General features: G+C 38.9%; 1 protein-coding gene across 3 annotated transcripts; it reads left to right on the forward strand.

Annotated features, from left to right (window-relative positions):
* The first annotated feature begins 31,745 nt into the window (after nucleotides 1-31,745).
* On the forward strand, nucleotides 31,746-121,068 carry MAPK10 (mitogen-activated protein kinase 10). 3 transcript variants are annotated; one of them, XM_041412093.1, is made up of 13 exons: nucleotides 31,746-31,866; nucleotides 47,709-47,780; nucleotides 57,243-57,412; nucleotides 74,270-74,399; nucleotides 76,267-76,325; nucleotides 77,296-77,434; nucleotides 78,381-78,546; nucleotides 91,503-91,574; nucleotides 103,505-103,687; nucleotides 105,861-105,985; nucleotides 115,296-115,359; nucleotides 115,859-115,936; nucleotides 120,926-121,068. In XM_041412093.1, the coding sequence occupies exons 2-13, from the start codon at nucleotides 47,715-47,717 to the stop codon at nucleotides 121,066-121,068; spliced, it is 1,395 nt and encodes a 464-aa protein (XP_041268027.1). In that variant the 5' UTR covers nucleotides 31,746-31,866; nucleotides 47,709-47,714. The 3 variants fall into 3 exon arrangements, with proteins under 3 accessions (XP_041268027.1, XP_041268028.1, XP_041268029.1); XM_041412094.1 differs by lacking the exons at nucleotides 31,746-31,866; nucleotides 47,709-47,780 and having other exon boundaries at nucleotides 57,291-57,412; nucleotides 120,932-121,068; XM_041412095.1 differs by lacking the exons at nucleotides 31,746-31,866; nucleotides 47,709-47,780; nucleotides 91,503-91,574 and having other exon boundaries at nucleotides 57,291-57,412; nucleotides 103,661-103,687.
* Nucleotides 121,069-142,059: the final 20,991 nt, after the last annotated feature.

Below are 142,059 nucleotides of genomic sequence, written 5' to 3' on the forward strand. Positions count from 1 at the left end.
GCATAACAAAACACTTAAACAAGCATTAATAAGCCTCATATCATCTTTGAAAAATAAGTATTATTACCCCTATTTTATAGCTGGGTAAACATAATTGAGGGTAAGTGATTTAGTCTGGAGGGACAAATCCTGCAAAGGGCACCTCCTGGATACCCTTACAGCTCTGTGAACCTCAGTGCTAGAGTGCAGATGTCAGGGTAGATTCTTGGGTATTGAGGCTTAGATGGATGGAAAACTGTGTAAATGAACATGCATTGTGGCAGAAAATGTGGCTCTGAGATTCTGGTGGAAAAGACAGGTCTGTGGTGCATCACCCTGGGCAAGGGAGGAGATCTCTGTGCTCTCTGCTGCTATGGAGATGAGGAGCCAAGGAACACATCCTGGAGTGGGTGGCCACAAAAGCAATCCATGAGCATCCTCTGAGCAAAGAATCGTGGTCAGTCTCTTATTTCACAGCTCACTTGTTCAAACATGAAGAGCCTGGATCTTGGCTGGGTTATAGGACTTTGATCATCCCATGACAAAATGCCCGGCCCAAGCTGGATTTGAAGGACCTCGTGTGTTACCTCAGTTCTCTGAAGTTTGTCCAGTATCTTCCAAGCAAAGTCTTTGTATGTAACCTTTCGACAATGTGTGCAAACAGAAAAAGAAAGCAGTCTAAGGTCAGTTGCACGTTCACATAGGGAAAACTTTCCTTCCTTTTGGGAAGCTGATTGGTAGGAGATCGTCAAGATACATTTAATGCATTTAATGCGATTTAATTTTGATCTATTACTAATACAGTAAAATTAGACTGAATTAAAGCTGACTTCGCTGCCACTTCCAGAAATATATCCTCACCTGCACCACAGCAGGAAATGCAGACTAACTAATTACAGATCCCTCAATGGAAGGCATGCCACAGCAGGCTAGGAATAGAAAACCTTCCTTCAGAAGAAAAAAAGGAAAAGGAAAAAAAAAGCAAACCATCATAAATAGTGATGAAGCAACTTGCAAATTAAAAGCCCACCTTTTGGGGAGATGGAGAATTTCAGTGTAGCCAAAGACTGCTGTTGGCTTCTAACTTAAATTTCACTCTGGTGCTGCTTAGTGATATTTTTCAGAGCTATCACTGTACCTATGTAGCATCTGTAAAGCTCACAAATACAGAAGTTAATGTCATTTACATTGATCAACAGCTTACATCCATTACTGTGGTTGAAAAGGCCATATAAGATATGTGGTATATAACAATGCATATACATTGTTGTACAGCATATGGAAGTCTCTGCATTGTAAATTCAATATTACAAATTTATAGGCAAAACATTTTGATATGACTGAAAAATCTTTTTCTTTCTATTTCCTGAGAGGTAATTGGGATATGAGAACATAAGGTGTTTCTGACAAGTATTTAACCTTGGTGCATATTAGAAGTTCAAGTACTTACCATATCTAAGCAGTATTTGTCCTTAAATTAATTATTAAATAGAAGTTACATTCATGAATATTGATACTTACCCACAGATTAAAGGGGCAATGAGTCGGTTGGTACCTGACTGCTACAGAAGGAGCAAAAATTGAAGTATTGCTGTCTCTTGGTTCATTTTTAGGTGTGAAAAACAATGATAAGGAAGATTTATTTTCTAATAGGAAAGAATATTATTCTTATTTTGCTGCCTTGTTGGTGATAGTAGTAGACTAAAAGTAAAACTAGTCTGTCTCTAGGAGGTCTTATAAGGAACCAAATAAGCAATGTAATCAGAATACTGGAGTCAAAATGGAAAAAAATAAAAATCTGGGATACTCCTCTGCATTAGCCTGCAGTTAGTTGTGTTTAACCTTGATTTGAGATGCAATAGCATTCATTGATGACTGAATTTTTGTTATGAAAAAAGTGTTTGGCTGCATTCTGTCATTTTTGGATGCTTTATTGTTACTATCAACAGCATTTCTGGATGCAATATTACCCACAGGACTGAAAAAGAGAGAGTTCTTTACTGGGATAATTGTGTGCATAACTTTAAAATTAAGCAACACAAGCATCCTAACACATCTAACTTTAAGCAGCTGAACGGTGTCGTAGACTATCCAGGTATCTAAAATTAAGCACAACATTAAGAACATTACTGCGTTATGTTTGAATGCAGAGAACAGAATTGCAACACAGCAGAAACAAAGTTTCCACAGGCAGAAGTCAGTTTTGTCTCCAGTGTAAGTCTTTGACAACCTCCCACCAGCACAGTTGCATGTACATCATAGTTTTATTCAACCCCAGCAATACCAGCATGTTTGTTGGCTAAAATTGATGGACTTTCTCACTGCCACTGCAGTTAGACCAAGAGTGAAATAAAAAGCATGAGGCTGAAACAGGGCTCTCATTATTAGGTACCAGACAGCTATAATCCCATCTGTGGAGATGTACAGCCAGCATCTGGGTCATGTGAAATACTCCCTCCCTCCAACCAGAAGCCTTCTAATGATTATTCATTATTAATTTTAAAGCAAGCTTAGCAATACATTAAGTGAATGTATTCTCATATTTAGAATCCCTCCCACTGAACAGCATTTCAAGCAGCTATTATTATAGCAGTCCTGACAACTCCCTGATTAATCCTCATCCATGTGTGTCAGATATTATTAACACTTAACTAGTCAAAGCTCAATCTTTATTACTCTTTGAGCCTGTTTCTTCATGCAGAGCCTGACTGGAGCTGTCACACGTGTCACTCTGTCAAGCCAGGATGCATGACCCATTCCCACTTGTTAATTTGTTTACTGACATGTCTTGTATAAAGTGCCTCTCTAAAGATGGTGGTGGTGGTTCTAACCACTGGTGCACATGTCAGTGGTGGTGGCTGCTGTCCTTTGAGGATAAATAGGTGTGCTGTAGGTGTGGCACACCCTTAGTGCAGTGCTAGCTGCTTCCCATGCACGCTGCCCTGATGCTCTGCTGATGCTCAGTCTGCTGGGACTGCAGCACATGGCACCAGTGGTCACCATGTGGGCACAATCTTGGCCCGAGCAGGTGACTTGGCTCAGATACTCCCAGGAGTGTTTGTCCTGCTGTTCCTGGTCTGCTGTCATGTAGCAGTTGCTGCATTGGGCAAGATAGGTTTCATCTGGCATATTCTGCCACTGGATCTTCTGGAACAATCTTTACAATTTTGGGCTTAGAAGTGACTTTGAATTCACTGCCTGGGTTCTGTCAGTTAACAGTAGGTGTCTCATGCATCTGTCTTCTTTCCTTACAAACTGAATTTTACCTGGACTGACCTTAAAATTTTCTGCTTGGGCATTTGCTTCTCTGGCTTCAGTCTCTGCCTGAACTGATGCTCTTATGCTGTCATTAGCTATTATGTGCTGGCAACACCTTCAGGTTTTTTTGTGTTCATTAGCAAAAATACTTTGTCAGCTTATTTAACTTAATTCCCAGAAATAAGAAGAATGCAAAGCATTTTTTCCCCCTCCTTCAAAGTACGTGCTTCAGACAGTTGATTTTCTGATCTGATTTGTCAGTATCTGTATGGATGACTAAGTACATTTTTAGCAATGTGGCTGCACTGAATGTCTGCTATGAGAACTGAGGAATGCTGTCTCTCTATAGCCTTGCTAAGAAAACTGAAGTAGAGGTGGATTCTATTCTTGCTATATCTCTCTTAAATTTGGCCAGGCTCATGCAGAGTGGGCTTCAGCTGTGAGTCCCTCCATTTACCAGCTCTGTCGTTGCAAAGAACCTACTTCTGCACCCACATACGATGGTTGTCACTCAACAATTGATGTATTAATTGGGCTTATTCAAGAGTTCCTCACATTTCTGGGTATTGTGTAATCAGTTCTCTTTTGGTGTTGTGTCTCTGTTTATAATAAGATTATAATGCATGCTAGCTGTAACTTCATATATTTATCCAGTTGACATTAAAATAGAAGTGGAGAATTGAAGAGTGGCCTTATTCTTGAAATGGAAGATTTCACTACCAACTGTTCTCTGATCTCCATATGTACAAAACTAAAATTCAGGTGGTTTTTTAGTACCTTTTTCAAATGCCTTTTTTAGCTGCAGTACTAAAGTTAAAATGTGTGGGTATATTGCTTCCACAGTGAACAAAGTGCAGTTGAACTCCAGTCTTCCACTGAACCAGCAGGGTTCCTTTCCCAGTATGGCTCAGAAATGAGACCTATTACACACAAGGAGCCTGGCTGATAACTTGCATTGCCTTGGTGCAACCTGTCTGCAGTTTGGGTGTTTTCATTTAAAGATTTTTCACTCTTCCTCTGTGAGGTCTTAGACATGAAAACAGCTTGGTCACATTTGTCTTCAGCAAACCATTTGCAGGTCTTGAATGCCTAATTTTTGTCTACTTGCATGGGAGAAGAGGCATTTAATTTTCTGCATTTTTGCTGGTACTTCAAGTACTGATCATATTTTGGGTGGCTTTGTGCAATTGCAAAGTCCTTTCAATTTGTGTGACATTCTGTTCCATGATTATTTTTACTGGTTCAGTTCTTGCTTTCCTTACCTTTGAAATACTTTTGTGCAGACTGGTTAATACAAGAAGTCTCAGTTCTCAGAGGCTCTGCAATTATATGTTGCTTTTTTGCACCTTAAAGCAAGGACTTTCAATAGCTCTAATTTTTGTCTAGTTAGAATTGCTGGAACTGTTGGGATTTCCTCACAGGACCTGGTGTTTTTTTCTGTCAGTCTGCAGCTAGAAACGCTTTTTTCCCTACATTTGGAACTATTTTGTTCACCACCCTCCATTTTGATCCTCTTTGCTAGTTTCATTCACTGTCTTTTGTTGCAAGTGGTAAAGAAACCCTCACTTCTGGCCTGTTCAAGGGGTTGTCAGAAGTAATGGAGGTATTTTTTGGCATCTCTCAGCTTGCTTTACATATGCACACACAAAAATAAGTGAATCATCCCCATGGAGTCTCTGTTTAAATAGCTGAAATAGAAAAAAGTGTGTGGAATGAGAGATGATTGGCAGGCAAATATCAGTACAAAGCAGATTTAAAAAATGTGTCTAAGCTTGTGGAGAAATGTTGATTCTGAAAACTAGTTTTAGACACAAAGGCCAATATGAAGAAAACTGACAAAAATCCTGCAGCAGGAAGCTGAGTATGTCTTCCTGCAGCCTGTGCATTTGTAAATTCATAACAATAGCAGCTGCTGCACCAGATAGTGTCTCTGGCTCACTCCCTGTCCTTTCCTGTGAGAAGATAAGAGGAAGAAAATTTGAATTGCATTATGTTTCCTGTTCTTGTTAATTTTGGATCTGGAAAGGGCTTCTGCTTTACTCTGGTAATTGGGTTATATACTGCAGAAGACCAATATATTTTCATGATTAATAATCTGTTTTGGCAAATTATGTATTTCTGAAAAGTACATGGAGGACACTGCATTTTTATCTTGGAATAACCATGGTTTGCTCATTTATAAATATGCTTCTCTGCTCTTGCATAAATGTGCATAAATCACATTTCAAACATGAGATAATCATCAGCAGTCAGTAAAAAAGATATTTCCATGGCAACAGTTGCTAAATTGAACAGTGCATTGGTACCTCCTCCCTGGTTTTGTCCAGATGCCTCCCTGACTTACCCACGAGTAACCATATAATCATACCTGTTAAAAAATAACAACCTCCCCATTGCCTGTGTAAAGAATTATTAGAGCACAAATTAGCAGTGATTCATTACTGCTGACAGTACTGGGCATCACCCTTTTACATCTGCCCTTCTGTAACTCTCCATGGGCCCTGTCAACTTATTATGGCCTTTCCCCATGCCTGGTGGAGTTGCTTGTAATCATATTTTGAGAGCTCTGGAAAAATCATCTGGCCTGGATTAAAATCTGACCAGTCTTCCTGATTTCTTCTTGAAAGAAAAGAAAAAATTGTGGAAGTGAAGGCACTTCCTGTGGCTTTATGGTCTTTCTTGCTCTTCTTTATATATGTCCAGGAGTGAGCTGAAGTTGTTCAGTAGGCACTTGGAGGTTATTTCTCCTAGAAGTGCATGTAACATCAGAGTGAGCATGAGGATTACAGGATGATGGACACTGGGCTGATGTGAGTGCTACTCCTTTGATACCATACTTGATGGGAAATTTTAAGAGGGACTGAGACAGGTCAAGAGGGACCTTTATAGGAGCTCATATATGATGGAATGTTAGAAAAGAAAATTGGTGTTTGTTTCCATGAACAGTCAACAGCATCTTTCTGCTGTACTGTTCTCCAGGATTAATTACTGTTAGGCAGTTTCTAACCATGGGAAGTATTTTACTTTTAGATCTACCTTATCACTAGTGTGAACTGTTCTAAATTTCAAATCAAAGTTTTCTAAAGAGCTTAAGCAGGCAGAGAATTAACTGATACTTTTTCTTTCCATTTTTTTCTTCAGATATAAGCTACAGGGACATATTTTGACTGTGTCTGTATTGAAAGAGGAAAATCTCTTTGCTAGTGTCTAAAATATTTCCTATTTACAATGCTTTTCCTGAGTGTCAACCCTCTCAGTATCCTTTTTCTGTTGTATTGTAAGGCATAAATTCACGTGGCCTTGTTCCATCAGCACAGTGCTCTGTTTCACCCGCTTTATGTGACCTGCCTTATCTTGTGCCTTGTCTTTATCTTGGCCTGTTCTTCCTTTATCCAAAACTGCAAACTTGAGGACTGAAGAGAGACTGGCAGAGGCAGACCACGCTTATTCCTGCAGCCTTAGGAATCCAGTGGGAATCTGAAATCTGCACTGTTCTGTTCCCTGTCTCCTAGAGCTCTCTTAGGCAAATGTGGAGAATATAGATGCTAAGGCATTCAGAAACATTCTTGCTTTCCTTTCGGGCAGTTGGAGACATAGAAATTGGCTCCCTAATGGGAAGGAGCTGAGAAATAGATGAGTTGCTAAAGAACTTAGAAGTATGATGGGCTGTCATGTGTCATGGGTTTTAAAATCCTGTGTGTCCCTGACCAAAATGGGACTGTTATCAAGTTGCTTGGTGTAAGGTAATTTCTGAAATGAATGTAGAACGTTAGCAGGTCTTAATTGATTTTGCACCTGCAAATTGATTTTGCACCTGCATTTTTTTTCCTTTTTTCTGAGAAGTAAAACTAAATTTAGTCACTGTTGCTCTTTATTAAGAAAATGGAATGAAAAATCTCAGCTGCCTTTAACTGTCCCTGCATCTGTAAACCAGCTAATTTTGTGTTTCCATGTGACTCTATATATGATCAATTGTACTTCATCTGCTGAGTATGAAGAGAGTTTAATGAAGTTTACCCAGGCAGGATGAAAAGCTGTTAATATGGCCATTCTGAGTTCAGGAGGTTGTGTGATTGTATTCTTATAAATTTCCTCACAAATCTGAGAAAGAACAGCTGTGTAAAGTCTGTTTTCCAAGGAGCATAATTTGCTTCTACGCAGAGAGAGCTTGTCCATGTTTTCTGGCAGATGTCTGTTCCACTGGAGTAAATTTTAAGAGGCTGTTTTTCATTATTAAACTTAGAGGATCAGGGACACTAATGATACCTTAATCACTGTCATAATCAAACACAAAAAGCCTGCTCTTGGACTTTCTTGAAATAGTTGTGTGGAAATGTTTCAGGTTTAGATGCACTGATTGACTTTGGGATGACTTGACCATTTGTTGGTTTTACCGATGTATGAAAACCTACTTTTTTCTGTTAATTTGATTTTATTTGCCTGCTGAGGTCGTGCCTCAAATTGTATGGAGTTCACAGATGTACTCAGCAATATTAGGGATTTCAGGTAGAGTTATCTGTAATTTAAGTATCCAAATCCCTATTTCCAGGGTAACTTAGCATGGGACACATCACCAGGAAATCAGACAAAAAGGGGTAGGCAGTATGGGTAGAAAAAGAAAAAAAAGGAAATTGTAAAAGGTGCAATAAGAAAAAAAAGACCCAAGAAAAAAAGAAAAGAAGTGCAGAGGAAAAAAAAATATACTTGAAAGAAGGATTGCATTGAATTGTGAGGCAGTGAGCAAGTTCAGGAAAGGAATTAAGAAGGACTGAAATTGGTGAAGAAAGATACTATCCCCTGTCTGAATTCTGTGCTTCCTCACAAAGCCTTTTTCTCCAAGCATTTCAGATGGATGATCCCCTTTGTCTCCTCTGTCTTCCTGTGGCATCTTCACCCAGCCTCTGTTTGTGTTCCATGAACTAATTCCTCCCTCTGATGGTTTACAGTCCCTCCAGAGGAATGGCAGCTGTTGCCAGCAATTGAAGTGGGTCTGTGCTTGTTTTGTGTGAGCAACAGGAGTGGCAATTTTATGGGTTTTCTCCTTGTACCTCACAAGAATTAAACCCCTATTGATGAGGGTAGAAGTGAGCTCTGCTGGCTGCTGCTGTAAGGCAGGCACCATTTGCTGTTGGAGAAAAATATCTTTATGAGACCAGTCCACAGCAGTGATTTTATCTTCGGTTTTTGTAAAGGTAAACATGTAAAAACTGGGCAGTCTGAAATTCCTGCTTTGTGTCTCTTTTTTTCTTTGCACTGTTTCACCCCCTTTTTTGCATCTGTCAAGAGACATGCTGCTTTGAGGCAGTGACTGATGGCACAGGTCAGAAATGTGTTTTGCCTGTCCCTCTGAAAGTGTGTGTCTGTTGCACAGAACTCATTCATATTCTTGTCATGTGTGCAATGTTCAGATGTTGTGAAATGCTGCTGAGTGAGACCTGACCTCTCGGGCTGATGCTGATTATTATGCTCAGTACAGTGCATCCAAGCACTGTTTGCCTCTGCAAAGTTTAATAATGAGCAGAAGATGAACTAGTTAGACATACACCTGAGTTTTATGTATTTACACCTGCTGTCATGTGTGTTTGTTTGTTTCTTGGCTCCAGAGACAGAAGTCAATGAAACCAAATGTGGAAGTAATGGAAAAAATTGGTTGTGTATTCGTTTCTGAATTCAGTGTCTTGAGATCAAATAAAAATGAAATAAGAATAGCCTTAAATTAATGTAGAACATAAACAAGACCAAAAGATCTGAAGAATTTTTAATTTAGCTTCTGGACATAAATTTTTTTTCACCATAAGAATGTTAGACCTTCATTCCAGGGTCTTCCGTAAAATTTTTGCAAGACTTGGTGCCCTTTTTTGTGACATGGCTGGTGGTGACTCTCAGCAAAGGCAGTTGATAGATGGAGTGCTAGGGTGATGAATAATGTAAGCTCTGTTGATTTTCAGCAGTGGCTGCTGTTCACTGCCTATGTTACTGCTGTTGTTAATGGCATTGGTAAGATGGTGACTTCCAGACTGTGTCCCCTTATAAAGTCTGCAGGGAGATGCTTGTTTGGGTCATTGAAGGGAGGCAACAGCAGCTTACACCACTTCTTGTACAGCTCTGCCAGGGGATGGAGGCCTTCCATAACTTGACCTGTACTTACAAGTACAAAATACAACTTGCAAGCAACTCAAACTGTTATATTTGTGTTGGGTCTTTAGTCATGTATTAATAGTTTGATCAATGAATTCTAATATTCTTAACAAGCATAGGAAGGGCAAAAATGTAACTGCTGTGTTAAAGACTAATTCCTTGTGAGTGTGGGAATGGAGCTGGACCAGGTGACAGTAACAGAGTTACAGGTTGGATACATGACCACTCTTCTGACCATTTCACTCATCAGCAACATTTCTGCATTTCAGCAGCATGCATGCCTACTTTGGTCTTCGTTGCACTGTTCTGAGAACAAAATGGACACAGCTCATACTAACAACTTTTTATAAAGCCTAATCCATGAAAGGATTGGAAATCTGAGAGTTCAGAGCATGCTGGGCTTTGTGTTCTGTTGTGGTTTGATGATAAATTGGCACCTCAGAAACCCATATTGGCAAGCATAGGAAAGCTCAGCCAAGGGAACTTTTTGTTTGTTTGCTGAGCAGTACAACCTTGATGCAATGAAAGGTCCTGAGGCTCCCCACATGTCCTCAAGGAATACTCTTGTTTTCTGGGTGGAAACAACTTTTGTGGTGTTTGAACATGTGATGTCATTGTGTTTGGAAAACATCTGGGATGTGAAGCAGAACTGATCTTCCACTTTTGCTTGAAATAATTTTGGCATGTCAAATGGCCTGCTGAACTGAAACTGACTCACGGAGTGCTCAGTCCCTTGTCACAGATGAGAAGTGTCATTAATCAGCAGTTTAGGGAGTTCAGGATCTAAGATGAAGCAAATAACCCCACTTATGTTGAAGATAAGTGGTTATTGACATGGGAAGATTTGCCAATACTATTAAAATGATCAGCAACTGTTGCACTGTCAGCAGTGGAAAATGTTCGGAGTTAATTTCAAATTGATATCTTGGAGCTTTCATCTGAACACCTGCTGTTCAGGATTGGAATATGAAACATTAACTGTGATTATTCCTCCCTCCAACCCCCACTCCAAAAGGCACCCAAAACCAAGCAGGTGTTACACCTTAAATTAAAATTATGTCTAACATCAGTTTAAAAGCTGTAATAGCAGGGACATGACTAGATTGTATAGACAGTTCCTAGGGTTCACTCTTTGTAACAAAGCAAATCTACATTCTGCTGAGAGATCAGTGAGTAAATTTCTTGTGGAGCACAGCCTGTGAGAAATGAGACTGCTGGCCATTTTTGGGTAAAGATGAGCAGTGTTGCTGTTCACTGGGAGGGACAGGAGAAGACACAAGAAATGTTGCTTTGGCTGCCAAGTTAAAAGGCTTCCATGTTCGAAGAACCACATATGCTCAATGAGTCTGACTAGATAAATGTACATGATATACAGATAGCTGGTGCATGTGCTAGATGTACAGTAAAATGTGGGCTTTAGAAGTGCTTTTGATTTAGGAAATGTAAATAACATTAGTATGAACAGAACATATGGTCTGTGTTGTGGTTTCTTTTACACCGTTGTATATCTGGTCTTATTTAGTGTGATAAAAGCTAAGAGTTTATGGAGTTGTTCTTGGAGGAAAGGAAATAAGAATTAGCTTTCAGTCTTTCTGGGGCTTTTATAGTCCAACTTTGATTTCCATCAGCTTCAACTCACTGGGTAGTTTGTGTTTTGGATGAAGAAAAAAGGGAAAGAAGAAGGAGTATCTTTATTTTATTTAACACAATGGTTAAGGCACTTTTTAAAAAACTAATGATTTTTCTTTTTCCTATCTTGTTAAAAAACACTGTTTGCATACAGGCATATAGGAAGCCTCACAGCAACTTAATGAGAAGCATATAAAGCTATCTCTATTTTTGAAACAGATGCAGAAATTAAAGCAAGATTCTGAAGGCTTCCACTGTTTTGGAATATTTCTCACTTTTGAGTTCTCAAAGAAAGAATACTTTGGAGCTGAATGTGTTCAGACTCCTATGGAAAGTCACTGGATCTGGGAGTCTTTTACTAGTTTTAGACTTCTGCTCTTGCAGACCATTCACATAGTCAGAGCTTGACACAGGATGAAGAGAATTACTGAAATTAACTGCCTCCTGTGAATTGTAAGTGCCTATCCATTTTTATACCACCAGAATTGCTTTGATAGCAACACAAATGGTTTAGTTGCCTGGAATTTGAGGTGTTGGGAAACCTCTCTGGAAGCCCTGGAAGAGCTGAGCAGGTGGGCAGAGGGTGGGAGCAGTGTCAGCCTGCTCAGTGAGCTGAGAGCTCTCCTGTGCCAATTTCTCTGTGTGTTTTGTGTAGTAGGGTATGGCTATTGGATTTCATTATGGCTGTTTTATCTGACTGTTCCCAATGTCCATGTGGATGTTGTGATTTATGTTTGATATTTCCAGCCTCATTTACTGTAGGCAGAATGGCCTTTTGAGAAATGCATGTAGAATAATGACTTAAACCAATGATCTAAGTAGTCCCAGATTATTAGAATTTTTACATTGTACATGCAGATAAAAGCAGCCTCACCTGGATTGTAGGATCATTTAATCTCTGAACATGTTGAGTTCTATTAAGACATGTGCTAAGGCTGGGTCAGTTTCAAGCTGTTTGTCCTACTGTATTTCCTCCAGTATGTCATCTTTTCAAAATGCATCTGTTTTTAGAAGGCTTTGTTGTAGACTATATTTCACACATAAGAAATGATTGAAGGTGTAATTGCTTTTTGAAGCTCCATTTGCATTTTCCTTAACACATTAAATTACTCACATAGTACATGCCAGATCTACCTTATCTGACATCTGCATTTTATTATGTTCCTATGCTGAGAAATCATTTCTAACTCTCTGTACTAGATGCAGATGTTAGCTAATGTTTTGGAAATAATATCTTACAGGATAATACCCACAGGAAGATGAAATGGAAAATGTCATGGAGTCTGTATTAATTTTTAAAAAAATTATTTTTTCACTATCAGTGCTTTTTGGTTTTTTTAATACAGTGGAACTTGTGGCAAAGATCACTAAGATAAATTTGGATAAATTTACTGTAGATTTTAATGTACCCATTCATCTGTAAGCTGTGCTTTTATTTAGAGATTTTTCTGTATTTGCAATAGTTTCATATTTCTTTATCCAGATTAAGGCTATGCTCTGCTCACATTATTCTGTCCAGGCAATACAAAGGTATAGTAGACTAGCCAAATAAACAAATTTGCATCTACTTTTATCATCAATGGCTTTGTTTCAAAATTGATTTTCTGTAGTCTAAAACCTAAAAGTGACTAGAATTTCAAAACACCAGGAGTGATGGCTTTTATCTAGAACTGAGAATAAGCATTTTGCTGTTGTCAACAGCAGCAGGGAGGAAGACTACAGATTTGGTAGTAAAAGCTTCTTGGCAGTTAGCCAGTTAAATGTTTTCATATAGACAGGTCAGTTTTATCTAGGATAAGAGTCAGATATGCAGCATGCTGTTGGATATGAATATTATTCATATTCTGCTTTTTTTCCCCCCCTTTGGAACATCTGATGATATTTTAAAGACAGGCAGAACTGTGGTTGCCTGTGGCCCTTCCAAATGAGGCTTTCTGTGTTGTACCAGCAAAGTACTGCTATCTGTTGTTCAGAAACCAGACTGAAAAATAATGAAACAAAACCAGCCTGGGATTTTTGTTCCCTGTTTGCTGTTGCAAATGGTTGTGTTGATTTTAGGGCAAGATGTATGGCCTGAAGCTAAAGGAGGAAGAAACTTTTCACTGGATATTAAGACATCACTCCCAAAAGGAAGAGCAATTAGTAAAATAAACCAAGTGATCATGGAGGCAGCAGTGCTGCAAGTAAACCATAGCTTTCCAAACAATGATTGGCAAGGTGCCACACAAAGAGCAGAGGCTGGACTCGCCTAGCTAGGGTATGCTGTGCCTGTAATTCTACCTCATGTGACAGCTGGAAAACAGCAGGACTTCATTCTGAAATCACACTGCACATCCAGGTGGCACTTCAGGTTATCCACTGAATCTCCTCTCCTACAATGTGCTTTTTGCTATGACATTTTAACTAACTAGTTAGAAATTCAAATGGCCATGCAAAGTGAGTAATTTCAGGTCAGGAATGAACTGTTGCTCTATTTTTAGTGTGCTGCTCTCCTTGATCAGTGCACACTAGCAAGTTCCTAAGCATGTAAGGAATGCCAAGGAAATGAATGTAATGACTGTTATCTTTGAAGTTAGACATATATTAATTTTTTGGATCAAGACAATGCAGACAATTAAAAGCATTTTTGGAATAGGGAATATGTTTTCTATTATGAGTATTACACTATCAGCATTACTAGCATACAACAGGTGGCTTTCATAGTTTCTTATTAGGAAACAAGAAAGAGCAGGGTAGTAATAGTAGCAGCATGAATTTTGACTATACAAAAAGAAATTGTTGGAGTTGGTCTTTTTCTAAGTAGAAGATAAATGTAACTTGTGCCAGAATCACCAAGTTGTTTGTTGCTACTTAAGTATTCTAGTCATTTAGAAAACTTATCAAATATGTCTCATGGTCTCATTGTCTTTAATACTTAAAATGCTCTGGTAATGTCTCCTAAATATTCCTTTTGAAAACCAGAAAATTTTGCAGTGTAAGATCAGAGGTTAAAACCATTTTATTCTAAACATTTCCTTATATGTAAGGTAAGGTAGTTGCTTTAAAATGTTAACGTGTTTTATTTTAGTGAGTCCAGGATCTGAGCTTCAGTAAAGATACCACCAAACCAGCATTCAAATGTTATTGGAAAGCTACAGGTAATGGCTTCAGTGGGGGCACCACTTTGTCCTGAAACAGTCTGGTTTGCCTCCACAGGCCAGATGGAAGAGAGGATGTAAGGCTATGTGATGTTCCTGTGCTTGATATGTTTGGAAGGAGATCCAAAGAATGTCTCAAAGTTGATTCACTTGAAATATGTAGCCCAAGGTAGCCATAGGTTTTTTAACACCATAAGTTTTGTCATGTGGGATTGGACCTGACTGATGGAACAAGATTTCTGGAAAGCCAGGGTTGCTGTTCTTGCAGCTGATGGAGTCAGGCTGAGGAAGGGGAGAATAGAGAGCAGGCACTGTAGAAATCACTTCCATTGTAGCCCTCACTCCATATATGCCAACTTGGGAGTTACAGCTTTGGAGTTTGTTAAACTCTGTTAAGTTTAACTTTGTTAAGTTAAACTTTGGAGCAACAAATCTCTCTGGCAGTTGGGCACAAACATATTAGGCAGAGGGGTCAATGAGAATGTACTGTGCCTAGAACCATGCTAATATAAATAGTTGCTTATTTTGTCTTTGCTGAAGCTCATGCCTGAACTTAGCACCCCAAATTACCATTGGCTCAAATGTGAGATATAGAAACTTATATTCTGTGACCTTCCGCCAGTCCTTAAAATGATGATTACCATTTAGCAAGGTTCCACATGTTGGGACAGCAGAGGTTACTTTGGGACAAAAAAAATTGGGCAAATTTGGAAAGGAAGAACAGTAATAAGGTGGCAGAGGAACAGAAACAGAGTTCTACTTTTGTTTAGGATGGTAACTAAAATGTCCTCGTATGAAGAATTTAATTTTTTCGGGCTAGAATTTATCATCTTAGGATAACTGCTGAAATAGTGAAAGGACCATTTTGAAAGGACGTTCTGAAAATAATTAGTGTCCTTTGCTTCAAATCCTTTAATAACATGAAAAGCAGAGAATTTGTTTATATTCCTGTTAACAAAGAAGAATTTACTTTTTCATACATTGAAAACATCCTTGCATTTTGATTATAGTGAAAAACTATTTCCATAGCAGTATTGTGACTCCCTGTCATTTGAATATGAAGGCTTGTTTCTGGAATTCAATTAAACAGAAAGAACCAGCAACTCCTGCAAATTCATTACAATAAAGATGGAATCATTAAGGAAATGGTAGGATATCTTTGTCTAGGACTAGGAGAAAGGTTGACAAGCTTTCAATATTTCTATGCAAGTAGAAATGTCATTAAGAAAGGGCATCTGCCTACTTTTGTAATGGACTTAAGAGAATCTAGGAAGAATGCCAGAGAGGGCGAAATGTTACACAAACAGGCTCAGCTACAGGAATACAGCTGTGTAGTAAAGTCAGACCAATTAATTCTTTAAGGCATCCACCAATGCACATCAAAGGTTACAAGCTGGGCAATAGTCTGAGAAGTAGAAAATATATTGCTACCTTGTTTTTAATACTTTAAACTGAAACTATCTATGAACACTTGAATGGCAAGTAGAAAGAAAAACCCAAAATAAATTGTTTAAGGAAGACCCTCTATTTTTTGCATTTCTCATTCATTCTGCATTTAGACATTTGACATGTTTTTTGATGAATGCACTTATCTGGGTGATGAGAAACAGATTCAGTTGTAATATGCTGCAAATAATAACCTTCTCCTTCTAGTCCTATTCCCTTCTTCTTATGGCACTTCACAGATTTTTTTTTTTCCCCAATGGATGAGACTTCTTTACTACAATGGAAGACTCTTTCTGTTGTATTCCTATAATTTTTACAGTTTGCTGTTTTCTGTCCAATGAGTGTTATCTATCTGCAGTTGTCTATCTAACTCCCTGGTATGGGACGCTCATAAGCTACTCTGGGACTTTGTAGTCCAGAGTGATGTGCAAAAGTAGAAAAATATATTTTTATGTTGCATCTCTGATCTGGTTTCTGGTACAAGAGTATCTGCAGTTCACAGTCAATTCCCTAAACCATGGCTTATTAAATGCTTTAACAACCATCTCAGGGAAGGAGGGAGCTGAAAAAGTCCAAGTTTAAGAATGTCTTTCTGTCCCAAGGCTCAGTGTGGTAATTTTTTCTGTGTCAAAGCTCATCTTTAAGGGATTACTGAATTGGGACCACTTTGGTTGGTTTGATGTGCATTTAGACTATCTGAGCTGCCATTTTTGAAGGTCGCACTTGTTAGGGGCCCTTCAGGCCACTTCCAGAATTAACTAACAGATTATGACACCCAGGAGAGTTCATTTCATTTAAAACAATGTAGCATGCAAAAAGTTATCCGGCCCTCTTATGAAACTGGTGAATTTGTACTTTACACAAGGTCTTTGGCATTTTGTTTAGCAAAGCAATTGTCCCCCTTTGCTATCCTCACCTCCACTAAATTACTAATATGGGATTAGGGGTATTATAGACATAGATATTAAAAATTCTTCCTTCATGATGTTTTTTCATACCAAGTGGTCTTATTTTCTCCTTGGGGAACCTAAAAGATTGATCTTATCAATGCAGTCTGCAATAATCAATCCCCTGTTTTGGCATGCCTGTAAAACCCGTTGGTTTTCTATCAGGTATGAGGTGTAGGGAAGGGCAGTTGAGTTGCACTTTTTATTTTTCTCCTAATTAGATTGGTTTTGAATAGCTGCATGTAATATTGTAAAAGAGTGGATGAACAAATTAGCCAGCCTTGAACTCCCCTAAAATTCCCCTAAACTCTAGGGAGAGGGCAAAAAACCCAAACTTGTTTGTACCTCTTCTCTGAGCAAGAAGAGGTAGAGAATTTCTGTTTTAAGATTTTATCAGTTTCAGGCTTTGAAAAATGTCTTATGTTCTAGAAATAAAGTTTTAAGTTTATAAAGTCACTTTGACGATCAGCTGCTGAGTGCTGAGGTTCTGCTGCAGTGCTGTATTTGCAGAATACTGGTGACATTATCTGTGCCGCACAAGACACAAATATAAAGTGAATTTCTGCTCCAGTGAACTCCCATTCCAGAAAGCAAACACAAAGGAAGGCTCAACTTGCTGTGCATCCCAGAGAAAGGAGGTGATTGTAGAAACAATTCCATGTCATTAAATAATTTCTGGAAGGCTTCCCTTACTGCTTTTAGTTTTTAGTGATTTGGGTTGGCAACTGCAATTTACAAATTTGCTTGGCAATGTCTGGGAGCTTCTCAAAGTGGTTTCGATAACATCTGGCAGGGAGCAAAAGAAAATTCACTTTTTTTGGAACAAGTTTATAGCTTCTTACTTTTGACCGTTTCTTCTAATAGTCACATTGAAGTGTGGCTTTTCTTGAGCCTGGTGACTCAGATTTTTTACTCTAGTGTCAGTTCAAGCTGTTGAAGATACTTTTCAATTCAGTTCCCAGATTGTTGGAAAGTTGAAGGACAAACAGTTCACTGAAAGAAATCCAGTTCATTTTTTTCTACTTGTACAGAATTATGCTTTCACTGCTTTTGACAAATTATAGGATTGTGATAACTGCAAGCCTGTGACTACTGTTTGCTCTAGGGTTTGTGGTAGGAACAATGGGAGATAAATATAAGCTTGGAGGACAAAGATGTGCAGCACCCAGCATGAAATGGACATTGGTTATCTGTCTAGATTGCTGGTAAAAAATAATGCAGCTTCATAAAAATGAGCTCTAGGGAAAAAAGCCTGTGATATGGGTGTACCAAGTTTCTCTGGAGAAGGATGGATAGGAAGGGTCAGGATAGACCACTTTAAATTATTAAATTATGAAAACAGACTTCACATAAGTTAGAATCTACATTTTACAGCTGGTGTTATTGAAGCGAGTAATGAAATAAAACCTTGATTGTTTTATGTTTCACTCATGAAGGACTTGGGATCTTAATGGGGCTCATTGATCGGCAGAAAACTGGTGAAACTCAGTGAGCACACTGGTGCTCGTTGAATGTGATTGTTGCTGGAAGTTTCTAATCATAGAGGAGCAGAGAAAGGATCTAAAAAGAAAGCCCATGTAGGAACAGTAGGGGTTTACTTGTAATTTGAATGAATATTTCTCAGTCTTCTGTGCTGCAGCAAACTGAAATTATCAGAAATTAGATGCTCTGAAAAGAGCTAACAGACTAGAAGAAGCTGCAGCCAACATGGAGACAGAAGGTGATCTTCAAGCAGAATTAAGAAAATCTTTTTTTCAGAAAGAGGGTTATAGTCATCTACATATACCTAGAACACCAAAACACACAATAGTTAGATGAAAGGATAGTATTTTTTCTCCTAAAGAATAGAGGCATTTCCCAGGAAGTTTTCTGGTGTACATAAATTTGTTGACACATCAGCATGCCCAAAATAGGTAATTTTAACAGTTTCACACTGTGTGGCTCCAAAAGTTCCTTTTTAGTTCATGGAAACACGCAAGAGGGTGGAAAACTGCTTAAAATAAAAAATACTGTACCGTTGGCTTTAATAGAAACACACACAGAGAAGTACGTTAAAAGAAGTACGATAAGAAACATTGCAATAAAAGAAATGCAGAATTTGGGAATTGGGGATGCAGGCAGCACAAAGATGTTATTTCTGGAAAATGTGCTTGTACCATTAGGGAGACAGATATTTTCTCAGATTTTGGTAAATAGTCAGCTTTGAGAGGTGGGGGGAGGTATACAGGGAGCTCTAAAGAATTCTTCTCTTTGCTTTGTTTTGTTTTAGAAGATTTTTTTTCTTCATTGATAGAAGAGCCTTTCTCTTGGAAAAAAAACCAAAAACAAACCCACAAAATTATTTACCTTTTCTGTTGTTTTGTTGAAGAAAGGGTTCTTTTTTTAAAAAAAAAAAAAATTTAACTTCTTTTTGTCTTGACTGCCAGCTCACTGAGAGCTTAATACTACTCAGTATGGAAACACTCATAATTTACCTTATTTTTTACTGTATTTGCGGTTTATTGCTGTGTTTTGGTGTTGCAGGCTATTGCTCTGGCTGATGGGCAACTCCTACCGACCAAAGTGTCTGATGTGAAGGTGGGAGCTGGGGAGATCTTGCTTCTAGTGACCTTCAGCTTGTTGAACCAGTTGGCTTACTAAGCTGGGAACTCTGACAGTGAATTTGTGCAGGCTTGTGGGGTGAGGAGAAACGGGAGTGAGCTGTGCAGTTCCAAACAGCATCTGAAAGGTCCCATGTTTTCTTGGGAAAGCACTGACCTCTCTTTTTGATCGTCATGGCAAAAGTAGGAGTTGGTATCATTGACAGCAATAACAACTGTACAGTAATTAAGCATTAAAAACAAAGTATATTTATCTATTCAACTGAGTTATAGTTCGGCTTTTTTGCTATTGTGATTGTCTGTTTCATGTTTGCTCTTTACTGTTGTACAACTTAATGCCATTTTGGATAACAGCTCTGTGGGGCACAGATCCTGTCTTTCTGGTTGTGGTGGCTCTAGAAAGAACTGCTGGTGTAGCATTTGCCACTGGTGGCAGTGAGGTTGGAGCATCAACTGCTGATGCTCACAGTTTTTCCACCAAAGGTATTCTGCTGTATGTATTTTAGTAAGGTGACTCCCATGGTTGTGACTGGTACTTTACCCGTTGTCATTGATTTTTGCAAAAGGATGGACGTATTTCCCCAAAAAGTGTTCTGTTCTGAGCAAGTCAGTGCTGTAGTGGTCTTCTGCTTGTAATCCAGGCTGGCAACTGTGCCAAACTTCTTGGCAGTACTTCAGAAAGATAGCATTTATATTTAAGGAAGGTGATGCATTGTGAAAGCTGTCGTGTTGTGTTGTGCTGATGGAGGATCCAACCGGAATTACTAGGACAGAACTCTCTTCAATCATTGTAACCTGTGATTTCTGAACTGAAAACTTTTTTTTTTTCTTTTTTTTTTTTTTTTAAGGTAGTGAAAATGCATCTTTAGGTACTTTGAGGCAACAGATGCTGCAAATACTATAAACACTGCCCACTGAATGTTTCATACATAGGGATTTTTGTCTAAATATGTCAGGTGCAAGAACACTTATAAGTTAAGTTTTGTCCAGGAACTTAAACCCTTGAAAAGAGATGTAAAAATAACTGACTATGGTGCATGGTTTCTAGGTCAACCAGATATATTTTTGAGTGACCTGCCTTTTTTTTTACTGAATGCAATCTAAAATAAAATTCTTGGCTAAAGAAAACAATCTGATTTTAGCCTTACAGTTGGCAGTCTTGTCCTTCAGGCCTTCGTTTCTTCTGATCTTGGTTGCATTGGTACCTATGGAGAGGTCCTACCCAAGTGGCACAGTTGAATGTGGTGGAATGGCCTTTGGAAATTTTTGGCAGTTAATGTGGTAGGTAGGTAACCAGCACTAATTTCATGATAACTGCATCAAGGAGAGTCAGACAGTGAAATGAGCTGAGAGGAGACCAGAATTATGACCAAAGCTAAATGAAATGTGAGCCAGTAAGTTCACTTTGATATTTCAGCTTTTGGATATCCTGCTGCTCTTCTTATGCAAATTAACTTTTCAAAGTGTGGGAGAGGATTCACATCTTCAGGAAGAACTATTATTCATTCACATTTCTCTACCTATGCTTTATGCATAACTGGCAGCAAGAGGCTGACCTAGTATTTAACTGTGTCTAGTTACATTATTAGGCTCTCAAATCATTAACAGAAAACTTAATAAAGATTCCTTTGAGACTGAAAAAGTGGCTTAGAAATGCAACTTTGAAAATCATTAGTGGCAGACATTTTTATCTAACCTGCATGTGATTTGTTTGTGGTAGCTTAGGGCTTTTTGGGGGATGCTAGGTCAGTGATGTAGAATTGGGCGTTGCCTCACAGGTCCAGCAGTAAAAACCTGCTTGGTGAACCTAACTTAGTGTCTTGGTTATGGGACATCCAAGGCAACTGGATATGCTGCTGTTTCTTGTAATCTCGTGGCTGCTATGCAGCATCTGCTTTCAGTAATTGGTTTAAACTGTTTTATGTTGCATTTTAAACTATAGAACCCTGGTGAAAGAAAAATTAAATAAAGCATAATAATCTAAATCTGTGATATCATCAAAGGTCTATGTAAATATAAATAAAAGTGTATATAAATATACTTCGAATATATTACATATTTCATTATATAACATTATTGTGAGTATATGTAGTTAATGAAGGATAAGATTATGATTCTGACATGACAGTTAAGGGCCTAGAAGAAATAAGTAAGCAGATGACAAATAGTTCACCATAAAAATGTGACTAGCTACCTGTTTTCAGCAGCAGCTTGCAATCAGTGCAGGAGGACAGAGGCTCACCAGGTGGCTTTGCCATTGCTCTTGTGCCTAGTGAAGCGTACTGGCTGCTCCCACAGCAGCAGGACTCACCCTCCATCTATTCACAGGATCACAAGAGCAATGGGAAGTGCCAGGGTTGAAAAACATTTTCCATTTCTCTATGGAAATGGTAAAAACATTTTCCATTTCTCTATGGCATCCCTTCCTTCCTCTGCTGTTTAACTGGGACAATGACCTGGTGCTGCAGCTCACTCAGTAATGCCACACTGATTTATGTTAACATGTTAATAACCAGAAGTTTCTAATTTATTTTACTTTTGATTCATCTTATGCAGCTTTGACTAAAATATGTTGGTTGGTCTTGGATCTTATATAATATTTAAGTGGTGGTAAGTTCCTCTTAAAATGGCAATGTTTTTGAGGTAGTGAAATAAGGATGCTTTAGCTTAAATTTCAGTTTATCAGTTAAGCAATTTTCAGTTTGATATCTTGGATTTGTTACACAAAGTACTTCAGCATATCCATCAGGGAAGTAGAATGGTCCAGACTAATTACTTTGCTGAATCTGGACTGTAAAACACAACCAAAAGCTATTAGGTTGGCGCCATAAATATGAGACCTTTATTGCAAAGCAGAACACCTTTTAATGAAATAGTTCAAAGCCCAGTGAAATCAGTGGAAAGATATCTATTGACTACAATAACTCACTACCAGGCAGAATGTCAACTGCAGTAATTTTTTTGAGATTGCATATGTGTTGTATAATCAGAAATGAAGGTACTGAACTGGCACAAAAAATTACTCCTAAGATTGAAACTTCTATATCAATCATAGAAAGCTTCTCTGTTATGAGAGTAAGAAACCTTGTGGTTTTTATGAATAATGTAATCCAAAACCAAGATGCCACTGATATTTGGGAAATGGGGGTCAACAAATGCTGTCAGTATCTGTACACGAAGATTTATCTTATTTTGAGCCACTGCTAGCAAATTTTTTCTGAGTGTGGATGCCTTTTGGGAGATATTCTGTATTTTCTCCAGGCTGAAACTGTGGATATTAATGCCTTGCCTTTTATTTACTGTACTTTTATTAGTACTATCTGGCTCTTTGTTTGAAAACTTAGTTTCATCATGACTCATTTTGTACTTTCTTTAGTAAACATGCTGAACTGTAGCCCCTATGAAAACCTGAAGTAATTGCAGAGCCTTTTACTTTTGGAGTTGGGAGCAGCCTTGTACTTCTACTCTTCCTTTTGTCTGTGTTTAGTTGCAGTTTTTTAATTTTATTTTTAGTTGCATTCTTTTCAGACTCAGTTGTTGTGTTGGTCTTGCTTATAGTGTTTGGTTTTTTTTAAGGATTGTATCCATACATATTCTATCCAGTACTTTGTGCAAATATTTTAGCTAATATTAACTAATATCTAATTAGATAATTCGTGTTTTAATGTTGCAGCATTACTGTCCATTTCTGTTGACTAGACAAGCTTGTTTGGTGTTGATAAGAATAAAATATTAAAACAATGATCTGCCTTTTTCCCCCCGTTTTCTTCTATGCCTAGTCATTGCAGATACCATTTCATTTTCAGAATATGTAGGTACATTCATTTTGTTGATCTTACTTTGCCTAAATATTTACCATTCTTAATATTTGTCTTTTCCCTTTTTTTTTTTTTTTTTTTTTTTTGTACACAATTGCCAGTTATGTAAACTGTTTGCTGTTTATCCATATGTGCAGTGCAGGGAAAAGCAAATTATTGTGAAGTATCTACAAACTTTAGGCAGACTGTGTGATGTACTGAACTGGCCATTTCCTTTATTTAGTACTTGTTCATTGTATGTTTGCACTGTAGCCAGTGCAGGTTTATAGTGCATGTGCAACTGCTCCTAAATCAGCCAGTTTGGGTGCTGGGCACAGTAAAGTCCCAGCAGTGTGGAACTCTCTGTGAACTGCTCTAAAAATGGGTTGATGCCCAGCTGGTGCTGCTCCCACTGCATGCTACCATGGCTATTTTAGGAGCTGAACTTGTGATGATCCTTGTGGGTCACTTCCACGTCAGGATATTGTGTGATTCCATAATTTATTAGCAGTGCTCAGGACGGCTTTTGCACAGCTGAACCAGCAGCGCTCAGAAATTGCTCATAATTTAATGCAGGAATGCTAAACCTATTGTGGGAGTGAAGCTTGCTTTCAATATTGCAACAGGCAGCGTGAGACGTGGGATTCATAACAAAAATTCCCCATCCTCTGATGTCGATGCGGGGCGTCCTCATCGTAGGGAATAATGTGCTCTGACTCCACGAATCCAGAAGGCTGAACAATGCTTTATTAAGCTAGGTTATATTACACTAAAGCTATATTAAAACAATACTAAAGACATACTATACCAAAGGATACTAAAGAAAAACCCTTGTCTTCAGACAGTCATGACAGTCATTGATCCAATTGGCCAATCAATCCAAACAACATCAGCAGAGTCCAATTAACAAATCACTCTTGGTAAACAATCTCCATAACACATCCCACATGTGCCAAACAACAGGAGCAGCAAGTAGAGATAAGAATTGTTTTCTCTTTTCTCTCTGAGCTTTCTCACTGCCTTCCCCAGGAAAAATCCTGGGAGAGAGAATTATGTCTCCCTCTGTTCAGAAAATGTGAATACCACACTCTGAGACCTGAAAGCATTTGGATTTTGTGTCCAGGTCCAGTACAAAACAAAGAAAAGAGCCAAGCCAACAAAGACTGTCCTTTTCAAAGGGAGTTGGCTCTCATGTCCTTATTAATCTGTCCCTAAACTTCACAATGTCCTCCAGTGTGACATATACAATTGTACCACTGGCAGTTTTCAGACAGGATTTTAATGAAGGGGCTTGTTTTGTTTTGAACTTTTTGATGAGCACTAATGCATCAAGAATGTGCATATCTGAGAAAGTGATGCAGGACACAGACCCGTGCTTGCTCTCTGTCAGAGAGGTTTTTGAATATTTTGCCATTTGATGTGCTTCATTGCACTGTAGAGGATGTAGAAAAGCTGTAGGTTCAATTTCAGCATGAGTGATCTAGCAGTATATAGAGGGAAGTAGCTGTAAATCCAGAAAAGGTATAAAAGTAACTATCCCTTCAAATTTGAGAAAAATGCTAACTGGATTCTTCCTGTGTACCTCAGTAAATTTTCAGAGTGCCTTCCTAATATGTTTATTTATGGAAAGGCCATTGAGCCAATTACAGTAGTTATTCCAGCCTGCCTATAGACCTCCTTATACTTGATTTTGCACAATAGGTAAAGAAATGAGAATTTCATGATACATTTTTTAACTTACCATCTCCATGTTGCCAAGACTGATGGTATTTCAGAGCTGCTGGTGCCTCTGAACTATACTTCAGGGAACAGTTGCATATGAATCCAGTCTCTGAAGGCTGTCATTTTCAGCCTTCCCTGTCTGCAGCTGGTGATAACTGGATGTTGGAGGTTCTTGCAATGACATCAGTATCTCCTAGCTGTTCATTCTGTGAGCTCCCTGAATATACCTCACCTGAAAACCAGTGCTGAAGAGCACTTCACAGAATTCGATGGAATCAAACATGGGATTGCATACACTTGTCACAGTTACAGAAATCTGAGTAGCTATGCGAAGACATGTGCTTGCAAGGACTGCTGCATGTTAATGAATCTGTACACACCTACTAATCTGAGCTTTTCTTTAGGTGGATTACACTTAGAATTTGTGGTGCATTTTGCCAGCTGAGGGAATCCCAGGTGTTGCATTGCTGGCAAGTAGTGCTGCTGCTTTGTGCCGCTATGTGTTCCAGGAGGGACAAGAAATCAACACGTGGGCACATGTGAGCTGAAATCTTTTCAGATGAGGGATGTAAGAGAACTCTGTGTGCTGTAGGTAGAGACAACATCTGTCTGTTTGGCAGTGAAACCTGATGGCCTGTGGGGTGGCATTTCAGAAGTCTGTCACAGTGGTAGACACTGAGCTAGGGTTGACATGAAATGAGAAACAGGGCATTAGCATGGTGTTTTCATGATCTAAAGCCACATTCACATTTTTAATTAAATACATGAGATGGCTCTCTCTCCTTAAAGTATGATCTTTCTTGAAGAAGAAGGTATTTTCACAGTATTTTCCTACATGAAACTGACTGTAGGGGAATAGTTTGCCTGTTTATAACTTATTTAGCATGAGGAGAAATGAAGGAATCTCAGTACACTCAAGATACTTAAACAGAGGTTTTCCTCCAAGACCATTGCTGACTGGCCTGTGAATGTTGTTAAGAGAAAAAAAAACCTGAAGGAACTGGAGAGAAATGTAGCGTATCCCAAGTTGTATACTTGTGATTTCTGACACTTACGGGATCAATATAAATATAAGAGGGAGTGTTCCTGAAGGGCAAATACACGGTGGTCCATACTCAATGTGATGTGTCATTAGGACTGTGAAGGAGGGGCTCATTAGTGGAGAAGAGTGAATTTTTGTACTCAGAAAGGAAACATGTTCCTTTCTCAGCAGATAATTGCATGCCTTGCAGGTGTGGGAGTATAGGAAACCTTAGAAAGTTTTGTCACCCTCATGACTTATGCTGTGCTGTGACAATGACATGTCCTGACCTATAGGACTTCAGGCAACTTGAACACCGAAGCTATATCAAATTTTTGGATTATGTATATTTTTTCTGATACTAAGTCCTTTGTACTTAGACCTTGGTTTCCTTCCTTTCCTCTGAAGATGACAGGCAGCACCAAAAATAATTATTTTTTTCTGCCCTTACTTCTGGTGAGGTCCTTCAGTCTGTCACGCCATTCTTTTCAAAAGCACATGTAGGAATCCAAGGCTTATGCTGTTTTTTTAAGTTCATTTAAAAACCTCAAACAAACCAACCAAAGAAAAAATGTAGTAAAATACACTTTTTTTCAGAAATTAACCACTCCACCCCAGTTTCCCCTATTTTTTCTCCTTGGTGAAAAGTGATTGAACTATTTTTAAGAGAAGGACTTGTCTGTCCAAAACCAGACCACATATTCTCAGCCCAGAACTAAGGTGTGTGATTGCCTCTTGGAAATCAAACCAAATACAATCTTTAATGAGCCTTTACAGCTCTATTTTTTACTGCATTCAAATCTTGTACTGGTTTATAAACATGACCTATTGATGTTGTCAAGAATAGCTTCCAAACATTTTGTCCAATCTTTATTCTTAATAGCTCTTGTATAACCTGCACTACTAGGTGCTTCATAGTTTCTCTAGGTCAGAGCAATTCAGAATTATATCTGACACCCACTTTGCAGTAATTTTACCAGATGTAATGGTTGTGACAAAAAGAATTGTACTGTGAAACTCTGCATAGTGATAGAAGTACCTAACTGCTTCACAGCAGTGTGGTCCAAAATAGGCTGGTTTAGCCAATGCCATAGAAAGAAAGCAAAAAGAGTCCATCTCTCTCTCCTTTTCTCTCTCTCCCTTTTGCCCTTCTGCCCCAGCTATCAGCTCTTAAAACTGTTCCAGTCTTCATCTTAAGTAAGTGCCATTCAGTGTTTCCTCAGTGAGCAGTGATTGATTTGGATTCATTAAAAGCAACTTTGTGCAGAGGGTTTACATTACTGTACACATGAGAGGTAATAGGTGCAAGTGTGGCAGCATGGATTCAAACCTACAGTGCAATGAGGAAAAGATATCATAATTAAACAGTGAAACAATAATGAGCTTATTTCCCTCAGTGGTGTTAAATTTTTGCATATAAATTCAATCTGTATGGTTGGACCCACTGCATTGTTTTACACCCACGTGCCCTGGCTGATGAGAAATATATTGTCTAGTGAGGAATTCTTTTGTCTGTCTTGCTACCCCAGTTCAAAACATAACTCCTGTTCCTTTAGGCACTGGGATTTTGTACTCAGAGGCGTTGGATAATACCCACTGTACAGAGAAAGTGCCTGTGAAATCTGAGTAGAAAAGGACAGTGTAAAGATAAACTCAACACATCATTGAAACCGTCTTTGTGAAAGGCAGCCTGTCTTCATGTTGAACTGTGGCTCAAATGAAGTGCATGTAGGCTGCTCTTGGATGGGAGTTTCAGCAGCCTGACCTAATGAAAGATGTCCTGCCCCACAGCAGGGGGACTGGACTAAATCATTTTTAGATTTTAACCCTCCAACCCAAACTATTCAAGGATTCTATGGTTCATGCTTAAATGTTTAGCAGTCATTCTGATCATCAAGTTTCGCATCAGTAGCTACTTGGATACTTGACTTGGGCCAGCATTTGGGAGGACAATTAGATGGACAGTGTAGAAGTTGTATTCTAATCAGTTGTTGCAGCATCAACTGAAAAGTTGTCTAGAGAAACTGGACGTCAGTTCTTACTATTGAAAATGGTTTATACTTTTTATGCAGGTCTTTTCTTTACACTTTTTTGGTGTTCTATGTCATGTGGTCATGTTTGCATAAAAACAAATACGTTGAAATCTCTTGTTACAGAGTGTCTCTGATACAGTGGGGCAATTTCTGGCAAATAAAATCCTCTCCAGTAAGCCAGTGCCCTGCAGTTGCTCCTTCACATGTGCAATTTTTTCTCAAATTAAGCCAAGAAGATTTCAGTAGCATAAAACCCCCAACACACGTACCTGTCTTGTATGTATTCATAAGGGTTGCAGTAGATTTATACACTGACAAGATTTTTAAAAATGTTTGCTGTGCAGTGCTCATGGTCACAGTGTAGATGAGATATTGTCTGTGTTTTGGCTCTGCATTACACCAATGCTGCAGAATTTTGTGTCAGTGGTAATTTCTCTCAGCAGATTAATTGTCCACCCTGCTGGCATACGTTTGCTTGGACTCTTAACTCTTGTATGGTGATTCAGCCTTCATTAGCAGTGACTGACACCAGTCACCAATGAACCTGCTTTTCTTCCCACTGCAGGAACTGCTAGAGTTTCCTTTAAAGACTGGTGCTAGAGGAAGGCATTTTTCAAGACAAGAAACTATTTGAATTTATGGCTACATGTTGGTTAAATAAGCTCGTGCCTAGGTCTGCCTTTCATTTTTTGTGTACTCAGAAATCATGAGTTGAAGTTGCAAGAGATTACTGAGTCATTTTGTTTCTAAAATCTTTGTATGTTCTTTCTTTTTTGACCTTTTGAGGCTATTGAATATATTCTTTTTTGCCTTTATGCAACTATGAGGGAGAGAAACATCTTTAAATGAAAGATTAAATTCTTAATCTGAAGCTTTGAGAAAAGCAACAAATACCACTGGACTTTGTGATACCAAAGACTTGTCAGTAATAGCTGCAGTAGACATAGGAGAAGCGAGCAAAGGCTGGCCCTGCTGGGCAGTGGATCATGCCCTTTGGAGGACAGCACATGCCTGAAGTTGGAAGGGCTACACCGTGCTAGGAATTTAAGCAAATAATTAAAACATATCTTCTGCTGAGGATTATTTATAATTGCAACAGAACTCTGCTTCTTTGCTGGTAGTGTTGGCCTTCCCATTAGAGCCTTGAAATTTTTCTAAGGAAGACTTGTGATAAATTTTGTGAAGTTGCACAGGCCACATACCTTTTCTCCTTTTTCCCTTCTCCTCTTCCAACTCAGTGCAGAATTCCAGCACATTCAGTTTTCATCCTGTCAGCAGCAACAGCTACTTTGTGCACTGCTGACTCTGTATGTCTTTGAGAAGTTCTGCTTCAGGAGTTGTCTCTTCCATTCCCAGGAATGGAAGTGCTTCTGCTGTGGAGCTCGTGTAGTGTACAAATAATTTTCTTTTTATCTTCATTGAAATGCAGCTGGGACTAGGCACGAATGCACTAAAAGGTCTTGGAAATGGAAACATCTTTCTGTGACTGGTATAATGTGCCTTTCTGATTGAGAGTTGGAGGCATCCATCTTGCTTTTTAAACATCCCATTCATTATTGCTGTCGCTGTGAATTTCATTTGTATGTCTCTTTCAACATATGGACTGATAAACTGCATCCTGCTTAACAATAGGGTAGAGATTTGTTTTTTATGTCATTGTTGAATGTTGTTCAGGAGTGATTAGCTATTGAACAGCACACGCTGGCTAGACTAGAAAAAGATCTGATTATCTTCTCTAACCATTCAAGGATTGCAGGTAAGCTCTGTGTACCAAAAAACCCCAACCCCCCAAAATCCCAAACATTGCACTATGTGCTCAGAGTTTCACTTTCAGACATCAGTTTCACAGAAAATGCTGCCTGGTTCTTTATGTCTGAAGATAATTTTACTAAATGAGATAGGCTTAATTTCCAAACTTCATTGAAATGTTAAGATTAGTCCAGAGCTTATGCCCTTTCTGCAACCCAGTAAAATGGTTTGATTGGTACTACATGGCTGTTAATTTGGGGGAAAGCCTGTTCTACATACTACAGATGGATGTATGCCTCATAGAAGAATGGGCCATTTTACAACTTACAGGCTAGGTTGTTCTGCAATAATGTGGGAATAGTAACCCACAAATATGAATTTACTTGTCTTTTGGTGTATCTTTGAGGTAGGAACTTCTCTTTAAAGTCAACCACCACCATTTTAATTGAGCAGGTTTCTAGCATTGTTTGGATTATATAGAGCTACAATTATAATAATACACACTGTAAAAGAAACAGAGGCAAATGATAAAATTTCATTGAGCTCTTCTGGTCAGGTTGATTAGACCTGTTTCATCAGATTATGGTAATTCAAATGCAGTGGCTGTTTAAGATGGTATTTGGCATGTGTAAAGCAACAAGAGGATACTAAACACACAGGCTCTTCATTAACAGATAAAAGTCTCAGACTTTCTGGAGGAAAACATCATGGGAATGGTCATAAACCCTGAATAACCTTTCTACCAGCAATTAAATTGGTGTATAAATTTGCTGTTAATTCTTGCACATCTTTGTGAGCCTTGCATACTGTTGAGCAGTGTTCTTCTGATGCTACAGATTCCATTCTTTGTAAACAGGAATTCTCCACTGACTGTAATGTAAATTGCAAGGACACATTGCATTGTGAAGAACAAGTTATGAAAATATCTGTCAGAAATAATTACAGTTGATCCTGCTGTCAGGCAGGAATATAGATTGGATAATTTACTGGTGTCTTCCTCAGCAGGGTTTTTTATAGTGCTGTTATCCAGAGTATTAGAATCTAAAATCACTTGTAAGGAGGATAAAAAAAAGAAAGGAAAAGTTATTGATTTTCTCTTCTACTCTTGACTTTGCCTGGTGGTTTGTGGCACAGGCTTACTCATGCATGACTGTGTAGAAAGCAGAGTATGATCACTGATACTGTGTTTTGAAGATGCTGAGGCTCTTGAATGTACAAATCCTGTCTTTCACTGTCATGTTAGGGTGTCCTAAAGGCCTCAAACAACTGTTTGCTCCTTTTGAAGTTTGTATCCTAAATCAGATGTGGCACATAGTACAAGCCTCTGTAGGAACTTGAGGAGACCTGGAGGTAAATGTGCACTGTGGTGGTCTGAAGTGTGTATTTTGCCAAGTCGACCATGCAAGTGACATTTAAGCATCCTGTAGAATGAGTAAATGGGAGAAGCTTCAAGGCTATTGATTGCCCTTGTCCTCTCTCCCCTGCTCTATAGATTATGAGACCTGCTACAGTTGTTCAGGACAGCAAGGCAAAAGAGAAAGATGGAAATGTATAGTTGGCAGGTAGGTTGGTAAACAGCTCTTGTAATTTCATGAGTTTGGTAGAAATTGAAGTGTCAGTATTATTCCTAAAGAGTGGACAGCAATACATCTTTCTAATGTACCCTCTCCTAACGGATATGCAGCTGATAAAATTTTATTGATTTCCTCCCTTCAATTTCCACTTCCGATTACTTCAACACTGATGTTTTGGTGGTTTTAATTTACCTCTCCACAGAAAGTTTCTTTATTTCTCCAGATCAGGAGTAGTCCTTTTCATATAAGCTTTCAAGTCTGTGCAGAAAGAAGATGCAGGATGTGGACTCCTTAAACTTGTCTAATGGCACATTTAAGGAATAATGTATTTCTTGTTTATTTGCCTTTTGAAGAGTTCTCTGTACCTAAAGGCTCATAGCAACAGAAATGTTCTCTGCCACTGACAGGTATCTGCCTATCACAAGGCATCACAGTGATCTCCAGGCTTTTTTAATCCAACAGACTATGGCAGTACATGAAAGGACTGACCTTAGAACAGCTGAAGAGGGTTTAAAAAAACTGAAGCTACTCTAATAAGAGAAAAGGGACCACTCGGTATCTGTGCTGTTTTGACCTGGAGCATGGTAAAACGGAGCAAACAGTCCCAAAATGCACTAACTGACCCAACTCAGACCAGCTGAGGCTTCCTTAACCCTGCCTGTCTTTAATTCCTTGACAGCTGTCTTCCACTGGGACAGAGGTGAAACTTCGACAGACCGCATTTGTTGAGCAGTGCTCCCCAGATTTGCAGCTCTCCCCAGGAAGACCTGAGAACAATTACAAGTGTGTCACCTGGACAAAATGTAAAACTTCGCTGTCAGACTATCCTATCCCTGGTAAGGCATCTAAAGCCACCAATTACTGATGAAAACAAGCTTAATAAATAGGAAAATAACCTGCAAAATAAGGGGACTACTAGGACATGTTATGTGTTTGTGAAATGTTTCCATTAGGCCGTGATGAGCATACTGTAAAAATTGCATGCAAAGTAATAGGAAAAAAAAACTAGTGCTGGAAAAGAAACACTTTCTAAAAGTGTTCTGTTTGTTAGTTTTAGACACTGTTTTCAGTATGCCTCATCTGAGGGAGAGCTGGTTGTGACCATACACTCATTTATGAAAAATGCCTGTGTGTGTTAGGACAGAGCAGGTTTTGATTTTCCCTGTCAATGAATCCTGGAAAAAATATTGAATGAAAATATATAGGTATAGATGACAGCTCTAAGCCTGGACAGAATGGGGAAGCAGACCTGACATATTTAGCTGCACATCATACAGTGAAGTTTCACCACTAAATCCAATTCTAATATTATTTCACTTCTGTAAGAAAAACTGTGCAGTTGTGTATCCTATGCAAAACCTTATGCACATATTTACCTCTGTGGTCTAGAGAATATTGCACATCCTCATATTCCCTTTAGGCCTGTATTTGCTTTTTTTTTCCAAAATCAAGGTCTCAATACACTTGTAAAATTCTCTGTGTAGTATGGATGTGTAGTACTAAGTAGAATAATAGCATAAATGTTACTATAAAAAATGAGCTAGCAGTACCCAATACAATTTGACTGTTCCTAGGTCGTATTTGAATGCCCATGAATTAATGAAAAATGATTAATTGTTATAATGTGCTAAAACACTAAGAAGGACTAAAGATAGTTCTGAATGACATTCTGTGTTAAATTAATTTGCTAAGCAATGCTGAGAACAGCTGCAGAAAATCACAAAGCATTCTTGTATCTTATGTAGCCTACTTTTTTTTTCCACCTCAGTGAGTGTTTTACTTAAGTTTAACTTGTTTGGGGGTTTTTGTGGTCCTTTTAGTTTGATAAACATAGTCAATTAAATTCATGATAGGATGTGACTGGGTAAACTCGGTTTCCTAGGAACGGATCCTAATGGAGGTACAACTGTTGGCTGCATGTTAAGTGAAGGCACAGCAAATTGGAATAAATGAGCACTTTAATGTTTGAACTTAAAGCTCTTTTCCAACCTTTATGATTCTATGACTCTGTTTCCATTTCTGGGTGCCCAGTATGGTCATGTTAAGATGACCTGCCATTAAATAATGTTTGGCTGATGCTGGAGAGGAGGTGTTGATACTATTCTACCTGTTCTGCCTGAAATCCCTCTCAGGTCAACTTGGGAACACCAGTGCAGAGCTTGTACCAGGATTAATTTTGATGGGAACAGCATTGTCATGATGATGTTGAGGTCTGTTCATGCCTGTCTAGGAGAGGTTAGAGAAGAGACAGCACTGCTCATGAATCTGTGCTGTGGAAGAGTTGATGGCAACTCAAAATGCAAGACAGACCCACGCTGAGCTTATTAAGACTTCCATGTTCTAACTACATTAGTACAAGAAAAAACCTTTGCTCCCTTTTCACTTTGTGTCTAGTGAAACCTTGCTCAGTACCAGGGTTCCCTAACATTCCCAGTAACAAACCAACAGCGAGAAGTCACTGAAATGGTGGAACTGGCAGTTTATGGCTAAAGACATAAAGGAGGATTAAAGCTGAAGCGTGCAGGCTCCATGCCTCCCCAGAAGTAATTTCTTGTACATTTTTGGTAGTTTCTATGTGTTTAATTAAAAAAAAAAAAAGAGTCTTCTTCTCTGAGACCAAAGTCTCTGTTGGCTAGATGTACAGGGCTTACATTTCCAAGGAGGTCAGTATTTACATAGCTTTGGTGTGAAAAAACATTGAAGCTCTTACTATACATGGCTCAGAATATCTTAAAGTGTGCAGAAGCTGTGCAAATTCTTTATGTCTTAGAACTGAGGATAAAAAAGCACACTTCAGTACAGGAATATTTCCAATATGCTGTACTGGATACTGAAATCCTGGCATTCACAAAAAGTATCTGCTTCACATATCTAGTCTGCCAAACTTGTTCCATTCAGTTTAGAACTTTTTGGTGTTTCTTGAGACACAAATTTACATGGTCAGAGCATAACAATATTCTTGAACCTTCTTTTTTTCAAAGTTAGTAGCTTCAGCTGTAAATTATACATACTACCTGCAGATAAAATGATTCTGTTAATCAGAGAGCCTGAGAAATTGTGAGAGGAAACTGAAACACAGTTTTTGGGTAGGACCAAGGTAGTATCAGTTGCAACTCAGAGTAATCTGCTGAAATTATTCCCTCTTGTTCTTTCAAATAATGTGTTTTATTTGGATTACATAGCATAGGGCAGTGAGCCCCTGTGTGAGCAAAGTAAAGGCAGCTGGCACAAGGGATTAATAGTGATGCTTTTTTATTGCAGAGGTTTGGCCCTGTAATTTAGAGAAATAGGCCAGAGTCATGAGAAGGAGAACAGGGCAGCATTTTCCCTGCTGTTCTGTTGAGGTCAAAAAGTGGCATTTCTACTGATTGAGTTTCAGTTTTGGAAAGTGTTTGAACAGTTTTGTTTATATTGTGTATAATGCACACATCTATGTATATTTGTGGAAAATCAATAATGGTATAAAATGCCTGCCTTCAGTTTTCACCTCTTTTGTGTAAATCAGGGATGAAATGTTTTTATAACATTGTGTCTCACCAGGAATCTGCTGCAGTGAATTTGTTGAAGTCATTAAATATCATAGAGGACAAGGTGCCCATAAATTCACTCAAATGAATTCATGAACAGTTAAACTACTAAAACCTGATTTTCTCCCAGTTTCTTGCTCCTGATTAATTATGCTTCCAAAAGTGATTCAGTGTTGAGGGACGAACACACAAGCTTTATTCCATTAGGGGGAAAATAAAAAAAAAGCTAAAACTTTCATCCTGCCTAGCAATGTCTGCAGAAGTGGCAGAGTTTACCCTGAGGTGCTGCAGGACAGGAGCTGTCTCAGCCTGTCCAGTTTGCAGTGCATTGGCAGTCACCTGCAGGTACCCTTCACTGGAATTGCCCTGGTTCAATGTGGCACCTTTCAGATGTGCTCTGCTGTAAGGCAGGAATGCTGGTACAACTCACAAAAGGGTTTGTTAGGTAACAAATGGCAGCTGGATATAAAGTTTGGAACAAGAAAATAGTAGTGAAGTTTAACCAGATTTCAAGCATCTTATGGTGAACAGTCTGGCCAGTTCTTATTTATTGTTGTAAGTATCCTGAATTGATACTATATCTTTTCATAATGCAAACATGCCTAATAAAAGTTGATTTTTTTCTTCAGTGGATACATTACTGATATATAAAGGAGTGGCATACATTTAGAACTCTACTTTTAAGCAGATTTATTCGTGGTGGTCAGCTCAGGCCAAAAAAAGCCAGAAGACCTTTTTAGTGTTAGCCACAACTAAAACTAAATAAAGCCATCCAACTTCAAACAAAAACCAAAGAAAAGCTTTACAAACAAAATATATTGTGAAAATAGCATCTGCTTTTATAAACAATGCATTTTGCAAGATTGTTATTCAAGCAGATGGGCTATTGAGATTAAAAAATAAAATTAAAAAAATTACAGCGTTATAAAACACCTTCTTGTGAGGTTCAAATCTGGTGTAAGATTTTATCTTTTGTTTGTTTTTAAGGCTCCAACTTGTGTGTTGCTAGTTGTAGGTACTTAAATTACACAAAATCTCAGCCTTCTTCTTTGTCATGCCCTAAAGAACAGAGTATTGAGGACAGAGAGGATCAGGGGAACACAGAATGACTGACAGAGAGTCTTTGTACACTCATGAAGAGACGTAGGGGCGTGGTTACTTTTATAGCCACATTTACAAGGGCTGTAAAGGCTCATCCTGCTTCAGAAATGTCATGTTTCCTTTCCTGTATCCCATCATCATTCACAAATTTCTGCCCAGCCTAAGTTAAAACTCCCTGCCATTCAAAAGAACATGAAACGTGTTTTTATTATTCATGTATCCATTTGATTTCACACCAAACCCAAAAATGTGTTGTAGGAAAAAAAAGGGAAAAAAACGATTACAGAAATACAAGATTTCACAGAGAAATATATCAGTTTATTCAGCTGCTCATTTCTACTCCAATATGTTTGGATTTGAAAAGGAAATGTAAAAAAGGAAAGCACTTGGCTATGCAAGCAAAATTGGATTTTGTTCCTTTGGGAAACAAGGATAAGTTTCTTTTAAGTTTTCCTTGACAGAAACACAGTCTTCCTTAACTTTTGTTTTGTTTAGGAATTTGACCTTTCTTATTTATATTAATTTTCAGTAGGTGGATTAAGGCCAGGCATCCAAGCCACTATTCCTGACTGAGTGAACATATAATTTATTTTCCAGTGTCTTTGTTTTATTATCTGTCAAATGTGTGGAGGAACTCCTGAGGTCTTTACAAAAGAACCTATTTTTGTAAAACATTTAGATCCTACTTTTGCATGGTCTACTGTACTTGGAGAGGGGAGAGATCTAAAATGTGTGGTTTTATCACCAAGTTTGCAGTAAACAGTCAATTACCTTGGCAATGCATTTACTATGCACATTATTGCAAGGGGTTTATGTAGCATAGGGTGTGAAAGCTATCCTGTAGTCTACAGGAGGCTGGAAACAACATGAAGAAAATTTCTTGTCTAAATTCAGCTATTTTTCATGGACAGAGAGTCATTTTTGTGCAGAGCAGCTTTGTGGCATTCATTGCATGTTGCAGTAGCTCGCACTATCTTTTTGAAATGGAGAAGAGGAATCCATCAGCTGTTTCACAGTGGGATAATTCCTTGCGAGTGATGTCAGGTCAGTTGGATTTAAGTTGATTTATCTCATGTTTAGTGCCTATGGGAGCTGGAAATTATATTGGAAAACACTTAGGCTCAGTCATATCTGATTCTCTGAGCATGTGCTCTTGTTTAGGAAGCAGGCTCAAACTGACTTATGATACAGGAATTAATGCCTTTCAGTGCAGTGTTTTCAGCTTGGCACTGAAAAGCAGGCAGCAGAGCTGGCTGGTTGTGCTTTCTGGACATGTGTCCTTTGTGAGGTTCAAGAGAACAAGGAAAATATGAATATATTCTTTATATTTATGTATTTTATGCATACATGTTTTTAATAATATTTCATACCTGTTTAGAAGTCTAGAAGATAGCAACAGAATTAAAGTAAGCAAGGTGCTGTATCTTCTGCCCAGCTCAGGAGAGTTTATATTTGTAGCTGAAGTATAAAAGCAGGAGGAGGTGATTTCAGCTACCCTTGCATTTGCTGGTCTGTCACTCACTCCAGCTGCAATTGCGTTCTTGTGTTGCATAATTCCTTGCCTGCTGCAAGAAAAAAGCTAAGTGTAATTGGGATTTTAGTGGCCAGCAGATGTTCCAGAGACAGAAAACGATCCCCTGCTGAACCCTTGATAAAGGCTCCCACCGCAAAAAAACCCCAAAACCAGAAATGGTAAAGCCCTGAAACCTTAATCCCAAACTCTAGAGCTCTGGCATATGACCGAGTTCTACTATTTTCATTCATGTTTACATTTCAGTTTAGGACAGTGAATGCCAGTGCTCCAGTGGGATTGTGCAAGGGTTGTGTTGTGTTTTATGAGCCTGGGCCTCCACTGAGACTAGTGCAAAGCTGCGCTGTCCCCATGGGAGCTCTAGGAAGCATTTATGCCTTGGGCACACACGCTAAATGGTTGGGATTTTCCTAGAACAAAAAGGGCTTTTGGATTTATGTCTCACTTAAGAGCTTTCTCTTCTTCAGATGACCATGAGCAGTACGAACACATGTAAGGGGTGTGATTATTATTGCTACTGATCTGATGGCTTGTGTGCATGAACCTTTTCAGAATGTGCAGTGTTTGTGCACTCCAAGCTTGTAATCTGACTGGGATGGGTATCAGGCAGATGGGTTAATGATTTATAGGAATAGAACTAATCAAGTGTGAAAGACTGGACGAAATTAAGGATATTTATCTTGCTGTTGTCTTGTGAGCCTAAAGAAGGCTTGGTACTTTGGACATCAGAAGGTTTCTAGCTGTGGAGGAGCTCTAGTAATTAAGTCACAGCTGAAAAAGAAACCAAAATCTTAGGAAGAGCAAGCTATGGATTGTAGCATTTAAAAAATTATATAAGAAGGTTCTAAAAGGAAGAGCCTGAGAATTATTCTTGCACTCGTTTTTAGGGAGTCAAAAGTAGATATGGTTATGCTCTTGTACTTAAATCCTTTAGTATAAGTATTCATATAAGTAAAACATGTTTACCCTTTTCATGCTTTGTACTTTGTGATACTTTGGTAATCCAGTCCAAATTCTTTCAAAGTAATACATAAGTTTGTCATTTAAGTTTTCCTTTGGTCTTTCTTCCCCTTTCCTTCCTTGCATTATTCACCACAGAGTGCTGGTGGCAAAGACTGTCTCAAGGATGCTCAGCTTATTGTTGCTGGGGCATGCCTCATGTTGTTAATGTTAGCGTTTTGGGGGAGAGGAAAGAAGTCCTCAATCGATCTGGTGTACCCAGTAAATTAAGCTTGTTCCTTTATTGTCCACAGCCCCCTTGCCTTACTGGGCCAGACACCCTAGCTGTTGCTGTTTGCCTCTTTTCCCAGCTCTGGGATACAAGAAAGAATAGAGTTTTTAATGTCATGTCACATTTGAGTACATTCAGTACCTGTGAAAAATTTGTTTTCATATGAGGTGTTGGACCTTGTATTTTTGTGCAGATTTTTAGCCTTTCATCCTTGTCTCTGAATCTTTGTTCCTCAGCAGAGTCAAATATTTCAGAAAACTTTCCTCAGCAACCCAAGAATAGGAGAGGCAGAGTCACCTGTTTGTCTAAAGTGTCTGTGCTTCAGCTCTGCTTTAATCAGTTCCAGCATTTCTGTCTAACTCTGAGGGCACCCATGCTTTGAAGTGGAGCTGTGGGCCTCTGCCTGGAAAAATCAATTCCAAATTGTTGTTTACCCATAGCAGGGAGACTTTCCCTGCAGTCAGAAAGATGTATGAGCTGGTGTTTCTGTGTCTTAGAGGCAATGAGGAGGGAAGAATTATGAAATAGCCTGTTTTGGGTTGTGCTTTTTCTTTTCCCAAATGATTCGTCTAGAAAATTGCAGACTTTGCCTCTTTGGCTCCTTTTTCTCCTTACCCAAGAAATTCCTATCCCTTGACTTTGATAAAGTCACTTTGTTCCAATGCTACAGAACAAAGAGAACCAAAGAAAAGAAATTACTTTCTTGTGGTGATTACCTTTTGTATTTTAACATGCTTTTCCTTGTTTTACTTTTATATAAGAACCTAAAGGGAATGTGACTTGGTTTTGATCACTCCTTACCTGCCCAGTCTAAGTTCACAGGACTGTGAATTATTTTTCCTAATGCAGTTTTTTTTTTCCTAATTGAAGCTTGCAGTTATTTGTATAATAGGAAACTAACAGTAGCCTTCATGATTCTGTATTTATGCATTAATCACCTACTGTATTTCTGGTTTTGCATACAGAAAAGCAAATGGCACTTGCAGCAGCACCCCTTGGCAGCAGCAGATATGCTTTCTTTAAATAGCTCAATTCCCATTGTTTTGTGACACTCTGGAAATTTAACCATATTCAATTAATAAATAATTATCATTATTATCCCTTGTGCTTTGAAGAACTTTTACCCAGCATTATCTATAGATAATGGAGCAAGGAAACACACACTTTTGCTGAGTTTGTATCTGCCTGAATCAAATGGGTGGGTTTTTTTAGCCATTCTACATTAGTATGACACATTGTAAATAACAGCAGCATAGGTGAATGGCTACAGCCCAGCAGTGGACAAGCTGTTCTTTCCTGTCAGTTATTAATCATCAGAAACACAGGGTATTTTCTTACGCCATTAAGAATTATTCTTTTTCTCATAAGTTTAAGATTTTAATCAAAAGCAGCCAGAAAGTATCAAAATATTTTCTGTGTTTTGTAAAACAATATGTAACTGCCATTTGATATTAACAGCTTGCAGAGATTTTGCAATGAATCCTGCTTGCATCCTGGAGATGAGTTGTTCTAATAGTGCTTTGTTATGGGAGCAATTAAAATTTGCAAATATTAAAGCTTAGAAGGGGGAAGAGCTTTTCAGAAGCAAATGAATCTGTATTTTAGCTGTTTGAGAAATAAGCTGTTTTGTAGCTGCAGAATTTGCAGTGTAATCTGCACATGGCTGCAGCCTTGCACTCCATACCTAATCTCCTTACATTTTTTAGAATAAGAGTGTTTTTAGTTATGTGGCCACCGTATGCAGCCACACAACGATATGTAAATACAATATGTATTTACAGATGTGTACAATATGTATTTACAGATATGTAAATACAAACCAATGCAAGGATTGAGCACCCTAACTTTGCCAATAAATGAAGAAACTGTCCTTGTTTTGATTAGAAAGTTTGGATTGTAGGTGTCCTAAGGTCCCTTCCAAGGTGCGTGGTTTTTTTGGCTCTGTTCCTGAATAACGTTGATGTGTGATTTAGCTGGTTCTGTTCAGCCCTTTTAAAATTGTGATGATAAATACAGATGTTGCAGCTGAGCAAGTTATTCCACAGTCCTGAACAGCTTCTCATATCTCCATCATGCATACGTTGATACAGGAAAGATGAGCACTGGTAGAATGTAATAAAATTTTTATCAAATAAGCAAAAGCATGGCTCAGTGTTATTTTGGTTGCAAAATTTTTTCCTCTTAAGTGACCAAACCTGTCAATATTTCCCCTAAATTGAATGAAACTGACAAAAATTGCTGTTTAGTGCAGTGCCACATAATTAAAGTACCCTGAAACAGGATCTATAACAGGATCTAAGTGCCCTGGTCTTCTATACATTTGTTCCAAAGTTAGAATTTTGCATTTGGCTGGGATTTTAATTCTTTTTACAAGCACCCTTCATTAATGGGGTGGTTAACATGTAAGAGAGCAGCTTGTAAAAAATGAGGTCCAATGCCATACAGTTCAACTAATCAGAAATTAACTCCAAACTATTAAAATTTAAAATATGTGTTCTATTCAAATCTAATAATTTTCTTGATACTGCTTGATACAGACAGTAATCAAGTATTTTTCTCTATAGAGTCCATAACATATAGGTCATTTTCACCCATCATAAATTGCCAGGGACATCTGTGTTGAAGGCAAATATAACTGAATTTGAATTAGGTTTGGAGGTTGACTTGGGAGTTTATTAAAAATAGTTTTGATGTGATTCAGTACATACCTTCAGGCATCTTTGCCACTGACATTTATCCAAGGAACAGCTTTATATTGATTTTATTTTTTAATAGAGAAAAACAAAGTTCTGAGAGAGCAGAATTTTTCATTCAGCTGTGCTGAGACAGTTACCTCAATTTTTTCTTTTTCTTTTCTCCTCAGAAAGAGAAAGCAGATTAAAATCAAATGCCAAAACAGGAAAAATGCGTAAAAACAAAAAAATCTTGCTTTCACTATTGTGATAAAGGTTATCTTATGTGAGGCAGGCAGTGTTTTACTGTGCTCATCTCTTTCCAATTAGCTTTTCCTAATTTTTTTAAAAGTAGTAGCCACAGTCTCACACACTTGCCAGTCCAGGTTCATCCTATGCAAATTCAGAGCTGCTTGCAACATCAAAGTTTAATTTTATGACTCTAGGAAGTGGCTAGGATTTATTCAGGGAGTGAAGATATTCAGCTGCAAATGAGAAGATGGTATGAGAGATTATGAGAAGATCATCATAAACTTTGACTAATTAATCTGCTGCAGCATCTTGCAGCAGTAGGGTCTTTTCCTCATGATACCTGTTCATAACAGTAAGAATTACCTCTGGATGTGGTAACTTGGGCATTTAGACCAAGCATAGTCAGGTGAGGAATTCTGTCTCATAATAACTGGTTGGAGAAAAAACAAGAAGCTGGTAGGAAGACCAGATTTAGAGTTCATTTGTTCCTGTCTTCTGCATGTGAGCTGTGCTCATTAGGAATATCTGCCTTCAATCCCCTGTCTTTTCAGTTTCTTTGTTCTTTTTTGTTTCCTATATATTTCCTTTTCAGTGCTATTCCAAGATTGTTTTTTTCCTTTTCACTCCCTTTTCCAGCAGTTTAAGGGCTACTTGCATGAGTCTTGTGAATTTTAACATGCCATCACTTCTCAGTGGAAGATGATCTGTTTCTGCTGGGATATAACTTTAATAATTACATTGTTCACACCAGTGCTTTCCCTGTTTATTCCAAGAATAATTAAAATGGGAGAGTAGACACAACAGAAAAGCATTCTTTTGCAGTAGGAACACTCTCCTCGACTGTTATTAATCCACTTGCAAATGTCAGTTCATATTTATCCTCTGAGGTGTCTTTAAACTTCTTGGTGAGCAGCGGGTTTCCTGTTGCAGTGCTGTACATTAGATCTGAAAGAAAAAAGTTATATAAGAAAAGCTGATAAGCCTAAAGATTTGGTCTCTGAAGTGAAGACCAATTTGATAGATATTTGAACATGTATATCCCTGTTTTAATTGGCAGCAATTATATGAAAAATGCAGGTGAATTGTAGGACTTCTTTCTTGTTCCAGCATGTTAAAGATGTCAGAGCCCACATTTCAAATTCTGTAGGAGTCTGGGGATCAGACATTGCCATTCTCTGCTGGCACACTTTGTCATGCTGTGTGGATTTGTTCAGGTCTTCATTATTTCCTATGCTCTTGTTTACACAGAGCAGAATAGCCAAGTTTCAGTAAAGGAAAAATATATTTACAGGAGTTAGAACATTACTGAAAGCTTCAGAGAACTTATACTGTGGTGAGAGTATGTATTTTCAGATGAAGGAGAGAGAAATTCCAGTACTGGAAATGCATGAAATTGTTCAAGCACATTTTCAAAACAGGAAGCGTTAATAATTCATGAAAGTTAACCTTTGAACATTAGTGTTTTTAAAGGTTTTTAAGTGACAACTGAATTGATCAATTGCCCCTTCTCATTGAATTAGGACAGGATGGGTTTTTAAAATAGCTTTAAGTGATGGTGCTATTTAATTAGTATTTTTTTTCATGCCCTGAATCTTGGTGTTCATGAATGAAACTAAATGAGGTAATAATAAATACTTTAATTCTCCTTTTGTAGAACAAGTAGAAAACTGCAAGTTGGTGAAGATAGGGAGCACATTCACTGTGCCCATTGTGCACATGCCATATATTTGTGTGGTTATATCAAATTAACAGAAATGCTGGATTTGATTACTTGATATGAATATATATTGATTCCCCATATTATTGAGATTATCACAATTGATGGGACTTAGCATAGATATTGGTGGATGTCCTGTGATTCTTTTACAGCCTTCCAGTTTGCAGCCACAATATGCCATGTTTAAATCTAGTGAAGTTTTACATACAAGTAGTTCTCTCTACTTTATCTCCAGCTGCCATTTGATTACTGTTTCAACTGGGACTTGCATTTCTAATTTTTTTTTTTTTATTCCATGAGAGGCTATTAAAATTAGGAATTTAAGCATTTGTTTCCATTTTGTTTTGTTGTAAACATGAATATACCTCTCGAAGTACAGTCTCAGGAGCATGGGAGGTGATGAGAAGAGCAGCAGGGCTAGAGGGCCAGTTTGGGATATTAATTTCAAGCACAGCAGCACTGGTTTAAGCACAGGTCAAACAGCTGCTGCAGTTTTTCCTCATGAAGAGTCTTGTTTGAGCCCTGGGTCAGTGCGTTTGCCACAGATGGTTGTGCTGTGGGGTGAGATGAGCAGCCCTGCCTGCCTGGGCTGGAATGAAGGAAGCACTATTGCAGCAGGGCAGCTGGCTCCTTTATCTCTCTGAATAAAAAGTTACATGGGACTTTACTGAGGCTCAGCATTGGCCTTCTGAACTGTCACAAAAGGCTTTAATTATACTGTGTCAGGCCAAGGCACTGTCCATTGGGCATGAGGGACTTTCCTGTTGATTAGGGGATGCAGGGATGATAAACCATCATGAAGGTATTTTCTCAGAATAAAGTGACTGTGATGCTTTTCCAGATAAAGGAGCTCAGCATGGTGGGTGCAAGTGCTTAGGCTCTCCTTGGGCCAGGAGAGCAATAGCCCAGACCCCTCACACTGGAGGTTTGCATCTCCTAGGCTTAACGCAAACACAGTCCCCCTATCCATGATCCAGGAGCCAATTATATGAAGGATAAGGCAGCTTGGGTAGAAAACAATATTCCTAGGCCAAAAGATTTAATCTGACTGGGCCAAATTGCCCAGACTTTCCCTAGGTACCAATATCATACATCACTGAGGGTGAGGAAGGAATTCAAGGCTGAGCAGAAAGGTTTACTGCAGGAGGCTATATTTGAGAGCTGCAGCTACTGTTGGTTTTCTGGTCTGTTTTAACTGCTCTCATGGCTTTTTCTCTGCTCTCAGTAATTATACTAATAGTATTGATTTAATCCTTTCAGTCTTCAAAGAGCTGTTTGAATAATAATTAGATAATCCTCCTGACCCCTGGAGAGACAGATAACCATTATTAAAAGTAAAACGTCCTTATACAGAAAAGGAAGATTTTGTAGGAGCACTGCAGGTAAAGAGAAGTTCATGCCTGAAATTTGCATGAAAAATTTGCATGAAAAATGCATGTCTTTAGTCCACGTTCTGTTTTGAAGAACACCTTTCCGTAAGGAAGAAAGAGTGGAGTGAAGAAGAGGATGGCAAAGCAGCAGGCTAGGTAGAGGCCAATCCTCAGTGGATCCAGCCAACAGCTCCCTTGGGGGCTGTGCCACTGTACATCTCAGAGGATTTTCAGGATTTTCTTTATCTTGCCTTCATGGCTGGTTTCTTCTTCCTGATTTTAGTGCCTCCTAGTTTTGTTTCACGTGAAAGTATGTCATATGTTTGCTGCTGAGTCTTGTATGCTTTTGTGGGTTCTGGCATACAGATGCCTTGATCATAATGAAGATTTGGGATCCAGTTGTGGCTTTGCTGTTTCAGAGATAGGTTTTCTCCCTGTAATGCAACAGCAGTCTCTGGCTTCCCAGAGTATTTTATTCTATCAGCAATGTTCTGTTCCCCCAGTTCTTTGCCCCTTGGGTGATTTCACTCAATTTTGAAAAGTTAACATGTCAGTGGTGGGGTAAAGAAATATTGGATGCTTATGCTCTCATGTAAAGCTCCAGTTGCTGGTGAGTGATGCTGTTTGTCTCAGTAGCTTCTTGTTTTATAACTGCTTTATGTTGTAACACAATTATCTCAGCATCAGGCCAGTTCTTTATTCTGACACTTCTTAAACGTCTGCAGTGATGTGGTGTCAGCTCGCACCAGAGAAGACATGATCAAGGAGATCTGAGCAGCTGAGTGTGACTCTCTTTTCTGCCTGAAGGAATTAGAAGCCACATACACGTGTGATTACTTACAGGGCACTGAAAGGAACCTTGTATGAATTCAATAAGCATTTTAAAACAGGAGCTCAAGTCTGTTTTTTCCTGGGTACACCTTTCTGTGCCATGGAAAGGTGGCATTCATTCCTGTTCTATAGCTGGAGGAACTCAGCTCCGTAGTGATTCATTTGTTGTATCTCAGGTACAGAGAAATGTGAGTATTGATCTAGGCCATTAAAACATATCATACTTCTATTATTTTATAAGCATTAACTGCCCACAAAGACAACATCATAAATTCTAAAATGTATTCCAGTTCATAAAACTCACCAGTCTATTGTTCTGCCCAGGGTGACTACTAACAGTCACAGTAATTCCTGTGGACAGCTGAGGAGCAGGGGAGGACTAGTAATGCATGCATAATACAAAGTATACCTTCTCAATAGACCCTCACAGCAAATTCAGGGAGAAACCAAATTCGATCAATTTTCTTGCCTTCCTTTCCTCACTTTCCACCATTAAGCTCTGTCCTGTACATGGTATGTCATAGCTATTGACATTTCACGCATTGATTATTATAGCAAAGTAATGCATACAGCCAGTGAGTATATCTGCAGCATGACAGTGTAATTACCTGCTGGCTTTCCAGAAATCATTGGCAATATGACTAATGTTAAAAGCTTTTTTTTCCTTCTTTTTTTTTTTCTTTTTGAAAAAAAAGCTTCCTTTTTTCTTTTTTGTTTTAATATAAACTATTATAAACCCTCTGTGGAATATGAGACTCTTGTAATGACTCAGTGGGCAGAGAGACAGCAATCTCAGACACTGTAACATGATGCAGAAAAGGTTATAAACTTGCTTTCATAACAGGATTATTCATATATTCATTCATTAAAAATTAAACACTTGGGAGCACATGGTGCATTGAAGTTGGCAAGTATTGGTGAATACTTTCTTGTAGTTTCTTTTCTCCTGATCAGTTGGTGTGAGTTGAAATTACTCCAAATTGAATCTTATCTTACTTAGTGCCATTTATACTTGAAGTTAGTTAGTTGTTCCTACTGAAGACAAGTGCCATAAGTAGCTATATGGTGTTTCAGAATCATAACTTTGTCTTTATGGAGTGATGGTTGGATGGTTGTTTTGTTTTCATTTTTAAGTCTTTACAATGAGCTTATATTTAACAGAAAAACATTATGTTCTATATAATCTATCTAATTGTAGCTAAAAGTTGCCAGTTTTTTCATTGTACTGTTAGCAGGTTTTTGTTGTTGCTTTGTGTGTTTGGCTGGGTTTTTGTGGTTTTTTAGAGTCATGCAGAAGAATCCATGTGCTTCCAAGTCTGGTGACGTGGCTGCCTCTCCCAGCCTGACAACATTGCTGTGGGTGTTTGTCACTGATGAGCCACGCTAGAATGCAGCCAGGACAGGACTGGTTCGGCAGAGCTGGATGTGGTGCTGTGGAACTAAACTAAAACAGCTGTAATGGGGTGCACAGGGAGGCCTGGCTAGTCTAGCCTATGGCTCCCTGGGCCAGTATCAGCTGACTGGGAAATCCAGAAATAGGCTGAGCATGGAGTGGCAGACTGTGACTCAGGGGTGATATTTTCGAGGTTAATAGCCTCCAGCAGATTTCTTCTTATGTGAATTTGCCTAATCATATTAGTGCTTATGCTGACTTCTGGCTTCCACAGCAACATGAGACAGAGAGTTTCATTGTGATGAAAATGTGTATGAAGAATCATTTCCTATTGTTGATTCTAACACTGATAACATAACTTGATGCCTTTTTTTTTAATTTGAAAAAAAAAAATGGAAGGGTGTTTTCATTTTTCAGCATGCCACTCATTTTATGTATCTCCAGCATATTTCTGCTCAGATAGTTCTTTTCTAGGCTAAAAAAAAAAAAAAAATAAAGTCTCCAGTCTGTTCAGTTGTTTCTCTTTGTGCTTTGGACCCTTCTTACTGCTTCTTACTGTAGCTTTTCTAGTGGTAAAATGTTAAGACCAGAACCAGAACAACATGGGATGCTCAGAAAGTGGATGAACTTACACAGTGATGTAGCTAGTCTTTCCATTTCTATAACTTTCTAATACTTGTCAACTTAGGACTTGTCTTTTTCCTCCCCATAATAATAAGTGTCTCCTATTCCCACATTGTTTACAACATTATTGATCTGATTTTGTTGTTTTTGGTGTAGGAATATGTAAGTGACATGATAAACTTTGAATTAATGGCACCAGTTACTGTAAAGTTTTCCAGATGTAACCAAGTCATATTTGGGGCCATAACCTTGACAGGCATTGGACAGAATTCAAAGCTTTTTTACAGTTCAGTGTTACACCATTTCTGGTTTTGACAAGCTGGGTAACAAATCAGGTTGGTTTTATAATCCAAGTGAAGTTAGAGCTGCATTATACTTGCACATCAGCAGCCAGACAAGAATTCTATGTCTACTTTTCTTTAATTGCAGGTATTTATGAGCCGCCATTTCTTGTATTATTGTGGTGAACCTACTCTGGATGTGAAGATTGCCTTTTGTCAGGTGTGTGTTCCTTACAGGTAAAACAAGGTACAGTATATACTTGTACTTCATTTTTGCAATACATGCTATAATTAGAGAAAAATAGAAATGAGTTTCAGCAGCTTACTGCAAGTAACTGATTATAAAAATGAGAATAAATACAAAAAACAGAGAAATGCATCTCAAAAAATTACTTTTCTATCTGTCCTCAAGTTTATTGTGTAATTTGGTCTTAATGATTTTTTATTTTGTTTTGATAAACTCTTAGTTAATATTCTGAGGTTTTTTAGTGAAAAATAATGGCACAGTATACAAATGGAAAAACTGCAAATTAAAACTATAAAATAGTTTTATATATATAAAAGTATAAAATCTTAGTCTCTGTTCTTCTGAGACAGAGCCTTTTACATTGTAGCCTGTGACTAATTTTCTGTTACATATACTGGAAGTGAAGGAAATGTAATTAAAATGGTGGTCTTTGCCTTGTCTCCCATTGAACACTGTGTGCTTTTGAGGTCTTGGAGCCATGAGGCTGCACTGAAGCCAATTCTGTATTTCTACATCACCCTTGAAATGGTTTGGTCACAATGTATGGGAGCCCACAAAGCTGCAACTAAATCTTTGATGCAAAGAAAAAGCTTTTTAATTTATCCAGTTTTTTGTTTTCTTGGTTAATTTAGTTAGCATATTTAGTCTCAAATCTGTGTGCATAATTTTCCCTTGTGAATGAAAGATGACTTTTTTGCTCACTTCTGAACAGTGTTTGTTCTTGAATTCTGTCTCTTTGTAGTTTTAAGGTCTTTTTGTGAGATGGAATATCAGTAATCTAACTAACTGGAGAGATATTAGGGACATTCTTCACTTTTTGAGGCTGAAAACAATGCTGCAGTCTTAGAAATTAATTTATGATAAACACTATTTTTGTTATTCTGTATTACAAGTGGAGTCCAAGTGAAAACACAATTGCAAAAAAGGAAATGGCTATTACTTGTGTGTAAGCATTTAACATGAGACAGTGACAAGTGTTAGAAAGTTTGCTTTATGTTTTTTTAACTCAGGGACATTAAATATTAATTCTGCTGAGAAGGTTGAATCTGCACTTAGGAATCATCAGCTCTGGGATGAGTCTTGGCTATTCAGTTTGATAATCTGCTTAACTGTCTTTTCTATATTATTGCTTGTTCTTCATGTGTGTGTAACTGGCTTAATTCTTCCACTGGCAACTTTTTCAAATGTAGTATTTTTGTAGTGTTTTGACAGAGTTTGCTTCCAAAAAAAAATTGCAGAAATTGCAATTTTTTTTCTCAGATTGTATGAGAAAAGTGTTATTGATAAAAAAGTACTTTCACTGTGCAGAATAGAGGTTTTTTGCATAGCTCTCCTCTCCTTTTTACTTAGACCATTTTGGATGCATTTTTATCACTGAGTGAGATTAATTCCTATTTGATGGCTGCAGCAGGTACACAGAATGGCATCATCCACTGAATACATACAAAGAGATACTATCCTGGCATTGTAGGGAGCAGAATTCCATCCTTCAAGCACTTGCCACACAGACACCTTTTCAAGGTCTTCAGACCTTCAGATCAATTCTCTTGAGGATGAAAACTGGTTTAAGCTTCATGTTAATTTATTCTCCCCATAAAGACAGGCCCTGATCCAAATAACAGCTTTAACTATGTGCAAGAACAGTCTCTAAATTAAGTGTCTGGTTGCATTAAGACTGTCTTGGATGCTGTTCATTTGTATTGTTTAGAGTGGGATGGGGCATATATCTCTGTCCTTGGTCCAAGCATCCAGATCTTTATTTACAGACTAGGAATAGTGTCCAGGTGGTAATATTGTTTATTCTATTCTTATTCCTGCTTCCATTTGAAATGTATGCCTCACTGCAGACTTTCTGCAAAGTGTTTGTGCTGAAGTGCCTTTCTTATAGCTCCAAAATTTAAGAGAACCCTGATTATTTTTAGTACTGGGGGATGTATTTTTTTCCTGATATATATTTCTGGCCTAAAAGGCATAGCTTTATGTGCTCTGAAGGAAAGTGACATATACATAATTACAGGCTCTTATCTTTGACATAGAGCTTATGTCAGTGAGCATACTAGTTTTGTACAATGAAATGCTAATTCAGCAGGAATAGAATTTTAAAGATTTCCAGCTTAAGGAAAAAAAAAAGAATGGCTCTTCCTGGGAAACACTTAGTAGCATGAGTAGGACAAATATGTACCTCCCTATCCCTTCACCCTGTTTGCAGTGTGAAAACACCCAGCTCTGGAGTTACTGGACATGGGTAGCCAATTCATGTTCTGAAACAGACACCTTTTTTAAGGCTGAGGAAGAGGACATCTGCTTTTCTATCATAATGCAAAAGTGGGACAAGAAGGCCTGTAGAGTTTCATTAGACTTCTATAAGGCTGGTATCACAAACAAGCTTTTATCTGTAGGACCCTATACATTTTTATTGCAGCACAAGGTAATGCAGAGTAGTGTATCATGAGTGGGATAGGACATTAAATTTTAATACTAATATACTAACAATATCTCTAATAATTCCAAAAGAATACTGACTTCTTCATCCACATTTTTGTCCATTTAATCTTTCAGTATTTTTTTAATCAGTATGAAGATGTGTAGCCTGTCAGAATTTGCCTGCTCCCTAAGCTGTAGGTATACAGGGTACTTTTATTTGGAATACAATTCTAAATGTAGTATGTCCTGTGATTATGCCTTCTATTCAAGGGGAGATTGGCTGGTATTCAAAAGTTATCAATAATTGATATATTAGATTTTTATGATTGAAATGATACTTCATAGGGTCAAGAGCTGTCTATTTCTAGCTAAAGGTGTGATTACTTAGCTCCATACAGTCTTTATTTGTAAAAGGGAGAATCCTTTCATTAGCTATTGTCTTCACATCATGTACTGTAATTATATAGTTCTATTGAGAAATATACTTTCTCTCCTGCATCTTTGGCTACATTTTGCATTTGGATCACTGATGTAGTTTCCCTCCATGCAAAAACCTCAGTCTCAAGGAACCTTTCCTTTCAGTGTTTCTTGATCAGTCCTTTCAACCTCCTTTGGTGTGATGACCAGGGCTGGATATCACCTGTGTGTCAGCATTGAGCTCTTCAGGCATCAGGGGGATGAGGAATCATTTGAAGTAGTGTTTTCTTGTGCAGATACTCACAGATTGCTCATCTGTAGGAATCTGGCCTTGCAATGAAAGTCACACCTCTGGGACACAGTGACTTCTGAGCAATACATGACACCATAGTTACAAATGAGCTATGAAAATTTGGTGCCTGTAAGAAGGAAGGAATTAAAAGTATCAAGAGCTCAGTGAACATGTGGGGACAGGAGAAGAATAAGTAAATAGTGCTTTGCTTTGTGTTTTGAGTAGATACAATGGAAAAGAAGAAGGCAGACTTGATGCTTTTTGTGTAATCAGAACTAGGTAAACTAATAGGTTTTCAGTATCTCAGTAATAAGAGTTTAAACAGAGTGTTTAAACAAATAAATAAAAAACAACAACTATTTAAAAAGCACCCAACATAACAGAAAAAAACCCCACCCAACCAGCACTTAGAAATATTGTACTACATTTAATAAAATGGTTTAATATGGTGTGTTGAAATAGAGTGAATAAAGCAAATGTAAAAAGATCAATCACTGATCAATCAAGGCTGAGTTGTTTGCAGGGGTCTGTTGTCTACTTGAAAGGCTAAGTGCAGAAAACCCTCTGTCTGGGGGGCAAGGCAGCTGGAGAGAGATTAAAAGAAGGCCAGAAATTACCTTTTAAATCCCACTCAAATTAGCTTTTAAATCCCACTCAAAACACACTAAAATCAGGAAGACTCGGTGACTAATACAAGCCTTACAGGAGGAGAATGAGGTGGAAGAATGGAGAACTGTTGTATGATGTGGCTGGTAAAACCAAAATTGGTAATATTACATCTAACCACACACACACAAGATGAAACTCTGCGTAGGAGACTGGATCACTGTTGATGAACTTCTGAGTTCAGGGAGAGCCAGAAGAAGTGAGAAGTCTGGCTTTGTGGAGAGAAAAAAATAGATAAAACTTCTGCCATAAATGTGTCATATATAGAATACACAATTTAAAACAATACAGTAGATCTTTCTATGCAAAGACACTGTATTTCCCAAGTGATAGCTTCTGTGGCCATTCAAATTTACACAACAAAACCTGTGACCATGAAATTCGAAGCAGAGGGCTCAGCAATTTCATGTTCATGCCAGAATTCTGGCACTTGAAACTTCTGTGAGAATTAGAGCTGTGCAAGTGGGAGGACAGCCATAAAATTCATAGTGCTGCTGGCTGAGCAGATGCACCCAGGTGAGCAGAGCTTGCCTCTGTGCACGTTTGCGGAGCTGGCCAGAAGCCTGAGGGTTTTACAAAATTCATGAATGTTGGTCTGTACAACCTCAGCATTTGACTTTCAAGGTTAAATTATAGCTTTAAGATATCCTTTTGTATCCTGAGGGATCCAAAGGCATCCACCTCTGGAATGTGCTGTGGTCCAGGCTCTGTCTGAGGCTGGGTGCAGATGTGGGGCTGTTGGGACCCATCACGGTGTCTGGCTCAGAGCATCCTCTCTGCTTCATCCTACCAATCTCTGCAAACTGGGAGTCAGCCTCTCAGTCTTCCACATGATTCTTTCACTCACTTGTATTTACACACACGTGGAGGGCTTTAAATTATTTCAGTAGCCTTGCATCATGGCACCCTTGAACAGGTGTTCCTGCCGGGATTTCTGTGGGCAGACAGGGAAGGATACGACACTGAGGTAAAGTTTCCCCTCTGCTGATGCTGCCAGCAGAATCTGTGACAGTGCTCACTGTCTTGGAGATGCAAGGTAGAGCAATTTGCCTTAAATTGTTGCTAGTGTGGTTTGTATTTTTAAAGGCTGAAATGTATGAAATGCTGAGCTGCAAGACATTGCCGTATTTTAGGCTCCTCAATAATAGAAGGAATGGTGTTCAGAAACAAAGGTCTGTCAGTAAAATATGATAAGTAGAGTTATTTTGTAGGATATAAATAAAAAAATAAAATGGGATATCAGGAAGCAATTCACCTTACAATATAGAAAATAACATAATTTTATTTCTGTTGGGCTTTTTAACTCTTGCTCTCTGTACTCTGAAAGAAAGGAAAAGAATATAGTTTGTAGCTCTGTGTGAGGCAGTAAATTATTTTACTTCACTAAATTTTTAAATACTTGTCCTTTGAAAGCAAAATACAGGCTCTCTAAGCAATTAGCAATGGTGAGAGCATCTTTTTCCTTCATCTCAGATGCTTGAGTCTTGACAGTTTATTTTCTTTTCTCTTTCTCACTTGTCAGGTTACTAAGCAAACATCATTGCAAATATAGCTACGTGCTCAAGTGAGCTAACAAGGATAGTTAGTTTTTCAGGGCTGAGAAACTTTCACTTCTCTTACTCTTAAATTTCTCAGTATGGAGGAAAGAGAATGGCATTGGGGAATGTGTGTGTGTGCATTAGAAGTTTTCAATTAGGTACTGAAAGGAGAAAGTAATGGTTCATGCATTTTTGTACGTATGAAATGAAAGCTAAGTTCCTCTCAGTGTTGAAGTAATGTAATTTCATTGTCCAAATGTTTATGGAAACTGAGAACAAATGGCATTTCCATGCATACTTTGTCTCTGAGGAATAATCTTTCATCTTACAGAGAGGTCTGAGAAACTTAAATGTGTTTTGTTCGAAGTTTCACAGCTTCAATGTTTACTGTTTTTCTGGGGCCTCAGCATCGTAGCTTGCCCAAGTTCATTTGAAGTTCACCTGAAAATGTATTAACTCATTGAAATTCACTTTACTATATGAGACCTATACATTTTTACTGTGATATCCTGATTGCAATGTGTATCTATAAACTTCCTTCCCCCATCTATTTCTTAATGAAATACTAATTCCTGGTTTCTTATGAAGTTAGCCTCAATCACATTTGAAAGGAGTTTATGGTTAGGTGCATCTGCAGAAGGGTGTGTACTGGAAATTCCTAGCCCTGGGTTCCTTTCTGATGCTACATAATCAAAGCTTTAACTTAATCTGCCTGTACAGGACTTGTAAGCGTTGTGCAGTGAAACCTGAATCTGAAATAGCTTAGTGGTGTACAGAGGGGCATCTGGGGGAATATCAATACCTGTAACAACACCAAGGCTACTGGAAGGGGTTTAAATGAGCACTGAGAATGTAACAGGAGAAGAGCAAAATGTAGTGTGTATGCTTCTTTAAGATGAGATATGTGAATTTGAAGACTGGGAGAAGAGCTTTTTAATCAAGGTTTGAAACTAACATTGACATGCTCTGTAAAGAGTATGAATTTCCTTGCTAAAGGGAAAAGATTTTTTATCCTAATTTTGGAGTGAAACAAAACTGCCATTTCCTTGTCCTTGATAGGAAGTGGCTCTTGAATCAACCAGAGATGGTTCTTGGTTATGTGTCAGCTCGGCTATGTGATTAATCCAATAATGCTGTTAATTCATTGACTTAGGGATTTGGTTGAAGTCAGCATCATGACAAGGATAGTTATATCATTCATCTCCTGTTGTTATGAAAGTAAGCAGTGCATTGGGCATTAGTAGTAACCTTACTATGCTTTTGTTTTCCTTGTTTAGGCTTTGGTAAAAATTGGAAAATATAGAGTAGGGGGCTTTTTTGTAGTTTTTTTAGCAGTTTTTTTAGTTTTTTAGGGTTTAGAGCGAGGAGGCAACTTCGACCTTGGCCTGCCCACAAAGCTGAAATTTTTGTCACTCAGAGGAGGCATTCTGCTTGAAGTAAACTTCAAAGTAAATCAGCCTGCCTTGAATTTTACAAGTAATGCTTGGTGTTTGCTTTCTATCAAAGACCTTATGGGACACAAATTTTTAAGTAGGGAAAAAGATACTAAACTAAAAAAGAAAAAATGATTCCATGAAAAATAAAACAGTCTTTAGCTTTCCTTCTCACACGCTCTTAGGAGCAGAGTGTCCTAGGAGTGGTCTGTGTTGTGCAGAGGAGAGCTGCTCATCAGGACATTTGCATTTTCTTATCAGTTGTGGTCTTCTGGGCCGACAACTTTAATTGCTGTTGACTGAAGCAATTGGATATGTTAATTACCCATATAACTGAGGTACTACAGAGTGGTTCTTCTCAGCTGTTTTAATTGATTTTTAAGACATTTCTGGATTTAAAAGAACCAGCAGCAGTTCAGAAACCCCGCTGTACGCAGCTTGAGTTTCCCGAGGCTAGTAGTTCACATGGTCAGGCTAACTTAAAAGCAAGTAATTTTTATTCTAGACATAGAGTGATAAAATATGTGCTCCCATGTAGCTCCATGCCACACAAGGAGCTGTCGGTAGCTTGGGAGTGAGGACAGAAACAAGTTGTGGCAGGCTTGGCTCATCCAAGCCTTAACACAGTCATCCAATTTGTTAAAAAAATTCACTCTGTCTGTACTTCCAGAGGAGCTGGATATGAGTCAGGCTCACTCAGGAATGCAATTTTTGTGCTGACACTTTATACATAAACATTGGTTTCAGACTAATGGGTGTTAATGCTGAATATGTCCTGCATTGTTCTGACAATGACATCAGGAAAAACACGCTCCAAATGTGCTTGTCTAGCCAGAGGGAGCTATGAAATTCCTGTCAATCGGGAGCATGTTATTTAAAAAACTCAAAAAACCTCCCAGTTTCAGGTCTGGTATGAATACCTGAGCTGAATAGCCAATTTATGCATCTCTCTTCACAGAATGGAAGACGTTTTAAGACTAAGGCTACACAGTGTGAATCAGATTCAGCCTGTTTGTCTTCCAACGGGAAAAATTCAAACCTCTTCTGCAATCATCTCACTCTCTGGAAGCTTCAGTTTAGCACTGTGTCAGTGTCTATAAATGTCTCCCTTTCTTTGCCAGGACAAGGTGTCTCCTGCTGTCCCCCTCACAATGTTTGATGAACAAAGTTAATGTAAAGTTACCACTTGGTTTTCTGAGATGAGACTTTGTGTTTGAATGAAGAGCTGTATTTATTAAAATGTTTTGAAGTCTCTGAATGAGGTGTTAGGATGATGCTGTCCAGTGCCAAAGGGCCTTCCAGCAGATAAAGGACAGAAAAATAATAATAATTTTTCCAAAGCAACCCTTAAAATCGAAGTTCTTTGCAAGGTCAGCAATCTGTGTTTAATGGTCAGATTTTTGGAACACTGTAATGATGTCCTTTTTAATTGAACGAGTAATGTAATCAAAGGCAACTTTACTTTTTTCCCAGCTCAATCAAATTTCAACTTAGCATTCCATAAACACATAATTCTTTTGATTATTCAAATTTTCTGGGGGAAAGAAATTTATAATAGAGCAAATAAGAAAATTTATAAGCTGTGTTTGGGAGCACTGAAAAAAAAAAAAGCATAGACAGAGGCATAGCTATTTTTTTGTTTTGCTTTATGGAAGGCATTTGGGCAGGTCTTGACTTCCGTAACTGAACAGTCAACTGTTTTAGGGCAGATCTGTTGTAATATGTTGAGCTTTTGCTTCCTGTGCTCAGAATCATGTACTATAGAATCCTTAATTACAAGCACTTAATTCTGATTTTTATCTCAAATTACTATAAATTTGCTCCGTAGGGAGCTGAGCTCAGCAGTAGCCATAAAGAGGTTATAATGTAACTTGCTGCATGGTAATTTTACAAATTTGAGGGAGGGATTTCTACGTCTTGTAAAAATTATTGGTTTTTAATTTTACAGTTTTGGGGAGGAGCACCACTGTGCAGTCCTAGCTACAGTGCTTGGTTTTGAAAAAGTGTCATGAAAATTGGTGTTTGCTGCATTTCTTAGGTCATGAGAGCAACTCTCCCTCCTATCCTTAGGAACCCAGAACTCTTGAAGACCTCTGGAGCTTCTGAGTAAATCTCCATGATACTGAGCCATGTTGGGTCACAGCTTGTCTCATTAACCGCTCTGTTTCTTTTGCAACCCCTGTCGAAAGGTTCTTAAGGCCTTTATCACCTGCTCAGGGAAAGATTTAGCACTCATGGGAATACATTTTCTTGTCTGATCCGTAATGAAGAGCCTGATTCCTGTGTCTCTCGTCCCACTTCCACACTGATGAAAGTCACCTTATTTTAAATTAATTGCAAAACAAAAGAGGCAGAATCAGCAGGAGCACATAATCCAGTAGTCATGAGGCAGGAGTGGATGGCAGGCAGAGACCAGTAGCTGGCAGTAACTGTCACAAACATCAGCTGGAGAATTCACTGGTTTTCCTTAATCAGTGCCTTTTTATGGTGACTTCCTGCATGAAAGAAGATTTGATACATTCTTTATGAAAAATGAGCCAAAAATGACAAGAATTTATATTGAAAAATTAGGCTGACAGTGCTTTATCACTATTCTAATGCTTTATCAGCCTCGGTTTCTCTGTTTTTACCAACCCCTCTCCCCTTCCCTTCTTCTGTACGACAGGGATTTGGGAAACAAGTGGATGTGTCGTATATTGCCAAACATTACAACATGAGCAAAAGCAAAGTTGACAACCAGTTCTACAGCGTGGAAGTAGGTGACTCGACCTTCACAGTCCTCAAACGCTACCAGAACTTGAAACCTATTGGCTCTGGGGCTCAGGGAATAGTTTGGTGAGTATCAGCACTTTCTCTTATGATGCCTTGAAACAGAATTGGCATTTTGCATCTCCTCACAGTTTGCCAGCCACAGTCCTTGTCTAAGATTGCATAAATAGCAGTCAGGCAACAGACATCCTGAGGCAGAAGGAGCCCAGTGGTTTGCTAATAAATTCCCTGGCTGGTGAGAGTGATAGCACTGGGTTTGTTTCTCCACACAGCAAAATGGAACTAGCAAGAAAGCAGGAGAGAGATCTTATCATAATTGACAACTGAGGCACTATTTCCAGAGGCAGTGCAAATAATATCCCAAGTAAAACCCGTAATTTTAGTATTTGTACAGAAAAAGTCACTGAGAGCAATACAGGAACTTGTCACATCCCATAGCATTCTCAAATATTCAGGGTGGAAGCCTTTCGAATTGAGGCAACTGCTAATGTTTCCTTTTCCTAAAAGTGATGTTTCAGTGATGTGAATAATGTGAACAAAAGATTAATTCAGTAGCTCTCCTAAACAATGCAATTTGAGTTTATCGTGTTCAAAAGTTGTCGAGTCCTGGGTGGCTTTTGCCTCTGCATTTTTAGACATGGCTTTTAAATTTCTGTGGCTTGTATTTAAATGTCTCTGTGTCACCTGTTTAATTATGAGGCATTTGGGTAGCTATAGCAATCTTTTATCTATAACTTGTTCAGAGGTGAAGTCTCAATTCTGTCTGTCACCTCTGTCACTGTTTTTTTTTTTTCAGAATTTGATGTAATGTGTGTTACTTTACAGGTGGAGGCAGTGAAAAAGCAAGAGGTTCCTTTAATCCAGTGGCAAATGTTTTTTGGATGGACTGTTGGCATTGGCACCATGATTGTCAGTGTAACAGCACTGACAACACATCCTTATGTCTCAGTCCATCACTTACAGTATTTAGTATACTTTGAGACCATGCAAGTCCAAAGATTGACCTAAATGACCAATTACCATATTCCTTATCTTAAACACAAAAGAACTCAAGGTTGCTTTTAAATCAGCTTTGGGAAAGAGGCATATTTTGGGTTCAGTCCTACTGAAAATAATTTTGCACTATTTGTTCAATTCCATGGAAAGCAAAGATGGTTTTTCTTCCTCCTTTCTATCCTCTATTTGTTTCAGTTGTTTTGTTGAACCTCTCTGCAACTGAATTGCTGTAATGAACAATTGTGAGCAGCAAAAAATAGAGAAATTAAGCTAAATAAAATCAAAAGCATCCTGTGAATGTTACTTTTATACTAAGAGTTGACAGCAAAATTTAAAAATTTCTTAGGAAGGAAAATCAAATCAGAAAACAAGCAAGTTCAAGTGAAAGTTAACACAAATCCTGTGAAATGGTGAGTAGCAGGGAGAAGCCATAAAAGGCCTTTTTGATGATTGAGATATAGAAGTATTTCATGATAGATGGAAAGATAATGAGCATTTTTTTCTTAGTTTGTGTTGCATGGCAAACTGCCTGTTGTAAGGCAGAATTTACCAGAAAAACAATCAACCATCCATCAGCAAAGCATGAAGAATCAATGGTGAAGTGATTAATTAATGAAAAGACAACTGGGAGCTAAATATTTGTAGTTTAGCTAAGAGAAAACAATACTTGATGAGAAACACCTTCAGTTGTGTAAGTTTTTCCTTAACTTATAGTGACAATAAGCTTACACAGCAAACTTGATTAGAATAAGTTTCTATTGTAGAAGCTTACTCTGTTTAGAAGTATTTTGATGGAAACAGAGTTACATCTAGAAAAAGCTAACTAAGGTAAAAAAATACTGAAAACCTGCCTATTTAGGCAGCACAGCATGCTTTGCTGCATAAAGGAGGTAATTTGCCCTGCTTGTCTTGCTCCTTTGCAAAGAATAGCCACGAGGAGTCCCTCTAGGAAAATAGTGGAGAAAACCTAGGTTATGGGTTTCTTTCAGATCCAGTGGCTCTGTTTATTCTCGATGGCTTGTTCAAGTGTCACAGATGTGGGATGCAATTCTGTCCCTTGCTGCCAGAATTAGAAGTGTAGAGGCCTAATGAGTGATTTCTGATTATTCCCTCTGCCAAGAGCGGCACAAGTAGAATGGCACAGAGGGGTTTAGGCTCAGTCTTCTCAGAGCACAGACAGTTTCTGGATTTTCCTTCAGGATACCTGTAGGTAAGGACACTGCCTCTTATTGAGTGGAAGAACTGGCTGCCCAGCTACTGGAGACAGCTTTGGTGCATAGTGATACTTGGTTTTGTGGAGTGATGGAGCATGGCTGCTGAATGCCAACTCCTTTTAGGAGGGGAGGCCTGATGTTTTTCAGGCTCTGGAAGGTGTTGGGGGGTTTCTAGGGCAAAGCCACAGAATACTGAAACCTTTCCCATACAGTTCTATGAACAGGTTTCAAGATAAGCAGGAAAATGTCAGTGGAAAACAATTTATGTCATGGAACAGAAGCAGGCACAGGAAGCAGGAAATGTGGTTATGAAAAAAGTAGGAACTTGATTTCAATGGATTGTGCTAAAAATTACATGAAACAAAAATTATTTTCTTGATATGGAAGCATTAAAGATATTAAATCTTCAGGAGATAATAATTTAGTGAATATGTGAAAAAGACAAAACCATATGGTGGGATTGTTATAATTATGCTAATGTGAAGTAATTATAAACCCAGTAAGGAAATGGTATTTATACAGACATAGTACATACAGGATCTTTAGAAACTAATCTTTGGGCTCTTTCAATGGGTTTTGTGCTAGCTATGTTCACAAAATGATTTTACCAGCCAAAAGAAGGAAAGAAAACAAGCTGCTCTTCACTCTGCAAACACTACTCTTTATGAAAGTGTAGGCTGTTTTCCTACTGTACATCACACTGACATCTGTGAGAAAGCCTATAAAGGGTGTGTTTGCATGTCATTATCATGTCATTATTACAGGCATGATGACGATGGGGCATCACTGAAACACACCTTTGAGTTTATTAGACCAAACTGTAGTTGTAAAAACTGCACAGGCCTGTAGCCACACTAGTTAATCTCTGAGTCTGTCATAGAAACAGAAAACAGTTTTCTGAGGTTAATTAGATACATGCCATTACACTGCTGAGAGAAGAAGTAGCTGATACCCCTCTGCAATGTTAGAAGGGAATTGACACCTACCTCATTTTGCAAGGGGCTGAGAAAGAGTGACAGGTCATTTTCAGCTTGGGTTTGTGCATGGTGGGTGATGGTGGATGGAGAGGAATTCTCACGTTCCATAAAATCAACAGAAATATGCTGATGTTGGAGTGGGTGTTTCTTTATGTTTTACATGAATGCTTTTTGCCTGGAAGCAAGGTAATTGATCTGTGGGTTTTCTGCTGTGGTTTGCAAGCCATCATTTTTATGTTGCCTGTGATATTTTTGATACTGTCTGTGATGTCTAGAAAAATGGTGTTGTACAGAAATCTTTCAAAAGCAGTTTGAAGGGCTTCTGACAGTTTTTGAATTTACGATTGAAGCAAGGGTGAAGTCCAGGTTTCTGAGGCAGATAGGGAAGGCATCACTTACAGGCTTGAGGACACAAGTAATTAAAATCTTAGCAGTATCTTACAGAAGACATTTGGCCTGTTTTATTACCACATGATGGCTATGCCTATGTGTATTATAAGGAGAAAGCTTTGAAAACAAAGTTGTCTGGGTGAACATCAAATAAATGAGGCTGATGATGCCTTTCAGCTGAAATCTTTTATCTTGGTCTTTTCTTAAAAGTGAGCACAAGCTTTTGTGCTGCATGATGTTGAGTTGTGGTCTAATGATGTGTCAGCTGGACTGGGGGGGTTGGCTGGGAAGGGCTATATTCTGTCTTGATGCAGGAAGTTTCTGTGTGAGTAATGTTTGAGTGGAGGATATGGGAGCAGGAATTATGCTTTTATGAGAGCTTTTCAGTGAATGCATTATAAATTTAGAAAGACACCTCATCTGCAGATATAGAGGAGACTGTAAATATATTCCTGAATTAGTAAATTGGGAAATGTGCTGCAGATATCTTTCTTTGAATTAATGATTTGATAATACTTTTGAGCCTGAACCTAAAGGAGATAAAAATCTTTTAGTGTTCCCTGTAATAGGTAGAGCCAGGAAGAAAATAAATAGCTTGCTGTGTTGCCTAATATTGCCATAGGTTCTCCTTTGCTGATTTAATTGTAATTTAGTGGTTGAATCTTATGGAGTACAGAGTTCTTTCAGATCAGCCTGTGGTGATGGTGGTGCTTATTGTAGCTTATAAATCCACTGATTCTTTCCCTAGATTAGCCACAGCACCACAGAATCATTTAGGTTAAAAAAGACCCTGAAGATCACTGAGTCCAACCATTTCCCCCCAGCACTGTCCATCACTGAACCATGTCCCCAGGTGCCACATCTGCACATCTTTTTCAATACCTGCAGCAATGGTGACTCAACCACTCCCCAGTGTTCAAAGGCTGGAGGAGAAATGTGATAGGTATTATCCACTACAAGGTGCAGAAACACTTGAACTCTTTTGTACAATGATTATCCTTCAGTTTTGCATAGCACCACTGACTCCTGGGCTGGGTGTAAGGATCTCAAGGGATGTTGCAATGGGAATAATGGTAAAAGCCATGGAAAAGATCAGTTGATGCTTCTGACCATAATCAATTCCAAACTCATACTTTTGCTGTAGTGCAGTGGGAAAAACACAAAGTATTGTGGTCATATCAATGTCTTACAGCTAATACACAATTTTATTTGTATTGTTTAGCTGGAACAGTGGTGTGCTTATGCTTTGCGACTTGAATATTTTTCTCCATCATGGTCCTGCTATCCCAGCAATGCTGTTTTAAATTTCTTTGTGTCACTGAAATGAAATACTGTATTCCCTGATAGAGATCAACATTTGTGCATATATAAACTGGTATAGCTCAGTTGTCATCATTTTATCGCAAAAGTGCCATACTGTTGTTTCCTTATCACAAAGGTTTCATACCTTCTTGGTGTTTTCTCATAGGCAGCTCCTCAGAGCACGGACTCTTTCTTCCTCACAAAATAGCAAACTGACCCCAGTCCCCTCTCAACCAGCCAGCCCACTCTTTTATAGCACTCTTCTTCTAGTTGGTCACAGCTGTGGCCTGTTAAAGGCAGGCCTGTTCCTAATCTTTGGTGATTGGCCCAGCTGCAACTCCTTAGGGGTGAGATTACTTTCTGCACTTTCTTTATTTTCTTATATTCTATCCCCCCACAATAGTTCCATTGAAGTTCAGATATGTTCTCTGTGGCATCAATCACTAATTTTCCTCAGAAGAGGAGAACAAAGAATATATATGTCATTTAGAGACAAAAGGGGGTGAACAATGTATTTGGATGTGCCTAGAATTTCAGTGGCCCTGAAGAGAGTGGTAGCATTAACTTTGTGAGCACCAGAGTCCCATGTGAAGCAGAATTGAGCATATGTTGTGAGTTTGGTTACTTTCATTTGTTCGTTTGAGTTTGGTTACTTCATTTCATGAAGGTTTTGTGCTTAACTTTCTGTTGGCTGGCACTGCAGATTGATCCTGTTCTGTTGTAGATTCTTCAAACTGTATCCATTACTTCAACCAGTGTTCTCTTCCTCACATTGTTGTGTGCTTTTCTGATGTGCTTCGACATCCTGCTCCTGAGGAGGTTTTTGAAAACAACTTTTAGGGAGTTTTACAAGTGTGTTCTGTGAGAGGAACGTAGGAAATAGCTGTCACTTTGCACTGGGAACTGTTGCTGTACTGATAGTGAAATAAGCATGCAGTATGAACAAATTCTGCCATGTTTCCCACTGCTAATATCATCCTATAAAATGGCAACACATGGTGATTTAAATTTTTTTTTTTCTTCTGGGAATAAGTTGTTTAAACTGTGTGCATTGCCCATTGGTCTGGTGTACGTGTGAAACAGCACATTCTGCTTTGTGGTTCTGATTTATCTGTGCCTTGGTTCCTGAGAGAGACAGCGGATTTCCCAATTGTATTTGGAATCTGGATCACCGATCACCAGCACGTGAATTTTAAGGTGCTGAGAGATTCCCAATGGGTACAGCAAAGGCTGAGTATCTCTCTGTATTTGACCTCCAGAATATTGAGTGGAGGTGTTTATTTAAGTTGGTCAGATTTGTGTTTCTTAATGTTTCTTAAGCTGATTTATTAGAGTTTGCATATTAACACATATCCAGAGACAGTGTGCTTGCATATGGAGTGAGGAGAAGAGGCCATGTCTTGGAGTGCTCTTGCAGCAAAGACCTGAGCTTGGATATGGAAGGAGCTGCTGTTAGGATCACAGAGAGCTGTTGCCATGTGACAAAATATACATAACATCTAAAAAATAGGACAGATGGATTGTGTTTGAGTCATTGTTTGCTTTGGTTCTTGAAGCTTCTTCTATCTACTACAAGTATCTATAAATGAGAAAGAAACAAAAATTAAAAAGGCGTATATAAAAAATATTTCTCAATTTCTTTTTTTGTTTCTTTTTTTTGGTAATGTCCTTTTTCCTATCAGAATGCAGAGATTCCTAGTAGGCAGGGAGTCACCACGTATTCATGTTTGTCTTCTTTTGTTTCATTTCCCTTTGCTTGCAGACAGAAATTTAAGATTTAAAATGTAATGGTAATCACAAGTAGTATGTAATAAAATGTGCCATTTCCATTATGTATTTTTTTCTTGCAAAAAAATCATGCCCTCTGTCTCTAAAACACACTGCCTATATTTCAACGTCCTTTTTTGACTCCTTTCTCCTTAAAGAACTCGTATGGTTTCCATGACTACAACAGTTAAGCAGGCAAAATCTATTCCATATTTATGCTCTGCAAGTTTATGGAGGAAAAGGTAAATAAGTTTTGAGAGAACCGTCTCTGTGCAATCTGTTTTTGTGAACCCTGGCAGCAATGCTCCCTTTACCTGGTCACAAATTCAGTACTGTAAAGGCAGGGTCAGGCTCGTTTGAGAGAGCTGGCAGCCAGGGTTTCCAGCTGGATTGCTACAACTCTTAGGCATAGAGCAGGTTTGTTCATAGCTGTGGCTGGACCTGTGGTCTCCTTGGAGCCATTAAAAAATGTGTCAGCTGTTAGTAAATTCTGTGTCTGCAGAGAAGTAACTGGTGATTGTGAAACTTAAGCTCTTTCTGTGTTGGTTGGTTAGAAACTCCATTTAATTTACACTTTTTACTATCAGACAGTGATGTTTGCAATCCCTCTTTACAGATGTCACATTCTGTTCCTACACTATCAAAGCTTTCTTTTGGTCGCTGACAGATCTCCCTTTTCTCACATTTGTCCTGGGTCACTACTATGATGCAACTTATTGGACAGATTTTTTTCAAGGCTCTCTTTGCTCCTCCTGGAAAAGCAGGATTAGCATTAACTACTGTCAGTGCATTGTAGCTGCTCCCTAAGAGACTTCAGGCTTATCCTTCCGTGTCATTCACCTGAAATCCTATCCCCACTGACATGAACACCATTGCTGCATCATCACTGATCACCATGTGTTTCACATGAGACCAATTGCACAAAACACTTCTGTTCCCTCTTAGGACCAAGGGGTTTCTCCTGGGGTAGAGAGAGAGAATGGCCATGGCCACATGGAATCAGGGAGGCGGGGGCAGTAGGACAGAGCACCTAAATAAAAGGGTGGGTATCCAAACAAGAAGTGAAACCAGAAATAGAAAAGCTAGAATCAGTCTGGAAAGAAATGCAGCTCAGGTAATTAAATTTTCTTTGTCAGCATGTATTGCTGATATTTATTCTCTAAGATTAATGTAGCCTACAGATGTTCACAGTTCTTTGCAGAAAGCAATATATTGTGCTTGGTCCCAGGACCTGTCCTTGGATAATCATAAGAGCCAGTGAGAGCCCAAAAAAGTTAAAAATAAGTTGTGCAAGATAGAAAGACAGTATGAAACAAGACATTCTGTGTGAAGCCTGGGTGAGGTTTGTGAACAATGCAAGGCATGTCTGGCATGGCATGAGTGGGAAAACTCAGCAGAATGGGCAGGAGTCTGCAATAGAGACATAACAGAGTTAGAAAGAGAAGCAGAAAGTAGGGAGACTGAAATGAAGGAGTCCCTTTGCAGTTCAAACATAGGGCATTGAGGGGTTGGTTTGTTTGTTTGTGGGTGTTATTTAGATGGATTTTTTTGAGGGGATGGTTTTGGTTTTTTATCTCTTTTTCTTTTCTGGCTTCAAATACCGTGTTTTAAAATTCTGTCTACACATCTAAGTTTTGAAATTTCTGGTAACTGGCAACTCAAAAACCTAATAGTGGGGTGAGGGTCCGGAGTGATGCAGAGTCCCCAGGCAGGTGCAAAGGAGAGCTGCTTTATTGAAAAATGCAGCAGTCAGGCCTTTCTCAGTTACATAGCCAGGCTTTTTTAAGCAGTCAGGCCTTTCTCAGTTACATAGCTTTAAACCATAACAAACATAATTCAGCCAACCACCACACACCATGATGTGAACATGGTAGGGTTATATAACTTGTTTTTCTACCCCTAATTCAGCTGAGTCTCTTTTCCATAGTCCTTTTCTACTTAGCCAAAATAGCAGGTCTGAGCCTGATTTTACATGGCCTTCTCTTTATAAGGTTTTACCTCTATTTTTCATTTTGTTACCACTGGAAAAAGACACTTTGGCTTGTTATAAAGCAGATAAAATATGCTGGTTTTGTGTGCTTTGAACAGCCTTGTAGAGATTGCAGTGTTAGTTTGGGGGGAAACTAGAATTTGAGTAGCCTTTTAGGGTTAAACGTCTTTCCTTTTTTCTCCCATGATTACCACGTTGTAGGTGAAGGATTGGTAGCAGTACACTTTTATTCCACTCTTGAATTTTGGTTTTTAATAGTTTGATAAATGCAAGAAAAATGAAATAGCATTTCTTATTCAGTCAAGTGACAGCTTTTGTTCTTTTATTCCACTCTTGAATTTTGTTTTTTAATAGTTTGATAAATGCAGCAAGAAAAATGAAATAGCATTTCTTATTCAGTCAAGTGACAGCTTTTGTTCTGTTTGTCAGGCAAGCAAGCAAGTCTTTTAAATTATGATTGTGAGGGGATAATAGTAAGATAGTAGCTGGTCTCTATTCCAGTTTGTAGGTCCAAAAAATGGCAGGTTTATCATGTGACTGACAGTATGAATGTGGTAGGAACTCAGCTTCTGCCAGGTGTACAGACTACCTCAATGCCATATTTCCCATGTCTTTAAAATTGCTGTTAAACAAGGAAACTGGACTTTTTCTGGCTATGCTGCTTAACAATCTTGAAAACTGTCCAAAGTTTACATTCCCTGCTGAGTTCAGAGCAGTAAATGTCAGATCTCTTTGCCAAATTCAGTGTCTTATACCCATTTTCCAGATGTGGGGCAAACATCTACTTAATATGGTTTACCTGCAAATCATGCTTAAGCTTCTTTTGTCCATGAGTTTCCTGCCACTGAATATTGATAAGTACCCCCAGCTCTGGTCCATTTTCCAGTTTTTTACTTTGCTCTGGCTTTGGTAAATCCTTGAGCATGCCAAGAGTGAGTAGTGTAGGACACTCTGGAAACCATGAGCTTGTCATCTCTTACATGCTTCACATGTATTGGTCTAGAGCCCTTTTAAAGCAGAATGGAGAAGTAACTTGGCTCCTTTTGCTGCCCAGGTTGAATTTCCTAGGCTGGCAGCTAACAAAAGCTCCTGGCAGCTAGCAGACTGTGTAGTGAGTTAGTGACAAGAGACATTCAAGACCAGAAAGTGCTTACTGATTTTACGGTACTGTTCAGAAAAGTCTTAAACATCCGAGCAGCTTTCCGAGCCAAGTACAAAGAATTAGCAGAGCACATGCAGATGAGAAGTATGTAAACATGCTCCATACTCAGCATCCTCATGAATATTTTAATCTCCTGGCAAACAGAACCAGAGCCCACTGAGTCATGTGCCAGGCAATGTGTGAACTTTATAGCTATTTCCATGTCGCCTTTCCCACTGTATCCCTATATCCCCACTGTCTTTGCAAGAGAAAATTACTATGGGAAGAGTTTTATCTTGCATCAGTATGCACAACTGATAACTGGTGGGTTGTAAAATGATTCTTGTTAGGGCATCACCAGCTCACATAATTAGAAAAATAACAAACTTTTGTTGTAAATATGTTTATTAAAAATAAGTGTTCCATCCTTTTTTATCCCTGCCGCTTCTTTTACATTGTCTTACATATGATGGCTCAAACACCTTTCTTCAGACCCTCCCATCTGAAATTTTGGCAGATAAGAGCTCTCCTCAGCATGACTAAATTGTGAGATAGATTTCACAGAGAACTTTTCAGATCTAGCTGTCCTTAGAATTATGAATGAATTCTGCTTCCAATTTTATCTTTGCAAAAGGCTGCTTGGCTTTGACATTTTAGGCAATGACTATAGTAATTGACAAAGAATGAGCAATACAGATTCAAAGTTGGACTGCTATGAATATAGCAATGACACAGTTTAATCCTTCATGGGTAAGAGTGAAGGGACTGGATGATTTGTGGGCTTGGACTTCGTGTTTGCATGGAAGCATGTAAGCTACTGAGCCAGGTAATAAACACCCCTACCAGAGAGAAAATGACTGAGGTACCCAACTTTTTCTCTCAGTCTTCAGTGGCAACCTCTCTTCCCACACCTCTCCAGTGGAGGGACAGCAGGACAGGGACTGAGGGAGCAAAGTCCCTCCCACTGTAAATAAAGATCAGGTTATGGCCACTGAGGAACCTGAATGTACATGTGTCTATGGGGCCAGATGGGAGGCATCCCAGAGTGCTGAGGGAATTGGCTGATGCAGTTGCCAAGACATTCTCCATGAGATTTGAAAAGCCATGGCAGACAGCTGAAGTCCCAGATGACTGGAAAAAGGGAAGCTACAAACAATGCAGAAAGTAGGACCCTGGGAACCACCAGCCTGTCAGCCTCACCTCTGTGCCTGAAGATCATGGAACAGATCCTCCTGGAAGCTGTGCTAAGGCACATGCAGGACATGGAGGTGATTCAGGACAGCCACCACGGCTTCACCAAGGACAAGCCCTGCCTGACCAACCCTGTGGCCTTCTGGGATGGAGAGACTCCATCCGTGGGCAAGGGAAGTGTTTCAGATGTCTTCTCTCTGGACCTCTGTGAAGCCTTTGATGCAGTTCCCTGTAGCACCCCTCTGTCTAAATTGGAAAGAGGTGGATTTGAGGGGAGGACATATGCATCCAGAGGGTCGTGGTCAACAGCTCAGAGTCCTGATGGACATCAGAGAGAAGTGGTGACCCTCAGAGATATGTACTGGGACCAGGGTTGTTTAATATCTTCATTAATCACAGACAAAGAGATCAAGTGCAGCTCAGCAAATTTGCAGGGTTATGACCTTTAACAAGACCAAGTACAACATGCTGCACCTGGGCTGGGGCAACCCCGGGATCAGCACAGGCTGGGAATGAACAGATCCAGAGCAGCCCTGTCCAAAAGGACTTGGAGGTGCTGGTGGATGAGAGGCTGGACATGACCCAGCCATGGGTACTGGCAGAAAGCCAAACACATCCTGGGCTGCATCCAAAGCAGGGTGAGGGAGGGGATGAGTGAGCCCAGCTGTCTTTCCTGATAAAATGCTGACATGTAAAAATAGAGCCACACATTTTGAACTTTTTTTCTTAAAATCCTCCAGTTTTTGTGGCATGTCTTTGAAGTTTAAGCACTAGAGAATTCACTATTAATCTTGACAGCAATGCTGAATTTTCATTTGAGGACTGGGATGATAATCCCAAACAATTCAGGCACTTCAGTCCTCTCTCATGTTACTTCTTTCCAACACAGGATAATAGATCACGTCTCGCATGCATGTTTCACATGCACATTGCATGTGGAATGCAGGAAGGAACACTTTGAGCCCCATCAATAATCTCTGTAGTGGTGAGGAACCTCATGGAAAATCTTGGCAATTGATTTATTTATTCTGTGAAACTGGAATCTGGTGATAGTAAAAAAAATGTTGACTTGTGTAGCAGCTGGGGAGGCAGCTTGGTTATATTTTATAATCTGGCTGTTTTCACTGGCTTGAAAGAAGCTGTGAGCTGATGGAAACACACAAAAAAAACAGGCCGGAACCATAACTGGCAGTAAGAAAAGTGCAGAAGTCATCCATTATGAAAATGTATTGGTCTTCTTTAGCATCAGCTCTGAATATTGTCTCAATTTCTCTGCATTTTCAGAGGGAATAGAGCTGATCCAGAGAGTATAGTAGCCATTCCTAACAAGAGGTCTGAAACTTCAGTACAGTTATACTGGATTTTGTTTTTGGATTTTCAGCACAAAGGGTTGCTTCCAAACCTAATAAGGACATTTAAAGGCTTTTTGTTTTAGTGGCCTTTGACTTGCACCACTTGGGGCAAACTTTCTGCACCCTGGTGCATGTATGGAATTATTTTCTTTTTCTACTAGTTTAATGGAAAACATTCACTATATTTAAATATACTTTCTGGAGATTTTTCACCCTAATAACTTTTTTCTCTTTAAAAGTAATTATTGAAGAGCAGAGTATGCACTGTTTTTATGAATATCTGCCTTTAGAAACTTGGAAGTTATATGTTCAGAGGAGAAAAAACAAGTTAAGAATGAGAGGTCTAATTTAGTTCTAAAATTTGGACTGATACATGAGGGTAATGTAAGGAGCAAACAAACCAAACCCACCCAAAAAACCCTACTTAGAAAAGTTTGCTTGAAGCAAAATAACATTTTCACTCTTTTTTGTTGGAGTACTTGGCTGAAAGGAAACTGCAAGTAGAGAGAATGTAAAGCACTTGAAATATTTTATGGTTAATCTTCATAAAACACATCTACAGAAATTTTGCTTGACATAGGAAAAATATTTGGTTCTTGTCATTCCTATAAATTACTTTTTCAGAAACTGCAATACTGATAGTTGCCTGAAACCAAGGGCTTTGAAATTACCACAGAGAAATTGCTGTGGAAAGGATTCATATATGCTTTTCTTTTTTATCTGTCTGTGCATACACATTTAGATGTATATCTGAGCATTTCTGTAGAAGGTGTTCCACTCCATATATTGGTGGTGATTGGTGGTTGAGGATGAGCCATCATTAGCATTCTTGTTAAATGTGATTTTCAGGGTATCCTTTATTATCCTAAGAACCTAAGAGTTGACTTTTAAAAAATTTTCTGTGGTTTAACAGTCTGTTCTGGCGGGTAGGCTATAATTGAATTGATAAATGTTAAGTTTCCCTGTTGAAGAAAAGATGGGAGGAATAAATTTAAGTATTTATTTGGTAAGTGTCTATTGAAATAGAAACTTGGATGTGAAACTAGAGTGCCTTCCATTTCTTTTCAAAATAGGTATAAAAATGAATGCCTGGTCCTCCAAGTGCATGGCAAGAGATCATTGCTCATTGATCATCATAGTCCGAGCTCACACAGAATATTATGATGAATATAAATTTACCCAGGTAAATGATGACCTGGGTTTGTGAAAATCTGACTGGGAGGAGTTTCATTTTTTCCTGCCAAAGTCAGCAAAAAGCCTTGTTAAGTAACTGTGATTACATATATCTCTTGGCAGTCATGAATTTATATTCACTAGTTTTTTTATCACTGCTAAATAGGTTTGTTTCAAATTATTTACAGTTTTAAAAGGCATTTTTGGCACTAACATTTACCATGTCAAACTAATTGTAAAGAGGATTTATGGGGAAAGAGTTTATTTACTGCCTTTTCTGTCTGTACAGCTGCCAGAGACATGGTAGTAAACTTTGAGGATTTTTCTGAGCTCATGTTGCAATAAAGCTATCATTTTATTACAAGACCAGGGGTAATATAGAGTCTGCTATAAAATCAAGAAACTCTACAGATTAAAGAATAAATTCACAGTTGAGCAAGAGGTGTTATGATATAGTTTCCAGAGCAACTCTTTTAGGTGCAAGTCCAGCCTCTTATTTGAGATTTAGAGTGACTTTCGTACTCAGCCTTTTCACCACAGTTCACAGACACTCATTACTCTCGCTCTTATTCCTGACCCCTGGAGCCACGTGTTTATACAGCCACTCTTCTGCCAGTGATTGAAGTTTTTCTTAAGGAGGCTTATCGTCAATACTAACTTTGGTGTTCCAAGGTAAGGATTTTCTGTAGCAAGCAGCAGAGAGAGGACCTACATCTGGTGTCTGTAGTTTCATTGTAGTGAAGTGCAGAGTTGGCTGGCTGTAAACAAAAGCTTTTTTCTGGTGAGCACAGTGCAATGAATTTATGTATTGACTTCTTCAAGTAGTTGGACACCTTCCATTTGATAGAAGACCATGATAGAATTGCAGTCAAGATCCTTGTGTCTCAAAGTAAATGTCCTCTACAAAGGATTAGGAACTTCAGTTCTTCCATGGTATGCAAAGGACCAGGAATTGATCATAAAAGCCAACTGTTTAAGAAGCCTTTGGTTTTCTGATTTTAGATTGATGGTTTTGTCTATTGCTTTGACAGAGAGAGAAAATTCAGAAAAGCAAACAGAGATCAGAAGCTGAGGAAAATGTTTGCTCAGACAAACTTTTGTTGTTTTCTAACTCCTAGTCAGTAATTTTATTATGTAGCTAATTAGATTAAAATATGAAAAAATATTATTAAAATTATTCACAGTACTCTTACACAGCTCAGATGAGTCTTATGCAGGCTTTTCATCCTAAAGGAAGTTGGGTGATCAAGTAATATGGATTAGCTGAGAGATTTGTCTGCTGAAGTATATTTACAGTATATGTTCATGAACAATAGGGACAAAATATTTAACTGTTGAAAGATCCTGTTTATTTAAATCCTTGGGCTTTGCATTTTATTTGTTCAATGCTTTCTTAATGGAACTGAAGGGTATTTTAGTTGTGGCCTTTATGATGCCCTGTTGTGGCTGAACTACATGAGAATGAGAGACACGGTTCTGACAGCTGCTACAGGAGGTTTGCTTTCTGCTACATGCTGTTAGGCTGTAAATCACACGTCATGTTCCTCCTAACACAATGTTTAGTTGAGTGAAATTCTGTGGCTAGAGAGAAATGAAGTCAGGCTGGATCTCTCATAGCCTTGTCACCTAAGCTGCAGCTTGTATGGTTTAACTGGTGAGTGCAGTATCTTTGTTTATGCATATGACTAGCTGGGTCGTGCAAGTTACATGCCTGATTCATGAATAGAATAAAGAATTGTTACCAACTGACAGAATGGATGATATTGGACACCTGGTCCAACCCACCTGTTCAAAGCACAGTCAACTAGAGCAGATTGCTCAGGACCACTGGAAGAGTCTGGCTCCGTCTTCTTTACTCCTCCTGGCAGATACTCAAGGAGATTTATAAAATCCACCCTAGGCCTTCTCCAGGCTAAGCAACTCCAGCTCACTCAGCTGCTCCCTGTATGACAGATATTCCAGTCCCTAATAATCTTCATGGCTCATCAGTGGAATTGCTCCAGTCTTTATCTTTCTAATGCTGGGGAGCCTGGAGTACCACCCAGAACTTCAGATGTGGCCATGGAAAGATCACTTCCCTAGACCCACTCTCAAGAGACTTCCTAAATAAGTCCTAAAAGTAATCCTTGCAAAACTTCTCATCACCTCTGTTCTTATCTGTGGGATGCATTTGGTGTGTTATTTATGCAGACATAGTGCAAATTCAGTATTTCTGATTCTCCTCTTCTTGTGTGGTTTCCCAGACAAACATTACCAACAGTTTCTTACCTATTTTGAACAGCTGTGTATTTTTGTTGGCTTTGTGACTAAGCTTCTGATGCTTGCATGCTTTCTGCTCAACTTAGTTAGCTACCCTCTGTCTCTGAGTGCCTGCAGTAAATAAGGGTTAATGAGAAAAAATTTTGCTGGATTCTCAATATTTACTTCATGCTTAGGAAAGCAATTTTTAGAACAATGGGTGGTTTGGTTGATTTATCTCCTGGGAAATACACTGTTGCTTTTCATGGACTAGCAGAAAACTCATGTCATGCCTTTCCTCTTTCTTGGTAAAAGGAAAAATCAGGAAGAGGGCCTGAGGATGCTGTCCATTTGGGAATGCTTCTAGAACTTAGTATGCTTTATGGTATTTAGAAGTCAGAATTTATGTAGTCCGATTTGAACCACCAAAATAAGTGTTTCAAATACATAAGAAGTAACATTTATAAAAATAGCTGAAGGTTGTGAAAAACATAAAAGTTTAAGGAGCATTTTAGGGCCCCAGCTTTAAAAGTTCACTTTGCAAACAATGTATTTCTTCATTTTCAAAAGTTGTAACTGTGTGCATGTAACAAATTTTTTTTTGTTACCAGGAATTGGTAAAAATCCTTGTGAAATGGTTCTGTTTCTAGGTATGTTATTGGAATTGGATGATATGGTCTCAAAGAATGACTAAATAACTTGATTCCATTAGAAATATCATAAGGAAAACACAAAATTCATTTTGGGTAAGTGGGCACTTGGTTTTTGAGCCACATTGTGAAAGTGTTCTTAACTGCGACAGAAGAAGCAAAACCCTTTTCTGCTGTGGCCATGCACAGAGAGTTTCTTTATGAAGCAACTTCCTTCTCATCCAGTTTTTATTGTATTTTTATCTGAAGTTACTTATTTTTTTTTCCTCCACCTCTTGAAAATAAGTGTTGATTTCCAATGGAATTGAAGTTCAGAAGTAGTGGTGTATGCTGTCTTCTGCTGATGTGGTGCTACATGTTTCTTATTGATCTCTTTTTTTTTTTTTTTTTTTTTTTTACTAGAAACTCTGCTTTTGTCCCAGTATTTTTCTCAATGGAAAAAAAAAAAAAAGAAAATGGTAGACCTGAGGTTCAGGAATTTTCCATGAGAAGTGCTGGATACCCTCTAAGATGCATAACCCCTGTGTTTGTCATCACTACAGTGCTGCATATGATGCCGTCCTTGACAGAAACGTGGCCATTAAGAAGCTCAGCAGACCATTTCAGAACCAAACTCATGCCAAGCGAGCTTACAGGGAGCTGGTCCTCATGAAGTGTGTGAATCATAAAAATGTAAGTGTTCAGCAGGAGAAATGGTATGTGCATTGCTGTGTTAGAAAGGGAGTTGTTTTGTTGGGATCCTTTTTTAAATGGAAGAAATTAGAAGAAAATTATGCTCAGGGGCTACTCTGTCTGGTACTGCATGCCCACAGGAGAGACTGAGGGTATTCCATGTGTTTGTTCAAAGGCTCTGAGAAACTGGGATTGTTCTAGACTTTCCTGCTTCTTGAACCATCTACTATATATCATTTAGTTAATGTCATAGTTAATGAAAATATTCCTATACTGCACCAAGAGTGTTATTCCAGGGCTGTATGTTAATTTTATCCATTATCTTTTAGAACTATCTGCCTGACACTGTGTCAACTACTCTTTTGTAGTGAAATATGTAGGATTGCCACACTGCATTATAAAGGGAATGTCTCAGGGATTTCATTTTCCTCCACCTCCTAGATTTCCTGCTGCCATACCTGTGTGCCTCTTCCTTTTCATTAGGAGATAATTTTTCAGTTTGCAATGTTTACCTGTCCCTCAGATCTTGCAATGACTCCTTCTCCTTATGCAAAGCATAAATGAACTTAAGAGAATATGATGCAAGGGGAGATTCTACACTTGTTCTCAGTCACATGGTCACATGGAATGAGAAAGGACTGATCCTAAAATGGCAAATTGCAGGACTTGACACTACAGTGTCTTTGACTCACTTCTGGGCAGTGATTTATCCTTACATTCCCACTGTGTTGATCAGGACTATTCCTGTCTCTTCCCCGTTGTCTTGATGGAAGCTACCCTCAGCCAGCCCAATGCATGAGGATTTGAAAATGCAGGGATGAGCGAGAAGTTTTTTTAATGGACTGGAAAGAGCAGAGGGGCAGCAGGAATATCACTAATTTTAAATATAAAATTTTAAACATGGTGCATGACAGCTGCTAACAGCACCACATGGGTTGGGTCAGAGCTTTATTCTGTCTGTACAAAGAAGTGCAGAGGAAGGAGAGGATTGTAAAGGCACCTTTGCAGAGGTAGGATTCAGTCAGAATATGTGGAGTAAAGAGAAAGAATGTTGAACAATTTCTGTTTGAAAACCTGAAGAGGTGATGGAGGTGGGAAGGAGACATTCAGTTGTTGCCTTCATGGCAGCAGCGCTGATGTCGTCTACCCCTGTTACCAGCACAGAGGGAAAACAGGGGAAATCCAGATCTGTGGGGTCACATTGTTTCCTCTATTCTTTTTCACACTTTCTTACCAGTGTCTTTCAGCAGCCCAGCTCGTTTAAAATAAACCAAACAAAAATGCTCACCAAAGAAGAGAAAGAAGAAAGGAGTTGAACTATGCAAGGTGTCTTTGCTCAGGGGTCTCTGTTTCAAAGTGCTTCTAATGAAACTTGTACCACTCACAATGGAATTTGTGTCAGCCAGCATGTGCATGCTTGTGCCCTCAAAGGAATTGAGACCATGTCAGAGAGAAGGAAGGACTACTGTCTGATAAGGTGGTCCTTGGTTATTTGTCCCTTCAAATTAGCATTACTCGTAAATAAGAAAATTCTGGCTGTAGCACAAAGACTGTTGTGCTAGATTGAGCTGAAGTTGATCTTCAAACCTGCAACTTCAAAATTGAGAGGAGTGTCTCACCCTTAGCACTTTTTTCTGTCACTGGTTATCCTTCTTTCAGATGATTTCAAGTGCACCTAAAAGAAATCTGAGAGACCTGTGGTATTTTGTTTTGAATGCTACTGATTTTTTACAGATCCATAAAGTGAGAAGTATTAATATAAATAGAGCAGTGAAAAAACAGTTTATTCTTTAACACAGTTCAGAACAGATTCAACTGATTATGTATATCACTTCTCTTTACTCTTTTGTCTTACTTTGCTTTTCAGATTATAAGTTTATTAAATGTCTTCACACCACAGAAATCTCTGGAGGAGTTCCAGGATGTGTAAGTAACAGGGACAGTAATTAAACTAAAGCTTTAGGGATGTGTGGGGCATTATGGCTTACCTTGATTGCAAAAACTCAGCAAAATACAAAGATTGTAGCCTCCTCTAAAAAAGATAATGTGAGTCTAGTGGGTAGAAAAATATTCTGAATTCTCATATTGGGAGCTCTTTTGACAATTTAAGGTGAAAAATCACAGTTTCATATTTGTGGTGTAATGTTATTTGCCTGGGGAAGTAGGGGTAGGTGTAGAAGACAATCAGCATCTCTGTTGGAACCTTACCCTGCTGGACAACCACTACTGTGCCTAGTACAAACCTGCTGTGAATTAAATTTTAAGTATTCTCTATTTTATATTGTTGCTCTCCTTTTATCTTTCTGTCTTTGATATATTCTGTATACATTGCATGGAAATATGTTCCTATTCTGTAGTCTGATACCAGGAGTAACCAATTAATTGTAAAGAGAATTTTGTGAAGTCATGCAAGCTGAGGAGGATTTTTGAAGGCATTTTGCATGGGGATGCATATTTTACCCTCTCAGACACCTCTGTTTCTCTCAGATTCCTGCGTGTACTGTGGTAGCAATCCTTGCTGTACTTGAAGGCCAAGCAGTTAAATAATCTGGTGCTTGTGGGTCTTTTGGGTTTAGTGCATTTCTGTGTGGTGCTGCCTGATTGCCCATGTAGGGTATAGTCTCTGTCAGGGGGAATGCATGAAGAAGGGGCAAATAATCCACCAGTTTTCCTGGTATGCTGAAAGAGTGGTGTCTCAGCAGTGAGATAAACCTGAATTCTAAAGACACCACCATTATGCTGTGGTTAGTGGGCCCAGTCTCCAGCTGTGTTACTCCCAGTCATCAGAAATAGAGTGAGTTTTAAAGCAATAAAAGGTATTGTTACTTATTTGAGATGATACTGTGATTTGCCTTCAACACAAAAAATAACCCTGTGACTTTGGTTTTCCATTCAGCTACCTGGTAATGGAATTAATGGATGCCAACCTGTGCCAGGTCATTCAGATGGAGCTGGACCATGAGCGAATGTCTTACCTTCTGTACCAAATGCTCTGTGGAATCAAGCATCTTCACTCTGCAGGGATTATTCACAGGGTAAGGGGCCTTTGGCTTAAAACTTAAGGCAGCATATGAAATGATCAAGACTTGAAATGTCACTTGGGTCTCTTGTGTACTGTGAATCAAAGCTCTGTGTCCCAGTGCAATGAATAAAAGTCATAAAAGCCACAGACAGAGGTCAGGGGATATAGAATTGGCATTTGCCATCATTTACATGTGCTGAAGCAATTGAAAAGACTTAAAATAGGTCCTTTCATTTTGCTTTTTCCACATCAGTGCTGTGCCTGGTAAGGATGTGGTACCTGGCTAGGGATGTGTGATAGTCGAGAGCAGGGGGAATCAGGTCATGTCACTGTGAGCAGGAATTCCCAGTGGATTGAAAATACCCTGGGACTTAACTTCTTTATTGAAAAGTGCTTTCACTAATTTGGGATTTCCACACTGGGGGGGGGGGGGGAAAAGTTTCCCTAAAGAAAAGAAAGGCTGATAAAGTGGGTCACAAAGTGCATGTTGTTCTACAAAGTTCTCCTTTCCAGGCATGTGATGTATTTAGCAGAGGGTTATAGATTTGGCTACCAGATAGTCATCCAGCAAAGGATGAGCTGAATTATTATAAATGAAGCATTAGGGTATCTCTACATGTGCAGTTGGAATATCTCTATCAGGTTCACAGCATTAAGAGAAAATAATCTAATCAAAACAGCACTGAGATACTAATCCTAGTAAATGCAATTAATTTAACACCAATAGGCTTCTGTTAACCAGGTAAAGCCCAGTATTCTGAGGTAAAACAACTTCCAGAACAGTTTGCTAGAGAAGCAATAGCAAGGGTTTGCTGTATACTTACAAGAATTTCTGATAGTAACCGGGTTAGAAGAGGGAAAGAGTATTTGAAGGGTGGCCTAAAGTATCTGTCCGTATCATAGCTGTGCCTGGCTTTATAAAGGACAGTCACATGGGGTTTTTTCACTCTCTTTTGCAGGATTTAAAACCAAGTAACATTGTAGTAAAATCTGACTGCACGTTGAAGATCCTGGATTTTGGACTGGCCAGGACTGCAGGCACTAGCTTCATGATGACCCCGTATGTGGTGACACGTTACTACAGAGCACCAGAGGTCATCCTAGGAATGGGCTACAAGGAGAACGGTAGGGCTGCAGTGCCACTGCACCAGGTCCCCTCGAGGGCAAGCTCTGCTTCACCATTGTAAGGGAGACCCAAAGGAGGGACAGGAAATGTAATGGGAAAAGATGGGAAATGACACCTGGAGTTAGAGCAGCTCCTCGCTGTTGTGAACTTCAGCTACAGAATGTATTTGGGATGCATTGCTGGTGAATTTATCAGTGGGGGATTGCAGAGTAACAGGAAACTTATTCTTAGTTATGTTTGAAGTTCCAACTACAGTCAACTCATTTTGACCAGGGCTTTCATCTTTGTGTTCTGTGGCTGTGAAATAATGTGGGAACCACTGGAATTGCTGAACTAGTGACGTGCTCTAAATTTGAGTCTGGATCTCTGAATTGTTTGAAGGAACAAGAAGTACAAGCTGAAATAGAAAATCCTAGCCAGCATTTCTCTAAATCCAGAGCTAGATCTGAATTTCAGGAATTAATTCCTTCTTCACGATAAATTTAACAAAGTCCCAGGTTTTTCTGACAGGTTTCATCCTGTCAAGATCTAGGTATAAATTTTGCAGTTTGAGTTTGGTTTTTTTAATGGCAAGTACAGTTGCAGAGAAGAGGAAAAAGCTGAAAATAATAATAATAAAAAAACCCCAACTAAACAAAACATAAAATTTATATGTAATCTCCCTAGAAGTAAATAGGATATTCCTCTGAATAGTCTGAGAAAGATCTTGGTTGTTGGAAATATTGAAAAAAGCAGGTGCGGGTGTTTGCTATAGAGAAGCAGATAAGGAAAACCTCAAATTTTGCAGAAGATGAGGGGAGAACTTTTTAAATTGTTCTCATTTTGTAACAAAACTGAGAATTGCATCTGAGTGCCAGGTAGACCAGGCAGGAAATGAAGGAATATTCTATGGCTCAGATTTTGCTGTCAAAGGTATAATTTGTCTGTTTGAGGAAATTTTTTGATGGCAAATACAGCAAATGTGACAAGACCAGGAAATTATTAAAAGTGTCCTACTTAATTTATGTTGAAGAGGTTAGCTAAACTGCAGCAGAACTTTTACTAACAGCCAACTGCATCCTGTAAAGGGCAGTGAAACTGATTTTGGGAGCCAATTCCATGACCCCAGCACTACTGAAAACATAATCACACAACCTCTTCTGAAATTACCAAGTGCCTGTATGAATTATTTGTAATGTTTATGAGTTTAAAGTATAAACTTTAATACAAAAGTCTAAAAAATATAGAAACTATTATTATTATTAATATTATGATGCAGAGTCTTAGCTTAGAGAATAATTTCTGAAAATAAAGGAATAATATTCCTTATTTTGTTTGAAATTTTTGCTAAGTGCCATTAGAAATTTGAGCTAGCACTCTTTAGATAGTTCTTTAGTCAATATCCAGAGTTCTTCTATTGTCAAATGAATTCTTTTGCTGGATGTTTTTTCCCTCCAGACGTTAAGTAGATGATTAGAATTACTGTTGTTGTTATTGTCCATGAACGGATAGAGAGAGCATTTGCTTTTCACATGATTAAAACTGCCCCAAGAAAAAGTTAGACATACTTTTGTGATGAAGTACACAGCTGGGAAAGTTCTAATGTTTGCCACATCCAAGGGTCCTGATCAAATGCCCATTGAGGTTAACACAGAGACTTCCTTTGACTTCCCTGGGCTATGAATCTGGCTTAGGATGAATGATCTTGTCTTGGACAAAGCCGAAACAAAGAGGGGAAGAAAAGAAAATGTGTGAAAATGAAGCTCAGCTGTCAGAGGAGCCACTCTGCTTGGAGGCTCTGACCCAGCTCCCAAGGAAGTCAACAGAAAGGGTTGTTTTTTCTTCCCTGCTCTGGCCTATGCTGCCACATTACTGAAGCTCTCTAACTTTTTTCCCCTCTGACTATGTACACTGCCTGTATAAGGACTGTCCACTGCTTTCATTTTCTTTCTGCACTTGGTTGGCTAAAGATGCATAATTATCACCAGTTTGCTGCACTTCTATGGAAGGTCCCAAAACTGTCACTAGGAAGAAAACTGCCTCTGCCTCTGGCATGCTTTTGCTGTCCCATGCCCCTGATACCTGTACCCTCCTTTTCCCAAATGGAACATTTCACCTTTATTTTGTTTCACCAAGAAATGAGTTGTTTGTTTGTTTCTTTGGTTTGTTTTGGATTGCTTTTGAAGGTTAAGAAAGGGGAAGAAAAAGAGGAGAAAATTGGTTGTGTAGGTCAAACATAACCTGAAAATGAGGATTTCAGGCTCAGAAACAACATAGTCTTTTCAAGCATTTCAAAGCAGTTTTTTCCTCTTCACAGGGAAGACAGGTTTTGTTTGGTTTTTAATTTTTTTTTTTCTGTGAATACTGTGGCACTATCTATCCAGCACTTTTTCTTTAAAGACTTAAAGGGCAAAAAGAACCTCTATCCAAGTCAAGCAGATAAGGTAACTGCATATTTCATCTAAAAGCTGAAGGCAGGATTGGGAATAGGAAATGCTCTTATTATTTTCGATATTTGTCCTTTGGAGCTTTTGTCACAGCATTTGTTTTGAGTGCCTACACAGTACAAAACAGAGTCCACTCAGACTGAGTTCCATGATAGGTACCTTTAGATAGGATATAGGTATAGATCCTGAAAGAGGAGTTTTAAATAACCTTTAAGGGTGGTATTTTTCCATATGACCTTTACTTGTGTGAGCAGTTCCATTTGGAACCTCTTGTCAGCTGCTGCAGAGAGACTCAGTGCTGAAGAACAAAGCCTAGAAGCTCTGCAAGTAGGATTTATTCAGATTATCATTATCTGGTCATTTTGGTTTTTTCCTAAAAAAAAAAAAAAAAAAAAAAAACCCAGGAGTTGTTTTTTTAGCCATAAATTCAGTGTATACCATGGGTCTGTGCAGTTGTTACTTGATCTTTACTTGCTAGCTCTGGACCTTTACCCAAAATCTTGATTTCAAAGTTTTTCCACTGTTGTTACTAACTGCTGTTGAGCTGACTGACACAGCTTTTATTTATTTAGTTACTTGTTTTATCTTTTGGTGAGACATGAAAAAGAAACCCAACAAAACCACAAAACAAACTGTACTGTGCTGATCAACCTTTTTCCCCTCCTTTAGGAGTGAAATGTTGTAGTTAACTTTGCTTTTTTTCCCTCCTTCTTCACTTCCCTGTCTCTGCTGTTCTAGTGGATATATGGTCTGTGGGATGCATTATGGGAGAAATGGTTCGCCACAAAATCCTCTTTCCAGGAAGGGACTGTATCCTTGTGCCATTTGCTGCAGCTTCACCTATTATTTGTTCCTCTTCTCCACCCCATCCCTTTTACCATAAAATGACTATACCAGGAGTGTAAAGATAGAAGCAGAAAGTTGAATCCCAGAGGTATGGCTAAATGAAAATAGCACACTACTGATATGCACAAAATTGAAAATGAAAAACAGATGCACAGAATTATTTCAGTCATTTAAATTACTCTAAAGCCTGTAATCATTCCATTTTATATACTATTTATGTCAATAAGCAATATAGAAAACAAGCATTATGAAGGCAAATTGGACAGCTTTATTTACGATTCTTCAAAGGAAAAATAAGAAAAAAGTCCTAATTTGGCCCATCTCATTCCTGTAAATCTGTTTTTCTGCTTTTATGTTTTGGAAATATTGACTTCATAACATTTGTGGTGACATCATAATCTTTTGCTTGCTAATGCATCATGGTTTTGGATTCATCTCAATGCTGTATGGGCTCAGTGTTGAGTCAATACAACATTTTTCTTTTTCTTTAAAACAAAATTAGGAATTCGACTCACCCAGTTTAAGACAACTGTTTTTCTGCTGTGGTTTCCAAATTGGCCTGAAATCAGATTCTCTTGACTGAAAAATGAACTTCCCTTTACTTGCATGAGGTCTGTGTTGTCAATTAAACGATATTTCCCTCCCATCTTGTTCTTCTTGTCTTGGGTGATATTATTTTTACCCCCTCCCAAGGTGGTGAAAGCAATATTAGAAAATGAAAACAAAAGAGGAGGTGTCTGCTTAGCCTCCTGTTTATCACAGGCTAAACCTGCCCGTGCTGGCTTGGAAATACAAGTAAGTGTGTTTTGCCCATCAGAATAAAGTAAGGCAATATAACATCTCTTCACTTTTGGAAACAAAAAGGCATCTTATTTTCAGCTAGTTGGCAGAAAGGCACCATGAAAATCTGGCATCAGCAGCCACAGGCAGTTGGTGTGAAGAAAATCCAGCTTTCACAGACATGCAGCCATGGAAGCAATTATTTTTTTGCTGACTTTTGAGTAATTCCTGTCATGTTTGTCAAAGTTGGGTCCTGCCTGTCCTGTTTTCACAGCTCTGTCAACTTCCTCTGAGAGCTGAGCTCTGCTTGGTGGCCCAGTGAAGATGCAGTTCTTCACCACTAACAGGGAGATGGAGGGACAGCAGAACCCTCCTGTTTGCTGAGGGAGTGACAGCAGCACTTTACTGCTTCCAGTCTTATAGGAACAGGGGCTGGAAAGTTATTGCTTGCAAAACAAGGCAGAGAGGTTAAAATGGTGATTTTTTTTTTTTTATTAGTAGTTAGCTTTGAGATGCTTAGCGGTGCTGAGCTGTCCCTGCAGCCTGAGGAGCAGGCTGCACACCCACCTTCAGCTGTAACCTCGAAGTTCAGAGCAGCTCCCAGCATTCCCAAGATCTGTTATTCAGTGTGATAGTTATGATGTGTTTCAGTGGTAACACCACTTCAGAAACACCATCATAATGATTCCCCCAAACAATGCACTCTTTTCCTCTTCAAAACAAAACAAAACAAAAAAACCCCAACAAAAATAAAAGAAAAACTAAACTATCCATAATAGACTTGAGGTTCAGCTGTAAATACTGAGGATATTTTCATTTAATCTCTTCTGAGTGAAGTCTGAGATTTTAGTTGATAAGCAGCTAGAATTCATACAAAGAATGGTTTCAGGATAAAAGCATAATAACGTGGTTAATGGGTTGCTCTCCTTTTTCAACAGCAAATTAGGAGATATGTTCTTTTGCCCATGTCTAGAAAAAATGTTAATGCTATATAATTTAAACAATGTAGCTTTTAAAAAAATCATTCAAACATGAGAATTGCTATGTTTCTGTCTGGCTGTGGAAACAGTCTCTTATGACAGCATTGTATTCAGGAATAGCAGTAAAATATTCTTAAAATATATTTAACATTTCAGCATCAGTTGAAAATAAAAACTGAATTTTTGAACAAATGCAGCAAACACTGTTTAAATTGTGGGACAGTCCTACTTTTTTAATAACTGGAAACCCCGTATCCTGAAATGGAATGTGGGCCAGGTCACAATTATTACCATGATTTAATGGTGGGTTTCAGGTGAGCGGGAAGTTTAAAAAAAAAAAAGAAAAAAGAAGAAGAAGAAAAAAAATTTGTACATTCATTTCCAAGTCAGTACTCCTTTGTTAACCAGTTTGATCCCATGAATGAGTTGATAATGTTGGAAAGAGTGGTTTATGTACGGGTCCATATGATTTCCCACCTCTCCATGGCTGTTGATGAGCAGATCTAGTTTCTCTCCCTCCCTCCCAGGTGCAGGAAGAGCTGGAGAAGCATTTGTGCAGCTGCACGTAAACTTCACAGAAGTGCATTACAGACTTCCCTTGGGCTACTTAAGGTTTTCCAGCAGAGAGTTTTCTAGCTGGAAGAGGCAAGTCTGTATAGAAATCAAAAATACTAGTTCTTTTTAATCATTCAAAGACTATTTTAATCATTCAAGACTGTCTACTGTGTGCCCTTGCTATCAATATGAGCTTACTCACTTCTAGTCTGGAGTAGGAACATTTTTATATGGCACAGTACACATCTAAGACAAAAATCACAGCTGCTGCCATGTTTTATGGAAAGAAAATATTTTAAAATTTAATCTCACCTAAATCATCCCACTGAGTTACCACTGCACTCAGGTGCTGCTGACTTGGAATGAAATTTCATTTTTAAAGTCTTTGTGGAAATTAAAACGTGGAGGGGATTCATTTCAGAACCTCTCATTTACATAAACAAGAAAGTCTCTCTTAAGCTGCTATGAGAAAGCTCTGGAATCTGGATAGACTACAGCTGGTTTTCAGACAAGAACAGCCTCCAGTGTCCTGGAGAGTACTGGGTAAAAATTGCCTGGCAGGTACCCTCATTGCTTGTTATTCAGCTAAGGCAGACATTTCAAAATACTGTCAGGGAAACTGCCTTGTCGGAAATCAGAACCTCTTGAGAAGAAATACACCTTTCAATCCATTTCCAGATGGATTTGCAAACCAAAATATTCCTGGCAAGTTCTGGTAAGCTTTTGTAGTCCACTTCTGAGTTTCTTGCTCAGTGTTTCTTTGATGCTTATTCCATTTTTGTTAAATTGGAAAGAATGTCAGCAGCTAAAAAGTGCCCGAACTCTTGGATACCATTGGAAATATGTTAGAAAACCCCAGGGCTTTCCCAAAAGCTGGTCCAGCTCTAGGCAATAACATCTTCAAAATCTCATAAGATTTCAATTCAAGGATTGGAAATGTATTTCTGGTTTCTTATTTGAAGAGAAGGGAAAACTTAAAATGGATGCTTTCAGGTGAGACAGTTTTATTAAGATCTGAGCTCCCAAGTCCACAGTGATATCCTACAGGCACACGTGACTTAGTGGGGAAAATAAAGTGACCAGAGCATTTATTTTCAGTACTGAAAAGAAGGAGGCATGTAGAGGATGGTACTATTAGCAATTTCACTTGTGAGTCCTTCAGCAGATCAAAGGAAAACAGTGATTTAGCCATAGAAATATATTGTGATAATAGCCAAGTGTCCTAAGTTTGGCTAGGCCTGAATTTCCACTCTAAATATGGATAACAAAATTCCTACTGCAAGTAGCTTAAAGTCTTAGAGAGTCAAAAGATAAAATGCCATTAAAGTAGGAAGAGAGAAAAATTCCAACTTCCTTCTGTGTAACTCTGAACATCGAAAAGGAATTGTGAAGAGAAGTCAGCATTAACAGATAGAGTTAATGTTTACTGCAGCCAGATTTTCAAAAATTCCCTTGCCCACCAGCTGTCTTTGAGAGTGGTGGGATTAAGAGATGCTCTCTGACATCTGACAGAAAGTGTTCTATTGCCTTAGAAAAAGAGTTTTCATCAAGAAAGTCTTTTAGGAAAAGGTGCTGCCTTTCCGCCACTCATAAACAGAATTTGTCTTTGCATGTGATCTGCATTGATTAATAGGTGTAATTTTAGTGTTTTGAGGGCAATTTGGGGTGTTTCTTAAAGTACAGTGTAATAAAAACTTCTGCATTTTTGTTAAGTGCAGTCTGTTGTTTTACTTGTTCCGGGTGGTAATTTCTTAAGGCTTGTTTTGTCTTAAAATCAAAACCAGCACCTAGCATCAGGATTATTTAAAAGGTACTGTTAAGTGTGACTTGCCTGGCTTTCCAGGTGGGATCAGCTGATTCATGTTAGCCTGCTGCTTAAGTGTGTTAGCTATGATGGCATTGATAGCTAAATTTGGATTTTGTTGACCTGGATTATTCTTCCCTGGCTATTTGGTTTTGGACTCAGGATTTGTCTTAAAGTTTGCTCACATGAGGTGAGGCCTGTTTCAAAGAGGTCTTGGGGTAGATGTGATGATGATTTGGCTGTTGCCATTTTTCTCTTTTTTTTTTTAATTGAGACTTGCGTACTCCAACAGATTAGAGTGTAATTTGCACTTAGCATGAAACCCCTATGCTGTCTGTCATCTGAGTGCCTCTTGGACTGGATCCCAGGTGCTACAGTGAAGATGATCCACTGCTTGTTTCCCATCAGTCACCTTAAAGGTTTTCAGGGCACAATGCTGCCTTGTATGAATTTCAACCAAGGAAAGTTTTAATTGTGTTTTCTGGCACCTATGAGAATTGGATGGTCTCAAATGTATTGGAGGTTTTTTTCTGTGGAATTAGTCATCTTTTTTCTTGATGGCAGCTGTGCTAAACTGAGCTGAGACAGACTGGAACAGTTCATCAGAGAATTTAGAACTTGTGGACAAAACAGTACTGAAATGCCTTTTGTCAAGAGCATGCAGGTATTTGGATGGGATGAAAATAAAGAACTGGAACACCTTCAAAATCACATGAAGCTGAGTCAGGGGAGGTTTAGGCTGGATACCAGGAAAAGGTTTTCGCCTAGAGGATGATTGGGCACCAGTACAGGGCAGTGGTCACAGCACCAACCCAACAGAGTTCAAGGAGTGTTTGGACAAAGCTCTCAGGCACAGGGTGTGACTCCTGGGGTGTGCTGAGCAGGGCCAGGAGTTGGACTTGATCCTGATGGGTCCCTTCAACTCAGCACATTCTGTGATTCCTGTTCCAGATATGAAAACATACAAGTATCTCCAAATGATCTGCTAATCTGTTTGTATTTTAGCAAGAGAGACTACCTGTGGGTTTCCTGCTGGAAGATGTAACACAAGAGTACTTGAATAGTCTTTGAGACCTGAGAAGAGATACTTCAAAATCAAAACATAAAAGAAGCTAAAAGAGGACCTGAAGCTAGGAAATGCAGGATGTACAAAACAGGCTTTCAATGCTGTGGTCTGTTAGACACAGAGTAGTGTGTGTTTCACGTTCCTTGGCAAGATTATATGTAGGTCTCTCTAACTATGATGGGGTTTTTTAATATAGATATATCCAAAAGAAAATGGGAGAAAGGGAAGGGTGTAAGTAATCCCTTGTGCCTCCACTAATTCTTGAGCTTTCTGCTCAGGGTTCCCATGACTTCCCATGGCTTTTTCAGTCATTTTTTAACAGTCATTTTTTAGCACTTGTTTGGCACTGCAGCCTAAGAGGCAGGAGCCTTCTCCAGTGCAGGCTTCCCAATGGGTCACAGAAAGTTTTAAAAAAGACAGAAAATCATAGGTTGGTTTGAAACCTCACCCTTGTAAAATGGTGGCAATTCCCTTTTGGTTCCATATGGCATCTGTCAGGAGAGCACCTGTATTCCATGGTGTTTGGCAACAAGAAAATTAGAAGTCACTAAGGCAAATATTCAAACACTTAGGAATCTTATTACTGGTATTGAGAAATATTAAGGTTTTCATAACATCATGTGGAAAGTGGTGTTTCAAATTAGAAAGGAAAAACTTCCTCAGGAAATCTTAATGGATTGAGCTGATATCGTGCTGAGTGAGCCCTTGTTAAAACATATCGAAATTCAAGCATATAACAAATACAAGCACAAAGGGGAGGGTTTTGGTATCTCAGCAAGGAGATTGGAATGTCAGAAAACTGGGAGTTTGCCATGGCTTAGCCAGAATTGAGGGAGATAAGGGTTTGGTGGTTTGGGGAGGGTTTTAATCCTTTTCAAGAGTTTGAACCATCTCCACAATGGTCATTGGGAGTGCCACGCATCACAGACTTTCCTTGACATTGGCAGGTCTGGAGCCTTTATAGCTGTGGTACCTGGAGCATGTGGAAAAAAAAGTACCTTTGCCCATGTATTACTGAAAACTACCCTATATTTTTATAAATCACGCCCTTTTTTTATTGCATAGAAATAACAGATAAACCTTTAAAAGCAAGGTACAGCATCCAGTACAGGCTACTATATTTTTCATGCTGAAAAATCAAGTAAGGGCTTAGAAATGGTTCTTCAGAGCAGACATCAGTACAGATCTGCAAGAGTACTCAAAACAGAGATGGAGGTAAAGAGAGGTGCTGCCCAGCAAGGTGTCTGTCCATTTTAGGAGAATTTGGAGAGAGAAGCTCGCTGTTATCACTGGCATACTCAGCTGCCTTGACATTTTACTGGAGTTTGCACCTTAGCCACTGGCAAGCAGTGTTGTGGGATAAATATTGTGGCCTACAGTTACACAAGTCAAATCAGGTGTCATGATTTGCTTCATTAATATGACTATCATTAGCTTCTTCAGTTAGTTTTGAGGAGGTGAACATCTCTTTTCAGCTGGCAGAGGGGTGATTTCTGCATCACTGAAACAGGAGCTGTTACAAATGTGAATGTTTGGTATTCTCACTAGTGCTCTGGGAAGAAAGTGTGAACCAGCCCATGAATTTGGAAAAGATAGCAAAGCTCATTCAGGTGTGCATGCATCCCTGGTCTCTGGAGTGTCCTGTGGCTTGCATTTAATGAATTTCATTTTGAATGTCACAATTTTCATTGAATGACAGTCAGATCTTACTGAGTGCAAGACTGAAAAGCCACCCCAGTGAGAGTTTGAGCAAGGGCAATTACAGATTCTCCCTGTGGGCTCCCTCTCATTGTTTTGTGAAGTCCCAGAGAACCTGCACTTTTGCAGGAGGAGAATGTAGATTTATCAGGGAGATTTCTACAGAAGGTTGACTTGGGTCCTCTCCATATAGAAACATCTTTGGGTAGTTCTACAATTCCTGACCCTTCTGCATCTCTGCTGGAGGGAATCTGAAATCTGGAAGGATGAGCAAGAACTCATTTGGGTCATGAAGTACCTGTTTGGTGGGGAAGAAAACCAGGAGGTGGCCCAGAGATTTCCTGTATGTTTAAAATGTTTTTTTCCTTTGTTCAGGAAAATATTTTTTTCCTTTGTTCCTTTGTTGCATTTGGTTTCTGGTGAGCACTTGTTCAAGCTGGCAATGCCAGGGTGCCTTTGGTGTCCTTGCCAAGTTTACTTGTATTCTAAAGTACATGTGGACATTTAAGAATGTGTTCCAGGGTGTGCAATAATCTGGTTTGTAGAGCTTCTGAACACATTAAAAATCCCCTAGTCCTAGTAATCCAGGACCTGGATAATGCAGTGGCGAGTGGGTTTCCCATCAAGGACTACCCAAATCCCAACAGTTCCACTTCAGAGAGTCTTGAACAGCCTTAGGTTAAATTCCTTAACGCTGTTTCACACGATCTTACAAACATCAAGGTAAACAGCTGCTAAACTGAAACTTTACCTTGAATCATGGAGAGGTCTGTCACTAGAAGTTAGCCTGCTCTTGATTAAAGCTTAGGGATGTCCCATGTGTTAAGGCAGCATTGCCAGCATTTGTGATTACTCACATTTGAACAAAAAAAAACTTTTACCAGGTGTAGATTTTCAGTGCTTTGGAGCTGAATGCAGGTGTTTAGAGCTTGTGGTGTGCTTGTTTTTTTTCTGATGTTTGTATGAGTGAAATTACTTGGACTGCAACATCTGGATTGATGTTGGACTAGATGAAGCAGAGGATCAAGGCATAGATCTCAGTTCTGCAGTCCTTTCTGGAGCTTTGCACAAGTCTCAGTGCCTTGACTAGGACTTCTGACAGCTGCTGCTGTATGTGCTAAAATTGTTAACCTCCAACCAACTACTTCTAACATGCAGCCAAATCCTGGTTCCACTTTGATTTATTTCTAATTGCCTCAGGAGGTGAAAAACAGGCGGCTGTCAAGAAGGATGTTGGTTATATTTAGGTGTTTATCTTTGCTCCTTCTGGTTTGGAAATTTTCAAAGACCTTCCTTCCCAAAATCTCAGGCACAGAGGGGAATAATCATCTCTGATTTTACACGGTTTGCAGTTTAGTAAGGCACTAGTTCAACTTGTGTGTGTGCCCTCTGGAGCATAGCATAGAGCAGTGATGTCAGGAGGCAGCCTCTGAAAATGAAAAGGAATTAATAACAGATGAACAAACAACTGCTTGCTCTATCTTTTCCTGATATTTTGCATGCCATTTAGCTTGTGATGAAAGCAGCAATAATTTGCATCTCTAGGTCTGCTTATTGCTTCCAAACAAGTAGCCTTTTCTTTGGTTCTTTGTTTTTTGTTTATTGATTTCTTTATTGTGTAGTGTTGAAGCTTTTCATATGCTAAATAAAGCAACAAGGGACCCTTAGACCCAGGCATGTTAAGATTTCCACAAATAGGGCATTTGCTTTCAAAGTCAAATGCACTTTAAACTGTTGCTAAATATGAAATTGTAAGAGTAAATTTAACCAAGCAGCATGACGCTTTCATATTTTTTCCCCAGTTCCTGGCCCTGAGACACCAGTCTGTCCCTGTGCTTGCTTTCATGCCCTATGACTTATCATAGAGCAAGGACAGCAGAGGTAATGTGGTTACATGGAATCAGTATGGGGGGAAATGTCACCTTAATCCTGTGCTGGATATAAGGAGTCTTGAGTTTCATCTTGTGGTCCAGTGTAAATTGTGGTGAGCTTTGTTTGACCCAGCTGAACTGCTCTTCCCTGAAGAAGGTAAATAGGCCCCTGATTTTCTCTGAATTTCACTGCAGAAGGTACAGCTTAGCACTTCTGTGTCTCAACTGGCCTATTTAGAAATCACCATTTCCTATCATGGCAAATGGAAATCTTATGAGATTCTCAAGATCCCTGTGATGGACTGCTGGCTTCACTGAGATTCGCTGGAAGTGAGCCAACAGGCCCTAAAGCAAGCATTGTTGGAGCTGAATGATCTCAAAAATTCTATTCATAACCCTGAATCAGCAGTGGATATGTCTTCACAAGGACCCAAGTTCTTTTTGTGGCTTCTGGCAGTTCAGCTTGTGAAAATATGCATGGATCTCTGGTAGCTGGAATGATAAAGGAATAGCAATTTGCATATCCTTATTGAATACAGAGACCAGCATTCATTTACAAGACAAAGCATCATAAACCTAGGTAATGAATACAAATGAAAACTTGAAAAAGACAAAATTAATTAGTAAATTTTAATTACAAAGTTTTATTATGACACAGTAGCCAGCCGCGGGTCTCAGTTGGGTTTCTGTATTTAATGGCATTGTCTTTCATCCACACTGGGGTAAAGGAAACTGTTGGAGTTGATTTTTCTCAGACCTGCTCTGTTGTCATGAAACTTGTGTGCTCAGGCAGAAAAGCAGCCGCTGAGAGCAGGAGGCAGGTCTGTGTCTGCAGGCGCTGTGCTATAGCATGATTGGATAAGTCTTCTCATTTGTTTGTTGTTCTGTTCCTGTTTTCTTGTTTACCTTCATTTCATTTTTGTTTTCAGTTGACATGTGGTCAGTAGGGTGCATCATGGGAGAAATGATTAAAGGTGCTGTGTTGTTTCCTGGCACTGATCGTATCCTTCCTAGCAGCCATTCTGGCCCCTCTAGGTACTTCCAACCCTTTTCCTTCCAGCCCCTTCCCACCAGACTAGTGCTGACATACCTCTGTTCTGTACCTAAAGAGCTGGCTTAAGTCCCACTGCAAAATCCCTGCAAACCAAAATGTCAACAAACCATTACTGCCTCTCAGCAAAAGCCTTAGGTGAAAGCCACAGTAAGTACAGCATGAGGAGATGGAAAACAGCATCCCACACAGTTCATCAGCATCGCTTTCTGCAGCCAGTGACCACAGCTTTGTTGTTATGAATGTCTCTTTTTTAATTTGGTGGTGTGTGTTTGGGAGGGGCGTGCTTTTTAAAGGTGGTAGAAGGGGAGGCACATGTCACTGCTTACTTCAGGGAGAGATGTTAGAGGTTCTGCATTCACGCGCATTTCTGCATCTCTGTGATACTCAGACATAATTCATAGAAATACTTATTTGTTATAGACTCATGGAATTGCTTATTTGCTTTGTTTGGTTGCTCTTTGGGTGGTATTAAAGTACAAAAGTAGGAAATGGTTTCAGTTTGGGCATAACTTCTTCCCAAGACTAAAATCATCACTTGGTAGTAATTTAATGACTCAGAAGTCTGGATGTTGGGAAACTCTTGTAGTGGACTTGGGTCTGCCATCTTTTATTTAAGCACATGAAACTATTATGTGAAAGCAGAATATATTCTTGGCATCAACAAGAACTGATTTACAAATAAACACAATAAATTAGTGGACAAGCAGACAAGGAATACATTTGTTTTCCTTGGAGACCACTCTACACTCAGGGCTGAGGCAGCCATATTTCTTATTTTGTTCCATGTTTTATTGAAGCACTTTAGTTATTTATCAGACTGTGAAACACTTCCTTGTGTGTAACAATAACTGAAATCAGTACATGCTTAATCTAATACCAGTCTTCCTATCCATAGGATCATGAATATGAGAAATGGACATGGCCTGTGTACAAGTTTTCCTTTTATTTTAAATTCTGTAGTTAGATAACAGAGGAGTTTCCAGGCATTATTAATTTTTATGTAACTTTCTCTGAGTAGGTGTGCATGTATACTTGGGTGTGTATATGCACATACTTACCAGCTCACTTCAGCACTTCTGACCTCATTTACATTTTAAAGGGTTCAATATTTTGATCAAAATGTGGGAAAAGTATCATCTGAAGAGCATGAAAGAAATGAGAGTAGGTAATTATATCATTAATATTTTCACAGCCTTGCCTAGTAATATTCTAACTTGTGTTTTGTCCAAAATGCTAGGTGAGCATACCCATACTGAAATGAGCAATACACTTTCCTTGTGTCTTTGTATGATCTGTAGCACATCTCCTCTGCCTATGTGAAAGTAAACGTTTCCCTTCTGTGTGTTAATGGAAATCATTAGCATCGATCTGTGCTCCAGGTCTGCTGTGCTTGTTTCCTGTCAATGTGGAGTCAAACATTTGAGCATCCCTCAGTGATGTAGTCAGAACTGGTTTTATGTTCATAGACCTACATTTTATAAGCCAGCATTTAAAGATATTCCTAAATAAGTCCAAAAAAGAATTGAATATGTCTTAAATAGCACTTCAAAAACTGGTTTCTTTGACACAGCTGCACGCTTGTTAAAAAGAACTTGCACAAAGCCTCTATAATTAAAGCATTGTGTGCCATCTATTATTGTAATAACTCCATAGAAATTGTCTGTTTTCCAGCTGCTGATTTCTTTGGGATTGGCCTGTAATTGAGTGCATGTTCTTCATTTTTATTTATGACACGTTACTAAACTTTCTCTGTGTTTTCTGTAGCTCTCTGCTTTTCTTCTGCTGTTCCATGGCTGCCAATTCCATGGACAGAGAATGATACCATTGCTTTCTTTCAGGCTCCTCCTCAAAGCCACCTCTTCTCCAAATCCACCCCCCACACCCCTTCCCTGCTGCTGGGCAGCCACGAGCAGGGGTTCAGCACTTCTGGCTCCCCTGCCCATCTGTGCAGCTGAAAACCAGTCGGGAAATGACCTCGTGCCATCCTCTGCCTTAAACCTGCACAGAAAATGCTTAGCATTGCTGTAAAAAAGATTATTTCTTCAGACGAGTGATGGAGTTGGGCAGCTGGATAATTCCATCAGCAGGGACTCTAAGCCCTCAGTGCTCAGGGGCAGCATACTTAAGGATGTGTTTAAGTGCAGGAGCAAGAGTAATTAAACATCCGTTTCTTTAAAAAAGTTTCCTCTTTGACACAAAATGGGTTAAGCCTGGCAATGTACCAGAATCTGCTATCAGCAATTTTTTCTTAACAGGCAGTGTTTCATTTCGCATCCACACTGTGATTTGAAGAGTATTTAATACTAATTTGCGTCAGTTTTTATGCATAAATAACCATGAAAAGCAGTTTTGAAGCTAAAAGATTGAATATTTGTGAGAAGTGCACTGTCAGTCATATATTTGACTGCAAAATTTATTATTTGCCATTTTCCAGTGGTTAAAGAGTGTAGGTCATTTAATGCTGTTACTGTTTACACAACTAAATAGTCCATTCAGCTAACTTTAAAAATTTAAGTAGCAAAATTCTGAAGCAGAAAAGCAGAAAATACCTCTGAGTAAGTGCAGAGTGGAGTGCTTAGCTAGGCGGCTGCTTTGTCCTACTCCTGTAATTCTGAATTCATCTGAATTCACTGAAGTCACTGGGGTGAAACTGAATCCACCTCTATTCTCTTTTAAACTCACAGTTGGGAAGAATGATCGGCTGTGTCCAAAATCCTCGTGGTCTTTATTGTTCCTCAAATTTTACTATTTCTCCATCAATTTTCATGTATGCATGTGATGCACTTAATTTGTCTGCTATAGCTTTTTCTTTTTTCCTTTTTATTTTTTAATTTCGTATGAAAACTTCATTTCAATGTTGACAGCAGTAGTTCTGCTTTCAAAAAGCAATCAGCATGAAGCTTGCACCTAATTGTGCCTCGAGCAAGGACATGGTGTGTTGTGTTGCCTCAGGAATAATGGGATAAGCTGGCTGTACCTGAGTCTGACTCTTGTTCCACGTGTTCTTCTCAAGATTTTGTGAGGGAGACTGTTAACCTTTTCTCCTTGCTGCATGGATGATCTGGAGGAGTGAAGAAGGTGCCTTAGTCCTTTGGTGAGCTGTGAAAGTATAGTTACACTTTTTTTTTTGGCTGCTGCAGGCACTTTGGGCAGACAAGGATGAATGTGCCTTTGATTCCGGTAGCTGGACAAGCTCAGGGAGCCAAGTATATATTCAGTAGAGAGATGTGATGTCAGCTGCTCTTAGTAAATATCTGCACAAGCTTATGCAGCCTTATTCTGCCTTATTCTACAGCTGCAATCGTGCCATGCATGTTGTAGGGATTGGAGTATAAGGGGATTGCTGGCTCTTGTGCTCTGTGGAAGTGTCCTGTTCTGCTCCCTTGTCCCTGAGGGCAGTTTCCCACAGGGCCCTATTGTTCAAGACTCCTTGAACAGCTGGAACTTTGCTTTCCAAAAATTTGGGGTCCTGACTTTACTCTTCACCTGACCCATATCCCTCAGCAGTGCAAACTCCACCAGTGCAGGGTTATGGTTGAACCGACAGGAGCTCCTGGGACGAGTGAAGTGATCTGAATCTTGACTCCATGTTTCAGAAGGCTGATTTATTATATTACGATATATATTATATTAAAATGCTATATTAAAACTATACTAAAAGAATAGAGAGAAAAGGATTCATCTGAAGGCTAGAAAGAACAGGAATGGAATGAATAACAAAGCCTCCTGACTCCTAGGGAGTCCAAGCCAGCTGACTGTGATTGGCCATTAATTAGAAACAACCAACATGCCCCAGTCACAGCTGCCCCTGTTGCATTCCACAGCAGCAGATAGTTATTGTTTGCATTTCTTTCCTGAGGCTCCTCAGCTTCTCAGGAGAAAAAATCCTAGCAAAGGATTTTTCATAAAATATAATGGCTACACAGGATCGCTGCAACCCTGGCAGCCTTCAGTGGACTTTAGTAGTGTCCTTGTCAGTGCTGGGTTAACAGCTGGGCTTGATCCTAGAGGTCTTTTCCAACCTAAACATTCTATGTCTATATGAAATTTCTCCCTGAAGTTGTTAGGCATCAGTCACATCAGAGCTCTTGAAATCTTCAGCCAGTGCCAGGTGCAGCAGCAGATGTGTTTGTAGAGGAAGTTCTCCAGCCATCAACAGATTTGATGAGCTTATACTTGAGCTGAGCTGCTGAAAAAATGTTGGGCAGAGCTTCAAAGCCATATTGTGGAATTCAGGAGATAAACGGGGCCTTTTTGAGCTCAGGAAGCATAGCTGAATTTCAGAAGATAACCAAGACCATTAAAGATTCTCAGAGTTAAAACACTCCTTCAGACCTCAAGCTGAGACTCAGTGCTCGAAAATTGAAGAACATGACCAGTGTGAGATGAAGAAAATAGACAGAAATACATGTAAGCCATCAATACCCTTGAAGGACCTCTTTTTTTTTAAGTCCACACTTCTGGCCATTTCATTTCAACAAAAACAAAACTGTATTTTTCAAGACTCATGTTCTGAAACAATAATTTCACTTTCAGTAGATTCCTTCCAGGCATAGAGTTAATTTACTTACAAACTTCACATCAAATTGATCTGCATTGCTGGTGACATGTAGAGCAGAAATATTACTGTAGTTTCTGAAAATACTTTTCAATATACATATTTTGCCTAATAATTTTGTCTGGGTTCCATAAACAAATGCTGCTGTAATGAGTCAGAATGATCTATAAAGTCCAGCAGTATCTGTACACAAGTCATTATAGCACAGGCCATAATCTTTTTTTAAAAGATGGGTTTGTACTTTCTAGGATTAGTGGCAAAATTATTTTCTCAGGCATCACAGAAGATCTCAATAACTGCCCTAAAGCTTTCTCTGCTTTATGCAGAAGATGCAGGGACTGTTCTGAAAACATAAGAGAACAGGTTATTGGAAACTGTTCCAGAAAGCCTTCTAAGAACAAATTTTTTGTACCTTTCCTTTGTCAGGAAATCTGAGCTTATGGAAAAAGATATAGAGCCTGCAGAAATTTTGCACAGAAGTCTACTCTGGTCTTACCTGTTAAAACAAGTACGGATTTAGTGGTTACAACAGTAAGCAAAACAGCATTTTGTGATTTTCAGGGTATCACTGGCAGTTAGAAATCATAAACTCCTTAGGAAAAGCAGCTTTGTGTACTTGCACAATAAATTAATTCTTCTTTAAATCTGAGATGAGAATGATACTCTATTTGAAATGTATTTTTTTTGGTGTGGTTTTTCTGTGAGCAACAATGCTGAATTATTACAGTGGTTCCATGGAAACAGTGCTGTTTGTGGATAACCCACCAAAAAATGAGTGCCCAGGCTGCAAAAATCCACTCCCAGAACTATTAAATGGATGAAAGTTTATCCATTGCCTACTTAATTATTTTCAATGCAGCAATGTAACTCTTTTAGAAATGTTTGTACTAAACACAAATTGTTTGAACTTTGACAGTGTGCTAACAGTTTATAATTTTATCTTGGAAAACCTGCCATCTGTATGCAGATACAAGGAAAACACTTGCTCCTATCCAATAATACAACTCAGTTCATACATTTTGACAACTGCTCTATTGCATATTTATTGTATTTTCTCATGAAGATTTTTTATGTCTCTACTTATTCAGCCTTTTCTCTTTGCTGACTTTCCATCCTTTGAGTGATGTGTACAGCTTCCACTCCTTGGAAGTCAGAGGAAATGTAGAGAAAGAACTGATACAAAAGATTAATGAAGTGTTGGTTGCTGGAGGTGGCTCAGAATAGATATAGATATAGACTGATAGATACACGAATATATAGAATGGTGTATGTTGTTGAATATTCTTGAACTTTGAGGCTAAAATTTGTCTTTCTTTAAACACTGGGCAGTTGAGTAACTGTTAATTGCCCTGCACTCGTAAAGGGAAAAAGGAACTTTTGAATAATTACACAAAACACAGAATGGTTCTGTTTTCTCCTGATTCTGGAAGAGGAACAACCCTACAGTTTCCAGGAACCTGTTTTCTATGTTTTGGGCTTGAGGAGTCTATTCTTGATTTCTTATCCAAGTTGTTGCAGGTACACCTGAGATTCAGAAGCAAACTGATCTCATACCAACTTCACTGACAGTAAAACCAGAAACATTTTAGGATTCTGCTGTATCACTAAGATCCTACTTCCTATGCTGTCTCCTAGATGGCTTTTATAAACACCTGTAACATGTTTGTGGTGTAACAGCCGGCAGTGTGCCCCATCCCTGAAAGTGCTCAAAGCCAGGTTGGATGGGGCTTTAAGAAACCTGGCCTAGTGAGAGATGTCCCTACCCATGGCAGGGGACTTGGAACGAGATGAGATGTTCTCTAACATCCAATCCAAACCATTCTATGATTCTATGATTTTCTTGCTACTCTGTAAGCACAGATAAGCAGCAACTGAATGAAATACCAGCCAAAAAATAGTATTTGAAAATTTCTGTTAAGGAGCCATAAATGGGCATCCAAAATGTTAATGATGGCATCTGCACAATGAACACTGCTATCTCCTAACTCCTGAATGATCAGTGGTAATCTTCTTAAGTCATTTTTTTGTGTTACATGTTAGTTTCTGTTATCACCACATTCTGTTATTCCATATAAATAGCAATTATTATTCTGAACAGTGCACAGTATTTTCTGTTGCAGTCTAATTTTTACAAATGCCACATACTTCTCAAAGTGTTCACCTTGGAACAGAAAATGCTTTAGAGTTACTGTCTTGTCAGATGGCAGCATTTTCAATTCCTTTTGTGTGGGTTTTTTTTGTAAACTGCGTTGGCATCAATGTGTAAATTGTGGGGCTGTGGAAAAAAATATGAATGTGGCACTGATGTCTCCCACAGTGAAGCTGGTTAGCGTCTTTTTTAGCAGATTTATTTTAAAAAGAAAGGTCCAATTAAAAATTAAAAAAAATATTGGCCTATCATCTTTGCAGTTGTTGCCACAATTTGGTGTTGGGGAGGGAACTGCAGAGCTCTTCATAGTAATTATTCTAAATTTGGCAAGTTACGAGCATTAGAAAATTGCCTGAAGTGCAGCAGTTAGTTTTTGTTGGTGGAATATGCAGATTTAAGGAGAATACAATTAGCAAGGTGGTACCCTCAAAATTTTGAGATTGAAAAGAGGTGATCTTCCCCTGTCTGCCTGTTTCAAACAGAACATCCTATGTTGTTTTGTTTTCGTTGTGCCTACCTCAAGAAAAGCAAGATTTGACACGTCCTAATTTTAATGATGTCCGGAAGCAGCACATTTATCCAGAAAGAGCAAATCCTGCTCCTGTACAGCAAAGATGGTGTGGAGGTGCTGCTGGACAGGTGGAGCAAGTGCAGTTCAGTGTGCCAGGCATGGGAGCATGATTCCCACCAGCACCACCACTGTCCAGCACAATTCCAGCAGTTCTTATATGAACAGGCATTCTGGCACAATTACTCGTGTTTCCCACATCACAGTCCATAGATACTGCACAAAGAGGATTTTAGAAGAAGGCTCCTCTTTCAGGTGAACAAACATGAGAGATTAAGTTATTTGTGTTGCAGCACAACTGAAACATCCTAAGGCAAACAGTAACTCCTCCTGCAAAACCTTGCTGTTGAACTTAACAAAATACATTTTTTTGCTCCAAAAAAGAGTGTGATTTGCTCCAAAAAAGAGAGTGACACAGACATGTAATGAGAAGGAAAAAGAAAAATTGTTGTGATCTTGAGGCTAGATAGGAAGACAATAATTTGTTATCTAAATTTTTTTTTTAATTGCAAGCTACTATTTTGTACACTGTAGAAATGCTTTCAGTATTTTCTTATCGAGACATAGAAGTATTATAAGTTTTCTCTTATAGCCAAACTCAATTTCCTTATAGTTGTATGGAAATTTTCAGGAATTTAAATTATCTAAGGTTTACAACTGAATGAAGAAAACACTGGTTTTTAATCCACACTTTTGAACTATATTGCATCAATGCACACAGAAAAAAATAAATTCAGGTACACTTTCAGCCTGTGCATCTAAATAGATGCCTTTACTGTGAGATCTGATTTTTTCAAAAGAAATGCTTTATTGTTAATTCACAATATTATTTTCCCATGAAATTTTTATGCCTTTGCTTTAGAAAAATATGTCACTTAATCTGCAGTTCAGCTTTGTGTTGATTTCCAAATAAATAAGCAAGTATTTAGAAAGCAAAGGAGAGCTATCCTTCAGAGTATAAAGCTGCAAAGAGAAAAGGTGGTGGGTGAGCTTGAGGCAACTTGAGGCCTCAGTGATAAGTCTTCATTCAGAAGATACTAATTTTTGATCTATTTTCTTAAATCTTTGCTGTAACTCTGTGTGGCCATATTAATGATTTGATCTATTTTCTTAAATCTTTGCTCTATTTTCTTAAATGTTTGCTGTAACTGTGTGGCCATCTTAATGCTACCAAATGCCATATTGTTAGTGCCAGAGGCAAGCTAATAAATCCAGGTTAGATCCCCTTCTTCTGTCTTAAATCATACAGATGCTATTATGAGTAGTTGACACATTTTCCTTGATCCTGCTTGAGGCAATGGACGGTTGAACTGATTCAAATAGCTTTTAAGCAGACATTCCATCATTTTACAGAGCTTTGGTTTGGAATTCTTTACCAGCTGCCAGTCTGTCTAACATTTGCTTAATTTCAAGGGGGAAAACAGCGTCCTCTTTTTTTTCTTCTTCTTTAAGGGATTTTTTCCTTTTTTTTTTTTTTTTTTTTTCTGGAAAACTTCCAACTTCCATCAGAGTTATGTGATTAGTAACTTTTTGTACCATTTTTCAATTACATCAATAGTTACAATCTCTAACCAATTCATGTCACCTACTGTAGATTTTGATTCACATTAGGACTGCCCTGTAGTAACATTTGTTTCCTGCAGAATTGCTGAAGCTAATGCTGACTGGCAGCTAGAGAAAGCTGTTTCTTTGCTTTGATGTGTAGACCTCAGGTTTTTTCCAAGATGTTTTTTTTAAATCTCATACCATGATAGGTACAATTTCTCATCACCAGGTGTATCACAGATGCATCACACGTGTTGACTGCATAAAACATTACAGTGAAATGGAGGTGGATCAGCAGACTATAATCCAGTGTTTTTAAAGTCTAGGTAAGGGGAGAACCATTACTAGAGAGAAAATGTGTGCATCCATCTGACTAAAACATTATCTAACTACTTTCACTTAGCATGGTTTTGTTATTACTGTTATTACGACAAAAACAGTCTTGACTGCTCCATCATGTCAGTTTGTGTGTGTGTGTGTGTACATGTAAATGTATCTAAAGAGCAAATGAATGTATTTTATTTAAGGGTTTTGGCACTATGCAAACAACATAAGTCACAAAAAATACAGTAAATAAGCACAATTACCCATTCAGATTATTCATTACTCAAAACCAGTCCCTGAGGTCTGTGACATAAAGCCTGACCTTTTGGCTCTTGGTAAGAGCAGGGCTGCAAGAGGTCCAGTGCTATCCTGCAAATCAAGTCCAGTCAAGGAGCAGGACGTGGTGGCTCTGCCTGTTCCTTGCCTTTGGCTCTGGTTTTTGCAGTGATGACTCCAGTCGTGGGTGGTAGTCTGCTTGTGTGTTGTTTCTTACTGAGAGCCTTTCTGTCATCTTAGAAGCAATGTGTGCAGTGGGAGCTAATATGTTGTCCATGGATTTTCCTTCTCCCTTCTCCATCACCACTGACAGTGGTTCCCATCACGTTGGCCCTATTCTGGGAACTTCTTGTACCCCTTTTCCTTTATGGCTCATGTCTAGGCCATCTTACTACATCTTCCCTCTCAGTGTGTCCAAGTCCCCCATAATTCTGTGATCCCAAAGATCAGTTTTTCTTTGGCTTCACTAAATGCCTGGGAGATGGTTCACCTGCTCTGGACAGGGGTACAGGTTCTTTGAAGCAAGTTCTGTGTTTGGCCCTGCCTGTTTATCAAACACTTCACTCAACATGCACAGGTGATGATTTTAGAGCTTGGCTCTCTCACCCATTTAGCTTCTTTTGGCACAACTAACAACCTCTTCATTTCTGTACTCTCTGTTCTTCTCTGCAAAGCATTTACACACTCTGTATTCTCAAGTTCCTCAGAGACCTGCTCCTGTAGCAGTTCAGCTCCCAGTCACTGAGGTGTCTTGACTTGGACAGAAGTTTAAAATGTCAGAACACTTTATTTTCTAATGAAATATTCAGGCTACTCTTTGAGCAGCTGTAGTCTTAGATAACTTTACTGTTGTTGCAATTTCTCAGTTTTCTGTTGAGAAAAAATTATTTTTCATGGACAACACAAGATAAGCTACATACAACCTACAGGGGGTGTGTGTGGGAGGGGTTTTTCTACATAAATATTCATGTTAGTTTAAAAAATAAGAGGTATTCAGAAAAATGTTTCCAGACTGAAGCAGCCTTTTTCAGCTGAAAATAAAACAATTTAAAACACTGGTTTAGAATTCCTAAAGCATGTTTAAATTATTTTAATTCCTTTAAACACTTTGATTAGTAAACCTGCAATTTTTAAATGAATTATTAGCTTTTTTTTTTTTTTTTTTTGTTCAAATAAGATAGTTCAGGTAAATCCAAATTTAGTCTGTCTTTACTTTCCAAGATATGTAAAAAGACTGTTTGCATTTCTCTAAAATAAAATACTTTTTTAAATCTGAAATTGCTACTGCAACGAAGAACTGCTTTTTGCTTGACTATTTTTTTTGTGTTATCTGTCTTAATATTTGGAAAACTCCTCCACACTTATGATACTGATTAAAATAATAACTTAAAAGTATACTTTAAAAAAAAGAAATCTCTGTGCTGAAATGCTTTGAATGTTTGTGTTTTAAAAGCCTTTTCTTTCCAATGTGTTCTCAGCAAAACTCCATCATATTTCTCAGTATCAATGTACCCACAGCTGCATGTAACCCTCCTTCGTTTTTCCCCATGTAGTCATCAGGCTCTTAGCTCTGTGAATTAGTGTGATGTAGAGATGCTACTGATAATTTGCTTTTTTGTTGGCGCAGTCAGGCTTGTTGTGAACGTGGCTGAAAGAGCTACATAACACCCATCAGGTGCCTAAATGTTAGCACAAGAACACTAAAATATCAACACCTCAACAAATAAAAAGCTCAGTACAAAATGCCTGTAATATACTTTCTTTTTTAGGCGTTAGAGCCTGTTTCCCATTAGCCATTAGTATCAGTTTAGCAATGTTGCTGTCACTTTCTCAGTTGAGGAGAAACATCTGTCTACATCTGTGCATCATTTGTCAATGGAAAATGAGTCCCAGTGCATTCTTATAAAATCAAACAAATTGTTTTTGAGGGGCTGCTGGTTGGCTGGTATTGGAAAAATTAGGATCAATGAAGTTACTGGAGAGAGTAAAGTGCAAAGCAGATGAGTGGAAGAAGATTTTTGTCCTGCACAGAACTTTAAGCCAGCTGGGTTTCCTTCTCCACAGACTGAATAGGAAGGCAGATTACCATTCTTCCAAGCTGACATAGTGACCATTATCTGCATGTAAAAAAAAAAACTGGAGTGCAAGTCACTGGATTTCGAGTTTAAAAAATAAAAAAAAATGGTAACAAGTGTAGACACAAAGAGAAGAGTCTGTGTGTTGTTCTGTGGTGGTCATGGTTTTAAAACTGCACAATATCCTGAAGTTGTGTGAGAGTTTTTCCCTTTGCAGGCTGTTGGGCCTGCAGGAGTAGTGAGAAGAGAAGAAAAGATAGTGACTGTAAAGATGTTATGAAGGGAGTTGAATATCTCTGAGGACTCTCAGAGAACACAATCAGAAATGTCAGGAGGCTACATGGGGGTTTGCATTTTGTTTCCCTTAACTATTGGTGTTCAGATATTGATCAGTGGAATAAAGTTATTGAGCAGCTGGGAACACCCTGTCCAGAATTCATGAAGAAGCTGCAGCCAACAGTACGGAACTACGTTGAGAACAGACCCAAGTATGCTGGCCTCACTTTCCCCAAACTTTTTCCAGACTCTCTCTTCCCAGCGGACTCAGAACACAACAAACTCAAAGGTATGTCTGATGTGATTCACATGCAACATCTGCAGTGGAATTTTTCCAATTTTTCTTCTCTCTAGTTGCACTCCATTTAATGCACTTAGTTGCAGTCCAGTGACTGCATGGGTTTTGCTCAGCTGAGAGGCAGGCTTTGGAAATGGTTTTTGGAGATCCTGGTGCTTGGGCAGCCAAGGGAACATAATCACTGATGCACTGAGAATATTCTCATGGTGTTCCATGTGATGATCCTGTGCCTCAAGGAATTGAGGTGTTCCCTTACTCTTATTCTTGAATTTTTAACAAAACAGAACAATCGAAATTCCATTGGGAGACCTCAGTACTTGCACTGGGTTTTTTTAGTTGAAAAATACCAGTTCAGCCAAATGCCTGCCTCATAGTTCTACCTTTACTAGAAAATTCAAATATGTTATCAACATCAGCCAAAATGAAGCAGCCGAGGTTTAGTATCCACTGGGGTGGATTTCTTCTTGTGAAAAATCCTGTGGGTCACTTAAGATATGTGAAGTAGAAAATTAACTTACTTACAATGTGATTAGATATCCCCCTGTAGAAGAAAAAATGCCATGATTTTAATCATATATTGAAGTATTTTTTTCACTTGAATGGGGCATTGACCTTCAGTGGGAAAGAGTGATTATTGTGTGTTTAGTACGCAGCCCTGGAGCCCCTGCAGACCTGAGCTGTGTGCTGGCTCTGCACCACTCCAGTCCTTGGAGCCACTCACCACACTGGCACTTAATGGTTTTCAGTTGCTTGCAATTTGCATGTCATTACACAACCCTGAATTTTCTTGCAGTTAACAACTGCTTCATAGCCAAGCTGCTGTCCTGGCTCTGGAAATAAAGGGAGAGGTCTGGGCAGATGCTTTTGGATACACAGAATTTTATACTCCTACCACAACATAATTGAATAATGGAATTTTCCTGCATTCACAGCTAATGAATAAAAATGACTGTCAAACAGTGCTGTTATCTTTTGCATACAGAAAGCACATACATTTGAGCATCCTGAATGCCAGTTTTGAAAATATAGCCACAAAACAAGAAACAGTGCATTCAGGATCTCCTACTTGTGAATCCCATGCCCTGCCTAAATATAATGTAATATTAATGGTTTAATTAGATACTCATCCATATATGATGAGATACCTAATAATATCTTTGCAACTTTTTTCCTTTCATTGTCTTCTTCACTTACGCAGCAAATAATTTTGACCATCCAAGAGCTTAGAACACTACATAGTTAATAATAATAATAACAGAAATATATGTTGTTATATTTTTTCGTGTGGGTTAAGATGGTATTATATTTTTTACAAACTCCAACTAGGAAAAATCCATTTGGGTAACATAAAGCTGAGTTTGTGCCTTTGTTGTGGCATTGTTTGTCTGATAGGCAATGGACAATAGACAATGGAATATATTATCAGGTAAAATAAATCAATGCTGCAATGTAAAATTCAATGTTTATATATATATATATATATATATATATATATACATATGTATGTATGTATATATAGTGCAGGATGATGTGCCCCACTGATTTAAATTTCATTATGCAGGACAAACAAGACTCAAGCAGTTTCAAACACTTCCATACCCCAAGGCTACAGATTTGAAATTATTGCTTCTAGATGCCTTAAGGGATGCCTTAAGATTAGCCTAATCTCTATGCCTCATTAAAACGTTTAATGCCTCACAGCAGGTTAGGAGAGAAACTTTAAAACATCCAGAGAAGTGGGGATGTTTTTCTGAGCCAGTCTGAGAGTGCCTGTAAGTTTCAGGCTTTGATTTAGTAATGTCATGATTTTAGATGTCTTTATGTGAACTTTTGTATTCTGATCCTGGTAATAATCACAGATACATCAAGCATGTTTTTCTTAGGGATATTATTCATCCCTCTTTGTGGAATCTGCACATATGTAAAATGTCACTAAATCTTGTTAGGGAGCTTATGGTGTCAGCCCTGAGTTTGGCACCTTTCTAATGAATCAGGCCTGAAATGATTACTGAAGAGCTCTTGCTATGAGGAGGCAAGGGAGCAGAAGTGCACACACAACCAATCTCTCAAAGGGTTGTGCCATTGCTCTTTTTCTACCCCTACCAAGCCTCTTCCAGAGGCTGTTTTGTACTAACGCTGTGTTTCTCTGCTTCCCTTGTTCCAGCCAGCCAAGCCAGGGACCTCTTATCAAAGATGCTGGTCATTGATCCTGCCAAGAGGATATCAGTAGATGAAGCCTTACAGCATCCATACATTAATGTCTGGTACGACCCAGCAGAGGTGGAGGCGGTAAGTGAGGCAGCGCTCCCCGCTTCAGAATGCCAAGCACAAATGGGATTCAGGATTCCTGCTGCTTTACAGCAGCACGATAATGAGCATGCTGGAAAGAAACAATGCTGGGACTGTGTGGTCTGGGGATTGATGTGAAATGAGAGCTGTAGGGACAGGATATCTCTTTTTATTACATTAACTGATAATAGATGGGAGGAACAAAACCACTTCAAGCATATGAAGCCATTTTCTGCTTTCTTCTAGAAAGGATTTTGAATCCACTAGCTCACCTTTTTAGCTATAGAACTCAATCTGGCAAAAGATACTATCTTCTTTCCAAACCTTCCTCTGTGGAAGACAGCAAACATCACTTTTTATGTCCGTGTTCAAGGATATATGTAGAGAGGAGGAGAGTTAAGCAAAAAAATAGTTAGGATTCTGAAAAAAAAAATCCTGAAGTCAGAATTCAGAAAAATCCCAGCAGGACATAATTTTTTAGATAAAATGAAGGAGGGGCTCAGGTGTTTTCCTGGGCTATTGCTCAATGTACACTATCATGTACACTGTGTGCAAACAGAAATGGATTTTTTCTTATAATCCTGTCATGCTCTAGACGCCTCTCTGTAAGCCTTGGTGAGGCTGCTGTTAACAGGGATAAGTGCAATCTGTCAGCACTTCAGTGACATAGGTATGATGAGTACAGGTATAAATTCAGAGAGGTGCTCTGTAATACTCTCTATGAAAACAGGTTCAGAAATCTGATTTTGCCACCACAGGAAATGAAGACCTTGTAAAATTAAATCACTGCTGTTTAGTGATATGCTCCAATTCAGTCTGTGTTCTTGAAAGTGCAGTAAACTTCAAAAATAAATTGAATATTAAAACCCCCATCAAATTTCCAGCACATGAGATTTTTTCAGAGGATGTTATTTAGGAGTACTTCATAGGGCTTCATTTTGCCACTCTCATTTTCAGAGAGGAAGTTAAACTGGAAGACTTTCTTTTCATAATGAACTGTTTATTAAATTATAAATATCCATCTGTTCATGCTGACACACCTTCAGTGGTTAGCTATAAGTCATTTACTAATTATTTTCTGGAGAAAAAAAAAATTATTTGTGAGGTATTGGAGGTTTTCTGTTCTCGCTCAGAAGGGTGTTTTCCAGCAAGTAATCCACTGAAATATCTGCCCTTAGTTGCAGAAGAGTTAGGATCAAATTCAGCAAATATTTCCTAATGCCATGGGCAATGGGGAAATGACTAATCTCATGTATTTTTGTTAGATCTTGCCAAATTTATAGCAGGCTTGGAATTTAGAAGACATCTAAAAACATCCAACAAATTAGCTGTTTGAGAGGTAGATACTTTTGCTTATTCACTTAATAATCTGACTCTGTAAATTTGACTACACTGAACAACACCACAGAAGTTATAACCACAGAAGGGTACAACTGAACAAAGAAAGTAGCATTTGAATGGCATTTCAAAGCCTAAAAATGGCCATGTGGCTCGTTAATGTTGAATTTGCAACATGGTGAGACTCCATGAGGCAACCCTGCTTTTTCACAGAGTGCCTTGCAAATGTGCAGCCAGGAAACTTGACAATAAAGCAATGGGAAAATTAGTGACAGAGTTGAGCTTGGTCACTTGCGTAATGCTTAACTTCCCACTATTTTTCCTGGTTTCCACACTGGGATTTAGAAGCCTGCAGAGTGTTGCATCTGCCCATGTTCATTGCACTCTTTTTCTTTGGTAATACTTGATAAGCAATTTTATGCAGAAGTCTTTCATCGTGTAGCTAAAGAGATGTTTGGGGATTTTTTTAAGTTCTCTTCCCATATTGTGATATGAGACAGGATTCCTCCCACTATCAGTAATCCTGTACAGTAGGGCTAACAGAAATCAGGATAGAGAGGTATTAAACAAGATGACATTTTCAGCCAATATAGTACTGGGGAGTGGGGAATTAGGTAACTTCTGCTGTCTAGTTAGAGTCCTCCTTCTCCTCAGTAAATTAATTCATCAAAAGCAGCCAGGCATCTGTTGTACAGTGTCCATTTCATTCGGGAGCATGAGAGGACAGGTAACTGAAAGCATTTAATGTGACAGGAATTTTGAAGTGAGCTGTTGCAGCATCGTTAAATGTCAGCATGTGCTGGAGTAGACAATGCAGAGCACTGAAGCCAGCTCAGGGAATAAGCAGAGAATTTGGTGTCAAAGTTTAACCTGGAGGTAACAACCCTCTGTGTCTGCTCAGATTTACAGCATTATCAGTGTGAGGGAAACAGATAAAACAGCCCTACCCAGTTAAAAAGCAGACTGGTGAGACAGTTGCAGTCCCTTTTTATAAGTCTATTATACGTTTATGGTCTTTCAGAGACTGTGTAGGGGCAATAAAACTATTATGTCTCGTTCTAATGGGCAAACACTGTGCACAAATGGGAAGTGCTGGGAATGCAATACCCTTTCTCCCACAATGTACCACAGCATTAAACTCTTCTGGGTGGCCCCAAATGCCAAGTGTGATTCTCTGACCCAGAGAGGAAGATGAGCTGTTATTAGATGTGAGACTTGCTATTCACCAGCCACAGGAGGTTACTCAAACACTGCTGTGGCTCTCCCACAGAACTTCTGCATGAAACAAACCACAGCCAAAGCCCTCAACAGCTCTGAAACAGCATCACACTCACAGCTAGAAACAGGCCTTGCACAGCTTTGGAGCTTACCTGTGGATTTGGATTTACAGGAAATTCTTATGTCCAACATAGGTAGCTTGCCAGGTTCTTTTAAGTACATGCAGCTTGCCACAGTATCTCTGATTAAAAAGTCACAGTGTTAGGTTCTCCAGACCATACACCATTGTTCTGAAATTATTTTGAATAGCATCACAGTTAAGATAATTTCTGTATTCAGCCAATGACAACTAAAATATGTGTTTTCAAAAAATAGGAGAATATGCAAAACATGAACAGGAGAACATGTATGGCTTGGGTTGTGTGGAATTCCCAGATGTTGAAATCTGTTGTCAATCTCCACACCTAATTTAAATGCAGGGAAACAAGAGTTCACAGGGCAAAAGTATTATTTACTAATACTGTGCAGGAAATCTACCATAAAATTGGAATAGGAACTTATAGAACTTACTTCTCTGTTTTATTCTTTAGTTCAAGACTCTCTTGGAAGTCTTTTTTTTTTTTCAGAAACTGTCTCAGATCCACTTCTAAACAAATATTATGTTTATTACTTTGATGTTAGGATATTTACCTATATAACAGCATTTGGACTATTATATGAATAAATGACACACACGATACCTATTCTCCCTCCAATTGCTCTGGTTCTATTTTCTGAAAAGAAGAGGTTTCCAATATGTCTTGCCTCTACATGCAGACTATCCTGTTTATTGTAGATAATCTCAGTATCTCCCTGATGACATATTAGCTTCTCTATTTTCCTGTCTGAAAATGCTGTGCTTGAGACTGTTTGCAATTACCCAGCTGCCTCTTTTTTTTTTTTTTTTTGAAGCTGCTCTACATTCTCACCCTTCATTGAGATGATTTGTGAATAAATCCCAAATCTAGCGTTTAACTTTTTATATCTGCTCTAATGTTTATGCCTGTGTGCAGGTCACTGGGTTTTATCCCCAAATGATCGAATTGTGAACAAAATTGATTCCTACACATTGCTTTAGCACAGTAAAGTTCTTCCTTTTGCTATTGGTATATTCAAAGAAACCATTCATGTCGTATTGGATTCCATTTTGGAATCTTTTGAATGTATGTGTGATGTCATATTGATTCCTACTTGGGAAAACTCGTTCCATTCCATGGGAACAAATCCAGTAGCAAAGTTTGCTATAGATTATTATGTGATGTTTCTGTAAATTGGTTTCAAAATTTGTCTTGAACTTTCCTGTACCTGCAGCTATTGTTTGTTATCTGGTTTGTGCCATCCATTAGAAGACAGATTTCTATGAAACAGAAAGATCAGATGTTAGAAATATTCCTTTCAAGCATTCCTCTATGTTTGACAATATTTTACAGCATTGATAGATTTTGTGGGGTTTTATTCACTGTAATTCATACAGCTTTCATTCCTGGTTTGATTTCCATAGGATTTATGTTTCACTGGAGTATTTCTGCATCTAAGACTATCCACAGGAGGCTGGGTTGTGAATTATCATTCATTTTTCTGTGCATGCCAATCTGTGTGTTACCTTCTATTAATGTGATGCTGTTTCCAGTGTTGCTAATGAAAAAAACTTGGTTTATGGTTCTCAGTTTGAGGTCCAGGACAGAAACTGCTGCTGTAGTGTCTTAGCCCTACGTAAACTATCTATGACCAGCTGTTAAATGCAATTTTTAAAACCAGTTTGTCAGAATTAAAAAAAAAAATCACCCACCTCTTCTTTTACCTGTGACTGCTAAACATCCATTATGATGGAGAAGCACTTTGGAGAGCTCAGTGACCTTGGCAAACACACTTCAAAGAAGGTGTCACCTTCACTAGATGGCATAAGCAAGGCTGTCAGGTTGTGCATCATTTCTGCTGTTCTTTTCTCTTGCTCAGCTCTGCATGTATAGATGTTGTATAGAAAGTCTTCAATGAGCTGCCACATTTTTTAGCACTCAGTTACAGGGCTTGGTTTTCTGCTCAGAGATTGATAGTGTGCATCTGTTGTCTCACAAAAGAAGTGTGCAGCTCTGCTTTGTGCACAAGCACAGATACTTCCTCTAGTCAACAACATCTATCCATTCATAGCTGATTGATTACGGAAGCTGAACACGGCTTCTACAAAAATCTTTGTTAATGTCAGTGAGGAGGAGTGGTTAGAGAAGAAAGAGGCATTTCTTTTCTTCTTTTTCTTTTTTTGAACCAAACTTAATCTTTTTCCAGCTTGCTTGTTGTATCTTCAAGCTGTTCAGTCATCTGTGTGTAGCCCAGTAATCTTGACTCCTGCTGCATGGCATCCTTATGGTCCAGCTGTTCAGAAATAGCTCAGTCTACAATTTCGTTGATACACATAATGTGTGGACTTTTCCAAAAGCCTCTGCATAAACTCCAAGGAACAAATAGGCCCAGAGTCACCTCTTCTTCTATATCCACAGCTGAGATCATCCCTAGCCCACTGGGGAATCCCTTGGCAATACAGGATGAAACCCCAAGCACTTTGTAGATAAAGAGATGCCAGACCTCTGGTGACAAGCACACTGGTGTACTTGGGCTTGCACTGCAAAAATAAATGTATGAATGATACCAGTAACACAATTTAGGTGGTTGCAAAGCACCAAGGAATTTTTGTATTCACTTGTTATGAGGATGTAAGCTATTTAACAAAAGGTTTAACCTCACACCATTAATTTTTGCATCCTCCAGTCCCTCTTTTATCTGCATTATCTTGCTAATTCCATCACTGCCTCACTGTGCTGCTCCACAGCTACTGCCCCCAACCCTGCCATTCTGGGAAGAGATGCAGACTCAGGGCTTGCTCTGCCAAGCTTTCTAAAAACAGCTCATCCCAAGGTCTCCACTGTGCTGGCATAGCTCTGCAGAGGCAGGGACAGAGATGGCAGGATTTGCTCGAGTGTGAGCTCCAGACCATTCCCTTTCCTTTCTAGCAGTGGCATACAAACCAACCTGTGTTGCTTTGGGAAAACAAGAATACATAGGTTTCAACGTATGTTTTGGGTTTTTTTCTCTAGTGAAAAGCCTAAAAGCCTCCCCTCTCTGAATATTAGAATTGTATTTAACAAATCCAGAAGTCTCCTGCTGTTTATCTGACAACATAAACCCCCCTTGTCTTTTGTGTATTTTGCTTTTGGGTTTGTTTTTTGATTGGTTTTGCTTATTTGTTTGTTTGGTTTCCTTTTTTATTTTCCAAATTTTTTTTTCAGAAAGAGACCCATGTGGATATTTTCTGTTGGGGTTTTTCTTGAAATTTTTATTATGTCCGATGAATGTTACATTTATTGGAAAATATTTTGAAAATCAACTTGTAAAATGGAAAAGCCAAGACACATTGAAACAACAGGGGGGTATTTTACTATCTACAAGAAAAATATAATTCATTTTTTGCTTCTGCATCCAAAAATAGATTCTATTCTTTGTTATTGTTGCCAATGCAACTGCTTGCAAATCAATCTGTTTTGGGGAGAAAATGGCTGCCTTAAACTGAAGCTAGATGCTGCCACCCATAGGATTGATCCACACCCTGCCTTGATTTGATGCTACTTGAACTCAGTACTTTTTCTGAGACTTACAGAATCGCAGAATCAACTAGGTTGGAAAAGATCTTGGAGATCATCAAGTCCAACCTGCAACACCACTTTATCAACTAAACCATGGCACTGAGTGCCACATCCAGTCCTTTTTTAAACACCTGAAAAAAGTAAACTATGCAACCCTCAGTTGGCATGTGCAGTATGAAGGGTTTATAAGAATGCCTATAACACTGCAGCTGCATCCACATGGAAAGCTAATGCTTATGAACTCAGTAATTTTTTAAGATGTTTGATTTAGGTAGCAAAGTCAATTTTAGGCAAAGCTTTGCACCAAGACTAAAATCAGGTGCCCAGGAGGACGTGGGTATGGCAGCTGCTCTGATTGTTCCATTGCTGAGACACTACTTTTTTATTATCTTTAAAAAACTCCCATCCTCCCTCTAATTTTAGAAACTGGTTTTTAAAAAAGCCACAAAACATACAAGTTAGTAGAAAAGCGGTGGTCAGCATGGAGGGGATTACAATATATTGATAACAGTGTGATAAGCTTTGTGATTCTCCTATGAATTAATGAGAATTGTGGGAAAATAAATTCTCAGAATAGTTTTGTATTCTCAGCTCATCTCTGTGCCTTGAATCAATGAAAAGGTGAGGACTCAGGGAATTTTGATGGGAAATCTTCACTTCTCCCAGTGTGAAGTGCTGGCCTGGGCTCTCAGCAGAGCTCCATTTCACTATGCTCTGCACAGGCTTTAGAGTGGTTACAGACCTGCCTCTGTGAAGAGCAGGGATTTATTCATGCTACTGCCTTGCTGAATATTTGTTACCCTTGGCTCCCTCATGCCTACCGAGAGCCGTGTCTCATAGCTGTGGGCTCTGCAACTCACAAGTAAAAAGTCTGCAATGTCAGCACTGGCAGAGCAGTAGAATGCTGTGCAGGTGCAGCTTCTGCCATCCTGCAGGGTGTGAAGGACAGTTTGGTTGCTCTCCCTTGTTTAACTCCATAAAAAAAAAATAGGATCTTGGTAATGAGTGAGGTTATTCTGGGCTCTCTCCCTGGAAAATGCCTTTGTTTTCAGAGTGTGTTAATCTAGGCAATGATTACTGCTGATTTTCTTGTTGCTTATTAGCCAATTACCTCAGCTTAAGATGTCGCTGAAATAAATTAGAAGAGAAATAAGCCAAAGATTCTGTGGTTGTGTGAATTGAGAGCAGGTGCATCTGATGACTTGTTCCTTTTGATTCTGCAATTTGTGTTTGGGAATAAAAGTAGTGAGGGAATGTATCCTCTTATTTCCGTCTGGGGGAGAAATACAAGTTTTTCTATGGAAAGAGTGTTTATACTTGGTAGAAGCAATTTCACCCCCACCTATGCTTTTTGTAGGCTTCTCCCTGAAGCTTTTAGAAAGCTACTTTCAGGACATTCTTGTGCAACTTGGTTTGCCTGTTCCCTTTGCACCTGGGAGAGAAGAGGTGGCTCAGTCACTGTGGTTCAAACACTTCCCTTGTTGCTCCTGTAAATCCCTACCCCCCCAATTTGCTTGGCTTGGCTGGCTTTCTCTGCTTTTCCCAGTAAGAAATGCATGCTCCAGGGCTGGCTGAGGAGCTGAGCAGGAGCCCAGCATGCTCAGCTGGACGAGTGGAGCTTACCTATCACACCCTACTGGTCAGTGGTAGGATCACCTGTACGCTTGTAGTATCCAGCTCTGACAGCACCGTCAGCAGGAGCACAGAATCCCCACGGAGGTTGTGCCAATCTTGGTGGCATCAGGACTGAGTGGAAATGAATGACAAGGGTGGTGGTGCTGAATAAGAGAACAGCTGCACTGGCCTGGGACTCAGACTCTTACAGGGCTGTGTCTTACCTTGCTGATATAACAAAACCTCAGGTACCCATGCTAGGCCTGGCACTCACTTTAATTCATGATTTGTTTCCTCAGCACTTCTCAGGTATGAGACTTACAGTCTATAACTTCACCTAATCCCCTTATTTCCAGCCCTGATATAAATGACACTCTGGGGAAACTTCCCTTTTTTTCAGTGGTCTTGTCCAGTTCAGCTGTCATGTAATTTTCCTGGTCCATATCATGTCACTGAGCTATTATTTTTCAGTTGTATTTGTAGTGTGCAAATGGCTTAAAGGAGTGATGGACTTAGAGTCCTGAGAGAAAATTTCTAAATTCTTAGTGATTCAAGAAAACAGTTTGGTAAACATGCATTTAATAGGAGGATGTTTTGAAGGGAACACAATGGCAATTGCCCAAGATGGAAGTCAGAGGAAATACATCTGAGCAAGAAAAGTGTTGTGGATCTTGTTTCCATGTTCATTAGGTACTCTTACCTCAGATGCTGGAGCTTCTTGGTAGAAGGAAAGATGGGAGAGTCTTCTGCCTTCCTTGGCTGCTGCATTTGGCAGCCACCATCAGGAGATGCAATGAACATATGGCTTAGTTGCCCAATGAAAGCAGGTGTTCAGGCTTCCTGAAACTCTATGTGCCTTTGTCTCAGTGAATGCCAGGATCTGCCATTTCTCTGACATTCTCATCAACTAAAATAAACACAATAAAAAAAACCCTTTCTGTTCAAAGTAAAGTTAGTTAAAAATACATATATTAGAAATTTGGTAATTTGGAATCTAGATTAGGAGCTGTTGCAGGGAGACTTAGTTAAAAGTCTTGGGAAGTCTGTATAGAAGCAAATGTCAAGAGCAACTTAAAAATTAATATGTTAATGTGACTACTAATTAATCAAGACTGGTATTTGTTTGGTATTCTGACAGTTCCTCTCCACTGCTACAAATAATTTGGGTGTGGAGTTTCTGAGCTCAGTACAAGCACAATGACATTGTTGACCTGGGTTTTATTTCAACTGCAGCTATGCCTCCTTTTTAAGAAAGGAAAACAGAGAAGTATGTTGATTTCTTCTACAAAAAGATTTGTCTTCCAGAAGTGTTAATTCCCTTAATATTCAAATGTGTTTCAGATGGTTTTGCATGTACAGGATGGATTGCAAAGAGAGAGGAGAAATTATCTTTAATTAAGTAATTAGTCCTGATTATTTACAGTATAATAGACAATTGACTAAACAGCTGTGTTTCTTTCCTGCAGCCTCCTCCTCAGATATATGATAAACAGCTGGATGAAAGGGAACATACAATCGAGGAATGGAAAGGTAATTGCAGTTTAGAATTACATGGGAAGGAGTTTTTGGAAAAATGGCAAAAACATAGCAAAAATATGGAAAATGTTATGAGGGCTATCATTATCTACATAGGTTAAAGTTAACACAGGAGGTGTGGATTCCAGTTCTTCACTGAAAACCAAGGGTATGCCTGGAGAGCAAAATACTGGTCTGCAGGGCAATGCATCAGGATTTTAGCCACAGTAAAAGGTGCTGTGATATTGTGCTGCCTCTCTTCTAGCTAGTGCAGCATTAAGCAATTCTCCTGCTCTGGCTGAATCCCATTTGTCCCCATTCAGCTCGGAGAGGAGAGGAGAGGAGAGGAGAGGAGAGGAGAGGAGAGGTCTTAGCTGAGCAGAGCTGGGAGACTTGGGAAGACAAGGCAAGACAGACTTGGGAAGCTCAGGGCTAGAGCAGGTTGTGGTAGTTGTTTTGTTCCTGATCACAGGCACTGGCCTCTGTCAGTAACTGTCAAAATTCTCTTTTCCAGAACTCATCTACAAAGAAGTAATGAATTCTGAAGAAAAGACTAAAAATGGCGTAGTAAAAGGACAGCCTTCTCCTTCAGGTACTCAGCCCCATTGAATAACCTTGGTGTGTGTTCTGTACTGGCAAAGAGAGAATGGAGATTGCTGAAGGGCTTAGGCTACACTTGCAGTTATGTAAGCCAATTAAGAAGTTTTTATGAGATCCAGTGCTTCTAATGGGTTGACCTTTATTAATTGTACTCCAGTGTCATGTTAATAGCATATTTAAAAATTGTCTTCTTGCTATTTGAGAGATAGTTGTGCTGGTATTGTCTGTGGTTACAGACTGTATTCCTCTGAGTGTGGAGGTTTCTCTCACACTAGTATTTTCATACTGCTTATGGGTGGATAACTTAACCAATACTTTGCTAGTTGAGACAAGCAAAATTGGTGATGTAATCTCTTGGACACACAACACTGCACACCTGACCCCCACCCCAGCCCCATGTAGGTGTCTGGTACCAATCTGGTAGTCTATCCTCTCTGAAGTCCAATCACATTAGAACAGCTGGCTGACAACCCTTGATGACACTTCAGTGAGAAGGGAAATTTGTCTTCAACCACGGGCTCTTAAAGTCCTGTCACAAAAAAATCACAACTACATTTTTTTCTGAGTAAAATTCACATCAGCAGTCTTTTCACAGAAATGCAAACTGTTACTGCCAGTACACAGAAATACATATTTGTAAAGGCACAGTTTCACTGGCAAACTTGAAGTGCCCAGATTTTGAGCAGAGTGTTCCAGAAGTATTTATTAGTAAAACTGCCTTTCCTCAAAGTATAACCGTTTAACTCAGTGTTCTCTGCATATTTTCAGAGAGTTTTTTTTTGCACTCTTATTTTTCACTTGCTGCTGAGCCAAGGTAATGTTAGAACAAGAATACATCACTAGTAATTGACAGAACAAGGGGAAACATGGCAATAATGGAGGGAGTTAATAAAGTGCTGGGTGGTGATGCTGGAGCACAAGCCCTGCACCTGGATTTTGGCATGGATGAAGTAATACACTGGAAACAGTCCACTGTGTTCTTGCCAAGTAGCAAAGAACACAACTTGCAGATTTAATTTATCTAACTATGGAGCCACCACTGAAAAGAAATCTGGGGCCCTAAAAATTATCTGATAAGTCCTCATCCTTAAATTTTTCTCCCTTGCAGAATTATGGCTGCAGGTTGATTTGTGATCAAGAAACACTGAAGTTGCTTGTTTCAGGAATTAACTACCCAGGAATTTATTTATCGATTTTATATTCTGGTTTTGCTGTGTGGAAGGTTTTTATTGTTTATGTAAAACATTTTCAGACATACAAAATTGTTATTTTTTTACCTAGCATTTATTCTGCTGTTTCCCTTTGACTGTTTCTTGAATGTTAGGCACCAAAAAGTTCAGAACATATTTAAAACTGCTCTCAGATGAGGCTGTTTCATAAAACAGTAGATTTCCTGTTTTTCTTCACTTTGTGTGCCTGACTTAAATTTTCAGCTGAATAAAATAATGGAAGAAAGAGGTAAACCACCAGTTTTGAGCATAAGGAAAATGAGAGAGACTCTACTCCTTGGTTGGTGTTCTTGGCAAGAATTCAGAAAGCTGAGATTTAATGCTCTATCAATAATCATGGCAAGCAAGCTGGAGCTTAGTTTCCATGATTACTTGATAAGAGTTTTGGGGGAGACTGCTGCAGCTGACAGCACCAGGGATAAGAATTGCTCATTGACAGAGCCACTTAGAGTGCCTGTGTATCAGGATGTCAATCTCTTTTCTGTGAAGGATTAGTTAGTACAACATATCAGCTTGGAAACTCACGTAGCTGCCCTTCATGCTTATGTTCAGTGAACAAAATCAACAGTGTCAAAAATTGTTCCCAGCAGAAGCTACTTCTGCCTGTCCAAAAAAAGTGTTACTGTTGTTATCAAACAGCAACATTTGGGAAAAAAAAAAAAAGTTTAATACAAAGATGTAGATTATTTAGAATTAAACTTAAGTTCTATCCATACCATCTAACCTCCTCTCACATTCTTCCCTAACCTACACTACCCAGCTGTAGTTTCACACATAACATTTTCAACTCTCTTGTCCTTTCTGGGTACAGAGTATAGTAAATAGCAGAGATCGTAGTGCAGCTTATTTTTAGCATTCCCTTTCTAGGTGAAAATGGATCTTTTATTCTTTGTTTCCTGCCTTTTACATGCTGTCTGAATTGCCATCACCCAGGAACTACTGGACACTTTACTAGTAGGATACCTCTTCTGTCATGTGCAGACTCTAAATCAAGCAGCTGATGGACTTGCCAACCACTGAGACAGACACTCGATACCAGGAGCTGCTACTTACACAATTTATGAGACACTGAACAGATCCCCCATACAGACACTGGGCTTTTTTGGAAACTGCAAAAGCTGCAGTTCTCCTTTCAGTTTTTTTACCCCCAAATCTGTATCACTTCATGGTTGAAGTCTCAGAGGCACCTCCATTGGTGCTATTTAATAGCACTTCCCAGGAGCCCTGTCAGGAAGGAATCCCTTCTTTACAGGCACACAAGCTGATGTGTGCTCTAAAAGAGAAGTTGCCAAGGCAATAGCAGAGCCAGGAGCTGATCCCAGGAGCTGTTTCTCACCTGCTCTAACTTTTAGCACTTTTCCTCAATCCTGCAGCCAGTGAGAAGCTTCCTTCCAAACAGCAGCTTCATAAATGGGGCTCTTTTTCTCTTTTGAGTGCACCTCTGTCATATCTGCACTGTCTCACCTGGCACACATCCCTCCAGGAGCAAACTTCTGTAGCACAGCAAATGGAGCATTCCTTCCTGACTGGGACAGCTTTGTTTGAGTGTTACTGCCCAAGTCCTGCTTTGTGCTGCTGAGCTCTTTAATTCTGTCCTTGAGGTTTAGTGTGGTTTCATCTGTTTTTGTGGATACTTTGTGAGTCTGGGTGCTTTGGGGCTGCAGCAGGAGCTGTCACATCTGTGTTGTGTCATGTGGAATTGTACTGAAAGCTAGGAATAGCCATAAAAATGCAATTTCCAGAAGCTCATGGGCTGCACTGACACTTGCTGAGAAGATCATAGCAGGGTTTATTGAATTCAGTGGTGCTGAATCAGACAGAGTGTAACAAAATCTTCAACCAAACAATTTCTGCAGCTATTTCTTCAGTTATTTTGCCTAGCTAAGTTGAGTGCATGTTCATCAAAAAAAAGTAGCACAGCAAAAATTTGGTCAAAAGTTGATTGAACCTACTGGAATTCTTTCCATCTTGTTCTTAGGACAGTATCCATGAATAAATGGCAGGTTTCTGCCCAGCATGGTAAACATAGAAAGATAATATATTGTTTAGTCGTTAATATTAATGAATTCAGTCATATTTTGACTACCCATAAATGCACCTGTCTTGACTGATTAGTATTTTCACAAAATGCCACATGATTAAATAACATGTAAACATGAAGCAACAGTATTGTACTGAATGATGCGGTACACAAAAATAACCCTTTGAAAAACCCATTTTCTGACAGAGAGGATGGATGATTGCTGTCTGCAGTCACCAGTCAGATTCATTAAGATTGCTCTTTTTGCAGCACTTAGAAAATTAACTATTTTATTTTCCAAATGTATCAGAAGAGTAAATTAATTTCATTGGTTCTTATGCCATAATGAACTACTAGAATGGCAGAAAGCAGTTCCCATCTGGAGCTCTAAATGTGAGCATATCTGTCTCTGTTTTGTGCATATTTACAGTGGATGTGTATAAAGGGAAGAAAAAGTTGAGGGATATAGAATAGTGGTTGGAGGTATGGTATGGTGGCTTGTTTTCTCAAATTAATGTTTTTATCTCAAACTAGAAAGTGGCACAAATCCTTTCCTTTTGCTCATAGCTGCATATACTTTGCCTAGGCTGTAGAGATAACTTTTAATCTCTGTATTAGGAATATAGGATTTGTGTAGTTTTACTGGATAATAGATGTTCATTTCTAGCCATTTGGTGGAAATAAATATCTGTAAAAGTTGGCTGAGCACACTTTTCAGAAAGAAGAACAAAATGGCATCTATCTTCAGAACAAAGACCTGTGTCCCCTGCTTGGCTGTAATTTCTAGCTATGCAAGATCATAAAAAATGACACATTTTATTATCATGAATATTTAATGGAAATTGATATATCCCTCTCAAACTGAAGACAGTGCTAATTTTTATATAAAGAGAGCAAAAAAACATCGCCTGGAAGTTCAGTGGAAAAAAGCCCAGCAATTAAACAGGTTTATGCTACTCTGTGAACTTTAGTTTGAGCTGAGGTTAATGAGCAGTAACAGTTAAGCAGTCATAGGTGCATGATAATTACATTCTTTACATGGCTCTGTATTTGTCATTCAGTTGTCTGTATTCAATTGTCTGATAATTTCTGATAATATTCAAGAATGTGATGAATGTTCAGTTGCATTAATGATAATCTCAGGAAAGTTCATTCTTCATTTCATAAAGTCAAAGTGATTTTTTGCATATTGTCTGGTACCAGCATAATTTTGGAGAGGTGAGGTAAACTTGGATGTACAAAAATACAGTCGCAGCTGAAATCCTGGGCTTAGTCCCCTAATCCTTAATGAAGGAAAGAAACCATTCTTCATTTCCACTGGGTGATTTGATCCCACCCACTTTATTAGACTGCCACTAAGAAAACTGGAATTTTATGAGAAGAACATGGAGGAATAGGTGAGGTCTGTTTTTGTTTTGGTCACACATTGTGTGATCCTGACATGCCCCTGACTGTTGGGTGTTTTTAAGCTCCAAACGGGCTAGAACGAAGTGGGGTGACAAACACTGTACGAGCTATAACTTTTCAAAGCAGACTGGTGAGGGACAGAATTTCCTAGTAAGATACTTAATATTATCCAATGTCTAAAGTTTGTATGGCCCATTTCCTGCTGAAGTTTGCCACTAGATAAAATGGTCTGCGTACCACCAGGTGAGCACCCTCTGCTCTTTAACACGTGGCACCTCCTGGGGTTTCAGGTTTAATCACGTTGGTGTTCATTTTCGTAGCACAGGTGCAGCAGTGAACAGCAGTGAGAGCCTCCCTCCATCCTCATCTGTCAACGACATCTCATCCATGTCCACGGATCAAACCCTGGCGTCTGACACGGACAGCAGCCTGGAAGCTTCTGCGGGACCCCTCGGTTGTTGCAGGTGACTAGCCGCCTGCCTGCGAAACCCAGCGTTCTTCAGAGGATGATGGAACCTAGGAGGAAAAAATGATGGGAGCTAAGAGATGAAAAGAAAGAGAAATAAAATACAGAGATTTAAGTGAAACAAACAAAGAAACAAACAAAAAAAAATCTTTTCAGCCTGCTTCTCCTACAGAGTTATGTAATGCAGCTAAGCTCAAGTGTGTATTTAACTTATAGTTGCTCTGCTTTGGTCTTCTTCCAGTGATGCTTACTGGGGGGCAAAAGGAAAAAAGGAACTGAAAAAATCCTTTTTTTGCCCCCCTCCCCACAAGATGTAAAATGAATGGCTGCAAAACCAGCAACCTGCAACTGTCTTTTTCACACTGGCATGACAAGGTGTGCAGTAGCCATGCTCCGCCATACGAGTGTGTGTCTGCCCTCACTGTCCGTTCTGCCGTCTGCCCAGTGAGGCAGGCAGGGATCTCCATGCATTTTTTCCTCACACACATACACACATGTGCCAACAGAATCCTGGCAGTGCATGCAGCTGTGTGTCTGCACATCTGCCCAGGCACTTAGTGTGCACTTCATGATAATAAATGGCCCATTCCAGGGGAACTGCTTAACTACACATGGGATTTTACAGTACATATTCTGTTTGCTCCTTGATGAGGTTACATATGAGGACTTGTGGAAGTGTAAATAACCACACAGAACTGTGGCTCCCTCAGACACTTGAAGATGTAGCACCAGATTTCTGCTGAGAGTTGTATATATATTTTGAAATAATAACCAGTTTTGTTGAAAGAAGAAGCCACAGAGCTTCAGAGAAAAAAATGCTAGTTTGCAAATGTTAAGACTTGTTGTTCTGATTTTTAGACCAGATATGCCAAGATAAGACTGGGTTAGAAGGAAGCACATGTATCTTTGCAAGTTACAGGGAACAAGAATGAAGGGGTTTTATGCATGTCCAAGCCCAGAAAGGTATCAGTAAGCAACTTTTTCTGTCAATGTTAAGTGAGTTATCATCTTAGGGCATAGATAGGCTCGCTATTTTGAAGTACTTGTATGTTTGTAAATTAAAGGGTGTGACAGGGTTGGGGAATAAGCAGACTATGATCAAAAGGACATACACCAACTTGTTTTTATTTTATGTCTAGATCTTTATTAGGTTAGCTAGAGAAAGGATATTTGCAGCCCACTCCCTCTCAGTGTGTGTTTGCAGCTCAGAGGTTGTTTTCCCTTTCCATCATTCCCTTGCAGGCACTTCTGCTACTCAGAGAACAGGCATTCTCTGGTGCTTTTGGCTCTTCATTTCCTCATGACAAAAAAGTGGACTCCCCAGGAAGTTTTAGCATCTGTGTTACACAAAAAAGAAGCACACAGTGCATGAGTCTAGTTTTCCTACATTCTAACAGCCAAAGTTATCAATCAGCTCGTGGGCTGGCCTGGAAGGGTCGCAGCCAGGGGTCTTGGGCAGTTTGGACAAGTTCTGAAGAACCCAACAGTGACTGAATACCAAATTAAATTTGCCAGGTAATAAAGCAGAGGATTTCCCGTGGTAAGTAACAGCAAGTGCTTTTAGTAGAGAATGACAAAATTCCACACAGAATTTCAGAACCATTGAATATTTTTTCCAGCCAAAACAGCAATTGGCATTTTCCACTGCAAGGTCATAATTTTCTGAGTTGGAAATTAACTAAAATCCAAGTCATCTGTCCTTTTACCAGAGTGTGCCATGTAAACAGAAATGAGCTAAATCCTACTCTAATGCTTTTCCAAATGCCAGAGAGAGAAACTGTTTAGACTATGTTAGTGGATATTTTAAATTCACTAATTCATTCGTTTTCAAAACTCTACCAAAATAGGACTGTTCCATTGGGTGGCTTACAAACCTGCCATTCTGTGGTAGGAAAAAAAATTAGTATCAAGTCAGTTTTTTTCAAAAGGAAGAAAGGGAAGAAAAAAAAATCTCTCCAGGGTGGGGAGGAGGGGAGATAAAAATGAAGAGGATATAAAATAAAATCAGACTTGTTAGTTCTGAGCTGTATTACAATTGCTGTGAGAAGTGGGGGTCTTTTCCTGGTTATATTTTTGGTAGATTTTTATCAAAAAAATTTTTTGTGAGTAAAATTAGGTTGTTAATGTTCTAAAAACTCAGAGCAGTAATTTTAAAAGCAATAATTTACTACTGCTAAATATATTTAGCAATATTCTCAAGCCATGAAACATCAGGTCATTGAGTGATGTTACTCTCACTCCAAAGACAATGATCATAAAAGTATTGAAAGGTTAGCAGCAAAGCTCTGTAGGTATGTAGGCAATAACACCTAGGGTGACTTCTTAGCAATAATTAAATATATCACCTCCAGATTTAATTCACCATAGATACATATTAATAATATTCAGGTAACTAGTATCTACTTTACATTCCTTAGTGTGCACCATTTGGGTGTGTTATTTAAGCAAAGCTAAACTAAGTCTCATCCAGGCAAAACTGCAAAAATATCACCAGTGTAGACTGTAGAAACTTGGAGTAATCCCAGTTCATTGCCAATGAAGTTATGGAGATGTGGCATAGGCAGTAGCAGAGAAGCCATTTATAGTAAATAAATGGAGGACTTGTACATAAAGAGGATTTGTAGACCTCCCACGTTTCATCTCTTGAAGGCAAATCTGTGCTCTTAGTCCCGTGGTATAATTCAGTCCTGTTTGGGTTCTTGAGTGCAGGGCAGAGAAGCAGTCACCAGAGCAGGTGTCCTTAGGTCAGAGCTGAATGGACTTACAACACAGGAGTTACTTAATCAGCTTTATCCCCTGATTCTGCTAAGCACCAGGGCTTGTTCAGACATCTCATGGATTCTGTAGGATGCTTACAAAAAATTAACTAACATGTGCTTTTGTCTTTTGCTCAGCAGTGATCGACATCAGCATGTGCTTAAGTGCCTTGCTGAAATGGGGCCTGAAAGAATTACTGCATCTCTTTTTGTCCTCAAATCAGTCTCCTTCATGAGAAGCTCTGACTGGGGGAGGAGACTTGGAGCTGTCCACATTGGACACTAGAAAAGAAAGCCATCAATGAAAGAAAGCATTAGTTCTTTAAAGTTCTGGTCCTTGTATGTCCAAACTCAAGTAGCAGGAATAGCATCCTTCATTATGCTTTGTGCCCAGAATTCGGTGCTGTCAGCTGATACCTTACACATGTACTCTTGTATTTTCTGGAACCCCAAAGAAGAAAGGAAATTATGAATCTGACTCCATGTTCTTAGAAGGCTAATTTATTATTTTATTATTATATTAAAGAATGCTATACTAAAACTATAGAAAACTATCCTAAAGAGTACAGAGAGGATACAGACAGAAGGCTGAAAGACACTACTGAAAAACTCATTACTCTCTCTTCAGAGTTTGAAACAGCTTGGCCCCTGATTGGCCAATAAGTAAAAACAATTCACATATTGGATAAACAATCTCCAAACCACATTCCAAAGCAGCAAAACACAGGAGAAGAAAATGAGATAATTATTGTTTTCCTTTTTCTCTGAGGCTTCTCAGTTTCCCAGGAGAGAAATCCTGGGCAAGGGATTTTTCCAGAAAATATGACAGTGACAATGTAGTCTTGAATAAAGGATACTAATGATGATGTTCTGAGGATGTTTTGAGGGAAAGCACTTTTTTTTTCTGATTCTAGAAGTTTTGATATCATCCTGTTAAAGTCTGTTCCCCATTATTCCAAAATTTTATTCAGCTTGATAATGATAGATGGTTTCCTTAATTTTGCCATTGATCTTTTAAACCTACTTCTGCTTAACACGTTACTAAATAGAGTACTTTGGCAACAATTTTCACTTAATTCTCTGAGGTTTGCAGTTGTAAGCACCATTGCCACCAGTGCAGAAGTGAAGGAAATTGGGAAAACAAAGATCTGTGACAGATGTTCCAAGGTATTTAGGCATCATAGGGGGCAATCAGTGAGCCTGTGCCAGAAGTGGCATAACTTACATCATCCTGAATGGCAGCTGGACGCCTTGGCATTTCTGAAAATATGCCTCAGAGCCTCTTGGTGTCATAATTACCTCAATACCCGAGGAAATTCTGTCCCAAGTGGCTCACCTAAGTCATGTATGTAGGCATCAGCAGGGTGACGAGAATGGCATGAGCTTTATCTGTCAGTGACTGCTCAGAGCACTAGCTGCATCGAGATGGTAGAGAGGAAAATTGCTGCAAAACAACCCTGCTTTTTTTTTCAGATGAAGAACTTTGGGATAGTATGAGGAAAAAAAAAAAGAGAAAGAAGTCAGAACAGTTTTTAAAAGACCATCCCACCATTTTCTTTCTCACTGCTGAGTTTAAACAAGGATGAGGCATTGATTTATTACAAGTTGATGTAAGGTTATTATGTTTTCAATCCAAAAGTTTTTGGTAATTTTTGAAAACAGTCTTCAGATACTGACTTGATAGCTGCAATAGTATTTTGTGAGCTTTGACTGTATTCCATTACAATATATCTTCCGAGAGTTCAGATATTTGAGTTGATCACTGTGATTTATGCGACTTGTATTGGGTTAATGTTCCCCCCTCCTATCTAGGATTCCATGGCACAAATACATTCATGAATCATAGCAAGTTTGCATTACATAAAACAGACTGAAATTGGAGTGCAAGTATGGCAGTGTGTCAAAAAACCCACTAAAAGCCCTACAAAAAAACTCAAACAACAAAGCTACAGAAAGCCTGATCGGGTTTTCTAAGCCCTAATGCACTGCTGGTTTTCCTCTGGAAATCACCAGTTCCTGCACACATTGGCTTCTGAAGGTTACACGAGACAGATGATCATGTCACTATGTCACTCTTCCAAATTTATAAGCAATTTGGTTCAAATACATTCCTTTATCTTCATAGATATTGCTTTACTTTCTAATTCTGGGATAACAATACTGAAGAAATTAGACCTGATGCAGTGCCTTTAGGGAATTTCCCAAAGTAGTACTACTTAACTGATTTGGATTGTATTCTAAATTTGTCAGTGAGCACCAGTGATTTCTTTTCCTCCTTTATTTTCTCATGAAAAACATGCTAATAGTAACTTTTAAAACTGCCTGAGAGAGTCACTTTTAGAAAATCTCCCAAATGTTTTTATTTAAAAAGCATTTTGAATATGCTGGAATTATTGTAAAATGGAATTGGAATATTTTAATTCAAAGTAACTTCTAGTAATCAATGCTAGCTTATATATACTGCAAGCTTCAAAGGACCAAAAACTATTTGAGTTTCAGATCTATTTATTTCTATCTACTTATATTTCTTCCTTCATGCTTATTTGGAGTTTAAAATTTTGTGTGAATTCAAACATGCAAAAAAAACCAAAAAAGGCATTTTGCAACAAACACTGTGCTTCCAGGGAGAGCAATATGAAAGAAAACCTGCAGGAATCAATTAGTTTTCATTTTAAAGTCTGAGCTAGTCATTCAGTTTATGTTTAGGCTTTTCTTTTCCTTTACTTCTGTATGTGTGTGTAGGGAAGAGAGGGTGTTCATATGGATTTTTAGAACCTCTGTTCCACTTGTGCTTGATCCCAGTTGTCAGTGTGGATAAAGAGAGGAATTGTAACATAATCACACATCTTCAAGAATCTGATGGCTGTGCTTATTTGAACTTCCACCACTTTACAAAGGACACCGTTAACTAATTGCAAGCTCAAGGTGATCTTTTTCACACACAAACACACACACACAAAAAGAAAATCATTGTGCAGTAGGTTTGAATACTACATGAATATGTAATTGTCTTAATTAGTAAGATGCTTGAGGTATGCAGGGGAATGGTGAATGTGTCATCTTCACCAATGAGCTGGAAAACTGACCTGTCCAGTGGAATTTAGTGGAATCTTCTTAGTGTATTAGGAACTTGCCAGTGGGGCCTGATTTTTCTTTCATTTTTGTTGTAGGTTTGGGGTTTTTTAATCAACAATTAATTGCAAGAAGTGAAATGTTTAACTTTATGCATGTTCAGGCTCGTTGGCCTATGGCAAGTTTGAGTTTTAAAAAGGGTTTGATTTGACAAAAGAATGTTGAAAAACTTCAACTGAGGCTAATGGTGCCTTTTTACCTGAGAGGGAAAAGCTGAAAAGCACATATTGAAGGAAGACACAGTCAATTTGGGAAATAAATGTATCCTTACCATGCTTATCATTTCAGACAGGTCTCTTTTGCTAATTTTCACTGAACAGGGCCATTCTTGTCTTCTGGAAAGCAAGATATTTATAATGTAAATAGTTGTATGGACTTATTTTTTTTCCTTCCTTTGTAACTAATATGTAATAATCCAACACGCTATTTCTGTTAAAAACTTTTACAATAAGGCTGCTGTTTGCCTAAATATGGTTGACCTCTGACCTTCTCCTGAGTCAGTCACATGGTGATAAAGGAGGATGCTGGAAGTTTCAGTGTACATATAGAATCATGTATATTTAGTAAATTGGGTAAGTGGGACTTATGGCCAGTACACATTAAGCCACAAGAGTAACAAAGCTCCAGATCTTAACTAGCAAAAACAACTGTTCACCTTGCCATGTCCATCCTGTAATAAGATCTAAGTTGCACCTGCCTGTAGTTCTGCATGATCAGACTTCAAAGTATAACTAACAAGATCTGTAATGTATCAGTGTTGATAAACGTAGATGTAAACAAGAAAAAAAAAAAAAAGAAAAAAAAAGAAAAAGGAAAAAAAATAACAGAAAAATTAAATAACTTGACCAACAAAAGAAAATCAGCAACAGCTCAGTATCAAGACTGGAAGATGAGACATGTCTGATTTTGTTGCACAGTTATAACTGAAAAGAACAACCGGTGTCAGTCAGCATAAATGGACTACAGTAAGACATTTGTTAAGGAACCACATTATTTCCATACTGGTTTTTTTCACCCTGTTTACTTTGAGCATCTGTTGTTCCCTGTGTGTGGCACAGGGGAGAACAGGACCTCAGTGATCAGTGTTTTATGGGTCAATGTTGCATCAATGATTTCCAATTTCTGTTTGTTTAGCAATTACTGACCGAAGATGGAACTCTCATGTTCTCCCATTTGTCAAAAGGAATCCCGTCAGAGCTTCCTCATGAGGATACTCTTCTCACTGCTGTCCTGACTCCTGTCTGTTGAATGACTTTGCAGTGTTCCCAGGAAAGAGCACAACGCAGCAGAGACAGCCACCACGGGTTCCATTGCGGACGTGTTGTGCCTTGTACTTTCACGGGGACTCAAAGTCACTCGGGGAGTTCCCAGGAAAGAGCACAACGCAGCCACCACGGGTTCCATTGCGGACGCGTTGTGCGTTGTACTTTCACGGGGACTCAAAGTCACTCGGGGACAGGACTCAACTGAAATATGGTATGTACTCTATGCATGACGCCTATATCACACCTTTATGACCTTATAGTGGTAAAACTGATGATCTTTACAGATGTGGATTTGGACCATCTTTTTTTTTGGAGGAAAACTGTCCTTATCCCACAAACCACTCGCTCCTATCCAGAGCAGCTAAATGGAAGTTAAAGAGGTGCAAGGGCCTTCCCGGGACCGTGCGCATGGGTGAATTTCATGCTGTTTGAATGTGATCTTGCCAAAAAGCCTGTATATCTAGCAGGGGAGACTGTGACTGTCCTATAAGGAGTGTTTGTGTTGTTTACTTTAAAACAAGCTTTGCTAATTAAAGTAGTGTATTCCGGAGTCTATTTGAATGGCATGAAGGGTATCAATGAAGAAAGTGGAAAGAATTCTCCTACACCTCTCCTGGCTTCTTGTTTCTTTTCCTTCAGCCCTTTCTAGGGGACACAGATAAAGCAGTAAACACACGGATGTTACCAGGATTACTGAATTCAGTGCTGCTTTGGGTGGGCTTTATTTAAGAAGCATCTACAGCACTACAGAAATGTAAAGGTATCTTAACACATATGAGACTCAGAAATTTTTTCTCTGAGTAGCTTTGGAGTCTATTCCTCTGGCTGACTGCCTAGGAGTATTGGAGGGGGTGGGGGAAATGTAGTTCTGACATGACTGGTCAGAATGAAGAAAATCTGCCAAGTAAAACCTAGTCACTCTCCCAGCTCTTCCCCAATTAAAAAATGTAAACAAAAATCAAGCCAACAACAAGCCCAGAAGAAAAACACAAAAAACCAATCCCCAAACCCCCACACTTATTGCAGAGTTACTATTTGGAGACTGATTTTTCACAAATTTGAACACACTTCATTCTAGATGAAAAAAATGAAAAATAAACAAAAAACAAATAGGAGAGATGCTATCATTTGGAAAAGAGTGCTGATTTTTCAATTCTTGCACAAGCTAGCTATGTCCAGAACATTTCCAAGCAAGTCAGACCATAATACACAAGTAACATTTTTATATTTGGATTTATCGCATATAGAGATGAAAATTAAAATCCCAAACAGCTTTCTGCCAAAACAATTTGAAGGCAGGACCTGCAGAAAAGGATGAATTAAAGCTCCTTCTAAGAGCTGTAAGGAAAGAAATTCTTATCATTCTTATAGCTTGAATGTTGTTTCAAGCCTACTATGCACAGTAGTACTCATTTTGACTCGCTGTTCTTCTCCCAGTGCCTATGTGCAGAGATTGGCCAAGCTACACAATCTAACAGAAATCTCTAATTTGCAGTGGCTGGGGAATTTTGGCTTTGTGATTCTTGCTGTAAAATGGGGAGGCCCATTTTGTATAGGGCCTGTCTTTCTTGTTTTACTGGGTACTTTCTGAAAAAACTGAAGGGTCTTTTTTTTTTTTGAGAGGTTTGCCCTTTTCAGGAGACACAGCTTTTATGGCCATATTTCAGTGATTTATACATGACGGCACTCTGAAGCCGTAGGTGTGATTTGCTCCCCACAGCCCGAGTGCTGGCCCGACCTCCCCGCGGCACCGCGAGGCCACGGCGGGGCCTGCGCCAGATCCATGGAGCCCTCTGTGGGGAAGGAGACCAAAGCACCTCTGTAAAACCCCCCGAGCTCTCTGCTTGAGGCAAACCAAGGGATGAAGGTCAGTGACCAGCCCTGTGCTCCGGCTGATGGACATTTGTTTAGCACGGGGCTGGGAGGCCCCTCTGGGTGCAGTGAGACCAGCCCATGGCGCCCTCACGGTAAGTGGGACTGCATGGTATGCAGGTGGCAAACTTCTGATGTTTGCCACGGATTTGATGGCAGAGGTGAAGGTTTGCTTCTCCTGTGGAGCCCTCTGCTGAAGGCTGTTCAGTTTTTATTGTCCCTGTGTGCTGATGCTTGGAAAGCAATGGTTCTCCATCCTCTGCTCTGTGGCTGGGACTTACTTCAAGTACATGTAGAGACTCCTGTATGCCTCTAACACTCTCCCAGCCTCCCTGTTAATGGCATAGCTTAGAGCCTGAATTGCAAAACTCCTTGGCCTCCAAGAAAACATGATTTCCTGTATAGAGGAAGAAGCCAGGGAGAAGGTTTAGCTGGTAAATTAATTCCAATTTCCTAATGTATTTGTCTTATTTTTAAATTGACTGCTGGGAAGAAGTGTTGTTTGTCTCCTGATGCTTCCATATGATGTTCTGTCCCATTCCAGGAGCACTTACATGCAAAATATTATCCAGGAATTAGGGTCCTGGATAAAATAGCTCCCTTTCTGAATATGTCTATTTAATGGATTGACTGGGGCTTTTGTTAAGTAGGTCCCATTTTGGGGAATGGTTGATTGTTGCTGTCTGGAAGATTTTAGCCTTTCTTGCATCATAAGCCTGGTACTAACAATGGGGGCATTTAACATTCCTCCCGGTTAAATTTAAAATGTGTGAAGTTATTCCCTACTCTACTCCACATCTGCCAGTGGAAAATAAAGGAAATTATTTTGGATACTTACAAACCCATGAGAAAGAAGTTACAAAGAAGCAGCCAATGCTACAAAATAACCTTTCTATTTTCCAGAACAGGTAATGGCTTACGGTGTAGATGTGGTAAAAAACAAAGACCCCTTTCTGCTGTTAATGCCAGCTAGGTAGAGACATGTCTAATATTAACAGATTAAGCTGATAGCAATTAACAAATTAATGGCAGATCCTATAAAAATGTCTTTGAGTCTTGATTTGCCATCAACAAATGTTCAGAAAGATTGCTTCTGGATTTTTTTGCCTTGGAAGATACATTTATGCTTATGCTTTGATGGGTTTGTCCTCAGCTTTCTCTAGACGCTATCCCTGCTCTTGGAATAATCTTATCTTTTCAGTTCAGTTGCATCATCTTAGAAGGAAAAGGATATGTTTTAAGTGTATAATCAGAACGCTAAATCGCAGCTAGAATAAATGTTACATTTTAGTTTTCTTATTTTTTTTAATATGAATAATTATCCAAGGTGCCCTAATAGTGAAAATTCTGGAGGTATCTCACCAGAGGGTGCTGTTAAATGTGCCTACCCCTCATTTGTTTTCCAGAGAGCAGTTTGCCTTTCAAGGAAAGATTTGTGGATATGGGTGTTCAGGAGGAATGCAGACTCTTTCTTAACGTCAGCCTCAATTCAGACTTAACAGGATTTGAACACAGATAAATTCAGAGTATTAAAAGAGCAAAAGATCTCTTTAGTAAAATTGGAAGTACTGTAGGGTCCAGCATGTCACTGGGTGGACTAAAGAATGAAGCTCTGGTATTAAAATAAAAAAGCATTATGAGAAACAGTCCAGGAATCAAACCTAATGTCTGAATCTCTGATTTCAGAGTTCCAAGCAGTCATAACATTGTCCAAATTTGTTTTCAAAATCCTAATGCCATGTAACAAACCAGAAGGTACACCTATGTTCTCAAAGCAGGAGTACTCTGAGGGTTTTAGTGCATGGCTTTCTGGAATGCCAGTTACTTGGAGGATTATTATCATTCTCTACACAAAGAAAACCAATAATTTTTGCCAAAGTGCAGAATTCCCATGTTTTTAGTCAGAAAGGAGAAAAGTAACATCGTGAACAACACTGCAACAAAATACCATGCTGCTGACTGCAGGTGGGTCAGTGGGATGATGCTGGTCAGGCTTCAGCACAGTTGTACTCATCAGTTTTAGCTTTCTGACATTTTGTCACAAGCACAAGAGAGGGTTAGTGGACACAACAAATTACAGCATGCATTGCTAAAATAATTCATCTGCCAATGCTGTCATGTGATTTCTGAAATACATGAAGGCTGTTTTAATTTCCCTTCTTGGCCATAATTATGAGCATGAGCAAATTGACAGGACCACCAAGCCATCCATCACTTTTATTGTTGGATTCTAAGCAGTTATCACACATACATGTGCTGCAAAAAATTTACTGCCACTGTTGTGTGACTCTAAATCTAGCAGGACTGTGACTGTACATCAAGTTTGTACTCTGTTGCAACCAATTTACAGGAGCATCCAGCAACTGGGGAGAGGGGAAATAAATTAAAAAATCAGAATGTGCAGTGTTACAGAAGGAAGCTTGGTTGTCCCAGCTCTGTGTTAAATCAGATCCCTCACCTCAGGTTAATGTTGCACTCATCTTGCTCCTCTGAATGTGGTATTGCAGAGCTCTAGCAACAGAGCAGCCTTGGAATTTTTCTTCACTCGGCTGGTGTGACACAGACAAAGCTCCCTTCAGCGAGAAGGACGCATGGTGCAGGTGAACAGTGACACCTAAAGGCACAAATGTGCTCAAGGCGCCAGCAAGGGCAAACTTCAGTGAGGTCTTTAGCCTATAAATCATCTGCTCATTGGGTTTCTTCTCCAGCCAGACGGACCCTGGACAGTCCATCATGGACTTAATGGTCTGGAGCATTTCTTAGATGCTTCAGGTTTAGGGGAAATGCATAATTCTACTTTTTCAGTATGTTTTTGTTATTTTTTCTTCCTTTTCCAATAGTTTTTCTATACGGTTGAGTGTAAAGGGCTCCTTGTAGCACAGGGTGTAACAAGAAGGATGGTCAAGTGAGCAGAACTGAAGGGTAGGAGAAAGTGGTGCTTAAACCAGTTGGGGGTGAGGTTAGATTTAGGCACCCTCAGTCGCTTCAAAACTGTTTGGAGTCCTGAAAGTAAGAGGCCAAAAAGAATTCAGACAATTCCTTTTATGCATTTTTAACTCTCTGGTCTGTGATCAACTAGAAATTATGTAGTGGAAACTTCTTCCAGTAGAGCATGCAAAGCTACATCCAAATAGACAACTTAATGTTAGCATATTCCTCTTCCCTTTAGATAGCTCAGGACAGCTGGACAACACTGCCATTTTGGAAAATTCCTTTGCGATTAGTTATTTTCAAATCTGTGCTCTTTTTGTTTTCTTTTTTTGTTTTTATGTTCACTTTAACTCAAAGGCATTTTATGGTCAATTTGTGTCCGTGCCTCATCAGCCCCACAGTAAAGAATTTCTTCCCAATATCAAATCTAAACCCACCCTTTTTCAGTTTAAAGCCACTCCCCCTTATCCTGTCCCTGTACTACCTTGTAAAAAGTCCCCTCCAACTCTTTTGTAGGCCTCTTTAGGTACTGGCAGGGGTTCTAAGGTTTCCCCAGAGCCTTCTCTTCTCCAGGCTGAACAGCCCCAGCTCCCTCAGCCTGGCTCCATAGGAGGGCTGCTCCAGCTCTCTGATCACATCCATGGCCTCCCCTGGACTCACTCCAACAGGTTCTGTGCTGAGCACTCCCAAGCTGGACCCAGCACTCCAGGTGGGATCTTACCAGTACCACCAAACTATAGAGATTAACCTTTTCCTAATATTAATTAATTAATAATTATTCCATACCTCTATAAGAACTTCTTTAGCAGTGGAGACAGCCAATGACTACTAGTAATAGGTTTAACTTTCATTTAAATCTGTGCAATTGAACCTGCTGTTCCCACATAGAGCAAACATTTTAAAAACCACCCATCTTGCCAACTGATACAGCTTTTCATCTTCTGTTTTATGCTGTAGTGCATTTATTTATTAGGGGCCACTCCATCAGCTCAGGAAATGAGTTCTCTTAAAGATAATAGCATTCAGTAATTATCACATCTCTCATTTCACCATGTCAGAGAAGCCATTTGAAATGATAATCACATGCAAATTTCTGCTACATTGCCTGCAAGAAGTATATTACAAGTAAAGAAAAAAAAAATATTGCAGCATCAGCATTACAATTTTGCTGTGAGGAGCTAATGATTTTCACTAACAAGTCCATGCAAGAAATTCATATTGTCATTGATTTGATATTTGAGGTGTCTAGAGCTTATATGCAGGGAACAGGTACATAACACAGCAAATGCACACAAGAGAACTCTTTTTTTTCTTCACAGAAGAGCATTAAGAGGAGGAACAGTCAGAGTAATAACAACATAGCTACTAACTGGAAAAGTGCAATTCATTTGACAAGCCAAATGCAAAATATTTCCTTACCAAATTTTTTGTAAAATAGAATCCAGCAAGGCCTGTCTCAGGCAGTGAGTTTCTGTCAGGTGTTTCTTTAAGCAGGAATTACCTCTTATCTGTGCTATGTGTGTATCACAGTGCTTAGTATTTTCAAAGGCAAGTTAGAAAAGTAAACGACATTGCAGTTGATTGCAATTAGTGATGTTTGGAGAAAATATCCCTGGAAACATTTTGGCACAGCAGCTTTTTCTTTTTTTTTTCCTTACAACACAACGTTGAAATAAGGGTGCATACTTGTCCCCAAGTCACAGCAGTGCAGAGGATACTTTATGTTCTCTTTCCTCCACTCTTTTTAACTGCTGAGGAGCACAATTGTCTCAGTAGCATTAACAAAATCATCTACCACAGTGGCATATTTTTGTCAATAATCAACCCAAATGAACTGATACACTGGTTGAGCTGGTTGAAACAGCTCTGACACTATAGGCAATTAGATTGTTGATGCTGTGTTCAGCATTTTGTACTGATGAATAAATACCTGACAACCTGACAGCTGGTTTCAGTCATCACTCTTTTAGGAAATACCAAGTTTAATGAGCATAATGAACAAAACAACACCTGCTAATGGGAAACAGTCTCCCTGTAGGCAAGTGGCTGCTAATAACACCAAATCAGAACTTCACCTTCAGCCAAGGTCAGAGTTGGTTAAATGCCACATGTGTTTTTGGAGCTTTAGCTTTTGTAACCATGTGTAAGATCACCCCTACAACACCTACACACAGGAATGCACACCAGGGTAAGGAAAAAGGGAGAGCTGGGAGCGGCCAACCCATTGTCCCATGGTGTGAATACAGGTGTGGTAGTTTTGCGCTGCAGAGAGGCAGTGGATTCCCCAGCATTCCTCTGCATGGCAGGAGGAGTTCTTTGATTCTCTATGGTGCTCTGTGAACAATTGCTGGTTTGGTGGTTGTGGCTTTTGATGCCAAATAATTTGACTTGTAGGTTTTGCTTCAGTTGGCACATAATATTTTCCCTGAGGTTCAGTAGTGGGAGCTGGAATGTTTATTGTCACACAGACTAAGAACTAGTCCATGCTTTACCTGTGGGAGGCCTCTTCTAACAAACTCACATGGTTCTGACTTACCCATTCAAAGAGTTTCAAAATTAAAAGACTAAGTCAGGCAGCTCTTAAGGCTGGGAAAGAAAATTACTATTATTTAACTGAGCAGGACTTAAAATAGCAATTAAAAGGACTAATGTGACAGTGAAAAAGTATGGGAGGTGCATCCTATAAAGTACCCTTTAAAGTTTAACTCTTTCACTCCATGTTCTTGACACACTAAAATCTTGTCTTGGCCTCTCAGGACAAAATGTTGTAGGAGCAGAGTTCACTAGTGAGATGCATTACAGTCTCCTCCTCATCTCAGTCACAGATGCCACAGCAGAACAGAGTTACAACCTCAGTGAGAAAGGGAAATTCATGTACTTGCTGCAGTCATTTCTGCACCTCAGACCTCCTGTGTACATTCTCCTTCACTAACACTACTCACTTAGGATCCCTTCCTCAAACAAAAACTCCTCCTTCACTGCCTAAGAGGAGATTTGGCTGAACAAGGTCAGAATCAAGGTCAAGCCTTATAGAGAGATGGAGGCTGAGAAAGAAACTCCTTATCTGGTGCGACTTAAGTGTAATTATTTTCTGTAATGTAACTAAATAAATAGCAGCTCAGACGGTTTTGGCTCATTTTTGTTTTTAACTGATAGTGACTGATTTTTTTCTGGTATGAGAAGGAGTTAAATGCAGTTTCTCTACAGTAGTATGGTGCAAGAGTCTGACAGCTCCATCTTTTTCTATGCTCCCTTCAATACAATCACCACCAGATTTTCAGGAAGGTATAATAATTTCAGAAAATTACTTACATGCGCTTTCATCCTGAACTAATTATATTTTTTTAGAAGAAAGAACCAAAAAGGGGCTTGAGATTTAATTTTTTTTCTGTATGAATAACTCTGTATGTGACTTAAAATAAAAGTCTTTTAATTCAGAGTCATAGTGGGGACCTTCATGCACTTTCACCTCTCAAGCCCTGCTTTGCAAAGCATCATTACAATCAAATGAAGTGCAGCCATGTTTGACAATTGTCCTCTGGAAAACAATGAAGCAAATAAAAAATACTTTGTCTTCCAATGTAGATATACTGGATATAGTCAATTTCTGTGCTCTGGGAATACTATGGCTTGTGGTAGTAAACATTTGACATGATACCACATTTTCAGCCACTTCCTTTACAAGATAATTGAAGATTGAATAATATACTGAAGAAGAAAACAATTTACTGCCAAGGTTAACTCTATTTTGTTTATTTTCAAATACTTTGGTATTGGGGAATGGTATAAAAATGTTGCCTGTACTTACTCCAGTGCTTTGATTACAACTGGGTTATTTTTGCTACTGAAATCCATTTATAACCAGAAGTCACTTCGTCTTTCCTCCAGACATTCTTCATAAATACTTTTTACACAAAGCTGTGACTTTATTCAATGAGAGATTTGATTAGGATGGAAATAGAAGGTACTCTCAGTTAAAAAAAAAAAAAAAAAAAAGTTATTTTTATATTTTATCTTGGTCATTTGTTTTCTTGTAATTTTGGTGAGGATACTAGATATGAATGAAATGTCTCGCATTTCCAACAGTTGGCTGAAGTTTCAACACCACCAGGATATTAAACTAGGTTTTATTGAGGGAAATCTGAAAGTCATTCTGTATTGACATTAGATTTTTACAAAACTATTGGTGCCAACAGCACAACTTCTTTAAGGCTGTACATTTGCATAATGGCTCTGTTATCCACGGCACCCTGCGATTCCCCACTTCTCTTAGTTGGAAGTGCTGCAAATCAGAACAGGCCTTCTGCGAACATTATTTTAAACAAGTTGCAAATTCAGTCTCCGACATTTGGAGCTAAACTTCCCCAGATAGCTACAACTCCACCTAAATCATGTGCAGGAATTCAATCACCTCCCTCTTCCCTACCTGTTTTTATCAGAAATAAGAGATTGTCCAAGGGGTTGCAAATAACACTAAGATGTACATTAAAGTATTTTTGTTATGCTGATGATCCAAATAATTTTTTTATTATCCTGCACATAGTCTGAAATAAATTTGCTTGGACCTCCTTGCATTTAAGAATCTGTAAAGTCGTATATCAACTCATTATAAATGATAAAAAGTTAGCTTGCATGCCTACAGAATGGAGAAACAGAGGTAAGGGATTTGTTATTAACTCATTTATGGATGCTAAAGCACGCAGAAGCTAGCAAGAGAATGCAGGTAAATTTAACTACAACAAAAGCAAAAGAGAGTACAGAAGAAATACAGCCATGAAAATATTTTGTATGAATAGTACTGGAATTTCAGCCACACCCTTCTGTTTATTTAAACAGCACTACAGGACCATGGGGTTATTGCTGAAAGCTGCCTGCTCCGGAGCTGGAAGGAGACCGAGGTTTGATCACAGCACTCACGTTAATGCTGTGCTAGCTGTGCCAAGAAAGTGCAGCTTCACTGCAAGGACCTGAAACAGATGACATAGAATATAGCACAGACTTAACACCCAGTCATGCAGACAGCAAAATATTAGACTGGTTATATAACATGCTGATTTCAAAAGCATTTGTGAGACTATCTGCTTTTGTTCATTATTTGCTTTAACAATGAAAGAAGAGGGTGAAAGATGAAGAGGGTGAAAAGGGACCTGCTGTGTTTCCTTCAGACCAGAACAGATGCACCTCAGATGCTACAGTCCTTTGTGTAAAGAAATATATTGCAGTCTGCAGCATTCCCAAGACAAAATGAACAAAATCTGCAGTTTCAGATTTCTTTTTTTGAACATTTAACTACATGACTTGACGTGTCTGCGGAACAGGTTTGCAGTAAAGCATGTTTCTGAGGCAGAAAAGAGTACCTGCAGTGTTAAGGCAGTTACAAGTGGGCAAGTACATTGATACCTGCTTTTGGATATCTGTTTTGCAAGCATTCCACAACAGAAAGCTTTCCAGCAGTGTCACAAAAAATATCCTCTGAGCCCCTTCCTGGGTAATAATTACACAACCAATGGTAACAAGGATGTCATTCCGAGTTTTAGCAGGCACAGTTAATCAGTGCAACTCCATTGCCTTCAGTGTATTTGTGGCAGTACCAGTAAATTAACTTACTTGGAATACCTCCTTTCAGAGAAAATCCACATTGAATTCCATCTTCTAAAGGAGAATAATTCTTATTATGTTTCCTATGCTTCATACCATATTTGAACATCATAAGTATTAGATAGAAAGACAAATGGCATTGAAGTAGACTAATGCATTTCAAAAAAAAAACCAAAACAAAACAAAAAAAAAAAAGAAACCAACAACAACAAAAAAACCCACAAAAACAAAACTGCTTTGAAATTGTCTTTTCTCTGTATAAAATAAAATGGATGCTGCACCATTGGAGAAAGCACCTCCCAGCCTGAGCAGGACAGAAAATAGATGGAAAGAGATGAGCTGGTGGATGGAAACATACAGAATGTTTCAAGTCAAAAGATGAAACAAGTCTGTAGAGAATTCCAAGCCCATGAGCAGCAGGCATTACTTGGGCAAAGAAGGTAACCAAGAATGAAGTCATCTCATCTGCACTCCTGGAGAAAGAGTGTGGACAAGCCACAGAACTGTAACCTCCCTGGATCTGGGAATGTTTAAGTTCCAAGAGCAGATCACATAGATGTTGCATGTGGGGCACTACTAGGAGTCCTTTCTTTCCAGTGAAGCCTCCTGCACCATATCAATTTACACCAGGGAAGGAGGCTGAAGTGCAGGGATGTAACAGGAAACCCCTGCTGTAGGCTGGAGTGAGGTGAGAGGAAGTTAATGTGTACAACTCAAATGACTGCTGATTTGCTGATGGATCATGTATTTCGTGTTTAAGATCCCCTTAGAGGTTGCTTTGTTTCTTAATTTTTGCTCAAGAAAGAGAAAGGATAGCTCTTAACCACAAAGGATTTGAGAAGTAAAAAGTACCTGCCGACAGAGTGGAATTTTGAAAGTGATTCCTTTTTTTTGCCTTTTCCAAACTATATCACAGACTGCTCTGGTCCTCCCTGGTTTTCTTTTGGTAAGTACCTCTCTTCTCAGTAACATCTTCTGCATAGAGACACTCAAAGGACTCCAATTTAAGTCCCAACAAGCAAGAAAATCTTGGTTTTTCTTACTTACCATCTACATGTACTTTTACCTCCCAAATTTGGGTTGCCGGCTCATGGAAGAGCAACCAGTGCATTTGGTTTGGGCTTGCAGTCACCTGGTCTGCTGGAATAATGTCAAGGACTGAATACCCAAAGCACACGGGCTCATTTTTATTTACACAACTGCTGATCAGACCACTTAAAAAATAATTTCACAGTTTACATGCAGAGAAGTCTTAAATTAGAAGGCAGACCTCTCTGGCTAAACAGTTCAGAAAATTTTGAGCTGATGCAGCTCCAACTCTCAGCCTTGTTCCACTACCCAGGTAAGTTTGTTGAATATTGTGACACTGATCAGCCTACTGTCCAAAAGAAGGCCTTTGATTCATATTAACATTTAGTCATGTCATGTCATGTCAGCTTCTCTTTAGAATAAAGAAAAATTACAATATTGGAACCTCTCTAGCCTTCTTAGAGAAAATACACTGCTCATATTGGAAAAAGGCAGCCATACCAGCAGGGCATATAAATCTTATTTTTAAAAATACTAAATTCTGCAAATTTTCAGAGATCTTCAGAAAAATAATTTTCAATAAGTTATGTTTTTATTCCATTACTATACAGCTTAAGAAATATGATTTTTTTTTCCTCTCTTGTTGTATTCTCACCATTATCTAGCAATGATAATTTCACTATGATTAAAATAAGACATGAAAAATGTATCTTTTCATATTTTGTTTCATTAATGTGCAGAACATATGTTAAATTTGCTGGCTTAAATCTCTGCCTGATAAGCCTCAGAGACAATGTGTCTATTTAAAAGTTGTAAAGGAAACAATTGACACCAGAAGGTTTCCTGTAATAGAAGAGAGACTTCTCCCCAGTCACTTTCAGCTAAGGGTATGATCCAACAGTACCCTCTTACCTTAGGCTTCCTTTTAAACCCTCATACAAACCAGGTAACTTAGAGATAGATTTGGTCACACTGCATTTGAGTGCCTTCTCCTGAACTTTATTTTGTTTTCTATTAGTCTGCTGTTCTTGAAGTTGTCAGGGTACATCTTGATGGACTTTTGGTACATGAGGGTCCACATGCTGTGGACAAATATATGCCTATATTTTTCTCTGTAAATAATGGCAATTTCCCAATTCTGACCTCAGGTAGACCGACTATGATATGTATCACAGGGGACTAAGTGTTATTTGTAGCTGTGCAATAGCATAATCCAAGTAATAAAAACACTCTGTTGATGACAACCTCTTTTTTTTTTTCCCTTCATTTTAAATTGGTAATGTGGTTATGCTTTGCTGTCATGGCATGCTGTATGATTTGGACATATCCCTGCAAATTTTTTGCATTCATGGTAAGTATGCCTTCCCTAGAGCACTATTATTTTCTCTTTCCACGTAATGGGATAAAATACATCGAGATGTGGACAATACAGTCAAATCCTAGCTCAAGAAACAGAAAAAAATTCCCTGTTTCCTACTTACATACTTTCAAAAGCTTCTTTTATTTTAGATTTAGATTATTCTTAACACCAGTGGTGATAAAAGACAGAGAATATCTCATGGGTGGCTGTGTTTTCTTATCACCCAAATACCACGCCATAGATTGTCCCTTCCAGACACCGAGCAAGCACTGGAATTAGCTGTCCCTGTTCACTGATGGCATGGAGTGCTGGGGTTAACTTTGAAAAGAAGGTGTTGGAAGTGCTTGTGTGTTTAATGGTGCTATGAAGAGACAGGTACCACATGCTGTTGCTTCAGTTCACCCTGCATTTCTCCTGCTAATGGATGCAGCCAAAGCTGTGTGGATCTTATGATGCCTGATTGTAATTGACATAATAAGATGCATTCCCTGAGTGTAAAGCAGCTGGACTGTAATTAGCCATGTGGTAAGTAAGGATACATTTTGTGCTTGGGTTCTTAAAAACACAAGCTGCCAAACAAAAAGAATAAGATACAGTTTCTTTGGTTTTTAGGTGCCTCATGCACATTAGGTAGTGCCGAGCCAAAGAGTGGCAACTTCAGAACAGTGGAGGTTACTCAAAAGATCACAACATTCTTATGCTCTGACTGCATTTGTACACACTAAATTTGCTTGCAAATGTGGCCTGAAATGCTCCTTGTCTGCAATGCCCTGTAATTTTTAAACATGCTGAGGAAAGATTTTATTTAAAAACATAAAGTGGTGGTTCCACCACAAGGAAGTACTTTACAAAGATGCTCTTTGAAATTTAAATAAGATAGTCTTCTACCAAACAATCTTCACAGTTGCAGGGAGAAAAGGCCACGTTTTAAATTAAAAAAAAAATACAGGACTCACTATGGAAGGCAGTAAAGTGAAAATAGATTATTAACTACTGTTATGTAGCCAGAGGAAAACCTTCCAGAAGAGCAAGGGTCTGATTCCTTCTGAA

The sequence above is a fragment of the Onychostruthus taczanowskii genome, unplaced genomic scaffold (genome assembly GCF_017590055.1).
Source record: "Onychostruthus taczanowskii isolate IOZ18803 unplaced genomic scaffold, ASM1759005v1 scaffold38, whole genome shotgun sequence".
Lineage (NCBI taxonomy): Eukaryota > Metazoa > Chordata > Aves > Passeriformes > Passeridae > Onychostruthus > Onychostruthus taczanowskii.

Coding starts and splice junctions, on each gene's coding strand:
- MAPK10 (XM_041412093.1), top strand. CDS start 47,715: ATGAGCCGCCATTTCTTGTATTATTGTGGTGAACCTACTCTGGATGTG. Junction 77,435..78,380: donor CTGCAGGGATTATTCACAGG/GTAAGGGGCCTT, acceptor TCTCTTTTGCAG/GATTTAAAACCAAGTAACAT. Junction 103,688..105,860: donor AGAACACAACAAACTCAAAG/GTATGTCTGATG, acceptor CCCTTGTTCCAG/CCAGCCAAGCCAGGGACCTC.